The sequence below is a fragment of the Pelodiscus sinensis genome, chromosome 9, assembly GCF_049634645.1.
Source record: "Pelodiscus sinensis isolate JC-2024 chromosome 9, ASM4963464v1, whole genome shotgun sequence".
Lineage (NCBI taxonomy): Eukaryota > Metazoa > Chordata > Testudines > Trionychidae > Pelodiscus > Pelodiscus sinensis.
In genome coordinates this window covers 3803371-3945519 of record NC_134719.1, presented here as the reverse complement: position 1 = coordinate 3945519, position 142149 = coordinate 3803371, and the positions used below count along the sequence as shown (strand labels likewise).

General features: G+C 47.3%; 4 protein-coding genes across 6 annotated transcripts; 2 read left to right on the top strand and 2 right to left on the bottom strand.

Moving 5' to 3' along the window:
- Positions 1 to 30516: 30516 nt before the first annotated feature.
- On the bottom strand, positions 30517 to 70479 carry LOC102452942 (cytochrome P450 4B1-like). 2 transcript variants are annotated; one of them, XM_006111448.4, is made up of 12 exons: positions 70225 to 70478; positions 62593 to 62737; positions 58626 to 58670; positions 54686 to 54813; positions 47774 to 47898; positions 46616 to 46767; positions 44899 to 45005; positions 43343 to 43533; positions 42154 to 42287; positions 36983 to 37047; positions 32902 to 32984; positions 30517 to 31288 (listed from the first exon to the last, which is right to left on the bottom strand). In XM_006111448.4, the coding sequence occupies exons 1-12, from the start codon at positions 70432 to 70434 to the stop codon at positions 31114 to 31116; spliced, it is 1560 nt and encodes a 519-aa protein (XP_006111510.1). In that variant the 5' UTR covers positions 70435 to 70478; the 3' UTR covers positions 30517 to 31113. The 2 variants fall into 2 exon arrangements, with proteins under 2 accessions (XP_006111510.1, XP_075792037.1); XM_075935922.1 differs by lacking the exon at positions 30517 to 31288 and adding an exon at positions 31779 to 32807 and having other exon boundaries at positions 70225 to 70479.
- A 10092-nt stretch (positions 70480 to 80571) lies between these two features.
- On the top strand, positions 80572 to 110099 carry EFCAB14 (EF-hand calcium binding domain 14). The gene is made up of 11 exons (XM_075935921.1): positions 80572 to 80967; positions 84297 to 84445; positions 89380 to 89525; positions 92736 to 92834; positions 96739 to 96849; positions 97865 to 97966; positions 98907 to 99098; positions 101773 to 101859; positions 103513 to 103624; positions 104525 to 104656; positions 106203 to 110099. Exons 1-11 carry the CDS (start codon positions 80780 to 80782, stop codon positions 106376 to 106378), a joined length of 1494 nt encoding a protein of 497 aa, XP_075792036.1. The 5' UTR covers positions 80572 to 80779; the 3' UTR covers positions 106379 to 110099.
- Positions 110100 to 111604: 1505 nt separating this feature from the next.
- Positions 111605 to 114634, bottom strand: TEX38 (testis expressed 38). Its single transcript, XM_025184863.2, has 2 exons — positions 114479 to 114634; positions 111605 to 112236 (listed from the first exon to the last, which is right to left on the bottom strand). Exons 1-2 carry the CDS (start codon positions 114492 to 114494, stop codon positions 111728 to 111730), a joined length of 525 nt encoding a protein of 174 aa, XP_025040648.2. The 5' UTR covers positions 114495 to 114634; the 3' UTR covers positions 111605 to 111727.
- Positions 114635 to 117314: 2680 nt separating this feature from the next.
- On the top strand, positions 117315 to 136072 carry ATPAF1 (ATP synthase mitochondrial F1 complex assembly factor 1). 2 transcript variants are annotated; one of them, XM_075935919.1, is made up of 9 exons: positions 117315 to 117606; positions 119918 to 120026; positions 123113 to 123163; positions 125279 to 125341; positions 127438 to 127488; positions 127801 to 127848; positions 128898 to 128993; positions 132101 to 132208; positions 134883 to 136072. In XM_075935919.1, exons 1-9 carry the CDS (start codon positions 117392 to 117394, stop codon positions 135075 to 135077), a joined length of 936 nt encoding a protein of 311 aa, XP_075792034.1. In that variant the 5' UTR covers positions 117315 to 117391; the 3' UTR covers positions 135078 to 136072. The 2 variants fall into 2 exon arrangements, with proteins under 2 accessions (XP_075792034.1, XP_075792035.1); XM_075935920.1 differs by having other exon boundaries at positions 117369 to 117606; positions 119907 to 120026.
- Positions 136073 to 142149: the final 6077 nt, after the last annotated feature.

Genomic DNA, 142149 nt, shown 5'->3' with positions numbered 1-142149 from the left:
ACGGTCTTAATCCCGAACTATTCATCCTGCCAGGCTCACTTTGCAAAGCGTATAGCCAAAACAGGCATGGGCTAAAAACAAAGTCCAGGTGCCATGAATGAAGATGACAAACTACCCATCAACATGAGAGGGAAAGAAGTTACAAACTCCAAAGAATGACTAAAAAATCATGTGACGTATGAAACAGGCAGAGGTGTCCAACAGAATGTAGTAACAGAAACTGATTTCTGCAGCCTTGCACAAAATATGTGTAAAGTTTGAGAAGTCGACAGTGACTTTCCAATCGTGCAGTGAGAAATAAATTCCAGTTGCGGGTGCGTGGGAACTGTCAGCGCTGCCCAAAGCAGTGACAAAAGGGTTTGGCAGGAACACATAATGATTAACCTCTTTTGGATGGAGATACATTGGCAATGTGGGCCTTGTGAAGAAGGAATAAGCCGCAGGGAGTCATGGGGACAACTATTGCAATCGATCTCAATCTGATGGGAGGGGTCTCCTTGCATCATGCAAAGGTGTGGTCCCAGAAAAGGGGAGCAGGTCTGGGAGGGAACAGAATAAGTGTATGCCTCCCAAACCGTTCCACGCGCACTAAATGAGTCAAGAATGGAGCAGATGGTATCTTCCACTGATCCTAGCTACTGGGTGCTCCCCTTAATAATTTACCAAAGTAGAAGGTGGGCAAAGGACTTGAAGAAGACCTTTAATGGGGAATATGTCTGTGTATGCACAAGAAACTAGACGTCTGATAAGATAGTAAAAGCCGAAATCTTTAGCATATTTGATGCACTGGCAGGTTGCCATAGATGAAGAAGTCTCCCAGATTAGCATATTTCATACGCAGGCCAGCAGTTGCAGCTTCTTGACGTTGCCTTTTGGAGATTATCCACGACACGCAGCATTTCAACATCTAATATCTTAGATAATAGGCTAGCTCATTGGAGTGAAAGTGTGCACTGGCAATGCTAGCCTAGGGCAGCCCTGGTGCTGCAGAAAGAAAGCTACTTCAAATGAGGTATGTGAAATGTCAATTGAATGCCATAGAAATCAGTGGCGCTGACCAGAAAATGAGAATATTTTTTCCGGCACGAATTTTTGAGGGGGAAAGAAAACACTCCAATAATTACCATAGGGAAAGCATGGTTTTCCCAGGGCGAATATCAAACACAAACAATTTCCACCCCCTCTCTAGTAGTCTTCCAACTTTTGCCACCTGTGGAAAGTGTTGTGGGAGAAGGTTTTATGTTGGCTCCTCCACCTCTCCTATTTTCTCACGTTCAAGTTTTGCCAAGAGGAAAACAATAAGAAACTGACGAGTTATTCATAGAATCATAGAATCATAGAATAATAGGACTGGAAGGGACCTCAAGAGGTCATCGAGTCCAGCCCCCCACCCTCAAGGCAGGACCAAGCTCCGTCTACACCATCCCTGACAGATGTCTATCTAACCTGTTCTTAAATATCTCCAGAGAGGGAGATTCCACCACCTCCCTTGGCAATTTATTCCAATATTTGACCACCCTGACAGTTAGGAATTTTTTCCTAATGTCCAATCTAAACCTCCCCTGCTGCACTTTAAGCCCATTACTCCTTGTCCTGGCCTCAGAAACCAAGAGGAACAAATTTTCGCCTTCCTCCTTGTGTTGTTTTATCTTCTTTTACTTTTATCCCCCCCCCCCCCGTCTTCTGAGAAAAGAGATGAGGGGGGGGGATAGAGACTGTAGGATTGTACTTACAATTTGAAATGGAAAAATTTGAAAGGGCCACCAAATTCACATTTTTCTTCCTTTTTTAAATGTCAAAACGTGGGGGGATTGAAATTTTGTCAAAATGATTTTTTACTTGAAAATTAGCTTTCAGTAGAACAATTTTTGATGCAAAACTCTGTCTCTGAAAAATGGTGATCAGCAGTAGACTTCACTTACGTAGAAGAAACATTGATGACCAATGGACGATGCTTGTTCTGTCTTAGATTTGAGCACCAGGAAGAATGTCAAGGCCCAGCAATAAAGGAAATCAGAGACTGCAAGGTATTGCATTTTGTAAGTAAGTTCAGAGGCAACTTGCAGATTGAACTATTCAGCCACGAAAATTCCTTTCACTCAAATACAGAATAAGAATGAATGCCAAAAAATGGGAGGATTTGTAATGTTGATGACAGCAGCACTGTGGATGCCATGTTCTGAGGCGCTTAAGGAGATCTGTTCCACACTTCAAAGGAAGGGCCAGAGGCCACATTGTATGGAAATGTGATATTTGCCGTGAGAGTTATGACTCCAGCAGTGGAAATGTTTGCACAGATCCAAAAATTGACATTAGGCTTTGAAGTTCCATTAGATTCTCATTCATCTCGGCTTCAAGGCTGAAATTGCTGATAAACCTGTGGTTGTAATACATGAGAGAGAAATTGAAAGTAGGGGAATGTGATGCAACCCTGACGTTCTAGCCCTGAATCCCTAAGAAATTACAGTCAAATTGTCAAGAATGCATGCCAAGGTGGATGAAGCAAAATGCAGGACAATGTAGCACTTTAAAGACTAACAAGATGGTTTATTAGATGATGAGCTTTCGTGGGCCAAACCCACTTCCTCAGATCAGGTTTTGATCTGAGGAAGTGGGTTTGGCCCACGAAAGCTCATCATCTAATAAACCATCTTGTTAGTCTTTAAAGTGCTACATTGTCCTGCATTTTGCTTCAGCTACCCCAGACTAACACGGCTACATCTCTATCACTATTCTACTGCCAAGGTGGATGACGCACAACCAGATGATCTGGCACAAGCGGTAATAATAGGTGTGAATGTGAGACACCCATTGTGAACTGTATCATCACTCAGGAACGGGAGATGAAAGAGCATTATTGTGAAGCTGGTGTTACTGCAATGGAGTTAGAGGACAGTCCTGACAAGGGCTAAAGTCACAGTCCATTTTGGTCAAGTTCACAGGGATGGGATTTTTAAAACGATATCTTTCATTATGTCAAAGATTTAAATCTGAAATGTTGTTGTACTATAGGGCTCTTAATACAAAAAGGAGTTGTGAGTGGCAGTCACAAGGTTATTTTGTGGGGGTTGCGGTACTGTTCCCCTTACTTCTGCACAGCTGTTGGCAACAGCATTGCCTTCAGAGCTGGGCAGCTGAAGAGCAGCGGCTCCTGGACAGGAATCCAGCTCTGAAGGCAGAGCTACTGCCACCCGTAGGGCAGAAATCAGGTCTTGTGTACACTTAAGGGGAGATCGGTATTGCAGGGATCAATCCTTCAAGGGTCAATTGAGTGGGTCTAGTAAAGACCCACTAAATTGACTGCTGATTGTGCTCTCATCGATTCTGGTACTCCGCCAGATCGAGACGCATAAGGGGAGTCAATGGAGAGTTTCTCTCATTAACCCCCTACAGTGGAGACATTATGGTAACTTAATCTAAGGTACGTTGAATCCAGCTACGCTGTTTACACAGCTGGAGTTGCTTATCTTAGTTCAACATGCCCCCTAGTATAGACCTAGCCATAGGATGTCATGGCATCGCATTTCCAACCTTCCTTTTGCACTGCTGCCTGCATAGCCGGGTCTTTAGTCAGAAGCAGCTGCTGTCCGGCCACCCATCTCTGAATGCAGCAGTCAGAAGTAAGGGTAATATGGGCATGGTCTTACCACTCTTACATCTGAACTGCTGCTGGCGGGGTGCTATCTTGGGAGCTGGGGAACTGGCCAACATTACAACCACTGCTCCCCAATTGCCCAGCTCTGAACGCAGCAATGCAGAGGTAAGGGTGGCAATACCATGACCCTGCTAAAATAATCTTGTGATTCCCCTTCAACTCCATTTTGTGTCAGGACCCCCAATTTGAGAGAGGCTGGTCTCCCCCGTGAAAGCTGTTTAGTTTAAGGTAAAAGCACACTGAAGGCCAGATTTCACAGGACATCAGATTTCATGCCTTTTGCGTGGCTGTGAATTTAGTAGGGCCCTAGTCGTGAAAAGTAGTGAGTCAGTCGTTCCCTGTGCAATGAGAAGAAAAAACATGGGCTGTTATATGTGATTTAGGCATCATGCAATGACAGTGAAGAAAGCAAGATAGAGGCATTAGATTCCGTCTGTGAATAAGCAAGAATTAGGGCTGACTGAAAAGCAATTCCGTTTTGCCCAAAATAAGTTTGAGGTCCTGACATTTGTTTTCATTCTGCATCATAACAAAATCGAGACCTTTCAGAAGTTCCAAAATGGGAGAGGCTCTAAGTATAAGAAAGAGAGATGCCTTCTCTATCGGCCGAGGCTAGAGTTAGCAACAGTGAGTTTCTCCCTCTCTCTAACAAATCTTGCTAAAATTGTGTAAGAACTAGAGGACACCAAATGAAATTAATGGGTAGCAGGTTTAAAACTAATAAAAGAAAGTTCTTCTTCACACAGCGTGTAGTCATCCTGTGGAACTCCTTGCCAGAGGAGGCTGTGAAGGCTGGGACTATAATAGAGTTTAAAGAGAAGCTGGATAAATTCATGGAGGTTAGGTCCATAAAAGGCTATTAGCCAGGGGATAGAAATGGTGTCCCTGGCCTCTGTTTGTCAGAGGCTGGAGAGGGATGGCAGGAGACAAATCGCTTGATCATTGTCTTCGGTCCACCCTTTCTGGGGCACCTGGTGCTGGCCATGTCGGCAGACAGGCTACTGGGCTGGATGGACCTTTGGTCTGACCCAGTACGGCCGTTATTATGTAATCAACACTGATATGTTTCCATGTAAAATGATGGTTTTCAGTGCAAAGGTTTCTTTGGAGAAAGGGGAAAAAGCATGGAACTGGCCTGAAGTACAGAAATGCATTTCGGGGCACTTTTGTGTAACACAAATAACCTGCAGGTCTGCAAGACAAAGTAAAATCTCCTTGTCTCTGACCCCTTTACCATAATAGGCTATTTCAGTAACTTACCAGAAGAAAAAGGGGGGAAAATGTAGCACTTTAGAGACTAACAAAATAGTTTATTAAATGATGAGCTTTCATGGGCCAGACCCACTTCCTCAGATCATATTCTGAAAGAGAATTGGCATGACCATATATAACAAAGGAATACAATGAAGAAAGTGAACACATTATAAACTAACAAATCAGATTTTAGAACAGAAGGTGAGGCGAGGGAGAGGGAAGGAGGGAATATCTTATTGTAAGACAATCAGTGGGTAATTTGGAGTTACTAGGACTATCAATAGGTGGGGAAGCTGTCTTTGTAATGTGTAAGGTAATTAGCATCTTTATTAAGGCCCATGCCTAATGTGTCAAATTTAAGCATGAATGAAATTTCTGAAGTTTCTCTCTGTAATCTGGTGTTAAAGTCTCTTTGAAGTAAGATGCATGTTGTCACGTGAACGTTACCAGAAGCAGTGAGACCCGAACGTACTGGAATCCTCACTTTATCTCCCTCTAGTGGCTAGTCCACGTAGGAGACTAATTTCACTTCATAAATTTAGTTCTTTTCCTCAAGAGCCACAAGCTCTTTGTGAGCTTCGTGGTCGGGGATTTCAGTGCTACTCTTGGCTCAAGCAGGACTGGTTGCAATATTACAGCTTCCAGGACCCCTTGATGGTGTAAGCATTTTAATAACGGACAATGGACCCCAGTTCAAGAACAGAGAATTCCCGGACGCTGCTAAAATATGTGAGTTTGCAGCCCTAAATATTCACAAACAAACAGATTAGAAGGATGAGGAGTCCTTAAAAGTAAAGAACTTGTTCCAGAAATTCACTGATTCCCGGGAAAATCCCATTTTAGCCCAGACCAGCTTGAAAGTGATGCTGCTGCAAAGTGGAAAATCGGCATGAGAATTTTTTGGCCCATTGACCTACACACTTGTTTACTAGATATGAGAAATAAGCAAGGTTCTTTTTGTACGTACCTTGGCACACAAAAGAATCTCCAGAAAATCCAGGTGCCTCTTCTGGATCTATTCAAGTTCTTGCCAAGCATCCAGAAATTCCTTCCTCTCTGTATCGCTTAAGGAAAAGAAGCATAAGAATAGAGTTTCCAGCCCCTGGATTTCTCTGCTAGTTCTATCCCTAGAGTGAAGGGTGTCCATTCAAGATGTGAGATCTTCCTGGCCCCATAATATTCCATGCTGAGGAGAGGATTTGCTCTCCATGAGCACCAGACGACACAGAGCAGAGGCAGAGGCCTGCTAGAAGAAATCCACTTGGTGCCTTCATGCAAGCGTCTGTAGGAGAAAGTAGGGCGTCTGTCCTATCACCACCCAGTTGGCGCCACAGTTATTTCTCACTATATCTGAGCTGGCATCGTTAGGATTTAGATGAGGCTCACGCCTCAAATTCAGCCTGAGGGCAGTGGGGTGGTGATCAGGCCTTCAAATTTACCCTACGTGTGAACCGAACCCTAGAACAGTGGGCAAAAAGGTTACAATAACCTATAATAATACTAGAATAGTAATAGAAATGTAGCCGTGTTAGTCTGGTGTAGCTGAAGCAAAATGCAGGACTATGTAGCACTTTAAAGACTAACAAGATGGTTTATTAGATGATGAGCTTTCGTGGGCCAGGCCCACGAAATAATACATGTGGATGGGAAAAAAGTGCAAACACAAGCCAGAAAGACTGAGTTAGTCTGAACAAAAATACCTACTGATATAACTTGACTGTATTAACAAAAAAAAAATGTGTCGGGAAATTATTAAACCAAAATTGGTGTGTCGGTTATTAGACTTAATTGGCAGAAAGATAATGAGGGAGGTGGGCTGTTTTCCCCACAGGTCCATATTGAAGAAGAGACTGGGGGCAAGTAACTAGCTACAGGAACAAGCGTCCTCCCATGGCTGCCTTCCCCACCTTCTCCTGGGAGCCTCCGTTCTCTTCGTCCTGATTCTAAAAGCTGTTGTGTGCGGACCAAGCCAGAAAAGGGGATACATCACCACCTGCATCACCTCCAGGTAAATCCAGAACTCCATCTGCAAGGTAAGACTTTGTCACGCACTTCCCCATCATTCCCTCTCCTCAGTGAGCCCTTTTCCTTCCTCCTCTTAGTTCAGCCCTTTTCTCTCACGCACACCTTTTTCCTTTTCTCCGGCTCAGCTGGCCAAGAGCTACATATTTTGCCTCCGTTCTGTGAGCTTAAATTGCAGCTATGGAGGTTTAAATTGGACATTAGGAAAACTTACTGTCAGGGTGGTGAAACACTGGAATAAATTGCCTAAGGAGGTTGTGGAATCTCCATCACTGGAGATATTTAAGAGCAGGTTGGACAGACACCTGTCAGGGATGATCTAGACAGTGCTTGGTCCTGCCATGAGGGCAGGGGACTGGACTTGATGACCTCTCAAGGTCTCTTCCAGTTCTAATACTCTAGGGCTGTGTCAGACTGGCAAGTTTTTCCGCAAAATCATCTGATTTTGCAGAAAAACTTGCCAGCTGTCTACACTGGCTGCTTGAATTTCCGGAAAAGCACTGACGATCTCATGTAAAATCATCAGTGCTTTTCTGGAAATACTATGCTGCTTCCATTCAGGCAAAAGTCTTTTTCCGAAAGACTTTTGCGCAAAAGGGTCAGTGTAGACAGCACAGTACTGTTTTCCGCAAAAAAGCCCTGATTGCGAAAATGGCGATCGGGGCTTTTTTGCAGAAAACCACATCTAGATTGGCCACAGATGCTTTTCCACAAAAAGTGCTTTTGCGGAAAAGCCTCCTGCCAATCTAGATGTGCTTTTCCGAAAATGCTTTTAACGGAAAACTTTTCCATTAAAAGCATTTTCGGAAAATCATGCCAGTGTAGACGTAGGCCCAAGGTGGATTCCCCAGGAGAAGACTGAGGTGAACTGGCAGTGCAGTTTGTGGGAAGCTCTCCAGACAGCTGCCTTTGCTAGACCAGTTCTACAGAGCAACAGAAGACTTTAGTCTCTATGGTGAATGTGTAGTAACAAGACTCCAATCCTACTCCTGCTGAAGGGAATGGATAGTTTTGTGTTGACGTCAGCATGTGTTGGACTGGGGCCTAAATCCACTTTTTAAAACCCCCCAATGTTGCTTGCAGAGAGAGAAGAATGCTGAAGCTTGACTACAAACCCCAACATGACTCTGAGCTTCACGTCTGATCCTGCTCTAACCCTTGCTCCTGATTGCCTTGGTCAGGATCCTGACACCTGTTTCCTTGTGCAGAGCCCTCCTAAATCATCGCAGCTTCTGCAGTGCCAATGAGAGATGAGTTAATAGCAATGATACATGTGGCAGACCCAAGGCAGCAGGCTGCAGGAGTTTAGTGGCGGGCAGGAACACTGGCCGTTGGAAGAGCGGCTTCCTGTTCCCTGAGTAGGCTGCCAGAGACTGCCGCCCTGCAATCAAGACAAGCCAGCTAGGGGGACACCTGCAGCCAGTTAGGGCCTGCTGGTCCATTATAAAAGGCTTCCCCTGTGACGGCGTGTTGGGGGTTCCCCGTCTCCTGCACCCCGAGATGTCACAAACAGACTGCACCAGCCAGTGGAATAGAGGAAGTTTATTGCCTCTCCAGGATACAGCACAGCACAGATGTAGTCTGGTCACAGAACTGGGCTAGGATGCCTCAGGCCCCCTTGAGTTGGGGGGAGACTGGGCCCCTAAACTCCAGCTCCTCTCCCTAGGCTGTCTCCTCCATGCTCTCCCACAGTAACAACTAAATTCCCTTCCAGCCCTGCCCCCCAGTCCAGGGCAGCATTCACCTTCCTTTGTTCCTCTCCATGGGGGGTGTCTGGCCACTGGTTCGACAAGTTTGGCCTTATCTCTGCCTAGCGAGATTTTCCCTGCTGGGTCTTGCTCCAGACAGCAGGGGTCACCACAGCCCAGCAAGTACCCCCACTACGTCACAGTTCTCCCCCCTCCGAGAGCGAACTGAGCAGGGTCACTCCGCTCGTGACCTGGGGAAGTTCGGGCCCCTCGCTACGGGACAGCGCGTCGGCGATGATGTTGGCGCTCCCCTTGACGTGGATCACTTCCATGTCGTAGTCCTGCAGGAGCAGGCTCCACCGCAGCAGCTTGGCGTTCGTCCCTTTCATCTGGTGTAGCCAGGTCAGGGGGCAGTGGTCGGTGAACACCGTGAAACGCCGGCCAAACAGGTACGGCTGCAGCTTTTGCAGGGCCCACACCATGGCCAGGCATTCCCTCTCTACGGTCGCGTAGCTCCGCTCCCGGGGCAGCAGCTTCCTGCTCAGGTACACGATGGGGTGACGTTCCCCTTTCTCGTCCGCCTGCATCAGCACCGCCCCCAGCCCGGTGTCCGAGGCGTCAGTAAACACGATAAAGGGCTTGTCAAAGTCGGGGTTTACCAACACTGGGGCCTTGGCCAGGGCTTCCTTCAGTGCACAGAGAGCCCTCTGGCACTGCTCTGTCCAGACCACCCTGTCGGGCCTCCCCTTCCTGCACAGCTCTGTGATCGGGGCAGCGATGGAGCTGAAGTTGGGCACAAACCTCCGGTAGTACCCCGCCATCCCAATGAAAGCCTGGACCTGCTTCTTGGTCTGGGGCACAGGCCAGTCCCGGATGGCCTCCACTTTGGCCGGCTCTGGCTTCAAGCAGCCGCTCCCCACCTTATGGCCCAGGTAGGACACTTCGGCCATTCCAACCTTGCACTTCCCAGCCTTTACGGTCAGCCCAGCCTCCCTCAGCCGATCCAGTACCTGGCTGACCTGGGCCACGTGGTCCTCCCAGGACTGGCTGAAGACGCAGATGTCATCGATGTACGCTAGGGCACAGTTCTCCATTCCCCTCAGCAGCTGGTCCACCAGGCGCTGGAAGGTGGCCGGCGCCCCTTTGAGGCCAAAGGGTAGGACCAGGAACTCATAGAGCCCCAGCGGCGTGATGAAAGCCGATTTCAGTCTGGCCTCCTGGTCTAGCGGCACCTGCCAGTAGCCCTTGGTGAGGTCCAGGGTGGTGAGATAGCGAGCTCCCCCCAGCTTGTCCAGGAGCTCGTCGGGCCTTGGCATCGGGTAGGCGTCGGACACCGTGATGGCGTTGAGCTTCCGGTAGTCCACGCAGAACCGGATCGACCCGTCCTTCTTGGGAACCAGCACCACGGGAGAGGCCCAGGGGCTGGAGGACGGCTGGATCACCCCCAGGGCCAACATGTCCTGGACCTCTCTCTCCAGGTCCTGGGCTGTTTTCCCTGTGACTCTGAATGGGGAGCAGCGCACCGGGGGGTGAGTGCCCGTCTGCACCCGGTGGACAGCCAGGTTGGTAAGACCCGGCTTGTTGGAGAACAGCTGCTGGTGGGAGCGCAGCACCTCCCGGATCTCGGCCTGCTGGGCCGGGGTGAGCTGGTCCGAGAGGGAAATTGACTCCAGCGAAGAGTCCTCTCCGGTCCCAAGGAACAGGCCCACCAGGGGGTCCTCCCCCTGCTCCTCCCAGGGCTTACACACGGCCAGCACCAAGTTCTCCCTGTCCCAGTACGGCTTCATCATGTTAACATGATATACCCGCTGGCCGCGCGTCCGGCCCGTCAGCTCCACCACGTAGTTCACCTCGTTCAGCTGCTTAACCACCTTGAAGGGGCCGTCCCAGGCGGCTTGCAGCTTGTTCTTCCGCACGGGGATCAGGACCATCACCTGGTCCCCGGTAGCGTAGGCGCGGGCCCGTGCATTGCGGTCGTACCAGACCTTCTGCTTCCTCTGGGCCCTGCTCAGGTTCTCTCTGGCCAGGCCCATGAGCTCGGCAAGTCTTTCCCGGAATGTCAGGACGTATTCCACGACCGGCTCACCCTCCGGGGAGACCTTCCCCTCCCACTCGTCTTTCAATAAGTCCAGGGGGCCCCTCACTCGCCTCCCATATAACAGCTCGAACGGCGAGAACCCCGTGGACTCCTGGGGCACTTCCCTGTACGCAAACAGCAGGTGGGGTAGGTACTTGTCCCAGTCCTGCGGGTGTTTGTGCATAAAGGTCCGTAGCATCTGCTTCAGAGTCCCATTGAACCTCTCCACCAACCCGTTGGTCTGGGGGTGATACGCCGAGGCCCAGGTGTGTTGCACCCCACTCTTCTCCCACAAGCACCGGAGCAGGGCCGACATGAAGTTGGATCCCTGGTCCGTGAGAACCTCCTGGGGAAACCCCACCCTGCTGAAAATGGTCAGCAGTGCGTCTGCCACCGTGTCTGCCTCGATGGAGGGCAGGGCCACGGCCTCGGGGTAGCGGGTGGCAAAGTCCACCACCACCAGGATGTATTTCTTCCCTGTCCGGGTCGCTCTGCTGAAGGGCCCCACAATATCCATCGCCACCTTCTGGAAAGGCTCCTCTATGATGGGCAGGGGTCTCAATGCAGCTTTCCTCCTGTCTTGGGCCTTCCCCACTCGTTGGCAGGAGTCGCAGGACCGGCAGTACCGCTGGACAGCTGCAAACATCCCCGGCCAGTAGAAGTTTTGGAGCAGCCTCAGCCGCGTGCGCCGGATCCCCTGGTGTCCCGAGAACGGGATGTCATGGGCCAGGTGTAGCAGCTTGCGGCGATACCTTTGGGGAACCACCAGCTGCCGCTGGAGCCCCCACTTGCCTACCGTCCCGGGGGAAAGCCATTCCCGGTACAGAAATCCCCTCTCCCACCGGAACTTCTCCTGGCAATCTCCTCCTAGGGGTTGAGCGGCACCCAGGTCAGCCCGGTCCCTCAGGGCCTGCAAGGAGGGATCCGCTCGCACCTCCGCCTGGAATTCAGCGGCTGGGGCTGGGACAGGGCCGTGGTTCCCCCCACTGCCTAGGTCCAACTCTAGGTCCGCTGGGACGGGGCCCTGGGCCCCCTGTTGGGGAACCTCCTCGAGTTCCGGGCCGCAAGCCCCTCGCTTGCTCTGGCTACGGGTGGTGACCAGCGTCCTGTGGGGTCCGTCTGGCCACTCCTCTAGGTCACTCCCCATTAGCACGTCGGTGGGCAAGTGTGGGTGCACCCCCACTTCCTTGGGGCCCTCCTTGGCCTCCCATTTCAGATGCACCCTGGCTACAGGTACCTCAAAGGGGGTGCCGCCTATGCCCCTCAGTGTCAGCTGAGTGTCGGGTAGCATACGGTCTGGGGCCACTATGTCGGGCCAGGCCAGCGTCACCTCCGCCCCCGTGTCCCAGAAACCCGTCACCTTCCTGCCGTCCACCTCCAGGGGTACGAGGCAGTCCCTCCGTAGGGGCCGCCCCGCCCCCACCCGGTGCATGGATAAATTTGTCTCCCGAGGGTCAGACCTCCCAGGGGAGGTGCACTGAGCATCCTTCCCCTCTCTCTGAGCTGAGGTTTGCCGGCCAGCCCCTGCCACTGGGGCAGCCTGCCCTTCCTCCCGCATTAACCCTGGAACGTCCCAGGTCATGGGACCTGTTCTTGCGCCTGGTGCATTGAGCCCTCTTGTGGCCTCGTTGCCCACAGCGATGGCAAGTTAGGTTCTGTGGGCCCATTCGGGTCGGCTCTGCCCGGGCCCTGGCTGGTTTTCTGGGGTATCGACGACTGGTCCTGGTCCCTGGGGCTCGCCTCGGAGGTGTCTCTCTCCGTTGCTCCGCCGAGAACTGGTCTCTGCGCGATTCTCTTTCTCTCCGGGACTCCCGTTCACCCCCGGACCGGCTCTCCGTGAACTCATCCGCCAGTCTCCCGGCCTCCTGGGGGTTCTCTGGTCTCCGGTCCTTGAGCCACAGCCTCAGTTTGGGTGGGCACGCTTCATAGAACTGCTCCATCATGACCAGCTTGAGCAGCTTCTCTGCGGTCTGGGCTCCGACTCCCGAGACCCACTTGCGGCAGTATTGCGCCAGGCGGGAGGCCAGGTCCACATAGGTCTCCCGTGGCCCTTTCTGTACCCCCCGGAACTTCTTCCTGTACATCTCGGGGGTCAGCCCGAACTTGTGCAGCAGGGCCTCCTTGACTCGGTTGTAATCCCCTGGCTGTAGGTCCTCCAGCTGACTGAGCACTCCGGCCGCCTCCTGGTTCAGTGCGGGGACGAGCTCCTGCAGCCAGTCAGCTGGGGGGACCTGTTGCAGCCCACAGGCCCTCTCAAAGGAGCTGAGGAACCCGTCTATGTTGCCCACGTCCTTCAATTGGGCCACCATGAGCCTCTCCAAGCGCCTGGCATCCCCGGGACTCTGGGGCCCATCCACTCTTGGCGCAGCCGGGGCCCCGCAGGTTCTCCGCTCTGCCATGGCCAGCTCATGCTGTCGCTGCCTCTCTCGGTCCTGGCGCTCCTTCTCTCGGTCCTGTACTTCCAATTCCTTCATCCGCAGCTGGATCTCCAGCCGCCGCAGCTCCGCTGGGCTGGCCCCTGCCCTAAATGGGCTACGGCTTGCAGGCCTCCCGGGAGACGCTGTCTCATCTCTCCGGTGGGTCCCAGCGCTCCTCCCCCTCTCTGAGCCTGACACACTCTCAGGGGGGGTCTGGCTGCTTCCCCTGGGGACAAGATCCTGGCCCCGTGGCTGGTCATTCTCCTCCAGCTGGGTAATCAGCTGGGCCTTGGTTGCTTTCCGCACCGGCAAGCCCCTCTCTCTGCACAGCCCCACCAGCTCTGCCTTCAAGAGTCGGGCGTAGGCCATCTGCCCGCTGGGCCCCTCGGTGCAGACTCACCAGTCTAGTGCTGCAGCGCCCCACGATTCCCAGGAACCGCTTCGCTCTGTCTCCAGCACGCCTGGCTCCAGGGCTCTTGCTTCTACTGCGCCTTGTCGCTTGCCGCTGGGAGCTTCATCCACGGGGTGCAGTGCATCCCACTTCTGACACCAGTGTGACGGCGCGTTGGGGGTTCCCCGTCTCCTGCACCCCGAGATGTCACAAACAGACTGCACCAGCCAGTGGAATAGAGGAAGTTTATTGCCTCTCCAGGATACAGCACAGCACAGATGTAGTCTGGTCACAGAACTGGGCTAGGATGCCTCAGGCCCCCTTGAGTTGGGGGGAGACTGGGCCCCTAAACTCCAGCTCCTCTCCCTAGGCTGTCTCCTCCATGCTCTCCCACAGTAACAACTAAATTCCCTTCCAGCCCTGCCCCCCAGTCCAGGGCAGCATTCACCTTCCTTTGTTCCTCTCCATGGGGGGTGTCTGGCCACTGGTTCGACAAGTTTGGCCTTATCTCTGCCTAGCGAGATTTTCCCTGCTGGGTCTTGCTCCAGACAGCAGGGGTCACCACAGCCCAGCAAGTACCCCCACTATGTCACATCCCCTCAGGCAAGGAGGGGGAAGGAGAAGAGGGACGGACTGCAGCGGTGGAGGCAGCACAGAGAGAAACAAGCTGCGGGTGACAAGCAGAAGAGGTTTCTCCCAAGATGCCAGGGGAAGGCGCTGCGGGAGCGGTTGGGAAAGTGGCCAGGGAGAGGTTGCTACATAGTGGGGATACGGGCAAGAGTACCCCCCTGTAGCTGCTACCTAGGGCCCTAGGAACAGAATAATTGGGCGGGCCTGGGTTCCCACCAACCTTCCCCATGCCCAGTGGGGAAAATGCTTTTAACGGAAAAAGCATGGAAAAAAGCACCAGGGAAAAGGCTTTCACCATGAAGGGGCTTTCCCTCTGAGCTAGTGACTGGCTGATGATGAAAATGGCTCATTAAGCAGGGGACCCTCGCCTCTAAAAGAACTAGGAGGCAGTGGGACGCTCACCACGAGCCTCAGAGGCATCTTAAAATCGAGCAGGAAGCGCAGGTCCCAGGGGGCACTGGCAGAGCTCGGCCACACGTACTGAATACAAAATCAGCCAGAACCAAGTGCTGACCTCCTGCAAGACAGATGTCATGTTCCAGCTGCCTGTGTTCTCACACCACCGAATGTATCCGCAACTTCCTCGTTAGAGCTGTCCTCGGTTGCAGACTCATCCAGTTTTATGCAGTAGAGTCACACCATTACCCAGATGCTGGTCTGCGGACAACACAGAAAAGTCTACCCAGTAGAAGGTCCGGCTATGTAAGCCTGTACAGGAGTTGCTTTGTTCATTGTTGCAACACCTACCAGACGTAGGAGCCCAAGTCTCCATGGAAAGTCAACAGTCCATAGGCTTTTAAGTGGTAAGTCACTTCTGCAAATGCAGTTTAGGGTTCTCAGCCAATTAGGCCTTGCAACGCCAAGCTAAAACTAGTTGAGGTTGGTCCTGCTTTGAGCAGGACTTTGAACTTGATGACCTCCTAAGGTCTTGTCCAGTCCTAAACTTTTATAATTCTATGATTCTAAGCAATGCCTAAATGTCTTTAGAAATCCAAGCTGAAAAGCCTAAGTAGTACAGCTTAATAGAAACTTAGTAAATTAGTCAAGGAGATTAAGGTTATTTTATTGATTAACTCCCCAGTGAGGAATCTTGGACAGCTGAGGCTAACCTAAGGAAAAGAAGGTATCAAAATAAATGTTGCTACAGTGAGGATACGAGATCTCCTCTCCCTACCAATTATAGCCTAATCAGAACGTGTCATCCACCAAATACAATGTGAGGCCATCCAGATTCAAAGAAAGGGTTAGTGCAGGGAGTAGATTATCCCCCATCTGCCTGCTCCTTGGGTTTCTTGCAACTTCTTCTGAACTGCACAGCTGGAGACAAGACACTGGATCAGCTGCACAAGATAGAGGCCAGGTCTGCTCTAGTCTGAGAATCCCTTGTGTTCGTGTGTAGATGATTATCTCAGTGGCAGGAATGAAAGAAAATCTTGGAATGTGGATGCTGGAGACCAGCTAGTGGTGTTGCAGGAAATTGGAATAAAAAATCATTGGAGTAATTCCAGTGATGAAAGCCTTTTTGGACTTCCCCATCGCCAAATGGAGGCTCACCTCCTAGATGGAAACTTGGCCAGGCTTGTTAGGCAGGGTTTAGAAGAGACAGGAAAGAGGAAGAAGATGTGCTTTGGGCCTCATTCAGTTCACTTGTGTGGTGCTGCCAATATACCTCGTCAGCCAGGAGACGGAGGTGATCTAAAACAATGATGACGATTACAGAGTGAGTTCACATATTAAGCTCCCTGCAGATATAGGCAGAGACTGGGGATGGAGCCAGAAGAACAGCTTCTAACTTCTGGCAGTTTTGATGTAGTGTCTGGGGTGATTCTCATCATTGACTTGGCACTTGGACCAGCATCATAAGAGACGGAAAGAGACGAAGAGGGTGATCACGTGTCAGCGGTACTTATAATATGATAGACAGCAAGCTATAGCTAGACAGGGAGGAATGTGTAGAGTGACAGATCCAAGAATAGAAAATTGAGGCGTAGCTATAGATGTTCACTTTGGAGAAGAGCAAGAACAACAAAATACTGGACAACCTCGAGGTATATCTATGGTCTATTTTAACTGTTTCGTTGTGTGGTTCTGTAACCCACACATCTTGGTTTCTGAGGACAGGACAAGGAGTTATGGGCTTAAAGTGCAGCAGGGGAGGTTTAGATTGGACATTAGGAAAAAATTCCTAACTGTCAGGATGGTCAAATATTGGAATAAATTGCCAAGGGAGGTGGTGGAATCTCCCTCTCTGGAGATATTTAAGAACAGGTTAGATAGACATCTGTCAGGGATGGTGTAGACGGAGCTTGGTCCTGTCTTGAGGGCGGGGGGCTGGACTCGATGACCTCTTGAGGTCCCTTCCAGTCCTATGATTCTATGATTCTATGATCTAGCGTGGTTCACTGTCCCATGCAGTGGCACCTAGACCACAGCAACATTTAAGACCAAGAGACCTCTACAGCAGGGGCTGGGAGCCAGCTGGCTTTTAGCTCAGCAGTAGAGGCTCCTATACTCAGTTACAGAGATTCCAGGTTCAAATCTGCCCAATAGCAGTTACAGTTGCACATGTAGATTCCAACCAGGGGTGCATGAGCCCAGCATGCCAGAGCTGGAGAGTTTTCTGCAACAGTCTGCACTGGGGTGGTACATCCTTGTGGCCTCTCCGGAGACTATATAAGGACAGCTCTGCCTGGGTGCTCTTCCCCAGCTGTGGCCTCAGTCAGCACTCCCCATGTGGATTAATCTCACTTTTTTTCTTCTAGCAGGAGCTAATTTAGTTTTCTACCTTGTCTGCACACAGTTAGCCATTAGCACCTGTTAGCTAAGATGTTAAGAAGTCATTCATAGCTAAGACACGAGAAGTCATTCTTCCGCTCTGCTCTGTGCTGATTAGGTCTCCGTTGGAGTCTTGTGTCCAGTTCTGGGCACCGCATTTCAGGAAAGATGTGGAGCAATTGGAGAAGGTCCAGAGAAGAGCAACAAGAATGATTAAAGGTCTAGTGAACATGAGGTATGAAGGAAGGCTGAAAGAACTGGGCTTGTTTGGTCTGGAAAGGAGAAGACTGAGAGGGGACAGGATAGTGGTTTTTAAGTCTCTAAAAGGGTGTCACAAGGAGGAAGGAGAAAAAATCATTCTCCTTGATCGATGAGGATAGGACACGCAGCAATGGGCTTAATCTTCAGCAAGGGAGGTTTAGGTTGGACATTAGGAAAAACTTCCTACCTGTCAGGGGGGTGAAACACTAGAATAAATTGCCTAGGGGGGCTGTGGAATCTCCATCTCTGGAGATATTTAAGAGCAGGTTAGATAAATGTCTATCAGGGATGGTCTAGACAGTATTTGGTCCTGCCATGAGGGCAGGGGACTGGACTCGGTGACGTCTCGAGGTCCCTTCCAGTTCTAGTATTCTGTGATTCGATGTTTATTTTATTTTATTTTATTTTATTTTATTTTATTTTATTTTATTTTATTTTTAATTTCATTGTAATCGTTTTGGTGCTACATACATTCTGCTGGGATGCAGCTCATACTGGGCTGTGAGCACTGCCTGCCATGTGAGGCTTCCCTCCCGAACAAAGACCCCCTATTTGCACTGCCTTTTGTGCCTCTGCTAGGGGCACATGAAGGAAAAACCAGTGAGGCCTACAGCCTTGCTAGGCACCTCGGCAAGACGGGGGGAGGGGCTTCCTTCACAGTTCAGAAGGGGCGGGACCGGGGCGGAAGGGGGCAGGGTTGGAGCTAGTCAGCCCTCAGCACTGCCCAGAGGGTAGCCATGGCTGAGAAGGAACCGACTTTACTACACAAGGATCCATTCGGTGCTGTTAACCTTTCTTCCTCTTTGCCTAATGACTCAGTGAGCACAGAGACTCCTCCGTTTCTGGACTGTTGTGAGCTTCTAAACCCGTGGTCACCAACCAGTAGAGCGCGATCTACCGGTAGATCTCAGGGGCTCTAAGAGTAGCTCTTGAGCCCTCTCTGAACTGCGCGCCTGCACAGTACATTTACATTAGATTTCCTCATTTGAGGAGCAGCTACTCACCGAGCAACAGCACAGGTGAGTAGCTGCGAGGAATGGTGGGAATTTTTTTTTAAAGTAGCAGTATAAGGATTGGGGATAGCAAGTGATGGAGAAGAGGAGAATAGAGAGGGCGGGGCTTCAAGGAAGGGGCGGGGCGGTAGATCTTGGCTTGGTCTGTCATTTAAAAAGTGATCTTGGGTGTAAAAAGGTTGGAGACCACTGCTCTAAACCTTCCCCAGGCAGGTCACTTTTCTTGTCCCTTTTCATCCAAGATCATCATCCCCAATGAGTCCCTGGCCAGAAGGGGTGCTCACAGAGAGAATGTGCAAAACCAAGCGTGACAGACCTGGGCACAGCTGAGGGCGTCCGCTCAGGGCGAATTGCTCATACTCAGGGCTCCTTACAGCCCCAGACTGGAGACCTTCCCAAATAGGCCACAAACCGTCACACCGAGAGCTTCAGCTGCCAATCTGGCCATCCTGAAGCCCCACGAGCAAAACCCCTTTGATACCCCAGCTCTTTCTGTGCCCCAATCAGCCCCGGGCCTAACACACAGGTGAGGGGTTACAGAATCCAATCTCACCTACCCCGAACGGGTTCTTCCAGTCCCAAGAAACCAGTCACAGGTCCCAGTCAATTTACACTCTGGATCTTACCTACAAGATCATACTGAGCCAATCCTTGAGTATCTAAAATCTAAAGGTTTATTACTAAAAGAAAGAAAAGCATGAGAGTAAGGTTGTTAAAGAAAATACACGACGTGCATCGAATTACCCAGTTCTCAACACAGGCTCTTAGCAGAGATGTTACAACTGCTCTCTTAAAAGTCTCTGGTGTACATCCTATGTCAGGACGGGTCCTCGGTTCTTCCCAGCTCGTTGTTCCCTGCAAGGCTGCATCTGGGATCAGGAGCTGAACTCAAGACAAGATGGAGATTGCCACATGGCACTTATATACCTGGCCTCTTCGTAGGCAGAGCAGGTCACATGGTTCAGGGATCTATCCTTGGTTCACATGCTTGCAGCCACTATGTCCTGCCTGGTTTGCAGGTAGCCAGACACGTTCTTTCCGGTGCATCTCTGGCACTTCTATTGTCCATTGAGCCTCACTAATTAGCACAGCCATTGAACGAACATTCCTGGCCCATTGTTCTGCCTCAGACAGAGACTTTTCCAGCATCAACCCAGAGTCGATATTTATAACTCCCCACACAGATATTATACAAGTCCATGAATAGCACACACACCAACCCTTGTGGAGATAGCACAAAGCGACCCTTCATAGGAATGTCCTCACACTCCGGGCAGTTCACAAGCTTTGTTGCATTTTACTCTCCCATATCAAGGGCTGGTCCGGCCAGATATTGACTGACAGTTCATGCAATGTCCTGCCTAGGTGGACAGCGAGGGGCACTGTCTGGTCAGCTTTGTTAGAAGCAATGAAACTGTAGGACAGGGGTCTCCAACCTTTTAAAGCACAAGATCACTTTCTGAATTGAAGTGCAATCTAAGATCTACCTCACACCCAAATACCCTGGCCCTGCCGCCTGTGTGCCACTTCTCTGAGGCTCTGCCCCTGCTCACTCCATCCTCCCTTCCTCCCCCACCCTCCTTCACTTTCACCAGGCTGGGGCAGGCTGTTGAGGTGTCGGGGGGGGGGGGGTTCCTAGGGGCAGGATCTGGAAGGGTGCTTGGGGCTAGGGCAGGGGCTTGGGTTGCAGGAGGGGGTTCATGACAGGGGGAGGGTTTCAGGATGTGAGTACCAGCTGGGCACTGCTCACCTCAGGTGGCTCCTGGGTGGGGGTGCAGTGGGGCTAAGGCAAATTCACCCCTGCCCTGGCCTTGCAACACTCCCAAAAGGAGCCAGCAAACTCCATCCCAAACCCTGTTGTGCCACCTCTCTGCTCTGTGGAGATAGGATACAGGGTGAGAGAGGGGGCACCTTGACATCAGCACCCTTCCTCTGCACAGCAAGCTGGAGACTCCTGGGGGTGGGGGCAGGGCAGCTCCAAAGCAAAGGGCAGGAGATGTGCAGCAGGCTGGGGTGGGGCAGCTGAAGTGCTGCGCTTGATAACCTCTTGGCCAAACCAGTCAAGATCCCCGGTCAGAAGCTCCAAGATCTACCAGTCGATCCCGACCGACCGGTTGGTGACCACTGCTGAAGGACGTTTGCCACAAGGGGGATATCTCTCCCATTGCGGTGCCCTTCCCAAGATCCCAGAACCAGACGGCAAATCGTCTCAGCCAGCGATGTTCGCCAAATCACAAGTGGTCCCTGAAGAACAGTGTACTCCGAACCGTCATGCTAGTCGGGAATATTCCATCAGTGGATGTTGGTGTAGCGGAAGGTAACAGGAAACAGGATCAGTTTGGTTGGGATATGTAAAAAGGAAGAGGGATCTGGGATAGTGGTAAGGAGTTCAGCCACAGACGGCATTACCCTTGAATGTGCTCTTGCCCTTCGTTTTTGCAGCCTAGAAAAATAGATGAGCACGCAGCTGCTCTTCTTTGTTATGTCTTTTCCCCACCCCCACTGGCGCTGTGTAAATATTTCAGGGTTGTTTTTCTTGTCATCTCTGTAACCTGCTGGTATGGAAAGTTTGTGGCACAGAAAAGTGTTGATTGCATTAGAAATTCTGTAAATAGTAATTGGGGGTGGGTATAATAATATTCGTGGCCTGCTTATTAATATTCATGTTATAGGAGTTAACATTACTAAATAAGGTTTTAGGAAAAGTATGTGAATTAACATACTAAAATAGATAAAAGGGTGTATTGGGTGTAGTTTGTGGCCGCTTGGACGTTGGGTTGAATGTCCAAGGAAAATGTGCATGAGCAATAAAGTAGTTCCACTTATCCCATCCGTTCCTGGGTCACCTGTTTCTTCTCTGACAAGTTCTGTTCCTGAGCAATCCAGGGTCTTTAACCTTTTCTCTTTGGTAGGGATCAACTTTCATGCATACAATCTCCTCCCCCTCCCCCGACTCCATCGTTGCTCCTCCCATGACAGATGCGCCAGTTGAGGCAAGACAACGTTAAGATAATTCTTATAGCGCCAACTTGTCTAAGAGATGCTAGTTCTCAGCTCTTCATAGCCTCTCATTCAACTTCCATGGCCCCACCTCTGTTTCCAGACCTAATGTGCCAGCCGTATAGACCAATGCTTCAGGGTGACCCAACCAGCTTGCACCTTATGGCGTGGCTCGTGAGTGCTTGGGTCAGGCGGAGAAGGACTGCTCGGTGGCACTGCAGAAGATATTGCATAATAGTAGAAAACAATCCAGTGGGTCCACTCCTTCAGAAGAGAAGATCTGAGGCATTTTGGAGTTCCTGCTACCTCACAAATCCTCAGGCCTTAAGCGCCGTCTATAGACTGCAAGCCTCTTTCGAAAGAAGCTTTTTTTAAAGATACTTTCGAAAAAGCCTCTTTCGAAAAAGAGCGTCTCGACTACAACCAGTACTTTCGAAAAAGCAAGCCGCTTCTTCGAAAGAGAGCACCCAGGCAGTCTGGATGTTCTCTTTCGAAAAAGCACAGTTTGCATTACAAAGCGCCTTTTTTCGAAAGAGCACTTTAGAAAAAAGACGTTCTTCCTCGTAAAACGAGGTTTTCTGCAGTAGAAAAAACTGCCGCGTTCTTTCGATTTACTTTCAAAAGAATGCGGTGTTACCTACCAGCCTGTGCTCTTGGGGAGCCAGGGAGTGACATTCATGGAAAAACCATCCTCCCCCCTTTCCTTAGGCCTCTGCTAGAATCAGATAAAGCAATGAAAAGGCCTGGGAAGACACACCTAAACTAATTTCGGAAACACCCCAGCCTCATCTGCATTGAAGATAGAACTCATTAGCAAACAGAATGCAGACCAGCTCTTCCATGGCAGGAACCGCAGTGAACTATGGGATACCGAAAGCAAAGAAGCACTGCCTGATGGGAAATCTCTACTCCAGATGCTAATGAACCCAGGCCTGCTCAGACCCAAATTAGTCATTATCAGACCAATTCTAGTAATGATCCTATTAACATCCAAAATACTGAAACTTCCTCATTGCAGTGTGAGCTCGTTCAAGGAACATCACCCATAATCAGGGGTGGAACGAGGCGTACAGCTAGTTCGGATTAGGAAGCCTAATCCGAACTAGCTAGTTCGTGCCGCGTGTAGCCGCGCGGCACGCAGTCCGAGCTAGCCGGCATTTAAAAATGGCGCCGGCTGGCTTTATGCAAATGAAGCCCGGGAATTTCAAATCCCGGGCTACATTTGCAACTCCGTATGACTACATTACCCACCCTAGTTCGAACTAGGGGGGTAGTGTAGACATACCCTCGCTCTTCCTCACCGGGTGTTATTTTGGCTTCTCCATTCGCTCTGCAATACCACAAGCTAAAGATCCCTGGAGTGCCCAAAGTCCTGTGGGTTTTGCTCATCCTGTGGTTTACCAGTGAATGACTGTGGTGTGAGAGTGGGGCTAGGGAGGTGCTGCCCCTGGGGGCATAAGAGGATGGCAGCTTAAAGTGCTGTCTAATCCAGCCCACTGAGTTCAAAGGCACATGAGGGTGCAGTGTGGCATTGCTGTTCAACCCAGCCTGCTGAATCCAGGAACATATGAGGGGTCAGCTTGTGAGTGCTGAGTACCCAGTCCTCTCAGGCGTGCTCTGGTAGTGGGTGCGAGTGTCTGGGTGTGTTGCTAAGGTGGGAAGAACCCCATCCCAAGGAACCTAGTTCCTGCAGGAGAGCTCCAGTGGGAGGAGGAATTGGCAGCAGGGAGAATTCACCTCCATATGAGAGCACAAGGAAGCACAAGCAACACACTGATAGAATTGTTAACCTTCCCCCAGTCCCATAAGAGTAACCCTCATAAATGAGCATACCCCAGGGTATTGGGCAAATCTGGTAACAGCGGCAGCAGTCTAGACACAGGGGACGTTTTTTCGAAAAAACCCTGTGGTCTAGACACACCCTGAGAGCGCCCGTCGGGCTCTTACTACATTTAAAATGCAGAGGAGCAGCGTCCTGGACCAGGGAAGCAGCCTCCCCTATCCCTCCCCCGCTCCCCCAAACACACACACTGCCTCTGATAGAGGGCAGGCAGGGCGGCACCACGGAGACGGTGCTAGGGGGAGCCAGCTTTTAAGAGTGGGGTTCACACAATACAGCAGCGCAAAGGCATTACAGTATTAAGCTCAAGAAAATCTTTTCATTATTTATTTGTGTATCTGTGATATGCTAGGCACTAAGTCGACATATAAGGAAAGATGTTCTGTTTTCTGAGAAGCTCACAGTCTAAGAATAGAACGGCAGAGGTCAGAAACAGCATTCCACGTAAGCGGTATGCTTGTGCGGCCGTGCAGGAGAGATTCCAACGCTGCCCAGAAGATTAGCAGAGCGCCCGCGGCTAGGTTTTATTTCTTCTGGTGGCGCACATACCACATAACATTATTCCGCACATGGGCAGAAAGGATGACAGGGAACATTGGTCAAAAAAAGGGGAACAAAAAATGGGATTGCCTATGAAAATCAACAAAATTCCTTGTAGGCAACATGATAGAAGTGGAGTTCGAAGAGCTTGGTCAGATTCAGCCTTAACTCTGACTTCTGCTTAACACTCACTTGTTTCAAAAAAGTGGTTGATTCATCGATTCCAAGGCCAGTAGTGAGAGCTGGCAGGAGATGGGGGTGCCGGGCCATCCAGGCAGCAAAGGGGGGGGCTGAGGGCCTCAACCCCGCCCCTTCTGCCTGAGGCCCCGCCCCTTCTGGAAGCGTGGAGCCAGGCTCTACTTTGCACTGATTAAGCCTCAATTGGCGTATTGTGTCCAGTTCTGGGCACCCCATTTCGAGACAGATGTGGAGAAATTGGAGAGGGTCCAGAGAAGAGCAACAAAAAGGCAGAAAGGCTGGAAATACAGGACTTCTGAGGGCAGACTGAAAGAACTGGGCTTTGCTTAGTTTGAAAAGAGGAGAGAGAGGGGAGACGATAGCAGTTTTCGGGTACCGGTTGAATGTCCTAAAACTGGGACTCCCTGCTCTGGCAGCATCTGTTGTCCAGCAGGATAATGGATGTTGCTGGACCAGAGAGCCCTGGCACCCGGGAGTGTGAGCCGGTCGTGAGCCCAGCAGTGGGGAGTCCCACCATCGGGACTGGTGAGCCCCAGCTGGGCACAGCGGGGCAGCTGCAGAGCTCTGATCCGGCATGGCAGCAGCGGACAGCCGAGGAGCCCCGACCCCTGACTCCACACAACACAGCAGGGCACCCGCAGAGCCCCATCCTCCTACAGAAGCAGGGCAGCGGTGGCTGGGGAGCTCCGTCCCCGGAGAGCCCCATCCAGCTGGCAGGAACAAGCCAGAGCCAAGCCTAAGCCCTGTAGCAGCAGGACTGGAATGGAGCCAGCCAGAGTGTCCTGGGAGGCCAGTGGTTAGGTCCTCCCCTGATCTGGCAAATTCCCTCATTCAGGATGGGCCGGGTCCCGAGGGTGCCAGACCAGGGAGGTCCAACCTGTACCTAAAAGGGTGTTACAAAGAAGAGGGAGAAAAATTATTCACCTTGGCCTTTGATGGTAGGACAAGAAGCAATGGGCTTAAACTGCAGCAAGGGAGGTTTAAGTTGGACATTAGGAAAATCTTCCCAACTGTCAGGGTGGTGAAACTCTGGAATAAATTGTCTTGGGAGGTTGTGGAATCTCCATCACTGGAGATATTTAAGAGCAGGTTGGATGTCTATGATGATCTTGTCAGGGATGATCTAGATGGTGCTTGGTCCTGCCGCGAGGGCAGGGGACTGGACTCGATGACCTCTCGAGATCCCTTCCCGTTTTAGTGTTCTATGATTCTATGACCTGCTTCTGCATCCACTTTATAGCTGAGCAGCGACCACTCAGCATTAACCTTCGCCTTCCTCTGTACATCAATAAGCTCTTCTAAGATCTATATTTTCTGATTGCATAGTGAATCGATTTTCATTGTCAGTTGCTAATAAAAAGCAGTCGGGGGCACCAGTAGTCAAACGTATTGTGATGTCACTGCAGCTCCATTGTTCATGATAGCACCGTTAGACTCTTTTCTTCCCAGTATTTGGCACGGGAAGCTGGTGTGAAAATAACACCTCCTCCAGGTCACACCCTGGATCATTTCCCACAGAAACAATTGTGTAGTAGTGAGGGACTTTTTCCCTCCTGCCTGATTAGGATCAGTTTTATTTAAATGCTCATTGCAATCTGTTTTCGAGGAAGTTGTTTTGACTTCAATAAACGGGGTGGAGTAATTAGCACGTTGGAATTCTCACACTGTTGTTATGAATAACAACCTTGCTCAGCATAGCAGCCATGCCAAAATTACAGTTTCATGCCTACCTCAGCTCACGGTGTGTAAGGGAAGATCTGGCACAAACAGTCAAACAAAGCTGGATTGCCAGACAGGCCAGGTGGAGGATGTCGTCTTTGGAAGGGCAGCAGAAAGCCCACGATTCGGCTGTCTCTGTATAGGAAGGCGTTTATTCTGCATGACCAGTAGAGCCTGGTACCCGCTCCACCTCACGAGACACCTCCGTGGAGAAAGGCTCTGACACAGCTGAGCTCACGGTAGCTCGACCCCCTTTGCAGCAAACAAGCCATGATCCCGCTCTCTGAATCACGTCTGGGCTTCTCGTCTTGATCCCCAAGGCTCTGCACCGCCAGACATTGGGGGAAATGCCTGTTCCTAGATCTTACTGCCCTCCCCTGCCAGCCCTCCGCCTCGGCCTGTCTCTGAACCGTTCCCCGTTGTAGTAGCCTGAGCTCGCCATTGCACCTTCCTCCCCCTGCTGCTTAGGTCTAGAACAGCCTCCTGCCCACCCTCCCTGGTACTCAAGCTCTCAGGGTAGGCAGTGCCATCACGGCAGTCTGGGGCCCCCCCCAGCCAGAAGGACAAAGAGAAGAGCCCAGGGCCCTAGGAGCATGGAGAGAGGTGAGGAATGAAGGGGCCTTGGATTCTGGCTGAGCCCGCGGCCCCTGGGAAGGAGATGGCACGGCCTAGAGGTCAAAGGGCACCGTCGTTACGGTACAGGATGGGGGGCAATATGGACAGTGCAGGGAATCCGAAGGGACAGCACATGTGGAGTTGTGTTGGCCACCTGGCTTTTGGGGAGACCCAGCCCCGTGCAGCACAGTGTACACAACGAATCCCAGCCTCAGCACCACTCCGGACCCTTGCCAGCCTCCCATGTAGGGGGCGTGACCGAGAAAAGTGGGTGTGGCTATGAAAGGGGCGTGGTCACGAAAAGGGGCGTGACCAGGAGTACATGAGTGCCCAGCTGCCTGCCCAGCCCCTTGAGTCAAAGTGCATCCAGCACCACTCTCCATTTCTCTTGGCAGCCAGTCCTGAGCCCAGTAGCCTAATTCAACACGCTGGTCATATGCTATGGTTCCATAGCCAGTTACCCTTTTTCCTGCCTGGTCCCACGGGCCTTCAGGACAGGTGCACACAGTGGGCGAGCCCTGCTAGAGGTAATGCCAGGAGTCGATTTCACCGGTGCGTTACTGTTTTAATCATGACAGCTGCTGTGTCCCCCTAGCATTCATGACACTAGGGTGTATGGATCTTGCACTGATTGAAACTGACAACCAGTCACTGGGCCTGCTTAGATCTGCTGAGAGTCAGCATGATCTGGCACAAGTGCCTCCGGCTACCCTTGGCAAAGGATAAACCGAATTAGCTGAGCCAAATCCAACTCTCTGCATTGATGGACAGCTGATGTTCCAGCTGAATGCAATACAGGATGGCTGTCATGCCAGCTGGATTTGGTCTCTGGCCCTGTTCTGCAAGAATTCATTGGGAAAATAACAGGAGCTGAGAGATCTCATTGATGATTTGGCTGCTGCAAAGTGCAGGCAAAAGGCAGGGAGAGAACTAGATACAGGGGGTTACGTACAAGATAGGGACTGTAGGTTTGTTCTTAAGTTGAATCTGTATGTAAGTCGGAACTGGCGTCAGCCGCTGCTGAAACTGACCGCCAGTTCTGACTTACATACAGAATCAACTTAAGAACCCCAAGAGTCCCCAAGTCAGCTGCTGCTGAAACTGATCAGTGGCTGATTCCAGGAAGCCTGGGGCAGAGCAACTCTGCCTCGGGCTTCCTGTAGTCAGCGCTGGTCAGTTTCAGCATTGGCTGACTTGGGGACGCCTGGGGCAGAGCAGCTGGGGTGCTGCTGGGTTGCTCCAGTAGCGCCGCTCCTCGGCGCTACTGGACCAACCCAGCAGCACCCCAGCTGCTCTGCCCCAGGCGTCCTGATTCAGCCGCTGCTGAAACTGACCAGCAGCGGCTGAATCAGGACGCCTGGGGCAGAGCAGCTGGGGTGCTGCCGGGTTGGTCCAGTAGTGCCCAGAGCGGTGCTGCGGGACCAACCGGCAGCGCCCCAGCTGCTCTGCCCCAGGGTCCACAACAAAAACCTGGTCTGCTGGGGGGGCACACTAGCTGCGCCCCCCCCCCAGCAGACCAGGGACACAGGGAGCAAAGCCGCAGCGGCAGCGGGGTGCCGCGCGAAAATGGCGATCGGGGCTTTTTTGCGTAAAAGCGCGTCTAGATTGGCACGGATGCTTTTCCGCAAAAAGTGCTTTTGCAGAAAAGTGTCCGTGCCAATCTAGATGCTCTTTTCCGAAAATGCTTTTAACGGAAAACTTTTCCGTTAAAAGCATTTGTGGAAAATCATGCCAGTCTAGACGTAGCCAATATGTGATACAGTAAGCAGAGAACTAGGGGGTCACCAAATGAAATTAATTGGTACCAGGTTTAAAACAAACCAAAAGACATTTTTCTTCATGTAGCGCACAGTCAACCTGTGGAACTCCTTGCTAGAGGATGTTGTGAAAGCCAGGGCTTTTACAGGGTTCAAAAAGGAGCTAGATAAATGCATGGAGGATAAATCCATCAATGGCTATTAGCCAGGATGATCAGGGATGGTATCCCTAGCCTCTGTTTGTCAGAAGCTAGGAATGGGTGACAGGAGAGGAATCATGTGATGAGACCCTGTTCTGTTCATTTCTTCTGGAGGCATCCGGCATTGACCACTGTCAGAAGACAGGATACTAGGCTAGATGGCCCTTTAGTCTGCCCCAGTATGGCTATTCATAAGTAGAGCAAAATACAGGGGTGGATCTGGAATTCGAAATCCCTTAATTCATGGGTACTTCTGCTGGGGTTTGGGACTCTCTAAGTAGAGAGAGAGGCATCAGCTACCTGGATCTGGATTTGGGGATGTTCTATTCAGATCTGTCACTTATACGTTTGATTCTATTTTCTTTCAATGAAGTGGTAACTGACAGCAATGCCAGATCCCCTCCCCTTCTTTCTCTGGCAGTTGGAAGAAGTTCTCCGAAAATGCCCCAGTTTTGTAGCAATGTTCTTTATCTATTAATGGGTCTGATTGGAACACCAGGCCTGAATGCCTCTTATTTCAGGGGGAAGTTCCTATTTTGATCCAGATCTCTGGCTCAGGCCCATCTTTGGGTATTAGATCCTGGCGTTCCTATATTGACAGAGGGACATTCTACAGAAGATGGAAGGACACCACGGAGAAAGGTTCTTATACAAAATGCTTGCAGCACAGATGATTGTGTAACGAAGGCTTCTGTGTTACCACCCTGTAGCTCCAGGCACTGCAGTGGCTTCTCATGGAATTTTATTTGCATGTTTACAAGGTGTAAATCCGAACAGCTGGAAAAGAGCCACAATCCCTGAGATCACGGTGTACTACAATCAGACGCCATAGTTACAGGGGGAAACAATGGTAGACTCGATGGTAACGCTCATTTCAGTAATTAAAGCAACGATCAAGATTAGACGTATACTCGTGAAGCTGCTAAAACGTCCCTGGAAAAGAAGAAAAATCTAGTCATCCCTCTCTCTAAACGCACATTGCACTGAAGAATTGGCTATTCCTCAGTGTTAATACAGGAAAAATGCCTTGCACAGTACAAGCCACATACATCAGTGATGCTGGATGAATGGGGAAGAGGGAGGCCTGCTGGGAGTGGTAGCAATGCGTCCAGCTATTCTGGGGAGGATCTGGGAATCGTCAGACCCACTGAGTGGAGTCAGGGGCCTGGGTCTGATCGTTACCAGCTAGGGAACACAGAGGAGGGATCAGCTCTGTTAAAGAAGCCCAGAATCCAGGCGAGAGCTACGAAAATGCCCACCTGAAACAAAAAAAACCAATTCAAGACCATGCCATGGAGAGCTGCAAGGGGCAGGAGGCCCAGAGGGAAAAGCCTGGGTTGTGGGAAGACCCTGGTTACTAGCGTGCCGAAGCCCCTACAGCGGGAGGAAGGGGAATGATTTAATGTTACCACACCCAGGCTTTCTTTTCTTTCTTTTTTTTTCTGGACTCTGGTTACTAGTTTGCTCTCTGGAGCGCTCATGATATTGGGGCTGGACTCGATGGCCTCCTGAGATCTCTTCCAGCCCTAGGATTCTAGGACATCGCTGGACATGATTTGGGGCTTTATCTTCTCATTAACTTACCTTGCCAAACAGTGGAAGAAGAAAAAGGGGCTAACTCCATTTTGGGGCAACGGAGAAAAAGCCGGGCTGTGTGCTGCTCATTATGGACTTTGACACCCAGCTTTGCAGCCATTTCTCTTGCACAAGGGGCCAGATTCTTTGTGTAAGTCACGGCTGCCCTGCTGAAGTCAGTGGAGCGATACCAGTTCACACCTGGCTGAGAATCTGGTCTAGTTCACTCAGATGCATGCTTTTCTCCTCCCCTGTCGATAAGATTTCGAGAATACTCCGGTTTGTGATCGGTTTAGCTCCAAATGTGACAGATAACACAACACCAGCCATTATGATGTTAATCACGAGTTATTTATTAACACAGAAGACACAAATCACCCTGGGCAGCTTTGCAGTCTTAATCAGACACAGATAACGCAGCTTGCCCATAGGTCAACAGCCCAAACTGTAGTCGATGCTCATAAAAAAAACAAACCATCCCAAAAAGGTCGGTAATAGTTGGCCTGCTCTGGCAAGTGCAACACAAGGAAGGTTTTGAATGAGGCCAGAGAGGGCCATGTGTAGGCACTGTGGAAGGTTTGGATGGTGGAAGAAGGACCCAAGAAAGCAATGGGCGGTGGGGGGGGATTTAGGATAGATGGATAGTAGGAGGCAGTAAGAGTTACAAGTGAGAAGCTAGGGTATGTCTACACTACCACCCTAGTTTGAACCGAAGTTGCAAATGAAGCCTGGGATTTGAATTTTCCAGGCTTTATTTGCATCTTGCCAGGCGCCGCCATTTTTAAATCCCCGCTAGTTCGGACTCCGTGCCTGCGGCTACACGCGGCACGGAGTAGGTAGTTCGGATTAGGCTTCCTATTCCGAGCTACCAGTACACCTCATTCCACGAGGAGTAACGGTAGTTCGGAATAGGAAGCCTAATCCGAATGACCTACTCCGTGCCGTGTGTAGCCGCAGGCATGGAGTCCGAACTAGCGGGGATTTAAAAATGGCGGCGCCCGGCAAGATGCAAATGAAGCCCGGGAAATTCAAATCCCGGGCTTCATTTACAACTTCGGTTGCCTACATTAACCACCCTCGTTCGAACTAGGGTGGTAGTGTAGACATACCCCTAGAACATTGGGGGCTGAGCCAATGCCCATTGGCATCAAGGGAAACACTTCACGGGGTGCCAGGCAGAACACCCGTGTGGCAGAGGAGAAGAAGTCAGTCAAAGGCTATGAAGAGGCAATATCAGAGCAGGTGCAGATGTTCCAAGGGGACCACTTACTGGGCAGAATAAATTCATCACGGGCAATAATTAAACCAGCTACATCTGGCACATCAATGCAGGCCAAAAGGGGCCCTTTGGCTGATGGTAGCAGGAGAAGGAGGATGAAGATCTTTGGGCCCAAGAGCTTGCTTATGAGAACTCACGCCTTGGTCTGATTCAAGTGGCACCCTGTTATCAACTCCTTCCCTTTCCCGCACCTAGAACGGCGCGATTTCAGCCTCCAGGGACTTTCTTCAAGTGCAGGTGAATCCCATTCTTGGAGCGCAGGATGAGCTGAGGTATTCGGGTCGGGGGGTTGGCCAGATCCGGTGAGAGTTCGAAGCGGAGCAGAGTCAGGGCCAGGGCCACCTTTATCTCGTTCAGGGCGAACTGCTGCCCGATGCAGTTCCTGAGGAGAGAGACCCAGAAGAACGTCAGCAGCTGTGCTCGCCCCCACAAAAAGCTGGAGACTCGCTCAGTCGTTCACCCTCTCCTTTCTCTTTCATTAGCCCCAAACTGGACCTTATTTATGGTTTTCTTCAGTTCTCTTAGTCCTGGCCTACAGACGCAGCTGTAGAGCAGATGGCTACGTAGCAGATCCAACAGATGAGACTCACCTGCTATCTGACGGGTGGTATCCAGCCTATTTTCACGCTTAACCAACCCGCTCTGCTCTCCCATGTGTGCTACTAAAACTCCCCAGGAAGTTCCAGACTCTCCTCTTAGACTCTTGCCTGTCTGTCCTATTGTTGGTCTCTGTGTGCAACTGTTCTTGTCCTTATCCTGCCTTAAGGTGGAATCTTGCAGCATTTCCCTCCCCTACCCCACCTCCCCAATAGATCAGGACAAAGGTGCACTTCCCCGAGTATCAGTGCCTTACTACCTGGAAGGCTTGACTGGGCTTCAGGCACCTGTGTCCTTCCTCTGGGAGTCTGTAGCCAATGTTAGTGAGCAACAGTCGGGGCGGCCTGTGGCTATAGGCAGACTCGGCCGCCGCCTAGGGTGCCCGATGATGACATCACGGGGGCGCCTGGGGCACCCGCCGATGACATCAGTCCCTTGACGGCCCTGCAGGCGGGCGCCGATCGCGCGTTCCGCCTGGGGCACCAGCTGCCGCAGCCCACCTCAGGCCGCTCCTGGCAACAGTCTCCTTCAAATGCAGTGTGGCTTTGTCTAAATGACAGCTTTTGCTGGAAGAGGCAATGCAAATGTAGAGCTGATTAGCATTTTGTCACGCTTCATTTGCATAGTCTATTCCGAGCCGGTTTTGCACAAGGGGTTTTTGCGCAAAAACAAGCAATGTGGCCGTGGCTGTTTTGCACAACCCCCCTTTTTGCACAAGAGCCTTATGCCATAGTGTAGACAAAGCCTGTGTGTACTGACATTGCCTTTTCTTGACACACACCGCTAATCGAAGTTTGACACTCTACGAATGTTTCAGCTGGAAACAGAAATGAATGGAGTCTAGTATTATCTTGTTTATTTTCAAGGAATGTACAAAGTCCCATCTCTCTGAACACAAAAGGAACCAAGAATAAAAGGAGCCGTTTCTTATCTTAAAAGCCACAAGTGTCTCCAGCTAACAGCAGACCCAAAGTCTTTCTCCCTAGCTTTCTCTGGGGTCACGATGGGCTTACAGGCTCCTGCTTGGCTTTCTTGTCTCCCTCTCTGTTTTGATCCATTCTCAGTTTCTGTGTGATCTCTCTTCCCACACCCAGTCTCCTCTTGGCTGTAATTCTCTGATCTCATTTCCATTGCGGCCTCCAGTTGCTACCAGAATATATATAACAGCTGATGTCAACTTGATAGAAAATATTAACATTGTAAATCTTTGGGGTGGGACATATCAGTTCCTTTGTTCTTGTGCTTTGGTCTAGCCTAATGCAGCCCAAGCTTTGTTCTTGCCTGGGGTCTCTGCACAAGTACTTCTGCATGAACAGAAAAATATTCTATATCACATTTAACAGTGGGAGGAGAGGGGGGGATTTTCTTCCCTTTGACTTGTAATTAAATATACTTCACCTTGACCCAGCAGCAAAAGGCAGGAAGGCATGAGAATGTCTGTCGGATATGTTCTCTGGAGAAAATCTCCACGGATCAAACACCTGGGATGAAAGAATTTGTTTTTAAAAAGCAAACAACAACGATCCTTTCTGTTTCAAAGCCAATTCTTTCAGAAGTGACTAGTGACTTTTGGTGTCTAAGTCACAGAGGTCTTGCCGTGTTAGTCTGTACCTATAAAAACAACAAGTACCGTAAAATCTCGCGTATAATGCGCACCGATGTAGAATGCGCACCCTGACTTTGAAGTCTTATCACAATGGAAAAATTTAGACTCCTATATATAATGCGCACCTATGAAATGAACCTGTAAGTAGCCCCCGGGCCGGGGAACTCCCCCTTTGGTCTGCACAGAAATTTTCCCATTGCAGCGCGGCGCGGGGGCCGCTGCTCCGCCAAGCTCCCAGACAAGGCAAGGAGCTGGCGGTGCCTCCAGGCTGCAGCACCCTGGCTTGCTGCCTGCCCGGTGCTCCTTCAGGCTGCGCCCAGGGGCCCCCCAAGAGGACGAGGGGCAGGTTTTAAACTCTGCCACCGGCTCCCCAGGCTGCGCGCGCGTTTCCCGGGCGAGCCTGCAGGTGGGAGCGGCATGTCCCTCCCTCCCGCTCTCCTGCAGCCCGGTGCCGGGGAGCGGGCGAGGCTGGGCTTGGTACTGGCAGCGCCACCGGCTCCTCGCCTTGTCCGGGAGCCTGGTGCTGCGGGAGGGAGGGACACGCCGCGTCCCCCCGGACAGCTGCCCACGTGCCATGCCGAGCTCGTGCCTGCTGCAGGGGCCCCAGGATGCAGCCTGAAGGAGCACCGGGCAAGTAGCAAGCCAGGGGGCTGCAGTCTGGTGGCGCCGCCGGCTCCTCGCCTTGTCTGGGAGCCAGCCGGGGCGGTGGCCCCTGCGCCTTGCTGCAGCGGGAAAGTTTCTGTGTGGAGGAGACAGGGAGTTCCCCGGCCTGGGGCTACTTACAGGTTCATCGGCTTCTGAATAAACTGCCAAAATAAAATTTTAAAAAATAACTGCTATGTATAATGCACACCCTGACTTTGACCCCCCCAAAAATCAGGAAAAAATGCGCATTACACTCAAGATTTTATGGTAGTCCTACAGCACCTTTGGGTGAGGGATTAACAAAAAAATACAGACTCCTGAGCTTTCATGGGCAAAACCCACTCTATCAGATGAGTTGGAGTGGATGGCTACGTTCTATAAAAGGAGCAGTTTCTTATCTTAGAAGCCACAAGTGTCTCTAGCTAACACCAGACCCAAACACTTTCTCACTAGATTTCTCCAGGGTCAAACTGTGCTAACAAGCTCCTGCTTGGCTTTCTTGGCTCCTTCTCTGTTTTCATCTATTCTAAATGTCTGTGTGATCTCTCTTCCCACATCTAGTCTCCTGTCAGCTACAATACTCTGATCTGGTGTCCATGTTTTGGATGCTCAATTTGAGACAAAGCTGGACAATGTCAGACAAGAAACAGGGCACAACTAAGCTTTAACAGCGAAGGTAGTTATCTATGGAATCACCGAATGAGGGACGCGGTGGATTCCTCATAGCTTCAAGTCTTGACATGGGTATCCCATCCTGATTTAAATAGATTTCTCTAGCTCAGCTCGAACTGGTCTGCTTGATACTGGAGTTACTGCACGAGGTTCTCTGCCTTGTTATGCAGGTCAGACTGGAGGATCTAATAGCTCCTTCTGGCCTTACAATATGTCTCTTTCTCTCTCCTCCACTTCGACCGAGGAAGGGTCAAGTCCCAGCCCTCGGAAAGCCAGGTCCTTTTAAGGAAGTATACTAATTAACTTGCTGATGAACTAAGTTGGGAGGCATCAGCAATACAGGAGGAACTAAAATAACAAAAAACGGTTGAAATTTAATAGTACAAAGTTTGAGGTTATGCACGTAGACTAATAAGTATTTCTGTTATCAATCAGTTGGAAACAGAGGAGGAGATACTACAGGCTGTCTTAGGCCATGTATACTGAGATTGACACTTCAAAGATGTACACTTACCCTGAGATTGACACTTCAAAGATGGATCTTCCGGAGTTCAATTTAGTGGGCCTAGTAAGGACCCACTAAATCAACCGCTGATGGTACCTCCACCAACCCCGATACTCCACGGTGGTTGCGAGGAGTAAGGCAAGTCGACGGGAGAGTTTCTCCCATCAATCTCCCGCAGTAGGGACATAGCAGAAATTCAATTTAAGGTACGTTGACTCCAGTTATACTGTTCTGATAGCTGGAGTTGCATATCCATGGACATGTCCTAGGATATATCAAATGAGGTCGTTCCGGTTAAGAGAGATGCATTAATGCCAAATGTAGGCTCTGGCAAAACCTCATCTGGACTAGTGTACAATTCTGGTCATGCAGAATTGAGAGAGATGATTTCAAATGGAAACAAGAGAAGAGTTTCTAGGATGATCGGGGAATGGAGAGCCTGCTTCATCAGAGGAGATTAAAAGTGCCGGCCCATTTAACCTCGCAAAACAAAGAGTAGGAAGGGGATCTAACTGCTCTCTAAAGACATCAGATTAAAGCAGGGGAGTAGGTAAATTAGAGCAGGAGAAAGAGATATTTAAAGGACAGTGTTGGCACAAGAACAAATGAGAAGAAGGTTTCTAGGCATCTGGGACAGCCTTCCAACTTTGAAGATGAAGCTTGATATATTTACGAATGGGATTAAATAACTTCATTGCCCATAACAGCAGGGGACTGGACTTCCAGTCTCTGGTTCTTTAGGTATCTCCAGCTGAGCACCCAAAAATCATTAGTCATTTTTGAGACTGGTGGCTATTGTGTGGTTAGCCACCTGTTTTCACACAGTGCAGCCCCTCAGTTGTATAAAGTGGATTTTAGCACTGACCACATGCAAGAATCAGGGGAAAAGTTTCCTTGAGGGCTTTGCCCGTCTGAAAGCTCAAATGGATTTGCTGCTCAAAACAAGATTGTGACACAGAGATCTAATGTTATTTTTGATGAATCTGAGTGAAGATGTCATCTCTCAATGGGGAGTTCCTCCAAAACCACTTAATAATAATCAATCATCTGCACATTTCTAGGACATCCACTGAGGATTAAAAAGCAAACAGTTAAATATGTCTCCCAGTAGATTGTTCCCGTAGCCAGTTTATACTTGGCTAAGCTGCCACCTGCAGAAAAATCGGGGCCCACGATTTGAAAAGTGGATACTCGCACCACGTGCCCTACTTCGAGATGTGGGAGGGTTTAATTAATATTTAGAGAGTTTCTTGGAGATTCTCAGATAAAAAGATGGCACAGATATGCAGATAACTATTGAGTAAGTGCGATAAGAGACCCACCCATCAGAAGAGGAGGAATCAGCCTAGTCAACACAGAGGAGGCAGGTGGACTTATGAAATCTCTTTGCTGTTCTCTAGGGTTGCCAGATACCTTCACAAAAAATCTCAAACATGGTGGGGGAAAATATTGGTTGAGCAAGAAAAAAACAAAAGAGACCAAACTTGTTAAGTGAAAAAAAAAAGTCCTCACCGGCCTTCCGTCCGAGAAATTTTATATGTCCGGTATTTTCTGGGTTTTTTTACGGGACAGAACACGCAATTACCAGAGTGTCTGGACAAAAACCGGACACCTGGCAATGCTACTGCTCTCTGCTAATTCTGTCTTTCCTCGTTGACCAAGGCTTCTGACTAAGTGATTTCTCCAAGACCAGGAAGTCAGATGTTAGTAGAGCCAGGATTAAACGGAGGAGTCTGGACTTCATGGACATGCGCATGGATTTTCTTATGTACTTTTTTTGTGGGGCACTGGGAGTGGGGTTTGTGTGGGGACTCGGGTGTGTTTTTATGAAGTAAGATGAGCCCATCCATACACCTAAACAGAGAGGGGAGACAAAGCTAGAAAATAACAAAACAGTGGGCAGGAAACCTGTGCAGCCTACAATCTTCAATCACAGGGACCTGTATGCCAAGGTGTTTAGCTAATAAAGGCGCTAGTTAGCTACTAAAATACATACACTGAATGCCTGGCTTGCAGCTGAAAGGGTCTCATACGGACAAAAGAAAACTTACCAGTGGATCTTTCCATATACTTGGGTTTCTGTGAATGAGATAGATGCTTACTGCAACCCAGGAGCCTGTAAAACAAAGGAGAGAAACATTTACCTATACAGCAAATACAGAAGGAAATTCTTAGTTCTATGATACACAAGAAACATGTTTCAATGATTACAGAATCATAGAACACTAGAACTGGAAGGGACCTCAAGAGGTCATTAAGTCCAGCCCCCTGCCCTCCTAGCAGGATCAAACACCACCTAGATCATCCCTGATAGATGATTGTCTAACCTGCTCTTAAATATCTCCAGAAATGGAGATTCCACAACCTCCCTAGGCAATATAGTCTAGTGTTTAAGCATCCTGACAGTTAGGAAGTTTTTCCTAATGTCCAACCTAAACCTCCCTTGCTGCAATTTAAGCCCATCAGAGTGGTCTCGTCGGTCCTTAGTCTATGAATGAAAGCCTGGTGCCACTGAAGTCCACTGCAGTTTTGCCATGTCTCCCCTGAATTTATGAATAGGAGTTGGGATGTAAATGCCTATTATCTATTCCTTTGTTCTTAACCTATAGTATCTCATCTATCTACATTTGCTTACATGGTCAGAAGGTGGAAATTAGCAATGAGTTTCTACTGCAGCTATATCGTCCCCTGATTTAGCAGCCCATACGCTGACTGGAAGAGTGGAGCTTCTGTAGAAAATTACTTGTGTGTTGTGTGTCTCCCTCTGTAGGTCAAGTTGGGATCATTTCATGCCTATGAAGTAAAACTCTGTTCTTGCATTTTTCAAAGCGTGGAAGAGGACTTGGGGAAAAAAAGGGCAGTTTTGAAGCGTTCTTTCATGGGGATGGCTACGCTTGGAGTGGGGGTGTAAATTCCAGCTTGCGGAGACATTGGCTCCTTTTCACAAGGGGTCAGTTACAGAATCTTTTGAGTGTTCGAGATGCCCAGTGAAGTCAATAGGATTTAGATAAGATGAGACCCTATTGTGGGATTTCTATTCCACTTGTTCCCCAAATTAAATGGCTCTGGTTCAGTATCAGTTTATGAGAAGAACAAGTCAACGGGGAGAAAATCTGCAGATTCCTTCTGGGGAGTGAGGGGGATGCTAGGCCCTGCTGCCATGGCAACTCCGCCCTATGAAGAGAAGAACAGCGAGTTCGGACCTCCAGAGATTGGCTAGAGTGGCCTCCTGGGATCAGCTGCTGGAGGACTAAGTGAAGCTAGAAGGGCTGGGAGCAGGCAAGGGCCAATCAGGGGCCAGCAAGCCAGATAAAAAGGGCTCCTTGCTGCTTTCAAAGGCCAGTTCTAGGTGTGGCTGTGAGAGGGAAGACTCACTCTCCCTGATTTAAGACTAAAATGTGGGCTAGTCATGGGCCTAACATTGACAGTTTGGTTAAATCTGTGAAAGGCAGTTAGGATCTTTAGCACCCAGAGGGCCATTTTGCGTTGAATGCTGTTTCACAGAAAACTAAATAAAAATGAGCTGGACACCCCAGCTCAGGCGAGCCCAAGACATCCCTGTTGTGACTGTAGAGTAGCATCCCATTCCATTTTGTTTTGATTACTGAATCCCCAGCGAAGATGAAAATCATCAGGCATTAAACTCTAAAACGATCCTTGAGTATAAGATAGACCAAGGAAAGAATTTGCTTAAATATTCAGGGGAGTTCATCTCTGTGCAGACCGGCTCGTGACCTGCTCTCATGCTAATTAGTCCTTAGTTTTAGGACTTCAGTGAGGCACACCACTGGTTCTGGCACCTGACACGGGGTAAATTTCACATGGCGCACTTTGACATGAATAGTCAAGACTCTTGCATGAACAGAGAAGAACAAATTAAACATAACAGATACAGGAGACTGAAGTCCAACTTGCCTCATTCCGCTTTAAAGCAAATATTGTGCAACACTGAGAGCTAGGAGAGGGTGCTGGCCTGACAATCCTGCAGGAAAAAATCTGTTTGTCCATGGATAAGGAATTTCTCAAGCAGCAGCAATATAAGTTGCCCACTGAGCCAGGCCAATGTTTCACATTACTGGCCTGGAGGGAGTTTCATTTCCAAGATCTCATTCAGTCTCTAACCTCACTGCTAAATTTGCTGAGGGTTTCACTTGTGATTTCTCTGCAATATGACACCAAGCCACAGTGAAAAGGCTGACACGAACAGCGAGAAATTATGGAACAATTTTCCAAGGGGTTTGTGACTGTCCCCCATGCCTTAGAAGACTTGGTTTGTGACTATGAATATGCAGAACTCAAAGATACTTTAGATCTCACGTAACCTATCACATTTTAATGTTGCAATCTGCTGAACATATATGTCCTATTTTTGTGCGTGTATCATTCTTGTATGTGAAGTTAGAAATATGAAATGTGGCTCTGTTTATAATTATAAATGTATTGAGGAGGACCGTCACTGATGTCAGAAACCTAATGGCTTGTTGCTCAAATCAACAACCTGTGAACAGTCTTGTTTGTCCTGTAAGCCCAAATGGTGATTGGTCCTAGAAAGACATGTGACCATGCCACCCAGTACTGGAATCCATTTTGAAACTGGTATTTTTCTATGGGAATAGGGGATGCCAAACAATGGATTCTTGCCATGGGAAGCCATCAGTTTTTGTCTTCAGCTGGCTTTTGAAACTGCTTGGCCCACTCTAAGAGGATACAACCAAACTTCAAAGGAGCTGTAGACCCCATTCAAAGAAAAAGATCAACTCTGAGTTGAAGCTTTGCCTGAAATGACAATGGTTTAGTTTAAAAATTTAACAAGTTTCTTAGTGGATTAAAGCTAGATATGTGTTTTTATTCATTTTAATGTAGTAACTTACTTTGAGCTGACTGATTTCACTTCCAACCACTGAAATCCTACTTTTTATGCTTAATACACACACTTTTGTTTATTATCAAGTCCAGTGTAAATAATTGTTACAGGGGAGGGGGAAGGGAGAAACGACCTTTGTGCGTCTCTTTCATTGATGAAGGAGGCTGACCTTATAAGCTTTCTCTGTGTAGAACTTTTACAGGGAGTAAGAAGGTTTTATTTGGGGTTTTTGGTCCCTTTTGAGGATTGTCTTCCTGGGTTCTGAGCCTTTAGAACTGAGCAGTGTCTGAGTTGTTCTGCAGAGGGATGGTAACCCCAACTCTAAGCTTTGTATGGGGAGACCAGAAGATCTGGTCTAACAGGATAGAGTTGGGGGGAGCCGCAGAGAGCAGGAATGCCGGCATCAGTGGCATGACCAGCACACCGGGGAACTACCCTAAGGGGACTTCTGTGATTTCACCCTGTCATGGAATGTTGTGGATTCTCCATCACTGGCAATTTTTAAACCAAGATAGGATGTTTTTCTCTAGGAATAATTGTGGGGGATTTCCTCTGACCTGTGCTATACAATAGGCCAGACTAGATCATCACAATGGTCCCTTCCGGCCTTAGAATCCACTAATTGAACTTTGACCACGGATTCATTTCATAGAGGCATGTGACCAGCAGCCACAAATAATTCTTGGTCACTAAGGCTACGTCTACACTGTGGTGCTATTTCGGGATACTTCCAGTATCCTGAAATAGCTGTTCCGCGCCTTTTAAACAAGCCTGTTATTTTGAAATATAACAGACTCGGTATTCCGACATCCCTGTAAACCTCATTCCATGAGGATTAAGGGACGTTTTGGAATAGCGGTTTATTTTGACACAGCACCAAATTACAAAATAAGCTATTTTAAAACACACTCAAAATGCATAACTCAAATTGCATAGCTTATTCCGAGCTAAGGGTTCTGTATAGATTCACCCTATCATATGTTATTTTTCTTACTCATTTTGCAGTTCTATTACTCAGCATTGGTCCCTAGATCAAGCAAATACCTCTTTCTAAAGATTTTTAAATCTCCATTCTTAACAATATTATAGCAGTCAAAAATTGACAGAACATGTTTGCATCAGAAAATACTTCGTCAAGTTCAGAATGTTCTACGGGAACATGTCTATTTCGACCCAATTTGGTATTTGAAAGAAAAATTAAGATGAAATCTGCCAGTATCGTTACAGTAATTTCTTTTGCACAACTTTGGAACAAAAATTTCAACTGTTCATTTTAAAATAGTCCTTTTTCATTGTGTATTATACGAGAATAAAAATAAAATTAAAATCAAAATGCATTTTGGGGGAAATTTTGTTTCACTTAAGTTTTCTGAAATGTGCACTGATCCAAAAAATATAGATAGATACACAAGCGGCGAGGAGTCCTGTGGCACCTTATATACTAACTGAAGTGTGGGAGCATAAGCTTTCGTGGGCAAAGACCCACTTCATCAGATACACAGTGAATCAAGGCAAATATCCTGTTACATATTTACATCACTGGCCTGGAAGAGAGTTTAGTTATAGTTAGCTGATTTGTGCATAGTCCTAATTGCTTGCTTTCCTTCTGCCTCCTGAACTCTGTCCTTCTTACAGCTTTGTAGCTAGAACACCGTTGTTTCTTCACTCCAACTTTACCTGTTGTCTTTAGATTGGTTTACATCTTCTGGGTATGTCTACACTAGTCCCCTAGTTCGAACTAGGGAGGTTAATGTAGGCATTCGAAGTTGCAAATGAAGCCCGGGATTTAAATATCCCGGCTTCATTTGCATCTTGCCGGGTGCCACCATTTTTAAATCCCCCTTAGTCCGAACTCCATGCCCGCGGCTACACGCGGCACGGAGTAGGTAGTTCGAATTAGGATCTCTAATTCGAACTACCAGTACACCTCATTCCATGAGGAGTAACAGTAGTTCGAATTAGAGATCCTAATTTGAACTACCTACTCCGTGCCGCGTGTAGTCACGGGCACGGAGGTTGGACTAAGGGGGATTTAAAAATGGCGGCACCCGGGAAGATGCAAATGAAGCCCAGGATATTTCAATCCCAGGCTTCATTTGCAACTTCGAATGCCTACATTAGCCTCCCTAGTTCGAACTAGGGGACTAGTGCAGACATACCCTCTTTTCCTGAGCTGCAGCTTTGTGTATAAACACTGGCTCTTATAGTGCCATGTCACTTATTTAGGGCCATATCTTGCTTTCTCTCCATTCCATGGGTGTAACTTTCCCAGCTGTCAGGGGGAGTTGAACTTGCATAGCTGTGACCAGGATGTCACCATTACAACTTAATGGAAAAGAGGAAACCAGCTGTACAGACCTTCTGGTAAGGTACGTCCATCGTGGAATGTGATGGGTTTGCTGAGCTGTCGGGACACTCCAGGTACGGGAGGGTACAGGCGAAGACTCTCCTTGATGCACATGGTGCTATATGTCATCTTACTGAGGTCATCCCTGAAATGACCAGAGGCAAAGGTGCAAGTGAGTGATGCAGATATTTCCAGTACAGCTATTCCAACGGAAAACACATGTGGATCATAGAATCCCAGGGCAGGAAGAGACCTCAGGAAGTCATCACGTCCAACTCCCTGGTAAAAGCAGGTTCAATCACAATTCATAGAATCCCAGGGTTGGAAGAGACCTCAGGAGTCATGGAGTCCAACCCCCTGCCCAAAGCAGGACCAACCCAAATAAATCAGCCCAGCCAGGGCTTTGTCAAGCCGGGACTTAGAAACCTCTAGGGATGGAGATTCCACCCCCACCCTAGGGAAATAGTGCTTCACCCCCGTCCTAGGGAAATAGTTTTCCTAATATCTAACCTAGACCTTCCCCTATTGTAACTTGAGACCATTGCACCTCGTTCTGCCATCGGTCACCACTGAGAACAGCCTCTCTCCATCCTCTTTGGAACCTCCCTCCAGGAAGTTGGGATTGGTCCTGTTTTGGGCAGGAGGTTGGACTCGATGACTCTTGATGTCTCCTCCAACCCCTGGGATTCTATGATTCTAATTAGAAGCTGTTATCAAATCCCCTCTCACTCTTCTCTTCCGTAAAGTAACTAAGCCCAAATCCCTCAGCCTCTCCTCACAAGTCATGTGCTCCAGTCCCCTAATAATTTTTGTTGCCTTCTGCTGGACTTTCTCCAAAGGATACGCACTGTTTGCATCTAGCACACCTCTGGTTGGGGTTTGGAATTATAACTTAATATTCCAAAATATTAAGGGTACCACTATCTGATGTCTGAGCTGCGGCGCCATAGGCAGCTGATAGTGCATTATGTTATGGGCTACTCATAGAGATACAGCAGACCCGGTTTTCAGAAGGGGGTAGCTTCCACGACAGTAAATGAAGTCATAACAGCTACGTATTCAGTACCTCTGAAAATGAAGCCTTGAGCACCTTGACTGTCTAACAAATATTTCTAAATATATCATTATCTACTAACAAAAGGACCCAAACAATATCGATGGGGAGGAACGATCAAATAAATAAGAAAATGTGAGATTCACCACTGGATAGTAGTCCGGTCTCCCACGATCTCCTGGATCTCTTCTCTACATCTCTGCTGGTGCTCTGGGTACAGGGCCATGCAGTACAAGAGCCAGGAGATCCCACTGGCCGTGGTATCGTGCCCCTCAAACATGAACGTGTCCACCTCGGCGCGTAGGTCTTCGTCGGACAGTCCAGCGCCGTTTTCATCCTAGCAACACATACACACTGTCGGTGGCACGATATATATTCAGCAACAGGAATTGCATTCACTTATCGTGCTGGTTAAGGCGAGGCCAACCAATTCAGGCAGGAATCCAAAATCCATGCTGCAGTGCCCCCGGAAAACTCCTGCTGCCACTGCTTCACCCTGGCCCAGAGATGGAACGAGGCTCATCTCGTCCATTGTGGAGGTGCAGTGGAGAATTGCTCATCTCACCTGTCTTTGGTTTCCGCCAGAAAAAAATGCTCTCTCCACTTCCCTTCAAAGACTATTCGGGAGGCCCGAAGGGCTAAGTCATCCTGGTCTTACCCAGCCGACAGCCATGAATATGGTTTTGGTCAACTGTGGCTACATTTCTTTTCCTGAATATTGCCCCTTTCATCCAGGTAATGCCACCGGTGCGGCAAAAGGAGTTAAGTCCCCTTTAAAAATGAATCTGCCTGCTCTACCCCTCTGTGTGGACACACACCACTTCAAGAGGTTCCAGCAAGCAACCACGAGGAGGAGAGAAGAGAATTCCTTCCCTTTCCCACGCTATGAAATGACAGCGGGAAAGAAGACTGGAGAGCAAGACCTGCGTAAAGCAGAGAGAGGAGGAAAATGGAAGCAAAGGGGGCTCCCTAGTGGATAGAGTCACTTACTGCAAATGGAGGTTAGAGACGTGTGAGATTTACACCTGGGTGCTGGTGGGTGATTAAGTATGGGGACTAGCTTCTCTTTCCCCTTTCTGGAAAGGGGCCCCGCCAGTAAAGTCTGGAGACCCACCCAACTTTCGGTCAGATGAGAAGAGGGAATATTGTTGTCCCCAGAGGAAACTCGCTCTAGGCAGCGGGCCAGCCATGAAGCTTATGCATTACTACAGCCCTCATTTGGGGGCCTAATTGTTGCAAAGGTCCTATGCTGGCACTCAGCGTAGGGGTCCATAAGAACGGCCATGCTGGGTCAGACAAAAGGTCCATCTAGCCCAGTATCCTGTCTGCTGACAGTGGCCAATCCCAGATGCCCTGAGGGAGGGAACACAACAGGTAATCCTCACGTGATCCCTCTCTTGTCATCCATATCCAGACAAACAGAGGAGAGGGACACCATTCCTACTCATCCTGGCTAATAGCCATTGATGGACCTAACCTCCATGAATGTATCTAGCTCTTTTTTGAACCCTGTTCAAGTCCTAGTCTTCACAACATCCTCTGGCAAGGAGTTCCACAGGTTGACTGTGTGCTGTGTGAAGAAAAACGTTCTTTGGTTTGTTTTGAACCTGCTGCCTCTCATCCAAGACACTGTTGGTGAAGCCCAGTGGAACATACTCATACGTGGTGTCATTTAGGGCACACCCATTCCTCCATAACTCACTTTGGCATGGAGAAGAATATCCAGAAAGTCCAAGTGCCTCTTCTTCTGGACCTTCTCACGTTCTCGCTCGTCCTTGAGAGACTCCTTCCGCTCCTGGATCACCTTGTCTGAGATAGAAAACTATTCAAGCACAACTTTCCGCGACAGCCGGCAGAGCACTGTAGCCCCGGAGACTGCCTGAGTGCCCTCCACACACAAGGGGGGGCAGCCGGTCAGCTGCACCGAACCCTCTTCTGACCTGTGCAGTTGGGAACATGGTAGCACTCACTCTGCTTAGGGATTTCCTCCTAGCCTTACCCCAGCACCTCCATCAATCCAAATTACTACCCGTTGGGAGCATGGTGGCATAATTAGGATTCAGAGAAGAGACATTGATCCGTTCTAATCCAGACCGGTCATGAGCCAGGACCCTACGCTCTACCCACTGATGGCTAGTCCTTGTATTCCTGGGTCCTAGCTGTCCTGTGCTCGTGAGAAACAATGCACATCTGGCAAGTACCAGCTGGCTAATAGGAAGTTTAGACTCGAAATTAGGCGAAGGTTTCTAACCATCAGAGGAGTGAAGTTCTGGAACAACCTTCCAAGGGAAGTAGTGGGGGCAAAAGACCTATCTGGCTTCAAGATAAAGCTAGATGGGTTTATGAAGGGGATGGTTTGTGAGGTAACATGATCTTGGCAATTAATTGACCTTTCACGATCAGTGGTAAATAGGCCACTGGTGGGAAGATAGGAGTTGCTATAGAGACCTTTTTTCTGGGTGACTGGCTGGTGAGTCTTGCCCACATGCTCAGGATTTAGCTGATCGCCATATTTGGGGTCGGGAAGGAATTTTCCTCCAGGGTAGATTGGCAGAGGCTCTGGAGGTTTTTCGCTTTCCTCTATAGCATGGGGCACAGGTCACTTGCAGGAGGATTCTCTGCATCTTGGGGTCTTTGAACCATCGTTTCAAGGACTTCAATATCTGAGACACAGGTGAGAGGATTATTCTAGCAGTGGGTGGGTGAGATGCTGTGGCCTGCATTGTGCAGGGGGTCAGACTAGATGATCATAATGGTCCCTTCTGACCTTAAAGTCTATGGCTACGTCTACACCGGCATGATTTTCCGAAAATGCTTTTAACGAAAAAGTTTTCCATTAAAAGCATTTTCAGAAAAGCGCGTCTAGATTGGCAGGACGCTTTTCCGCAAAAGCACTTTTTGCGGAAAAGCATCCGTGGCCAATCTAGACGCGCTTTTCCGCAAAAAAGCCCCGATCGCCATTTTCGCGATAGGGGCTTTTTTGCAGAAAATAAATCTCTGCTGTCTCCACTGGCCCTTTTGCACAACAGTTTTTCGGAAAAAGACTTTTGCCCGAACGGGAGCAGCATCCGCAAAAGCACTGACAATCTTACATGAGATCGTCAGTGCTTTTGCGGAAATTCAAGCGGCCAGTGTAGACAGCTGGCAGTTGCTTTTGCGGAAAAACTTGCCAGTCTAGACACAGCCTATGAGTCTATAAGTAACTAAAGACTCAGCACTGAATCTAGGGAGCCAATGGGGCCAGGTAGTCAAAACTAATCTCTGAATCCTAGCAGGGATCCTTTTCAAATGAGGTTGGAGCACACTGGTCAGCTGCCGTGATGGCTGCTGCTTGTTCCGTGGATCGCGAGGGCTCCCCTCTGAACACTCCCCATGCACAAAAGAGTCAGACAAAGAAAGGCCAGGGCATAGGGAAGTACCTGTATGGCGGTGCGCAAGCTGGCAGGCCCTCCTGAATTGGAGACCATGGGGGCTGAGCCGATAAACGAGATCATTGTGGTACGGGAAGATGCGCAGCCGCTGGTGCACCAAGTAGCTGAGATCAAAGACCGCTCGGATGTAGGAATTCTCCCTGGGGATGGCGGGAAAGAGAGGGATCAACACAAGAGATTTGCTTTCAGGAAATGGAATCCCGTCTGCGATGGGGCACGTGGCCCATGCCCACATCCACCCACGGACACCGTCACGACCTGCTCACAGGGTACAAAGCCGCATCGTCGTCTCAGAGTGAGTAGCTATCGCTAGAGCCTTGCACAGATACAAAATGTGTATCCGCAGCCCCATCTGTATCCGCAAAAATGAGCTGTGGACAACCGCAGCTGCTGATACCCACAGATCTAAAATAAATATCTGCAAATGTGCTGAGTTCTAGACAGGGTTCCCTGTGAGGTGTGTGCCTGCATGAGCGTGCACCAAGAATTTAATTCCTGCCCACCGCCTCAGCAGAGCCTCACAGCTGGAGCCCAGCTTCTCCTGCGGATGGGGCTGCATGGCGGGTGATGATCCATCCCAGGAGCAGCTGGGCAGCCACCATGCAACCTGCTTATACAAGAGCAGAGCTCTGCTGGACTAGGCCTGGTCTGCATACACAGTAAGAAACAAGGCCTTCAAAGGGCAGGAGAAAGGGAGGATTATTATCCCCCTTTTACAGGTGGGAAACTGAGGCACTAAGTGGCTTGAACTAGGTGACACAAAGAATCTGCAGCTGAGCTGGAAACCGAAGCCTCATGCCCCAGGTCCACTGCCAGAATTGCAAGAGCATCCTTGAAAAGGCACCAAGTCCCTCAGCGTCACATCCACCCCTCGGCGCCCCAGAGGCCTATGGGTAGAGGCAGAATCTTCCCTGTGTTCTCTCCTGAGACAAAAACATATGTGCCCAGGTTGTGTTGTGCTATGGGAAAGATAGGCACCATCTCTGGCCCGGTGACAGACCGCAGGAGGCGGGGCACCTGTGCATGCCACCCATTTAGTTGCACGGACCATGGAGACTTTCCCCCAGTCCTGGGCAAGCTGCACCGCTTATTCCTGGCCAATGAACAGACGCCTTCCATCAGGCCCCCAGAGCATCCCTTACTGACCTGTCGGTCTGGCAGTTGCTATGACAACTGAAGGCACATTTCATGATGCTGTCGAGAGTCATCAAGCTGACGTGTTCAAAGAGCTCCACCGACTTATCCTGGGTGACCAGCTCCTCCCACTTGTCCTAGCACGGGAAGGAGAGAGAGGTGAGACAACCCAGAGTCCACATTGACCTCCCACCTTCAAAACACACAGGCGATGTCTTTAACCAGTTGTATCGTCTAGATCAGTGTTTCTCGACCAGGGGTACGAGAAGCTTTAGGGGTACTTGAGAGAAGTCTGGGGGGTACGTCAACAACTGAAATGTGGAGAAACCTGAGTTTTGGTTTTACGTTTTACAGTGTTTTATTATTTTTGTTCTTTTTACACCCAAAAATTTCATCGTCCGCCCAGCTATGATTAAGTTGTTTAAACAAACGTGTTGCAATGGTAGAAAAAAAAATTTGTCTGAAAACTGTAGGTACTGGGGGTACTTAATTTTTTTTTAAGAGGTACTTTATAAAAAAAGGTTGAGAAACACTGGTCTAGGCAACAAAATTAATAGGAAAAGGAGATACTCTCTTGCTCTGTATCTACTAGAGATGCCACTTTGACACAAGAGCAAGCTAGAAATCTGACTTGGCATTTACCACATAGACCCACATTATTTTTCTCTCTCTTGCCTTTGCTTTGATTGTCACATTGCTACACATCAGAAAATTTTCTATGTAAAAATGGTCTCTCTTTAGCCAGACCCTGGAGCTGACGGTCTTGGGCTGGCCCTCTGCACAGCCATGAGCATCTCTTCAGTCCCTAATGCCTTACACTTCCTTACTACGCAGGTTTGCTACCAGACATGTACCTGTCCTATGTCCGTTCAGACAGAGCTTCACGAATGCTGGCCCACAGACCAGCCTGATGAGGCCAATATTATTCCCAAAAGCCTTCTCAGAAGAAATCTCAGGCTTGTGTAGCACCCACAGGCAGAACCAAACCTGGGACCTTGGCACATGAGCCTCTGCAGCCTGAGCTAAAAGCCAGCTGGCATTCAGAGACAGCTGTAGAGCAAACTCATTCTCTCTCTGTCAGTGGTCTCAGTGCTTCTGCATGGGATGGTGACGCACACCCAGTCGGTGTGTGGGTTACACTCGCACCTCAATGAAGTCAGAAATAATCACCCCAAGGGGTAGTCTCTGAGTCCAGCGGAAGCTGAAATGACAGAGCTGATTGGTCCCACAACGGGCTATTCATATTTTGTTTCCTGTGACACTGAAAAGGATCTTGTGTGTTATTTTCAGATTGGCTTGTAGAATAATTTGTTCACTGATCGAGTACATCAGGCATGACTCCAGTGCAGACTGTTTGAAGGCCACTGAAGGCTGAAGAGGTCAGATGCTTAGGCTTTGGTATTTGAGGGTGGCTTATACCCTCAAATATAGAGCTAGATTGTACCTTCCAACCTAACTGTGAAGCTGTCTACACAGTGTCAAATTTCGAAAGAACCCACTATTCCAAAATGTCCCCTAGGCCTCGAGGAATGAGGTTTATAGGGACACTGGAATAGCGAGCCCGTTATATTTTGAAGTAACAGGCTTGTTGTTAAGACGTGGGATAGCTATTTCAGGGTACCTCCAGTATCCTGAAATAGCACTGCAGTGTAGATGTAGCCTTAGGCTGCAAGAGTATGTCTAGACTATAGGGTTTTTTCCAAAAAAGTAGCCTTTTTTCGAAAAAACTTCCCCTGCGTCTAGACTGCTGCCGCATTCTTTCGAAAGTAAACCGAAAGAACGTGACAGTTTTTTCGACCACAGAAAACCTTGCTTTACGAGGTATAACGCCTTTTTTCGAAAGTGCTCTTTTGAAAAAAGGCTCTATGTAATACAAGCTGTGCTTTTTCGAAAGAGAGCATCCAGACTGCCTGGGTGCTCTCTTTCGAAAAAGCCGCTTGCTTTTTTGAAAGTACTGGTTGTAGTCTAGATGCTCTTTTTCGAAAGAGGCTTTTTCGAAAGTAGCTTTCATAAAAAGTCTCTTTCGAAAGAGGCTTGCAGTCTAAACGTAGTCCTAGTGGATGCATTCATTTGTAGGATGCAACTTGCTTCCTGGTTAAGAATTGTATGTAAATCAGTGTTTGGGGGGAGGGATTACCATACCAATTTCAGTTTGGAACAATTAGATGTGTAAATGTCAGTTTCACATGCATCCTCAAACAGATGAAAAAAATATTTCCATAAATAAATCAATAGGCAATGTAAGAAAAATACTGCCTGAACACTTAAGAGTTTGATTTAAGGCTAGTTGATTTGGCAATGTGATGTTGGTAAATTGGGCTTAAGTGGTTAAAGCTTTACCTTTTGGAATCTTAATGTCTGTCATTAAAAAATTGTCGGACTCCCCCCACTCCAGCTCCTGCATAATTTCCTGCAACTGTGAAAATGTAAATTGATGAGATTTATTCCTAACCCATAATTTGTACAACTATCTTAAATCAGAAATTTAAAAAAACTGCTTTAAAAGAATCAATATTGGAGGTCCAACTTATAGAAATGAATAAATAAGCTCTGCCAAACCTATTGGAGAAAAATTAAGGATTAATGCCCACAAAACAGATATCAGACAAGATCACAAAGAAAAAACAGTTTCTTGCCATTTTAACCAGAAAGGACACTCTCTCGATGACTTAACCACCTGCATTCTGCTACAAAGACCTTTTACATCTGCACTTGAAAGGGAATCCTCTGAACTGTCATTCATGTTAAAATTCGACACTCTCCAAAGAGGATTGAACAAACACTTGAACTATCTTACACATTATCAAGATAGCTTTCCCAATTATCACCTCTAATACCATTAACTCACAAACATCCCACTCTCCCCACCTCTAATATCGTCAATTCACAGACACTTACCTTCCTTCCTCCTCCCCCCCTGCATCCCGCTCCTGTTCTGAAATGTGATTTGTCCTTTTCATATGTGTTCATTTTTTTTTAATTGTATCCTTTGGTATATATGGTTGTGACTATTTTCTTCCACTATTTGATCTGAGGAAGTGGGTCTGGCCCACGAAAGCTCATCATCTAATAAACCATCTTGTTAGTCTTTAAAGTGCTACATTGTCCTGCATTTTGCTATTGGAGAAAGAGCGCCATCTAGTGGCAGACATAAGAATATCTGCCTCTATTGTATTTGTAAATTATGGGTTTTGTAAAATTGCTCTGTATTATAAATGCCTGTCCAGCTCTTAACCCCTGTAAGCAAGGACGGACTGGCCCGGCGGGATACCGGGAATTTCCCAGTGGGCCATCATCCGGTGGGCCGTAGTGTCTGCACACCGTTGCGCCTCGCTCCGAGCGGCTCCGCGTGCCAGACATGACGCAGAGGGTGGGGCTTGAGGGACACGCAGGGGAGACGTCATGGGCAGGGCCGTTCTCAGCCCATTTCCCGGGCCTATTTTGATTGCCAGTACACTCCTGCCTGTAAACTTGCTCTGGATTATTATGGCTGCTGACTGGCATGTTCAGTCCAGCCTCATTAAGGTTTCTTCTACTCCAATGCTGGTCAGTTTCATGTTAAAGTATCCTACTCATCAATGTGCTCTCCTTCCAGACCCATTCCAAAGAGGAAACAGGTCAGTTACAGCTCCTAGCTACACCAGGAGTCTCTTTAGCTCAATACAAGATGTACAGACTTGTGTTTTCAGCGGTGGAAGTCACTCATTCCTCCCTGTGATGTTGGCTGACACACAGAGAAAATGTGGCTGTTTATTTTTCTGTAACAATAGCTACCGTGTGGTTCAAACTCAGGCCATGTCTATACTAGGAAACTATTCTGAACTTACTAAATTCGACTTAATAACTCCTGATTTAACAAATCAAAATAGCGTGTCCACACTACGGGGAAGCCTCAAAATGAGTCTGAGGTTAATGTAGATGTGCTACCTCGAGTTAGGCTACGTCTAGACTACTGGCTTCTTTCAGAAGAAGCTTTTTTCAGAAGAGATCTTCCGGAAAAACTTCTTCCGAAAGAGAGTGTCCACACTGCAAAAGTGCATCGAAAAAGCGATCTGCTTTTTTGAAAGAGAGCATCCATTCTGGATTTGAGCTATGATTGCTGTGGACAGAATGGCCACCAGGGCACCTGTGCTTTTTCCTCTTCTTCCAAAAGACCTCCCTCTTCCCCATCCATACATGCCTTTTTGCAAAAGAGCTCTTTTGCAAAAAGGCTTCTTCCTCGTAGAATAAGAATTACCAATGCTGGAAAAATGCCTCAGTTCTTTCGATTTTCTTGCAGAAGAATGCAATTGCAATGTGGACGTTCCTCAAGTTTTGTCGGAAAAACAGCCGTTTTTCTAACAAAATGGTGTAGTGTAGACATCCCCTTAGAGCCCCAGGAAGCACTGAGGAGTAATTAATTCAAAATATGTCAAATATTTCAAAATAGCGCTAACAGAGCATCCACGCTACCGTTATTTTGAAATAACTATTTTGGAACTAGCGTTACTCCTGATGAAAAGCAGGAGTACAGATTTTAAATTAAGCGGCCTGTTATTCAAAATAACAGGCTTGGTCAGGTGGATGCGCAGTTTATAAATTTGACCAAAGGGGGATTATTTCAAAATAAAGTCCTAGCGTCGACCAGGGCTCAATGCGTCAATAATAAACCTTCTCCCAGTGAACCTGCTCAGTTCACTCAGCAGTGAGTCTCATCATTGAGCATCCATGCTGCAGGCCTGTCTTTAAAATTCTCCCACTAGAAGGCAGTGTTCCCCAGGTGGAATCAGAGTGCTTTCAGGGACAATGCATTGCATGAGTCATTGCTTTGACTCCCTGGCAGTGCAGCTGCAGAATTTGATGGATGGTCCCACGCCCAAATCTTTTCACTCTTTTCTTGCATAGAGCCCACTGAGAAATAAAACCGTAGCTGCATTGTGTACTATACAAAGCAGAGATTATAATCTAGGCATTGTACATATTGGCATCCCATGCTATTTTCTAATCCTCAGATGGCCAGATCACCAGGTTAAAATGTCCCCAATCCTTGGGTTTAGGAATGCATGAGATCCCTTGTTTAATGCTGACTTTCATATAAATGCCTATAGAGAGTGCCACCAAGAACCACTACAGTGCCTTCTTACTTAAAGTAGTCAGCATTGCTATAGATTAGATGTGGGTTTTGAATCATGGTAAAACAGAATCCCAAATCCCTAATTTCTAGAACTGTTCTAAAATAATTGTGGTATCTATTGAAAAGCAAAGAAATACTGGATCTGAAGTCAATTTCAGCGAGGCCCCGACTGTTAATCTGTTTTCAGATCAGGCAACATACATTAAGGCTACGTCTGCACTACAAGGTTTTTGTACAAAAACTCCTGTGGAGCGTCCATACATCATATGAGTTCTTGTACACTTAAATGGGCAGTTAAATGGCAGAATAGAGGGCTTTTTCCGCCGTAAGTAAACCTCCTTTTCTGGGGCATAACTGCTTTTAGCTCTGCAGCTTTTGCACAAGAAGGCAAGTGTGAACGCTCCAGAGGGAGAAGCGTTGACCAAGAAACCCCGGCCTATGGGAAAAAGCACAGGTGCTCTGATGGCCATTCCGGGAATGGCCATCAGAGCTTTCTTGCACAAGAGTGTCCATGCAGTGTGGCTGCTCTCCTGTGCAAAAGCACATGGCTTTTGCGATGTGGTTTGAGGTGTGGACGTGCTCTTGTACAATACATTTTTGTGCAAAAACTCTTGCATAAAAGGCTTCTTGAGCAAGAAGCAAGTGGTGTAGACGTAGCCTAATTAACTCCAGAGTAGAGATCATCCAGGAACCTATTCTTCACCGACCTTTTCATTGAAAAATATGTCCCTCACAGAGGTCAGAACAATAGGGCATTTTCCATCGAAAATGTCCACTTTTCCCTGAAAACCAAAACTCAAACCACAAAAATATTGGGCTGTAAACTGTCGCAATTTTTTCTTTTCAGTTTTGAGTTTGAAAAATGAAAACTGTCAAGGACAGCAGAGGCATCACCGCAAAATGTTCATTTCATCAAGACATCGTTCTAGTCCTTTACTTTGTTTCTTTGTTTTGTTTTTTAATGACATAAGCTCTGCTACAGAGTCTGTACATCTTCTGACCAATACGTTGCTATACCTCACACCAGAATTTTGATTCTTTCATTCAAAAATCTACACAACCAAAAGAATTTCCATGGAACCATAGACTGTACAGGCTAATAACTGCATAGGTTGAATCTCTCTAATCTGGCCCTCTTTGGCATGGCCACATCTGTGGTCCAGCATGATTTTAGAGAGCTGGGTGTCCACTTATCATGAGTGTGTCCAAGTTTCTTGTGGCACCATAAAGTTTGTTTACAGCCACCAGTCCTGGCTCTCAGGCTGTGTCTAGATTACATGCCTCTGTCATCAGAGGCATGTAGATTAGACACATAGGCAAAGGCAAATGAAGCCGCGATTTAAATGATCGCGGCTTCATTTACATTTACATGGCTGCCGCGCTGAGTGGACAAACAGCTGATCAACTGTTGGCTCAGCGCGGCAGCCATGTAAATGTAAATGAAGCCGCGATCATTTAAATCGCGGCTTCATTTGCCTTTGCCAAAACAACAAATCTACATGGCTCCGTTGACGGAGCCATGTAGTCTAGACGTACCCTCTGTGTTCTGTTCTATTTAGCTCTAATTTACCCCTCAATATCTGTTAAGAGCCCAGGATGCAATGGAAATGTTGGTAATGCTGCTAGACAAATATTGACCTCGCATGGTCCAGCAAATTCTCTGGTTCAGCACTGGTCAAGTCCTGACGCTGCTGGACTAGAGAGATTCAACCTGTACAGCAAAGAAACTCTTGATCTATCCCTCTGCCTTTAACCCAGCAAGGATGAGAAACTAACATAATAAATATGGTAATCACTGTGAGCATTCCTACCAGCATCACTTTGGTAGAATCAGAAATCAATGGCACATAAGGTTTCAGCACGTCGTAATGAAACCCTGGAGTCAGCAGTTTACGATGCTGGTACCACTTGGGCCCATGTAAGACTAATAATCCTTTCCCTGGGGGAACACAAGAAATGGGGTTCAGGTTATTTCAGATTTTAAAGCTCACAAACAGTTATTTTTGATACATATCGTTAAATCCTTAGCCACCAGAACTTTTGTCAGAGATGAAACGGTTTGGTCACATCGGGTATGTCTAGATTGCATCCCTCTGTTGGAAGAGGGATGCAGATTAGGCAGGTCAACATTGCAAATGAGGCAGGGATTTAAATATCCCATGCCTAATTTGCATAAAAATGGCCACCACATTTTGCCAACTCAGCACTTTGTCAGCAAAAAGCGGCAGTCTAGTGGGGGATGTGTCAAGAAAGAAAGTCTTTTTCAACACATCCCTTATGCCTCCTGCAAGAAGGTTTACAGGATCTGTCAAAAAAGGCTTTCTTTCTCGACAGATCCCCCTCTAGACTGTTGCTTTTTGCTGACAAAGTGCTGAGTTGGCAAAACATGGTGGCCATTTTTATGCAAATTAGGCACGGGATATTTAAATCCCTGCCACATTTGCAATGTCGCCCTGCCTACACTGCATCCCTCTGCCAACAGAGGGATGCAGTCTAGACACACCTATCTAGTCCAATTCCTATTTGCTGGGACAATATATTTTCTAGTGCTATAAAAACAAACAACTAATAAGAATGCAGAGAGGGTCTTCATCTTCGGATTTCACCATTTCTTCAGGATCATAATCCAGATGATTTTATAGTGGATAGGTGACCAGGTTTAGAGGAAATAAGAACCTATTTGAACATTCACCCAGAACTTGAAACTAACTCAACTTTCACCAGTCTCCAGTAAAGTTAGCTTTTGACCACATGTTCATTTTCATGCTTCTCTGCATTTACTGTAGTCCCAAATTTCCTGATAGGACGAGAAGCAAAGAATAGCCTAAACCTCAAGGATAAGCCCGTGCTTATGAAATCTGCAGCCAGATTTCGAGAGCCAAGAAGCTCAGATGAGTAACCAAACCTTTGGCTGCTTCTTCAAACTGAATCTTTAGAGCTTCTCCCACATTAGTCCTTGGGGGGTCAAGATATGTTCATGGAATCTCATTTGTATACATGACATAAGTAATATCGGGGCAGGGCGGAAGGCACAAGACTTAAGTGTTGATGCAAAAATGATAAGAAAATGATTAACTTATTTTTAATTTGTTACAAACTTGTCTGCTGAATATTAACATATAACTATCATAATGTTATAACCAGGGTGCTTGAAAATATGACCACAAACATGTTTAGCTAATTGTGCTACAAAATATTAGAGCTAATCAAAGAACATTTCAGAAGGTTTCTGCATCTAACTCCCAAGGACAGCCAAGTCTCAAATAGAAAAACCATTTAAACCCTGTTAGGAAGAAAACTGATCATGGGCATGTCTACACTAGGAAATTCTTCCAATATAACTAAATTCAAAATTATAACTCCCAGAATAACTATTTTGAAATAAGCTTATTCTCCAAGGAAAGCAGGAGTACAGATTTTGATATAACCAGCCCGATCGGGTTTTGATCGTGTGAACGTGTAACTCACGGGTTACAGACGTTCTGCTTATTATTTTGAAATAAGGGGGGGGTTTTAGAACTAACTCCCTAGTATGGACCAGGGCTTTGAAAGGAATGCAAAGTTGTGTTATCTTAGCAATACATTCAAAATAAGTTGGGCCTATTACAAAGCCCCTCCCCTTTTCGTTGCAAAGAGAAACCTCGGTTCAAACCCACACAAGAAATTCTAGAACTATCCTCCTTGAAACTGATTTATTCTGTAAACATGCTAAAGTCTTCATTCTTTAAGCCCAGAGATGGAGAATATTTCATGGTGGCACAGATGTTGTTACAGAAGATACTGGTTACTTCCAACTCCTGTTGCATGCATCTCACAAAGTGGGTCTTTGCCCACAAAAGCTTATGCTCCAACACTTCGGTTAGTCTATAAGGTGCCACAGGACTCCTCGCCGCTTTTGCAGATTCGGACTAATACAAATCGTTGATACATTGAAAGTTGAACACCTCCTGGGTTGAAGTGGTTTCTGTCACCCACAAGTTTTACATTTTGGTTCAGTGGCTCTCAGCGCCCTGCCGCACTATACAAATTGATCCAGCATCCCTGAAGGGAAGAGGTTTAAAACTTTTGTAATGATTTCATGGGAAGATTAAAATGACCTAGTAATTTAAATGACTGTTTCTCCTGTTAATCCCAAAAAGATTAGACCCTGGGTTCCTGGAAAGGCGACATTGGTAAACAGAGACAGTTGGATTTAGGATTCTTAATAGTTGTAGCTGGCCTGTTCTAAAACAGCTCTTTAAAGTTTAAGAAACTAATTTAAACATTGTCTTTGAATTCATGGGATTCAGTGCAAATTGCTTACTTTGCCCAGATATGTATTATCTGTCCTATAATTAACAACTAGGTAGGCTTAAACAAATATTTTGCTGCACATAAGATCTTATTAGATACTTAAGTGTTTTAACATGAAATTCACAATAATGATGGAAAACAATATATTTTGGTATGTACTTACCCAGGGAAGAGTGATCCCTCAAGGGTATAATCTCTGTTAAAAACTCACCGCGGAAAGGCTTGCAAAAGAGACTAATGGAAGTTACGGTGAGGAATCAGAGCATGCAGCGAAGCCAGTCTCTGGGCAACCTAACCAGCACAGCTGGCCTGTAGTAGGTTGCTTGATTGGCTACTCTGCCTATTACTTGGATGAGTCAGCAGATTGGCTCTTAAATCCAGCAGCTGCTGAAAGTATTAGCCCGTGGCTTCATAGTTCCTACTCATGGCTTGATTCCAGCCCCTTCTCCTGTCTTGCTTCACTGCAGATAACCCAGTTCTGACCCTGGCTGTTGATTCCAGCTTGGCTCTGATGCCTGGCTGCCTACTTCTGTTCAACCACTAAGCCTGACTCCTGCTTCAGCCACTAGGCTTGCCCATTAGCTAGTCTGCCCATTTTATTATTGATCCTTGTGATTATTTGGCTTGGACATGACCATGGTGACCAAAGAGCCCTAGCGATTAAATCGGGGAAGCCACAGAGAAAGAACCCATAAGAGCCGGCAGTCCCTTTCTTGTTTCTTTTAACTAAACATGGGGGCTGTGTCTAGACTGGCAAGTTTTTCCGCAAAATCAGCTGCTTTTGTGGAAAAACTTCCCAGCTGTCTACACTGGCCACTTGAATTTCTGCAAGAACACTGACTTCCTACTGTCTGAAATCAGTGCTTTTTCTTGCGGAAATACTATGCTGCTCCTGTTGGGGCAAAAGTCCCTTTTGCACAAAGCTTTTGTGCAAAAGGGCCAGTGTAGACAGCGCAGATCTGTTTTGCACAAAAAAGCACCGATCGCGAAAATGGCGATCGGGGCTTTTTTGCGGAAAAGCGCGTCTAGATTGGCGTGGATGCTTTTCCGCAAAAAGTGCTTTGGTGGAAAAGCATCCATACCAATCTAGACGCTCTTTTCCACAAATGCTTTTAACGGAAAACTTTTCTGTTAAAAGCATTTGCGGAAAATCATTCCAGTCTAGACGTAGCCTGCTAGTAATATTTATAAGAAAATTACTTTGTATCCACCAATTTAAAACTATTCATTTCAGCCCTGTAAACTCATCCTTCCAGCACGCAACCACATTTATCTAAACTAAAAGTGTCTTCTAGTTTTGCCTTTTTTTGAGACACAATGCATGCAAGATGATTTCAGAAAACTTCTGGCCCTAACCACACCGAGGAGTGGGAAATGCCATCTCTCCATGGCTTGTTCTTGACTGGCCTTGGCATCATTTCTGTCCGAGAAGGTCAAGGAGGCCACAAATATACGTACCAATCCATGGAACTAAGTGATGATAGCTAACGTTGTCCTTGGGATCTAGGGAAGCCAATTGAGAAAGAGAAGATAGTACTTTATTAGTAATGATTCATTGCACTGCACGTTTGTCTGTGGGGTACACAGCACCCTTCAGTTGTGAATGAAACAAAATTGGTGGTGTCTCTGCATAACGAATGAATGTTACACCTCTGTCTTATCTTATCTATCTATCTATGTATCTATCCATCCCCACACATCTTATCTATCTATCTAATGTTAGAGGTGTCTATCTTCTTGTGAGTCTGTTCAAGAATGCCTAAACAGTAAGACCTAGAACCACCAAATTTGGTAGGCAGCTTCCTCTTATCCTAACTTAAACCAAGGCCAGGGTTTGGTTGTGGCAGGAAAATGGGATGCGCCTGGAATTCAATTGTTTTCCATGACATGGAAAGGGAGGGGACAGATGGAAGGGATGCAATGCTGCACAGTCACCACTGGGGACAGCGAGCGCAGGGGGCAGCTATACAGCAACATGCCCACTGGTAGCAGCCACACCAGCAGGGGTTGGGGCTCATCATCTTGCCTGTCACTGGCCCAGGTAAGTAGCCCCCCCTAGTCCAAATCTCACCCCCGAATCCCAGGCTGCCCCCTCAGGCCCCGGCTCAGCCTTATCCCCCTGCCCTGAGCCGGGCCTGGGGAACACCAGCAGGAGGCCTGCATTTCCCCCCACCCTGGGCCGGACCTGGGCAATGCCAAGTAAGTTGTCTAGTTCAGCATCATTGTGAGGTTGCTGAGCAAAGGAGAGAGGCGAGACCGGCCTTAACCGCGGAGGCTGCAGGGTTAGAGATGGACGCTCACAGGTATTTCCCCTCCACAAATGCACATGGACGTGTTCTGTGTGTTGTTCTGTAGCGACCTGTGACAGGGCGAGCCACCCCGCACTGACTCACAGGGTTTAGCCACGTTACCCTGGCACAAGAAGCCCTGGCCCCACAATCCTGCCGGGCATGCTCAGACTGCAGCCCAGTGTAAAAGCCCTGGGAGAGGCTGTCTGGGCTGACTGCCGGAGGAGAAGGACCTCAGAGGAGAGCTCCCAACCAGCGGGAAGACAGCGGAGGCTCTACCTCCTCTTGGGACATACCCAGCGCTGAACACCAAGGAGAAGCAGCCCCTGCGGAGCTAGGGGACCCCATGAGCACGTGGGAAGCCTGCCCGCCGGAACTGGCACTAGGAGGGTGCAAGAGCGGCCTCTCCCGCCCAGAGATGCTCGGCACATTTCGGGTGGATTTCCCACCAAGGGAGTGGTGGGCTGTCCTGCCACTCAGAGCCCTGGGCCGGGACCTAGTGGAGTAGGGTGGGCCTAGGTCCCCCTACTGGGGAGCAGCCCCACCCGTGATTTGCAATAGCTGGCCATTCAACCCTGCTTTATAGAGCCAGCCATTGACTTTTTATAGAGACTCTGACCAGTAGGCTGCCGGCCCCGTCCTTAGAGAGCCCATGATGGACTTTTCATAGCAAGTCCACCCTGGCCAGCAAGTCGCTCATCCCTGCTTCGGAGGGCTAGCTATTGAGTTGCTGGTTGGTCACCAGGCTCTGCCTTAAAAGGCCCACGCCTGACCTTCCATAGACAGCCTGGCCCTGGAGACTGGCTTTCGTAGAGACGTCAGCCAGTGAGCCGCTCCGCTCTGCTTTAAAGGGCCAGCAGTTGGCGCCCACAGAGACTCAAGCCAGTGGGCCCACGGTTGACTTTAATAGTGATTCTGGGCCTCGGGCCCTCCCCCCAGCCCTACTTTAAAGGGCCAGTGACCTATTTGCATTATGGTCTCTGGCCGTGTGGCCGTCTAGCTCGAGGGTAGGGACAGACTACCACTTGTGGGGGAGCACGTGGGGTGGGCTGTAGACCCAGGCAGCCCTAGGACACGGGTCCTGTCCCCCCGGAAAGGGGGAACAAAGCGCTGCCCCATGACACTACCATACATCAGAGCAGCATGACCCAAACCTGAAATCACTGGACACAGCTGGATACAGAACACCGGATGGGGCGGACCTGAGCTCGGAGAGGGTACCGAGAACGGTTGTTCTAGAGCAGTGTTTCTTAAACAGTGTTCCGTGGCACATTGGTGTGCCGCAAAGCAGTCGGACGTGTGCCGCGGAGGACAACAAAATTCAAAATGGCTGCCCTTAAAGGGGCAGGTGACTTTTTTTTCTCAATAACTTTCTTCCGACCCTTTTCCCCCTGACCTTTTTTTTTTTTTTCTCAACAAAAAATCCTTGGTGTTCCTCATAAAAAAAAATATTGTTTGGTGTTCCTCGGTCATAAAAAGTTTAAGAAACACCGTTCTAGAGGCTGGCCTGGCATGACTTGCTCATGCCCACAGGTGCACTGATGGCAAGATTTGGGGTCAGTAAGGAATTTCCTTGGCCAGAGATTCCATTTTCCCCTGTAACATGGGGCACAGTTTGCTTTCTAGACCTATCCCTAATCTATTCCCAGCCATTGCAGGGGATTTCAGCATGGAATTTCCTCTTCTCTGCCCGCGGAACACAGCTGAGTCACTAGAGGACTGAAATGCTGTAGTCTAACTAAAGGCTTTGGTCTCTGTAGGGGTAGCTGGTGATATTTAATGGCCTTTGATAGGCAGGAGATTACACCAGTGGATCTATTAGTCCCTCCTGGCTTTGAACTCTAAAACTCTGAGGCTCCTGACGGACTCTGTGTGCCTTTGATCAGGCCCCAGCATGAAATTTTTATGTAGCACTTTAGATAGTTTGACTTGCATCTAAGGAAGCAGTGGTATGAGACTGTAGAAAGTAACTGCTCTCCGGCCTGACAGCAGGCAAACTGTTCCGTGGTACTCTGGCTGTCCTTCAGAGCTGCATGTGGTATACAGCTGTCAGGGGCCAGGATAGCTCACTGGTTTGAGCATTGGCCTGCTAAACCCAGGGTTGTGAGTTCAAGCCTTGCGGATGCCATTTCAGGATTTGGGGCAAAAATTCATCAGGGACGGTAGTTGGTCTTGCTGAGAAAGCAGGAGACTAGACTTGATCACCATTCAAGGTACCTTCCAGTTCTAGGAGATAGGCAATGCAATCTCTGTTATTATCCATATAGGCAAACTAGGCGGTTGCCTAGGGCGCCAGGTTAAATGAGGTGCCGAATGGTGGCGCAATATCATTGAGGGGTTTGGAGGTGGGGGTGCTGATTGCATGGTTTGCCTAGGGTGCCAGTTGCTGGCAGCTAGTCTAGGGCTGCCCTTGATGGCTGTGCATGGAGCCGTGGTTGGACAGTTGCCCACATGAGGAAGAAAGGACTCAGGATTTCTGTGGGACGTCGGCTTTGTGGCATTCTGCTTTGCTGTGAATCGCTTGCTCCCTGGGAATTATGCTTGGCATTTGCAGTCACGTTACAGGTTGGACCGCTCTGGTCCGGCCCCCTCGGGATCTGACTGATCCCAGATGAGGGATTTTGCTGGACCAAGGGGGTGTCATTTCTGGCCCCACCACTGCTGACCCCTGCCCTGCTGCCTCACCAGGCTTCCTGGCTCCTACGTGCAGCCCAGCTGGGCCATGCACTGGCCTTTCTGCCCTCCTCCCCCAAGCCTAGACAAGCCGTGTGCCTGCTCCTGTCCCTTCCCACCCCCCAAATGAGCCACATGATGGGCTTCCCAGCTCCTACCCACTTGTGCCTCCGGCAGCATCCCGGATCCTGTCCCCCCGCATGCTGGGCCACATGCTGAGCTCCTGTACCCCCACAGAACACCAGACTTCCCCCACCCCACAACGTGCCAGGCTCCTGGCCTCCCTCACCCCCCGCAGTAAACGAGGACCCTGGCTCCCCCCAAACTCCACAGCACTGTGGGACTCTCTGATCCTGGAACACCCGTGGCCCTGCCGAACCACGGATGTTGTGAGACCAGAGAGCCCCAGTTTACAGCAGTGCAGCCTGTACTATCATTCAGAAGTGAGATGTACCATCCCTTACCTCCTCTGGCAAATAAGACCTTCGCATAATCAGGGTGGGTGATGTTTAAAAATGCTGAGAAACTCCCAAACCAGATGGGGAAGGCATACGGGTACTTCTGGCTCCAGGCCTCTACTTTGTTTAAAACCTCCCCTTCTTGTAGAAGCTGCAACAGCGGAGGAGAAATGAGAGACACAAATAAGGCAGGTTGGAAAAATCTCCACCCTAAAGAACTCTGTTAGTTAGTTTACCAGAGATCACACACCCCGACCTCAAACTCCAGGTGGGGCTCTAGTAGGAATCAGCTCCTCAAACCACACATAGGGCCATTTCTTTGGTTAAAAGAAAAAGTTCAGAACACCTTTTGCTCAGAATAAGAATCTGCGTGAATAAACCCGCCTGACCTTTGTACCTCTGGGGTCTCTGATCTAGAGATTCCAGCAGAAGATAAACAGATACTGGCTCTCTTCTCAGGGCATAGCTTCACAAGGCTGGGGTTTTGCATAATGGGTGGGGAAGGTCTAGGTTGAATATTAGGAAAAACTATTTCACTAAGAGGATGGTGAAGCACTGAGATGGGTTTCCTAGTCAGGTGGTGGAATCTCCATCCCTAGAGGTTTTTAAGTCTGAGCTTGATAAATCCCTGGCTGGGTTCATTTAGCTGGAATTGGTCCTGCCTTGGGCAGGGGGCTGGACTTGATGACCTCCTGAGGTCTCTTCCAGCTCTATGATACTATATTTGCATTCATCTCCCCCTAGAAATTTCTATGAAACCCGATTAGCCAAAAGTTCATTCTTGTCTGCCACATTATTTAAAAGAGTCCTTTGACTCCAGAGTTTGAATTAGTCACATCTCCTGCTAGCGATGTTACATACAAACCTACAATAATACATAACCCTTTGCATTGTAAATAAATAACTCCCCAAAAAACTCAAACCTAATCCACTAAGCGTTGGCTTAATTCCATAAGGTTGGTCCAGGTTGTGCAGGGAGATATAACTGAGAGATGCTTCATGCAGGATAATGCATGTAAGGTGTCATTGGAAAGGTTATGATTTACTGACTGTGATTCTCCTATTTAGATGCCAGGGTCACTTTTGTGTCCGATGTAAGGAATACTGACCACAGATCTGTATTTCAACTATGCTACTTTGGGTGGGTCTGCACGCAATGGATCTGCTTTGGCAGAAGGCACGAAGCAAGGCTTCTGAGGTCAGAATGGATCCCCCTAACTCACTACACCAAAATCTGACATTACAGAGAGAGGGAGCCATTCACGGAAGAATGCCACAGAGCTTGGATGGGTAAATCATCTATTGGCTATAAAATTCTGTACTCACGGGCGGCGGGTAATGTAGGAAAGGGAAAGCATTGCCTTCCCAAAAATGGCTACAATCCATGATCACCGGGAAGGCTGGGGCTGCAGTTCCCCGGCCATCCAAGAAGGCTGGGGTTGTGGCATGGCAGCCTGCCTCCCCGGCCACCCGGGCAGGCTGGGGCTGGAACACAGTAGCTCAACTTCCTAGCTGCAGGAGAGGACTGGAGCTGTGGCACGGCATCCCCAGTCCTCCAGGTGGCCAGGAAGAATCGGGCTGGGGTTGGGCGGGGCTTGGCTTGGCTTCACAGGAGTGGCAGTGAGGTTCCTGAAGGGCGGGGCCTTGGGTGGAAGGGGCGGGGCTGGAGCTTGGTTTCCCCAGCTGGACCTTCACCCGCCATCCATGACCGTACTATAAATATTTATCAAAGTGTATCAACACGGATTTTGTACTCTCTGGAACAAAGGTAAATACCTGCCTTATACAAGCTGTCTTTATGCCAAGGCGAGGCCAGAGCAGTCCTGTCAGCTCCAGAGGATCCTCTTTCATCTTCCATTTTTAAACAGACTCACAAAGAAATAGGCTCTGATTTGTACACACGGACACTGAGGAACTGAGTCTTACAGCTAAGTCATCCATTTGTCCACTAATTCCAAACGGCCAATGAAACAACATGGTGCAGTAACTAAAGCCATGGCGGCATTGAGGACTTGATTTTCTAGGGTATTGGAAAGAAATTTGTGGAGGCAACACCAGGTTCGTAATAAGCAAGGAGTTAAATCTGGCATCCTCTCTCTCTTCCCTCCTCATTGTAACTGCTCAGTAGGGGAGCTATGGGCCTCATTTTTATTTACAGGAGGGGCACTTAGCACAGCCCTAGCAATGCAAAGGGGCCGTAGAGTTGGTGTAAGTTAAATTAAAGATACATTTAAGTTGCTGGAGAGTGATACAGGGGTGTTAGTATAAATAAGAATCAGACCCAAGGGATAGGAACCAGCCTGGTTTATTCTCATGTTCTGCAGACCAGGTAGAAGCTCAGCTCAATAAGGAACTTGCTCGTTGTGATCAATTTTTGCTCATGGTAACTTGTGATCTCTGGTGACAGCAATTTGCGCCTGATGAGAAATTCTTGGTATGTCTCACTTCAGCAGAGCCACCTCACTGGTTTACATACAGAACGTGGCATCAGGCATGAGCCACAACTTGAGGGCTGGATACAGGATTCCCCTGGCCAAGGTGCAAGACTTAACTCTCAGGGTACATCTTCACTATGGAGAAAATCAACCTCCAGGGGTCGATCTAGCGTTTGATTTAGCAGGTCTAGTGTAGACCCCCTAAGTCGAACGTTGAGGGAAGCCCCTGCTGGCATCCTATATGCCTCAATTTGCGAGGAGTAAGGGAAGCAGACCGGAGCGTGTGCTCCCGTTGGCCTTCTGCAGTGTAGATGCTGCAGCAGCTCGGCTTAAGGTAAGCCGAATCCAGCCACACATTTTGTGTAGCTGGATGGTGTACCTTAAACTGACCTGCCTGGTCTAGTGTAGACCAGGCATTCACCCATTAGAACAGGGATTGTCTTTACATTCTGTGTGTGTGTAGCACCCAACCCTTTGGGGTCCTGGTCTGTGACTGAGGCTGCTAGGCGCAAAGGGAATACAAATTGTAAATAATATAGTAGCATCTATGGTCCTCACCCAAGACCATTGACATTAATAGATCAGAGCCTCCTCACCCATCCAGAGAATACCTAGCTGCCTAGGACAATGGTTCCCACTTTTTTATACTGGGGACCGGCAAACCCATTCACGAACTTTTGGCAGACTGGTAACATTTTATTTGTATATTCATTTTGAAAGTAATGAATATGCAAATATACAAAAATGTTACTGGTCCACCAAAAGCCCCATCTCCCAGAGCCACTCCGAACAGCCGGCTTCAGGTCTGTCATCCCCCTTCCTCTTAGAGTCCCCCCATACCCTGCCCACCAGATCCCCCCAGTGCCAGCCTCCTGTTTCAGGTCACGCAGCTCTGGCCCTGGCTGCTAGAGCAGCAACCTGCCACAGGTCACGTGGCCCCAATCCCCAGCAGCAGCTGCCACCTGCCACACAGCCATGGCCACGGCGGCAGCTGCCCCTCAATGCAGTCTTGGTTCTGGGAGCAGCTGGGCCAGGGCTATGAGGCGGCAAGGGCCAGGACCTCAGAACTAAATATAGCATCATGGCCCCGGCTCCAGTGTCGGTATACGGGGCATGCTGCACTGTGAGCCAGGACTGGAGCTGGGGCTATGGTGCTATTTTTAGTACCATGGTCCGGGCCCCAGCAGCTGCCACACAGCTGCGTCTCCAGCTGCTCTGAGGGCGGGGCCATGTGGCAGGTGGCTGCCGCGTGTGCCCAGATTGGAACCAGGGCTGCGGTGCTATTTTTAGTATTGCAGCCCAGGCTCCAGCCTGGCAGCCACCATGTGGCCACATGGTGGCTGCCCAGCTACTAGTGGGGCAGGACAGAGAAGGCTGGGGCAGCCCCACCCCTTGGAAGTAGCTGGGGCTGTGGCAACAAGGCTCAGCTGATGGGGTCAGCGGGACTGAAATTCTTCGTTTACATGCACCTTACAGGGAACCCTGACCTTATCCCCAGCCTCCAGAGCTGCTGTGGCCTGATGGTTGGGAACCGCTGGCATAGGGCACCTGAAAATTTGGGGCACCACTGGGTCTTAATATCCACCCATCCACCTCTTCTTTCCCATGTTCAGTGGCCCTGCTTCTGCCAGACAATATCTAGTTAGCTCTGGCCGGCTTTGTCACTTTTAAGTTATTAGCAGAGCCTGTGAAAGAGCCATTCAAGGGGTAATGAAGCCACTTAGCAAGCATTTGCCAACCCCAGGTATGTACCATCTGTTTCTGGATTTACTGTGTTAGTCTACAGGGCCTTAGTTTAAAATACAGGCCGTCCTCACTATAAGTTCAGGATACATACCAAAAATCTTGGATTTATAGCAAAACAACCTAAAGTGGGGAATTTCTTCCCCGTGGCTGACTTTCATTTGTGCAAATTGTGGTGTTTGGGGGGGTTTTTTTGTGTGACTTAAAGAGTGGGGAATGGGAGGATTTATAACGCGTCAGTTCCTACAAGTGTCAACTTGTTGCAGAACGGCGACTTGTAGCAGGGACGCCCTGTATTTCACTAGTGTGTTGCTAAATTGTATACAATCACATCTCTCAAAAAATTGCCCCCCTCCCCAGCTGCTGTTGGACTCAGCGGTACCAGTTTAATAGGACTTCCAGGGGTCCCATATCTCCTAAGGAGGCATGATCCTATGTCAGATTCACACGTGTTCCGATGCTTTAAGGAAGCCCTCGTTTTCTCATTAACCTAGAAACACTGAACTTTGGAATTCAAACATGACGAGCTCGTAAGCACTTTGCATTGTGGAGCAGACTCAGAACAGACTTTCACTAGATAATAATTAAAGACCAGGTGCTGGCACTGATTGCCATGGGGGTAAGACCACGTCCTGTCCCACCGCCCTCCCCCAGCCTGCTCTCACTGCAGCGGCAGGAAGCCAAGCACCCTAGCCCCAGGAAGAAGCGGAGTGCAGCAGGCTAGGAGAGGGTGGTGTGGTGAAGCGGAGCACGTTGCTGGATGCTCCAGCTCCCCTTGCTACGGTGAGTGCAGGGGGAAGGGAGGACGACCCCTGCTATCGCACTGTGCAGGCTCCCTGGGAATCCCCTGACTTGCGTTGCTTGGGGGCGGGGGCTTGGGCAAGGAGTTGGGCAGGGGCGGAGCTTAGGAAGAGGTAGAGCGGGGGTGGGGTGGAACAGAGCTGAGCAGGGCCTGCCGCTGGGGGGTTGCCCAAGCCCACACCCCACTAGGGACAGTCCTGGCTACGACAGAATCACCTGATGGGCCAGCCCCCCTTTCGGCTGCCAGAAGCCACCATCTCTGCATTTAAGTTTAGCAGCTGTAGCAGGTTGCTGGCTAGTCAGCGTTTACATCTCCAGCTGCAAGTCCCCACCCTCCTGCTCTGATCCAGGACTGTTGCCGCAATCTCTGGCTCTGGGTCTGACCTCCCCATCCCCAGCACTGTGCCCGGCCTCTGATTCCTGCAATGACCACTAGGCCTCACCACTGCTGCTCCGACAACAAAGCCTGATGGCTCATGCCCTGGTCCATGACAATCAGTGCTGACTTGCGGAGCGTGGGATATGTAGCTTGTGCAGGCACATTACAAACTGATCACTGCTACTTGATGGTCTAGACAGTATTTGGTCCTGCCATGAGGGCAGGGGACTGGACTCGATGATCTCTCGAGGTCCCTTCCAGTCCTAGTGTTCTATGATTCTATGATACATTTCATTTGGCAATGGATTCAATGAAACTCTACCAACAGGGGTAGCAATATGCCCCAGAGCCTCATTATCTGCCATGTATGGAAAACTGATTCTAATGTGCATTCTGCCCTTCTGCAAAGGACATACCACATGGACAGCATTGCAGCTTTTTCACTCTCAGTTCACTCCCTAGTCAAACCAGAAGAGACCCGGGGCTAGTGGGTGTAAATCAGTGTCGATGTCCTGGTTTTAATGAAGTATTCTCATTTGCAGTGGGTGAAAAGCCGACCCATAAGGCATCACAAACAACGTTCCCTCTAATCTTTTCCATCCATGTGTGGATTTTTCCCATCCATGTGCAGAATACATTTTATGTGCACCAAAGCATGTGCAAATGGGCACCACCAACAGAAATATTGCAACCTAGCTGTGGGTGCTCTGCTAATCAGCCAGGAGGCATTTGAATTGCTCCTGAGTGGCTGCACAAGCACACAGCTTACCGGGAACACAAGATGTGTCCTCTTCTTTTGCCCTCAGTTAACCATTATTTTTTTGTTGTGCTTTTTGAACTGGCCTGTGTCTTTTTTAGAGGAGGCTGTGAAGGCTAGGACTATAATAGAGTTTAAAGAGAAGCTAGATAATTTCATGGAGGTTAGGTCGATAAAAGGCTATTAGCCAGGGGATGAAGTGCTGTCCTTGGCCTTTGTTTGTCAGAGGCAGGAGAGGGATGGCAGGAGACAAATCGCTTGATCATTGTCTTCGGTCCACCCTCTCTGGGGCACCTGGTGCTGGCCACTGTCGACAGACAGGCTACTGGGCTAGATGGACCTTTGGTCTGACCCAGTACGGCCGTTCTTATGTTCTTATATACACAATGCTCCTTAGATAATGACTGCAGAGCAAGCATTGGATAGTGAGATACATGACTTACCAATTATTTATATTAGCCAAAGGGGCACGAGGAGGAATTCCTTCTGCATGCATTTACACTGCACCCGTAGCTCGAAATAAGCTATGCGATTTGTTTCAAATCAGTTTTGAAATAGAGGGTGTCCCCACTATAAGTCGCCTGGCGAATTCCATTCCGCATTAAAGTTGTTGATGCTTGTAGGAACTGATGCATTATAAGTCCTCGCATTCCCCACTCGTAAGTTGCACAAACCCCTCCCCCGAATTTGCACAAATGGAAGTCAGCTGTGGGAAAAAAATCCCCTGCTTTAAGTTGTTTCGCTATAAGTCCAAGGTTTTTGGAACTTAACTTATAGCGAGAACGGCCTGTAGCTTATTTCGTAATTTGGTGCTGTCTGCACAGTGCCAAATTTCGAAATAACCCGCTATTCCAAAACGTCCCTTACTCCTTGTGGAATGAGGTTTACAGGGATGTCGGAATAGCGAGCCTCTTATATTTCAAAATAACGGGCTTACTGTTAAGATACAGGATAGCTATTTGAGATCCCTCCAGTGTCCCGAAATAGAGCTGCCATGTAGACATAGCCTCAGAGTTCACAAAGACATACCATATTTATTTCAATAATATATAGTATCTGATAGTATCGTATTTGGGTTAGTGGCTTAGGTGCCAGGGGATTACTCATTGTTTTTAAAGTTACAGACTAACACAGCTACCCCTCTGAGAGATTATTTCAGTAAGATTCCTGTATGTATACACACACACACACACACACACACACACAGGCTACCCCTCTGAGAGATTATTTCAGTAAAATTCCTGTATGTATACACACACACACACACACACACACACAGGCTACCCCTCTGAGAGATTATTTCAGTAAGATTCCTGTATGTATACACACACACACACACACACAGGCTACCCCTCTGAGAGATTATTTCAGTAAGATTCCTGTATATACTCTCTCTCTCACTCTCTCTCTCTCCACCTCCATTCCGGGAAGCTTTTTCCTTTGTCCCCTGCCTTGTGTGGTTTTCCTTTTTAAATCACACCCCCTTCCCGCCCCATGAAGTGCAAACCCATCCCTTTGCCTACCTCGTGGACATGGCCATACAGCCAGTGGGTCGGATGGCCGGGGAACCTTCTGAACGCTTTGATCAATTCCTGCTTCCTGTGATACAGCTGAATGGCTTTCAACAGCAGGCAGGTCAAGCAGAACACGGCCACCAGGTAAAAAACCCGGTAGAACTCCACTCCCAGCCAGGCCCAGAAGGGCTTCAATCCTCCCTCCAGCACAGCTGTCATGTTCCTGCTGCTTCTGTTTGACTCCCCCCGAAAGACAGGCCCCCCTCCCTTAGCTGCACTTATGAACAGCAGCCTCCGCCAATGCGGTGCAAAGAGGCAGAGCCTCCGAGGCAGGCTTGCTGCCAAATCATGAGAGCCTTTATTGGAGCAAAGAATCCAGGCAGCTGGCTGGGGAGGGGGGAAGATTAAGGGGGGACCATCACAGTGACAACTTGGCCTGTCTTTCCTGGACTGTATCGCTGCAGGCAAGGCTGCAAAGCAGGTGACACTGTCACCGCATCTAGGTCAATCATTGCACAGCACGGAAGGTCGGGTAGAAAAATCAGCCCCACTGAGCCACCCGCCTTGCTCAGGCTAACGAGAAATGTTGGTTAATTGAGCACCATCCTTCCTGTGCACTGAATGCCTCAGGACGCCGGTGGGAAAATGAGTATGCAAGCCTGTAATTAAATGAGTGTAGCACAACCCAGGCATAGAAAGAAAACAAATTAAGGCTGCCCTGGCAGGACCAAGCACCGTGGTCAGTATTTTCCAAAATGACTGCTCCTCTGGCAGCCCCCCGTTGGGGGTACTTGGCGTGAGGCGCGCCCACCCAAAATACAGGTCACGCCGGGCCAATCCGATCCTGAGCTCTACCGGCAGAGGCGATTTGCTAAGGACTGGCTGCTGGAGCGCTGCGTGTGTTTGTGCACGCACAGGCCTGCCAACGGGGGGAGGAGGGCCAAAGGGGGCAATTGCTCCGGGGTTCGGAGATTCAAAGAAATCTGGAGCTTCTGCAATGGGGCCTGGAGTCCTGGGCCTCTTTGAATTGCCCCGGGCGGGCCGCAAGTCTTTCAGGGCAGGGTGGAGGGCGCACACCGTTAGGGTTGCCTGGTGTCCAGTTTTGAACCGGACAATCTGGTATTTGAGCTTTCTGTCCGGGAATCAAATTGAGAAAATACCAGACAGATAAAATGTCCGGGGTTTTCTAATTAAGTTTTTATTATGATCATGAGTATCAATACGTAGTGGCGTACTGCCTGGCTGGTAGACATGCTCGCACTGTGTGAGGGTGTCTACTAACCAGGCAGTATGCAATTACACAGTAGAGGGGGGCCAGCGCGGGATGAAATCCCCGGGACTGGACTCGCCCATGTGCCCTGCCGGGACTGTGCATGGGACAGGCAGCACCCTGGGATCTACATGTGTCCGGGCCAGTCCCGCTCTCCCTCTGGCTGGTTTCCCCCCCCCACCGACTCCTCCTCTGGCCAGCCCTACTCTCCCCGATCTCCTCCCGGTTAGCCCCGCTCCCTGCTGTCTGGTTCCCTCCTGGCCAGTCCTTCCGCCGCCCCACCCCCTCCCGATTTGAGATCAAGTGCGTCCACTATTTTTTTCAAACCATCTGGTAACCCTACACACCGTGGTCTGGGTGGCCTTAAGGACAGACTGACGTTGGTCCTACCCCTTCTGCCCAAAGCCCCACCACTTCTAAGGGCACAGAGCCGGCCACACACACTCACCTTGCCCTGCGGCGGCTGTCGGCCCCACTGCGTGTGCGGGGATGAACTACAAACGCCACCAGAGACAGAAGGGAGCAAAGAAGCACCAGGTTCCAGTCACAGAAGCCCGGGTCACGTGACTCCAAGGGTATGTCTACACTACATAGTTTTGTCGGAAAAAAGACCGTTTTTCGGACAAAACCCGAGTTATGTCCACACTGCAATCACATTCTTTTGAAAGTAAATTGAAAGAACAGAGGGGTTTTTCCGGTATTGCTAATTCTCTTTCTATGAGGAAGAAGCCTTTTTCCGAAAGAGCTCTTTCGGAAAAAGGCGTGTGTGGACGGGGAAGAGGGAGTTTTTTCGCAAGAAGAGGAAAAAGCACAGATGCCTTGGTGGTCACTCCATCCATAGCAATCACAGCTTACATGCAAAATAGCATCTATTCAGTGTGGATGCTATTTGTCCAAAAAGCAGATTGTTTTTTTAATGCGCTTTCTCAGTGTAGACGTTCTCTTTGGCTATGTCTAGACTGCAAGCCTCTTTCGAAAGAGGCTCTTTCGAAAGATACTTTCGAAAGAGCCTCTTTCGAAAGAGAGCGTCTAGACTGCATGCGGAACTTTCGAAAGAGCAAGCCGCTTTTTCGAAAGAAAGCACCCAGTGAGTCTGGATGCTCTCTTTCGAAGAAGCCCTATTTACATTCAAGAACGCCTTCTTTCAAAAGAAGCACTTTCGAAAGAAGGTGTTCTTCCTCGTGAAATGAGGTTTACCACCGTCGAAAGAAAAGCCGCGTTCTTTCGATTTAATTTCGAAAGAACGCGGCTGCAGTCTAGACGCAGGTGAAGTTTTTTCGGAAAAAGGCTACTTTTCCCGAAAAAACCCCTGAGTCTGGACACAGCCTTTTAGAAGACGTTTTTTCAGAAGATCTCTTCCGGAAAAGCTTCTTCCAAAAGAAGCCTGCAGTCTGGACATAGCCTGAGAAAAGCTGAGAGAGAGCAACTTTGGGTACAGGGCTGACCAGAAAGAGACTTGGATCTTTGAACTAAGAAACTGCCCTCCTGCTCTTTGATTGCTCTTGTGTTCAGAGGAAAAGGACTTGATGAACATTCTTGATAAATTAGCAGATTGGCACCCAAGAAATACCAGACTCCAAGGTACAAGAGGCCCCAACTGAGCTAACTGCTCCGGTCAAAGGCTGTAACAGTAATGTTTATCACCAACACGGACAGGTGCCAAATGGAGGTTTTTGAAGTGAATGCAGATTTGATTAACTAGTCAGGCACATTTACTGCCTTTCTTGATGCCCTGTCTGAAACAGTGGTCTGTGCTAGCAATACCAATTTATTTCTTCAGGGGTGGGAACCTCAGGCCCGGGGGGCAGATGTGGCCCCCGGCTTGCATGGATCCGACCCCTGAGGTTCAGGGCTTCCCCCCAGCATTGGGGAGCCTATGCTTGTGCTCCTGCCTCTTTCCCCCCTGTAAGGACTGAAGGCTCTTTATTATTTTGATGGACTCCATGTTGTTTTAACAAACTCCATCTTGGACAATGGACTCCATTTTGTCTTACTAAACTCCATCTTGGATTGTGCCCTGCACTGGAAAACCAGCTCCAGCCGGTTTTTCCCGCCAAAGCTGAAATTACCTCAGGGGTGCACTACGCTGAACACGGCTCGGGACATTTTGCATCTGGCACAGAAACTGCACTCAGCACCCTCACTGCTTTTCCCGCCCAAGGAACAATAAAAGGACAGTCGGGGTGGGGCTCTTGCTCTGCTCCTCCGGAACACTTTGCTGCTCGGTCCTCCGGTCCTTGGCTTGTTGCTGCTTCTGGTCATCCTGCTGTCACTCCGTGGTGAAGACTCGGGTGAGGCCTACCATCCGGCTACAGGATAGACGCTGCCGGAGGATTGGAATCACTGAGCTGCTGTGGGCGCCTCCCTTCACAACCTCCCCGGAAGGGTGTGGGGATTTGTGTCTAGGGGACATCCAACAGAGCTCTTAGGTTCCTTTGCCTCATTCTGGAAGCCTGGTCCTTGTGGTGAAAGCCCTCTGAAACCTAAGGAATCCGTGATTAGCCCAAACCGGAACAACATCTCCGTGGGATCACCTAGGTATGTCTAGACTGCATCGCTCTGTCGGCAGAGGGATGCAGATTAGGCAGGTGACATTGCAAACGAGGCAGGGATTTAACTATCCCATGCCTAATTTGCATAAAAATGGCCAACTCGGCACTTTGTCGGCAAAAAGTGGCAGTCTAGAAGGGGATCTGTCGAGAAAGAAAGCCTTTTTCGACAGATGCTGTAAACCTCCTTGCAGGAGGCACAAGGGATCTGTCGAAAAAGGCTTTCTTTCTCGACAGATTCCCCCTCTGGACAGCCACTTTTTGCGGACAAATTGCTGAGTCGGCAAAATGTGGCGGCCATTTTTACGCAAATTAGGCATGGGATAGTTAAATCCCTGCCTCCTTTGCAATGTCAACCTGCCTAATCTGCAACCCTCTGCCAACAGAGCAGTGCAGTCTAGACGTACCCCTAGCATTCCTCCCCGACAGCAGGTTCCCCTGCTGAACGGTAGAAGATCCTAAGCTTGCCTCCTTCCTCCATCTATAAGTGTCATCTTGCATTTAAGCCAGACACCTGTAAAGTATTTGAATACTTAGCTTGTTGCATTGCGGAATTCTTTACTATCTTCTTCTCTCTTCTGATTCGAAGGTGTGGGATTGGTGTACTGCGGTTCATTTGTTCTGTGTTATCACATGCTGTGTACTATTCAAATTCTTTAATAGATTGGTTAAATTTATATTGGAGTTGTGTTTTTATTGGGGCCATAAGAATTCCCTGGTGATAGATACAGTGTCAAGGGATCTATGCTTCCGGTGTCAGGAACAAAATCAAAACCAAGATCAGATCCTAGTCCAAATTTCATTAATTTCATTGTTATTACTGAGTTCCGCCACTCGCTATGGGGCTGGAGCACAAAAATCTACTAGCTTGGGGCCCCTTAGTGTCGGGTGTGTGAGGGGAAATTGGGGAGTGTTTTTCACAGTCATGAACCACGTCAGTGAGGGTGGGGGGTTTTTTTGTTTTTGTTTTGCTTCTCACCTGTGTACAGCCCTCGACTGATTTTTCTGTGGGCCAGCAGCCCCCAACCCAAAACAGGTTCCCCACAAAAAAGGTTCCCCACACTTGCTTTAACCCATTCCACTCACAACATAGCCTGCTAAGTATAACTGAATCCTTCCACTGAGAGACTGGCTAAGTCACAAACCAAGACCACCATGGATTCGCAGCTGCGAGTGTATTTTCTGCCTGTGTAGGCTGCAAGTGACAATGATAGGCAAGATGGGGGAGGTAATATCTTTCATCGGGCCAACACACAAAGTGGTGCCTTTTTAATGAAAGGTGTGCTTTTGAACTAGGTTAGCTGAATAGATCCGACTTTCAGTCTGAACGCTCCTGTGTCTGTTTAAGGGTGTGTCTAGACTACAGTGGGTTTTGTTGTTTTTTAAAGTGGCCCTTTAAAAAACAAAAAAAAACGTCCCCTGCGTCTAGACTGCTGCTGTGTTCTTTCAAAAATACCAAACATAGTGGGGGAAAAAAATTGGTTGAGCAAAAAAAAATCACAGACGACCCTCTCCCCCCAAAAAAAGAGGCACTGAGCCTTTAAATCCCTTCACCGCTCCCACCACCACCACCACCAGATGTGGCGGGGAGGAATGTCCCAAGCAGACTTCCATCTGAGAAACAGAAAATCCAGGACATTTTACATATCCAGTATTTTCTGTTTTTTTTTAACAGACAGAGACTGCAAATTCCGGACTGTCAGGGCCAGTACCGGACACCTGGCAAACCTACCCACCCCACATTCCCAGCCCCATGCTGAGCCCTTCCTCAGCCCCCCACCCTGATTCCTGCACCCCCATACCCTCCAGTGTCCTGCCTTGCCCCCCCACACCCCAAGGCCCTGCCCTGACTTCCGCACCTCCTGTTGGCATAGGGGTGTGGAGCAGCAGCTGCCTTGACTTTGGATTGATTGTTTTTAAAGTGTTGGCAAAGGCTTCAGCGAGGAGCTTTTATCCATATTGTTATAAATGTAAATAAATAAGAGAAAGCTAGTTGTCAAGTTCAGTTGTCAACGGTGATTAGTGTTGGGACATACACCCTCCATGGACAATCCTGACTCACTTCTGACCTGAAGTTCACGTTCTGCACATGCCTCTGCTTATTCACCTAGACAACACCTCAACGTCCCTGCCCTGTTACGGGGAGAACAATCACAACAACCAGCAAATGACACGCTTTTCTGGACGCTCCTTGCGGTGATCATCTTGCTCCACCTACTTGCAACAAGCCATCTGTGCTACATTCGACAGCAGCCTGGGAAAACAATGCTCTTTGCCACTGTTGAATCGTTTGTCCCCCGCCTTTCTGGACACCATGTTACAAAAGGGGGTTACAGTGCGTGTCTTCATGCCTTGGGCATTATAACAATCTGGTCTGCCCCTTGAAGAGTCAGGGGGCCTGGAGGCAGCATGTCAGGTTTCATTATCAGGTCTAGATGGGAAGGGTCCTGGGTCAGGGGGTTTTGACAAAGGGCTAAGAGTACACCATGGGAGGAGGACTATAGGAAGCAGATGGACTCATGTGGCAGCCCTAGGCTATGTCTACACTGGAGGGTAGAACGGAATTTCTTGCGCAAGAACCCACAGAGCGTCCACTCGGCCCACCCACTCTTGCGCAAGAAGACTTACAGTAAAGCGTGGGAAGAGAGGGCTTCTTGAGCAAGAGCAACCCTCTTTTCTAACAAGTGTAAGCCCTCTTGCGCAAGAGGGCAGTGTGGACGCGTGGCAGGGGTTTCTTGCGCAAGAAAGCCCTATGGCTAAAATGGCTATCAGAGCTTTCTTGCGCAAGACAGCGTCCACACTGCCATGGATGCTCTTGCGCAAAAGCACATGGCCGTCCGGACGTGTTTCTTGTGCAAGAGTTCTTCCGCAAGAACCCGCCAGTGTAGACATAGCCCTGAAGCGGAGAAGAGATGCACAGGAAGGTCCTCTGGGCTCCTGCAGCATGCTTTGGCCAGGAGAATAGCCTTATTTTGGGCTTGAATAAAAAAACATCCTGAGAAAGGGGCTGATCCAGACTTCAGGCCTGGGGTCAGCTCCCTCCGGGCTGGGGAACAGGCCAGCAGGCTACATGTATATTGTAAAGAAAGTGGCTTTGTGCAATTCTTCAGGACTACCATTGTATCACGAGGCTCTGCTATCATTGTGCCATTGTGGTCACTAGGGATATGTCTAGACTACATGGCTCCGTCAACGGAGCCATGTAGATGAGGTTTCTAGACATAGGGAAATGAAGCGGCAATTTAAATAATCGCGGCTTCATTTACATCAAAATGGCTGCCGCACTGTACCAATCAGCTGTTTGGCGGCACAGCGCAGTAGTCTGGACGCTCCACAGTCGGCAAGGGAAGCTCTTGTCGACGGCCCCATTATGCCTCGTGGAATGAGGTTTACCAGGGCGGTCAACAAGGGCTTCCCTTGTCGACTGCGGAGCGTCCAGACTACCGCGCTGTTCTGCCAAACAGCTGATCGGCACAGCACGGCAGCCATTTTGATGTAAATGAAGCAGCAATTATTTAAATTGCTGCTTCATTTCCCTTTTTTGAGTACACTAATCTACGTGGCTCCGTCGTCAGAGCCATGTAGTTTAGACATACCCTAATGGAGCTACTATTCCTGTTTCACGTTAGCAGCACCATGGTTGGCTTTAATTTTGTCACAGTCAGGACTCAGATTAGCAGGTTGCCAATTTTGGCTGGATGTATTCCTGGATGTTTCATCACATGACATAATCATTAATTAAAGATTAATCTTTAATTCCTGGAAAGTTCAGGATGATAGGGGAGGGTTGGAAAGTCAACAAAGCAGGTGTATGGCAGAGCAGAGAGGGAGGAGAGGAAGAAAGATATGAAGATGGATGGATGAGGTGGACTGACCAAGCGTTAGGAATCCTTTTGCTGAGTGGAAATTCCTACATCTCTGATCCAACCAGACTGGAGGGAGTGAATGACTCAGGCCAGGTCTACACTACACCCAGAAGGTCAGGTTGAGGTATGCCATTCCAGCTACATAAAAGACATAGCTAGAGTCAGTTTACCTTAAGCCAAGGTTGGCGCTGTCTTCCCAGTGGGAGGCCAATGGGAGCAAAAGCTCCCGTTGGTTTCCCTCACTCCTCATGACTCCAGAGGTACCGGCGCCGACTGGAGCCACCCTCAGAGTTTGACTTAGCAGGTCTTTACTAGCCCTGCTAAATCAAACAGCAGAAGATCAATCTCTGGCCCATCACTGGAGACATGAACTCAGGGAAGTGAGGGGAGAGGGGAAGAAAAGCATTTACCGTTGTTAAAGATAATTAGCACTATACAGTCCTTTATATCTGCTGGCAGGAAGAAGAATGTGAGTAGTGCTTTATTCCATTGTAATTCCCTGTAATCATTGCTGAGTCAAAGCTCTAGCCACAGCAACCTACCTTTGTGTTGCTGGTGTAACCCTGTTGAATAAAGTGGTAGAAACTAGATCTTCATTGTGTCTCCACCGCTTCACTCTTAATCAGAGAAGGCCACAGGTTGTGGGTGACAGAGCCTAGCAAATTCATCTCTGACAGCAAATCTGGCAGAGACAGTCTCAGCCTCACTAGAGCCAACTTAGTGGTCCCAGCCAACCTCTCATCATGGTGGTTGAAAAATGAGTTACAAAGAGAAGTGACCTCGACGAGGTGGTCTCAGGGATGCTTGAGTGAATTGTCTGAGAGTGGAGCGAACAAAGCACATGTTGGACATACATGCCACTGGGCGGGTGATATTTCATGTGTACTATATACAGATTCTCTTGGGTGATGCTTCCTGTTTTCATCCCCAAGTATCTACAGCCAAAGAACACAGGATTTGTCACAGAAGAGAGCCTAGCTTCATCTAGTTTAGCTTCCAACCTCCTTCCTAATCAGAACCGATCTCTGGCTTGCGTACACGAGCAATGGTTACTACTTGATGCTTCAGAAGAAGGCATACTCCTGTACGCCCCATAACTGCCTGCCTTCTGCTAGCGTGTGAACACATATCCTTTGAGCAACATCCGTTGGAGGGGGTGGGGACCTTTCTTGTCTCCTACAGGCGCTTATTCACCTTTCTCCCTGAAGCCAGTTTGATTACTTTATAATCTAGCATGAACAGCTGCACATGCTATAATCAAGCCACTGGCAGGCCCTTGTTTATTTAAATTCAGCCTTGGTGTTTGCTGTACTGAATCCTAGAGAAATAATGAAACACGGTGTAAGAATAGTCTGTTCTTGTTTGCTTGATGTCTGCTCAACGCATTCCTCGTTTTGAGGCCTTATCTCAGTAGTGGCCAACCTGTGGCCCCAGGGGCTGCCCGATGAGGCCCAACGCGGGGTTTTATGTGAGTCCCACCAGACATTTTGTTGACTGCTGCCCAGGCGGGAGTTGCCAGATCCCGCTGGTGTCGGTCCAGGAAGGTTTTTCTCCCAGGGGTGTGACTAGAGCAGTGGTTCCCAGACTTTTTGGCATCATGCAACCCCTTTTTCATTTTTGAAAAACCCTCATGCCTCCCCCTCATAGCAGCAAAACTTGTAGGCTGTGTTTAGACTGGCACGTTTTTCCGCAAAATAATCTGCTTTTGCGGAAAAACTTGCCAGCTGTCTACACTGGCCGTTTGAATTTCCGCAAGAACACTGACGATCTCATGTAAAATCATCAGTGTTCTTGTGGAAATACTATGCTGCTCCCATTCGGGCAAAAGCCCTCTTGCGCAAATCATTTGCGCAAAAGGGCCAGTGTAGACAGCATAGTACTGTTTTCCGCAAAAAAAGCCCCAATCGCGAAAATGGCGATCGGGGCTTTTTTGCGGAAAACTGCGTCTAGATTGGCCACGGACGCTTTTCCGCAAAAAGTGCTTTTCCGGAAAAGCATCCTGCCAATCTAGACGCACTTTTCCGAAAATTCTTTTAACGGAAAACTTTTCCATTAAAAGCATTTTCGGAAAATCATGCCAGTATAGCCGTAGCCGTAGAGAGAGAAAAAAAAAGGAAAAAAGGAACTGAACAGGGCAGCAAAATTTGATGGGGGGGGGGCTTGGTTGCCTTGCCCCCCCCCCCCCCGGGAATTTCTTCATTCCTCATCCCCCAGTTTGGGAACCTCTGGACTAGAGCATGGGGGTGCTGATGGTACGCGGCCCCCTCTGCAGCAATCGCTGTTTTGCAAATCCCCCCCCCCTTGCAAAGTCTGGGTCCCCCGGTGCAGTTGGCGAACCACCCTCTGGCCATCGCAGGTGGCCTCGCACCGCTCCGTGGAGCCGCTGAGGAGTCCATCCCGCCAGCGCCCGCCCGCGCGCGGACTGTGCCAGAGGAGCGAGCCCGGGCCGCCGCGAGCGGGACTCGAACCCGCAGCTCCGGGCTCCCGCCTGCGCCTCCTCCCCGCCCCCCCCCCCCCATTCCGGCCAGCGGCGGGGCGGAGCCAGGCCGGCGGGGCGGGGCCAGGCGGGCGCCGCCGGCCAATGGGAGCGGCCCTTGCTGGCGGGCGGGGCGCGCGCGGCGCTGAGGGGAGCGCAGGCGTCGCGGCCGCCCCCTGAGGGCGCAGCCATGGCCCAGGCGGCGGGGAGGAAGCGGCGGCGGCCCCGAGGCGCGAGGCCCCGCTGAGCGCGGCCCCCCCCGCCCAGAGAGCGACCAGCCCCCCCCGGGGCTCCCCTGCGCGCGGCGCCCCCCACGCTGGAGAGCCGGGGCCCGGCGGCGGGGCCGGGAGTCGGGAGCCCCCCCCCGCCCCCCCCCGCCGCCGGGGCCCCGCCGCCCAAGAGGATGAAGAAGCGCAAGGAGCTGAACGCGCTCATCGGCCTGGCCGCCGACGGGCGCCGCAAGAAGCCGCCCAAGAAGGGCTCGGGCCACCGGCTGCTGCGCACCGAGCCGCCCGCCTCCGACTCCGAGTCCAGCTCGCCGGCCGACGACGACGAGTTCGGGCCGCCGGGCGCCCGCGCCCGCTGCGCCAAGTGAGCCCGGCCCGCGGGGGGCGGGGAGCCGGGGGGGGCGGGGGAGGGAGTGGAGGGGGATACTGAAAGCCCTGGGGGGGATGGGGAGAGCCCCATGGAGGCCGGGGAGGGCGGGGGGGATGGGGAGAGCCCCATGGAGGGCAGTGGGGGATGGGGAGAGCCCCATGGATGGCAGTGGGGGAGGGAGTGGAGGGGGATAGTGAAAGCCCTGGGGGGGGAATGGGGAGAGCCCCATGGATGGCAGTGGGGGAGGGAGTGGAGGGGGATGGGGAGAGCCCTGGGGAGGGGAGTGGGAGCAGGATACTGAAAGCCCTGGGGGAGGATGGGGGATGGGGAGAGCCCCATGGAGGGGGATGGGAGCAGGATACTGAAAGCCCTGGGAGGGATGGGGGAGAGTGGAGGGAGATGGGGAGAGCCCCATGGAGAGGGATGGGGGAGCGAGAGGGGAACAAGGAGAGTCTGGGGAGGGGAAGGGGAGTGGGAGCAGGATGCTGAAAGCCCTGAGGGGGGACGGGGAAAGTCTGGGGGGGAGGGAGGTAGAGGGGGATGGGGACAGCCCTGGTGGGTAGGATCGAAGGGAGAGGGAGCGAGTTGGGGGGGAAGGGGAGAGTGGGAGCAGGATGCAGAGAACCCTGGAGGGGGATGGGGAGAGCCCGGGGGGCGGGGGGGAGAGGAGAGTGGGGAGCATTTGGGGGGCAGGAGCAAGGGTACATGTTGGACAGAGCAGCGGGGGAGTTGCAGTGTGGTTGGTGCAGGGGAACAGGTGATGAGCTGGTGTGATATGGGGGCTGAGGGTTATTTTGGATGCTCTACATTGATTGTGGAAAGGGAGAAGGGTCATAAGCAGCTTAAGAAATGGTGTCATGGAATGGATGTAAGGGAGCTATGAACTGGAAGTGCAATTTGGGAGGGGATCAAGGTTCTGGGCAGTAGTGTAGGAAAGGTGTAATAAGGGAGCTGGAAGATACAGGATGGGAGGGGAATGATTATGGGCTGTGAGGGTAATTTAGCCACCTAGTTTTCTCAGGTTCTGACATGGGGGAGGGGGGGAATAACCCTTGAAGATAAACAGGGTTTTAGATGCTGCTTTGTTGACACACTGTTGTTGCCCTACTGATTTTGTTGTCCCGGTTTCCTGATTCTAATTACTTCTATTTTATGTTCTGCTTTGCACCAATGATTTCAAGTTTATACGTTTCCTTTCCCTAATAAACCTGGGTGCCCCTTGACTCCTTGGTTTCAGCCTCTTCTTCACTTCTTTTCCCTTTTATGAAACAAACACAAAAAATCTTAATTTTAAGCAGCATGTGAGCTGACATCTGGCTCGTAACATACTTCAGATAAAGCTCTGACACTGACGCCTCTTTTTAGTTTAAATTTACATCCAAGATAACACTGCCACTGCCTTTTTCTCATTTTTAAAAACCGTTTATCTTCTTCGTGGAATCTGACACATCTGCAGTAGTCAGATTAGTCACACACCTAGTTATCTGGTTTCTAGATGAATTGATTCCCTAGTATCAGAAGAGGTTTGTCTTTCTGTGTTTCCAATGCACCAAACATTGTAGTTGTAGACACCGCTTTTGTTGATGCTTTGGGACTGATCGTCTCTCTTCTTCTAAGGAAAAAGGTCCTCTGTCTTTTGTTGGTTGTCTTCATCCAAAAAGCAATGGATGACCACAGTAGCTAACCATAAGAATGGCCATACTGGGTCAGACCAAAGGTCTGTCAACAGTGGCCAGTACCAAATGCCCCGGGGGGGGGAATCACAACAGGTAATCCTCACGTGATCCCTCCCCCGTCACCCACTTCCAGAGTAACAGAGGCTAGGGATACCGTTCCACAGAGGCTAGGGATACCGTTCTGAATCATACAGGATTGTTACCAGCTAGCCCGATGACAATATCTTGGTTACAAATGGATCCTTCAGTCTTCAAAAGTAACTCATTTAATATATCAGTATGTTTAGAATTTTGTATTTTGCAAAGGTCGGTGAGGGCTAGGGATGTTAAAATGCTTGTAACTGCCTAACCATATAACACCTGAAAATGTCCGTGGTTGCATTCGGGGCGGCAGCCAGCTCCCCTGGAGCCAGCTTTGCCACCTCCATGGTCCCATAAAGTTTGTTGACAGCTACCAGTCCTGACTTTCGGTATTCTGTGCTGTTACTTAGTTCTATTTTACCCCAAATTTTTTCTAAAGAGCCCAGTAAGCAGTGTAAGTGTTGGTAATACAGATGACACTAAACTTCTCAAGACTGTTAAGACCAAAGCAGACTGTGAAAAGCTTCAAAAGGATCTCTCAAATGTAGGTGATTGGGCAACAAAATGGCAAATATTGATAAATCCAAAGCAATGCATATTGGAAAACATGGGGACTAAATTAGCTATCACTATTCAAGAGAGATTTTGGGCTTGTTATGGATAGTTCCTTGAAAACATCCACTCAATGTGCAGCAGCAGTCAAAAAAGCAAACAGAATGTTAAGAATCATTGAAAAAGGAATAGAGAGTAAGACAGAATATTTTATTGCCTCTACAAATCCTACAGTTTGAGTACTGCTTGCAGATGTGGATACTTAGCATTTGAAAAAGTTCAGAAAAGGGCAACAAAAATGTTTAGTACTGTAGTTTGGAATGGGTGCCACATGAAGGAGAGATTAAAAAGACTTCAGCTTGGAAAAGAGGAGACTGGGGGGAGTGGGGATATGATACATCTATAAAATCAAGACAGGTGTGGAGAAAAGGAATAAGGAGAAGTTATTTACTTGTTCAGAAAATGTAAGAAATAGGGGGTCAGCAAATGAAATTATTAGGTAGCAAGTTTAAAACAAACAAAAGGAAGTTTTTATTCGTGCAATGCGCAGTCAACCTTGTGGGACTCCTTGCCAGGGGTTATGGTAAGGACCAGGAATTTAACAGGGTTCAAAAAAGAATTGGATAAATTCATGGAGGATAGGTCCATTAATCCTTATGAGCCAGGATGGGTAGGAATGGTGTCTCTAGCCTTTGTCAGAGGTTAGGAATGGATGGCTGGTGGGATCACTTGATGATTACCTGTTCTGTTCATTCCCTCTGGTTCACCTGGCTTGGCCTCTGTTGAAAGACAGGATATTTGGCTAGATGGACTTTGGGTTTGACCCAGTATGGCCATTCTTACGCTGCTAGACAATACTGATCTCCCGTAGTTTGGCAAATTCTCTGGTTCGTCACCGGTCATGTCCCGAAGGTGCTGAACTAGAGAGGTTGAACCTGTAGATCTTCTTACATTTAGAATATAGCTACACATGTCCCATTGCAGATTCATGACTGATTTTTATTCTTCACTCAGGGGAGAATACCTACGATGCTGCAAGTTCTGTTACCCGCTATGTGCTTTTGTCATTCTGGCTGCTTGTGTGGTAGCTTGTGTTGGCTTAGTATGGATGCAGGTGGCCCTCAAGGAAGATCTGGATGCATTAAAGGAAAAAATTCGAACTAGTAAGTACATCAGCCTTTCTTAAACTGAATAACTTAGCTGTTCTTTACCCCCTTATCTGTTGGGGGAAGATAAGCTGTGCATACTGTAACATACTGTCTTGTGCTTCGGATTGCCACAAGACACAATCTGGATAGTCAAGACCAGAACCTCAGCTGTCTACTTGTTTTTATAGAGATTTGTATACATCTTTCTTAGAACCAATTTCACATTTTGTTTGTCAAAAAACCCAAGAGGTGTATGGTCTTTCTCTTCGGATCAGTGTGATTGCAGCGCACTTTAAGAAAAAAATGAAACTTTCCAAGTACAGGCTGGACCTCTCTGGTCAGACACCCTCCGGATCTGAGCAGTCCCAATCCAGAGAGTTTGCTGGGCCAGAGGAGGTCAATGCTGGCCACCAGCCCCACTCTCGGGTTCCCCTCCAGGCTGAGGTGCCCCACAGCCACTGGCATGGCTGGGGCTCCCCGGAGCCTGGGTTCCCTGCCCTAAGGCTGCTGGGGCTCCTCAGTCACTAGAGGCCCAGCCTCAGCCGGCCCATCCAGAACTCCTCAGCTACTGCAGGATTCCTGTCTGACTCCTGCTCCTGGTGTCCGGGGCTCTTTAGTCCAGCAACATCCATGGTTCTGCTGGACCACAGATGTTACCAGACCAGAGAGTCCTGGATTTGAGAGCTCCAACCTATAGTCTTAAGAGATTTTGACACCTTTCATTAAAATTAATGGATGATGTGTGAAAATCCATTTGGCTGCTTTCAGAAAATTCAACTTCTTTTCATGTTTTTGAATGTTACAATTTATGTGCTGCTATAGTACAACATGGCTATTGCTGTATATCTTTTTAAAATCTGTAATTAATTACTTTCATTTGAAATTGCTCGCTTCTGGATTCATTTTTCTCGTTACTTATTTTCATCTCTTGCACTTAAACTGATATTCAGTTGATAATTCTGTATTACAGGGATTTAGGTTTATATGAGGCATTCTGCTTTTTAATATGAATCTTGCTTTGTTCACTCATACAAGGTTGAGGCAGCTGCAGCAGATCATATCCCTGTACATAGACCTCCCTCAAACAATTAAGCTTGTCCACCCCTGAAGGGACATTGTATAAAAACCCTCACTTGGCAAGAAACACAAACCTGTCTTGTTACTGTTAATTTGTATTACAGTAGTGCCTCCAGTTCCCAGCCAAGTACTGGGCCATATTGTGCTAGGCACAATGTACAGAAACACAGAAGACAGTCCCTTTCTCCAAGAGCTAGCAGTTTAAATAGACAAGACCTGTGGAAATTCTGGGAGGAGAAACATTATACCCATTTTGCAAGTGGCATAGAGGTGCACTGGCAAGTTTGGGAATTGAACACAGATATTCTGAGTTTCTGCACAGCTGTAATTACAAGACCATGTTTCCTTTTTTTTCCTCATTGTTATTCCTATTATACATTCCTGATGTTGCATTGGGAGTATGCTCAGTAAATTGCTTCTGATGATGAAAATAATTTCTGCTTTGCTTTTGTTATAGTTGCTCAAAATATGTATTTCTCTCTATGTTCTTGCAACATAAACATAATCCATTAATTGGTGTTTTTCTTTTGGTTTAAATGGTAGGTGGGGAATTTTTATTATAATTGAGCTTTCTGTTCTTGATTTCTGAGCCAGCTTTGTGTAGGAGAAAAGATTTCACTTATTGAGAAAATTCTATGATGCAAAGAAAATTCAAATTCTTAACTTAAAATAGATTTTTTTAATCTGACTTTTCACTAAAGAAACGAAGTTGGTGAGGTAAATCTTCTGTTGATGTGAGAGACAGGCTTTCGAACTACACAGAACTCTTCTACAAGTCTGGGAAAGGTACTCTGAGCACCACAGCTAAATACAAGGAATCTGTGCCACCTTGTATTTACCTGTGATGTCCAAAGTGACTTTCCTGGATGCGAGAGACAGACTTTCAAACAATGCAGAAGTCTTTTCAAGCAATGCAGAGCTGCTTAAGCCCCAAGCACTGACAGTTCCTCTTCCCTGCTGCAGGGCAGAAGCCCCAAGCGCCAATGGCTTGACTCCTTTCCCCAGCCTGTGTGCTGCAGGGCTGACCTTCATCCCTTGTAGTGGGTAGAGTGGGTGGGGAGCCACCAACACTCAGAACTTCAGTCGCGGGAGCTCTGAGCGTTGGCAGAAGTTCTGAGTGTTGGCAGCTCTTTCTCCTATTCCTCGCTGCGGGGCTGAAGCCCTGAGCACCAGTGCCTCCCTTGGTGTGCTGTATTTGGCATAGGGAAATATGGTCACCCTAATTACGTCATGTATTTTCCTTGCCAAGCCTTATAAAGTCAGTGGGAGGAGTAGTTCACTTAACTTCCTTTGGGCTCCTTTAAAAACCCTCCTGTTAAATACTAAATTAAAAGTAGCTTTCTTGATAGCATAAATCCACAAGACTCGTTATATTATTCTTTCTTTAAAGGTGTGCTGTTAAATTTTTTAAATAGTTCTCTTAGGCAAGGAATTTTCTGTTCACCAACTTGTTTTACAAATGGACTTTTAGTGTATAGATACTAGGGATTTAAGCAACTAATCAACTCGTTGCTCCCCCCCCCGCCTCCCCCGGCTGCCTCTACCAGAAAGAGGCAGCAAGTGGGGTGGGAAAAGAGGAGGGAGTGCTGTGGGGAGTCAGCTTAAAAGTCAGTTCCCCCCCAGCTCCATCCCTGCTGGGGCTCTGGTGCATTTCAAAGCGGAAGCACCGCATGGAGCCTGGGGCCAGCGGGGAACTCCTTGCTGGCCCCGGGTTCCATGCAGCATTTCAATCTTTGAAATGCACAGTACATTTCAAAGGTGGAACACAGGCGGCACTTCCGCCTTTGAAATGTAGCAGCAGTCGGGCGGGCTCTTGCTACATTTCAAAGCGGAAGCGCCTTTATTGATTAATTGAATCGTTGATGGAAATTCCATCAACTATTCCATTAGTTGATTAATCTAATTTTAACATCCTAATAGGTACATGCATTTTTGTACAGGGAACTTACTCTGTTCAGTACTGTTAACTAGGGATGTTAAAATGTATGTCATTAAGTAACCGTGTAACCACTGAAAATGTCAGTACAGGCAGTCCCCGGGTTACGTACAAGATAGGGACTGTAGGTTTGTTCTGAAGTTGAATTTGTATGTAAGTCAGAACTGGCGTCCAGATTCAGCCGCTGTTGAAACTGACCAGCAGCTGCTGAATCGGACACGCCTGGGGCAGAGCAGCTGGAGTGCTGCTGGGTTGGTCTGGTAGCGCCGACCCTTGGCGCGGCAGGACCAACCCGGCAGCACCCCAGCTGCGTTTGGGGACGCCTAGGGCAGAGCAGCTGGGTGCTGCTGGGTTGGTCCCGCAGCGCCGCTCCTCGGTGCTATTGGACCAACCCGGCAGCACCCCAGCTGCTCTGTCCCAGGCATCCCCAAGTCAGCTGCTGCTGAAACTGATCAGCGGCTGATTCCAGGAAGCCCGGGGCAAAGCATCTCTGCCTCGGGCTTCCTGTAGTCAGCCGCTGGTCAGTTTCAGCAGCGGCTGACTTGGGGACGCCTGGGGCAGAGCAGCTGGGGTGCTGCTGGGTTGGTCCAGTAGCGCCCGTGTCTTCCACGGCGAGAAAAGCCGCTCCTTGTCTCCATGGTCTGCTGGGGGGGGGGGGGGGCTAGCTCCGCGTCTCCCTGGTCTGCTGGGGGCGGCGACAGTGGGGGAGGCACCCTGCACTAGCTGCGCCGCCCCCCCCCCCCCAGTTCGTAACTAGGGGTCCGACTTAAGTCGGACTGACGTAACCCGGGGCCTGCTTGTAGTTACATGCGGGAAGGGGGCAGCACTTGGCTCCCCGTGAGCCGGTGCATGCGGGGAATCAGTTTTTAAGCCAGTTCTCCTCACATACTAACTCCCGCCTGCTACTCCACACTGCTACCTCTGATACAGAGGCAGCAGCATGGGGTGGCAGGCGGCGCCACGGGAGCCAGTGTGAAACCATGAACAGTAACCGATAAGGCTTATCAGGTAGCTGTTTACATGGTTACACTTTTACATCCCTACTCTTAAATTGGTTAAACACTGGAATAAATTGCCCAGGGAGGTTGTGGAATCTCCATCACTGGAGATATTTAAGAGCAGGTTAGACAGACACCTGTCAGGGATGATGTAGGTGGTGCTTGGTCCTGCCTTGAGGGCAGGGGACTGGACTTCAACTCTTGAGGTCCCTTACAGTTCTAATGTTCTATGATTCTCAGTTCCTTCAAGTGATATGAAATTATCCTAATCTCTTTGGAATATTCTTTATAGCCTGCAGTCACTGTGTATGTTTCATATGCTTCTACTGTGAAGGTACCATTCCTGGCCATTCTCATCATTTAGTCATTTTGCATTTTTTTCTTTATTGCATCAGTTTTTGTCTATGCTTCCAACTATGATGTAATAATAAAATAGTGCAAAATAATTGCACTAACTGAAGAGATTCTGAAGATTATCAGAATACTATCTGAAGATTATCCATAATAAGCTCTTTAGATAAGTTGACTATTTCTAAAATAGCTTTAGAAAGAAAGTAATTGTGACGTGCCAAACCTTGTAGACTCTGTAATGTTGTATTTTCCAAGCCTTAGGTGTTGCATACAGTTGGTCTAAGACCTATCAATTTACATCAGCATTCTATTTCTGAAACAGGTAGTCCTCTGGCACTTGGGACACTAACAAATAGTACCATGAACTTTTGTGGGGAAAAAAACCCTTCTTCAGATGATCTTGAGTGGAGAGAAACTTTTTCTGAGTTGATTCTGAATATATGAGAATAACACAGCAGAGAAAATTATTTGGAATGTTTCCCAGTTACTGTAGTTGTCACTGATTGCAACTTGTGTTTTTGTCTTGTGTAATGTTCATATGTTAGTCTGTTTTGCTAGATTATTCAATTATTTGTCCCTTTTTTTAGTGGAATCTAATCAAAAATCATCATTCCAAGAGATTCCCAAATTAAATGAAGATCTGCTTGATAAGCAAAAGCATCTTGAGAAAATAGAGACTGGCGACATGGGCTTAAATAAAATTTGGATAAATATCACTGAGATCAATAAACAGGTAATAAGAACATGTTTAATGTTGAAAAATACTAGGGCCTGGTGCCCTCTGCTCACTAGGCTCGCTCTCCCCCCTTCTCCCCCCCCAATCTTTGGAGGTAGGCAGGCCCGACTCTCTCCCCCCCGGCTGCTGGGGAGGGCCAGGGTTGCACCAGTCCTAGCCTCCTCCCTCCCTGCCTCAGATGCAGCTAGCCCTAGCCTCTCATCTCTGTCTCTCTCCCCCACCCCTCCAGTCTCGTATCTCCTCCCTCTCAGCCCCTCCATCCCGCACTGGGCGCAGCCAGCCCCGGCCTCTCCACCACCCCACGAGGGGAGAGGTTGCATGGCTCTGGTTGCTGGACCAAGGAAGGAGGAGACAAGGTGGCTGAGGGTGGAGAGAGGGGCTGTGGGACACAGAGTAACATCATGTTGTCACTCTTGTCCCACAGGAAAGGTTTTTTTTATATATACAGGCAGTCCCCGGGTTACGTACAAGATAGGGACTGTAGGTTTGTTCTTAAGTTGAATCTGTATGTAAGTCGGAACTGGTACATATTGTAGGGGAAACTCTAGCCAAACATTTCTCCAGAGCTCAGTTTTATTCTCCCACACCTCACTTCCCTCAGTCCTTTATTCTCAAGCTGAGGTGTCTGCTGAGAAAAGCCGCTCCGCGTCTCCCTGGTCTGCTGGGGGGGAGGTGCTAGCTTTGCGTCTCCCTGGTCTGCTGGGGGGAAGCAGCTAGTGCGGGGTTGCCTCACCCCGTTTGTAAGTAGGGATTCGATGTAAGTCGGATCCATGTAACCCGAGGACTGCCTGTATAGACAGAGTTGTTGAGAAATATTTTCAGTGTTTTAAAGCAGCTCTGCCTTCTGGACTTTACTGTGTGTTTACACTTGGCATGAAAGTAGGAATGAAAATGAGCTCTCTGATACTTACAAACATGCTAGCAACCACTTCTCTAAAGACTTAGGATGAAGTTATGTAGATGTAAGTTGAAATTTCCAAAGCTGACCAAGGGATTCATATATAACTCCCTGGGTTTTTTGTGGCACATGTACAGCAAAGTGCCCTAGGTAGTTTTGAATATTTCTAACATAGTACATTACAATGGATTAGAAATAGTGACTGAATATCATTCATCTGGGAGAAAAAGATTTAAAGGAGGTGTCTTAAAATTGACATTGATTCATCTTTGGGTAAGTCTGTACTACACCCCTCTGTCGGCAGAGGGATGTAAATCAGACACATCAAAAGTACAAATGAAGCCGGGACTTAAATATCCCGTGCTTCATTTGCATGATGGCGGCCGCCACTTTTTTTGAAACGGGGCTTTTCGGGGGAAAAAATGACAGTCTAGATGGGGCATTTTCAACAGAAATGACCTTTTCGAAAGATCCTGTACTCTTCATTTTTTGAGGTACAGGATCTTTCATTTTTTGAGGAGTACAGGATATTTTGAAACAGGGCATTTCGGTCGAAAATGCCCCGTCTAAACTGTCGGGTTTTTTCGAAAAGCCCCGTTTCGGAAAAAAGCGGCGGCTGCCTTTATACAGATGAAGCTTCATTTGCACTTTTGATGTGTCTAATTTACATCCCTCTGCCGATAGAGGGGTGTCGTTTAGACACACCCTTTATGACAGAGATAATTCTCTTGTCCCTAAATACCTAACATGAGGCAGCCCCATGTCTTAGGAGGCTGTTGGAGGTGGAAATTAGCATTCCTAATTGCATCAAAAGCCTTGAGTGTGGGGGAAGGTGGAAGAGAAACCACAATCTATTTCTAGTTTATCATATTGCAAAGGCAAATAAAAAACTCATTGCCTCTGTTAGCATGAAACATACTAAAAAAAAGCCTTTGTCAGATTCTCAGCAGGAATAAATTGTAGTTCCATTGAAGTCAATGACACTAAGCAACTTTATATGAGATGAGGATCTGAGCCTTTGAGTTTTATCTAATTTTAATTATAACTTATTAATTAAAACTGGCAAATAAGAATCTTAGTGAAGATAAAGGTGCTTTGTGCTGGGAAGATAAAGATTTAGATTCAGTCTATGGAATTAATTGTTTTCAAAATGAATTTAACATTGGCTAAAGTCATCATTTTGAGTCAGATTTTTAGATGTATTTGGGGTGCCTAAAATTCTTATAGTGCCTACTGGGATCTTTAACATTTTAAATATCCATCTAGACTCTTTTATCTGTATCCCTCCACACCTAAATACCTTCAGATCTGACCCTTTGGCACTAATCATTTCCAAGTTTTCAGTTATTTTATAGCTGGCCACTTAAGGCTAGTTTGACATACTGACTTCCCACTTGGAGACACACAAGGGCTTTACTTCATTTACAACACAACCAGCCATAGCTAAACCAATATCTGAGCCTTTCCTGGGCTTGGGAAGATAGTTTTACAGGACTAGGTTGAGTTTATCTAACAACTAGATTGTGAAATTGAAGGACTTTGTCCCATGTTCACTTAAACTGTAGAGCAGTGTAAACTGGTTTTTAATGACATATTAAGCAAGTGAGTACCACTGGATATTTTTACTTGCTAATTGGAAACTTTGTATCTTGCATAGATGATATTTTATTAGCCCATTTGAATAATTTAATCTTTTCAGTGACTCAGCAGCTTCATTGTTTGTAACTAATTTTTGAGCTGAATTATTTTGCACAAATTCTTAGTTCCACTTTCATAACATAATTTTCACATTGGGGTCTTCCCACTGCCCCATCAGTCCTTCGACTGCCCCACCAGGGGCTAGAGCACACAAAATCTACTAGGCTGGGCCTCCCCAAGACTCTGGTGTGGGGAGAAGAATATGAGGAATGTCTTTCTCCTTCTCAGACAGGCCACATCAGTGAGGGGTTTTTTGTTGTTGTTTTTTTACTTCTCGCTTGTTTGCAGCCCTGACCCAGAAAAGGTTTCCAACCCCTGCTCTAAAGTTTGTGGTAAATGCTTTCCTGTGACTTGCAGGGCCCAAGCTGATTAAATTCTTGCTTTTTGTTTTATGTGAAGACATTAATAGTTCTAGAAACATCTGCATCCACTGGTAGTGAAGACTGATTGTGCTAGGGATTGTGTGCACTTCCAAGAAAAACACATGGCTTCAAGAAGTTGCTTATGTTTATCAGTCACAAATTAAAGTAACAGTCATGGGAGGTAGGGGCAGATCAAGAACTTGCTGTGTTTACTAATTTTTATTTCAAGGTATTTTTCTCTGTTTTTAGATATTGTTTTTGACATCGGTAGTAAATCACCTCAAAGCCAACATCAAGTCAGCTTCTGATTTGATAACTCTTCCTGTTACTGTAGAGGAACTTCAGAAGGTAATTATTATAAATGTGGCTTTTGGTCAACATGTGACTAACTATAAACTGTAGCTGATTGCAGAAACATTTGGAAACTAGTCAAACACCAGTCATTACCAAAATCTTTTCAAATCTTATGCCTCTGACAGTGGTTTTCAAACTTTTTTTCTCATGCCCCAGTTGAAGAATATTGTTGATGCCTGTGACCCAAGATAATTTGAGTAGAGTGCGGGCTCTGGGGTGGGCTTGAGGGTGAGAGCTTTGAGGTGGAGGAGGGGGCTCTGGCTTTGGGGTCAGAGCTGGGGCAGGAGGGACTTACTTGAGCAGCTCCCGATCAGCGGTGCAACTGGAGTGCTAAGGCAGCTTCCTGCCTCTCCTGGCACTGCAGTTCATGCTGCACCCCAGAAGCAGCCAATGAGAGTGCGGAGCTAGTGCCTGGAACAGTGTGTGGAGCCCTGTACATCTCCCCCCCTCCCCTCCACACACACCTAGGAGTTGGGCCTCCTGCCAACTGCTTCTAGGGCACAGAACAGGCAGGTACCCTGCACCCTCACTGGTCACCTGATCCTCCTACAGCAAGGAGACCCAGTGCCTGACATTCTATGACCCAGTACTAAGTCGCGACCCGTAGTTGGAAAAGCACTGCTCTATGCAATACTGTTAGCGTGTGTTCATTTCAGTGGAGCATCTTGTGTGTCATTTGCAGTGATCCTTACTTAATGCAAACTAGAATGATGGATAGAGTTCTCTAGACAAATTTTAATTGGTAACAAGAAATATATCTCCCATGAAACGGTACATCCTTATGTTGATTTTATATATATTGCCTTGCTTTTGGGTTGATAATCTTCCTCTATTCACATCGGATGCACATGGAATGCTTGGCTTTATTTTATAAGCCTTAAAACCCTAATTCAGTATTTCATTTAGCTTGCTTTGGTAGCAAATGGAAACAGATCCTTTTTTTAGAAAGCCTTCCTACATTTCAGAAATAACGGGGAAATGCAGAAACTTGGTGAGTCATTTATCCAATAGACTGAAGCAACAATTTAGGAGCATTCAGGGTACTGTACTTTCAGTATATGAATAGTGAAATTTATTATGAAAATTGGTTAGTGCACATACACTAATCAGAATTTCTAACTTACCTATCTGCCATTTTGTCAATGGGTTTTATAAAGCTATTAGCTGTCAAAATTAAAATTGATGAGTAAAAGTGTCTTTGGAATTATACAAGGCAAATTTGCACTGCTTTTAACTCTTTAAAAGTAACAAGCACGTACCACTGTTGTGGTCAGAGTTCCTGTGGAGCAGGGTTCAGCATGTAGAGAGTATTTCCAAACAATTGATAAGCTCTTGAAAGACTAGCTAGATCTGTGATGTCCAACACACTAGCTGCATATGGCCATTTGGCTGGTTGAGTGTAGCTAGTTGGCTTACAAAATTATTTACACTTTCAGAATAGTGTGGCTAGTTGGCTATATAGCAGCTACTGCTTCAGAACTGATTGGGCACTATGGAACTAGATGGAAGCCAGTGTAACTACATGGACTTCAGTAATGATTTTGCTGGCAGTTTCTATGGCTCACCCCTTACCTGAACTTTCTTTCAGTAGGAGCGGTCTTGTTCTCTGGGTTAGTTTTTCGACGGTCTGCATTGGCCGTTGTTTTTATAATTAAATATTTATAGTACGGGAATACCTACAGGCTACAAATGAGCTGAAACCCCATCGTGCTGATAGTATCTAACTGGTGGTTCTACAGTCTATAGACACAAGAGTGAAAGTCAGAGATGGGGATACAACATACAAGGAAAATAATAAAATAAGGAATTGGCACGGCATGGTTGGTTGGTTACATTGATGGGGCTGTTTTTAATTGACGCTAGAGACTAAGTGTAGGGAATGGGAAAGGAGAAGAGAAGAATATTCATGGCTTGTTACCTGTTTTGCCATGATTAGGAGGCTGTTTTGTAGATGTTATATCAAAGGTAGGTCTTAAAGTAATTTTCCAGGAGCCCGGGGGCCGCACCTAATTTGTATAAAGCAGAAGATTGCAGCCTCCCCAGATTTCCTATTGCTGTCACCACCAACTTCAAAATAAAACTGTGGTCTGTAGGGCTTACAGGTTCCAGCATGCAAAGGCTGAATTTCATACAGAAACAAGTAATCTTTGGCCACATCTCTCTAAAATTGAAGGCCTAGCGTACGGTACTGTGAAATTTTAGAAGCTGAACTGGGCTTGTGGATGGCACTATTTCCAACCCTAAGCAAAAGTGTTAGAAGTAGTGGCATCTATTTTCCATCTTCTCCCAGATATCGTCTGGTTTGCGCCCTTACATTTGGTTTCTGTAGTGCAGTGGAAGTAAAGCTGGGATCATGTCAGCAAGTACGTTATGCCTCTGCTTAAAAAAAATAAAGTTGAGTGCTGGAAAACACTACAGGGAGTTGTTAAAACATGTTTAAATAGTTTTTAGGTTGGACAACTAGAAAAGTGGTGAAATTTTAACCTAGAAGCTTGGTGTTCTTCACCTCTTGCTGTGCGTACATTGCAGCACATTAGCTCACTCGAGATTGCAACGGTAATTCGGTAGTAAGATAGTTTTTGAATGCTCTTGTGGAATAGAAGTGCATATGTGGAGCTTCTTAATTTTGTATTTGGGGGTTGCCTTGTTTGGTAGGGAAACTGCTACTATCCCCTGAACTGGATTTAAGAATATTGCTAAGCTGCTTCCTCTGCTTTCAGAGACATTAACTGCAATAATGGGGAGCCTATTTTATACTGTGAAACAAGCCTGAAGAATACTTTCACTGTATCAGGGTTCCTCCTGCAGAAGGGCAAGTGGTAAAGACATTGTTGCTTTGCAGAACAGCTGGGGTCCTGATTTTCATAAGAGTGGAGAGGATGTCTACTGTGTACTTGTACTGGTATTTATTTACAAGAGGAGGAAATGGAGGGAGTGTGCTTATCCCTATTTGGGTTGGACAAGAAAGTGGATTTGCATAGCTTATGTTCATACTGATGGTGGAGGAGAAGTGTTAAAATGGAACAGACAGTTGAGGGGTATGCTTATATTGCAGTAGCACCTAAAAACCCCAGTTGAGTATCAGGATTTCACTGTGCTAGACACTGTACAAACATAAAACAGCTCCTTAGGGAAGGGCCTTACAATCTATGTAAGATAAGAGACAGCAGGTGACTGCAGAAGGCTGTGTACAAGGAAACTAACTGGTGAACTGCTCATTATCAAAAGCAGTGGACTCAGCACACTTGTTGATTCACCATTGCCAAGTTTCCTGAGAGTGGAAGGAGGATAATGAGGTGCCTTAGTGGATGTTTATGGGAAGCTTCTCCAATGCATGAGGAGCTACCTGGGAGAAACATGAAGATGCTTATTTGTAAATAAAACAATGGGTGATAAACACTAGGGTCATTGGCAGAATGGAGATGGGGCAACATCTTAATAGAGTACGAGGGAGAAAAGGCCATGGTGGGGCTTAAAAGCCAAGATTAGTGGTTCATATTTAGTGTAAGGATGCTGACATTAAAACTTCACACAACAAAATTACACATCACTTTTCATGTAAGTACCGTTGAACAGCCCAAGAATACTTAGATAGCTGAGGAGGACCATGTCCTGTATATCCCCTTAAGTTATCCAGGTGAAAAGTGAAAGAAAGCATGTGCATGGAGGTTATGTTCATCTTCCTGGTTTGCATCAAAACATTTTGAGCAAAGAATAAGGATAGAATGATGGCTGTGCACTGTAGACGCACATCCGAATCCTTCAGTTCATCACGTCCACAGGTTTCTGGCAATCTGGCTGCATGGCGTTTCGTTAACAAAAGATTGGTTTGCAAATCAGTCTTTCCGATTCTGCAGTTGAGCATAGCTGGAATTTATGGGGCTATTTCTGTTTCCAGAGCGTAGCTACCATAGGTAGTACTCTAACCAGTGTTGCCCATGATGTTGAGGCTATGCAGACGGCAATGGAAGAACACAAGAAAATCACAGAGAGACTCCAGAATGACATGGTAAGGACAATTCCGATTGAAGAATTAAATATTAGCTAAATAATGTGTAGTAAAGCTTAATGTGAACTATACGAAGTGCTGTGTAACCTGGAAAATAATGAATATTTAAAGATCTCTGCAAGATGCTAGCTGGTATAATATAATAGCTAATAGTCTTCATATGGCACCCACTGTGCAGAAATCAGAGCATATTTCCTTGAAGCCAAAATCTCTGTTCCCTCCATAGGTTTGCAAGACCAGAAATACCAGTTATCTATTGTGTAGGTGTGAAGTCTCAGCAAGGCTCTATTCCACCAACATGCTGCAGAGTACAGTTTGTTGTGGCTCTCTGCACAACAACTTAAGAACAAGGGTGGGAGGGATTGTGGTGGTGCTGGGCGTGTGCTGCGATGAATGAGCCTCTAGTCCAAATCAAGAGGCATACACTGGAAATACAGGTTCACTAATATCAGCTGAAACTCTAAAGGTTCAACTATCTGAAATCTCAATTTATTGTTAACGTTCAGTCTTCCTGCCACAGTGGGAATGGATGTTTGTAAACTAACTTCTCCTGCTATGGCAGGAAACACTTCAGAAACACCATAATGCTAATTGATTTGTTCAATTCTGCCAATCCTGTTTTTGTTTTATAGTAGGGTTAACTCTCCAACACTGACAACCAGCAGTTCTTTGTGCTATGTATTGGAAAATCATTGGCGCTGATTCTAATAAACTATGCAGTTTGGTCTTAATTTTTGTTAACTGAAGTATGTGTGTGAAAGGGAAAATTGCTAATATATGGCCACTGTTTTAATTAAACTTCAGTCTGGACGCTACCTGTTTGATAAAATAGAAGTTGTGCATTTTGTACTAGTATACTTAATATTGCACGCACAAGCAACATATGGTTCAAAATGTGTAACTTGCCAATAGTTTAGTAAAATTTTGGAAGTTATGTCTACAGTCTTTGACTAGCCTCAAGTTACATTGACAAATATTTTTCTGCATCTATGAAACTTCTGCTTCTTTTTGTCAGAATGAATACACCAAAGGAAATGTCGAAAAACAGTTGTCTTCACTTTCCGGCACTGTCAGTCCAAGAATTACCAATAGAAATCAGACCGAGAATTGTACACAGGTATTTCTTGCTTTGCCATTACATGCCAGCAAACCTTGCAACTAGTACAAATACAATTGATATTTTCCCTTGTGCTCTTCAATATTGTAGTACATTATTGTTAAGTATGTTCATGTCAAGATTGAATTTTAATAGAATCCATGTGAGCCAAATGCTGGATTGTAATGATACTCCTGTAATGTTTTCCCATAGTAGTGTTTCTGCATGTAACTCTAGGTGGATTTTTATAGTGCCTCCTAAAATGGCATTTTTCATAGCTTTACTAGGAATACAGTGCAAGACAGTGGACTGCGAAGGCTTAGTAACTGGTGGTTGAAAAAAGTTAGGTGTAGCTTGTAGTAGAAGTATGACTAATGATTTGAAATAGAACCTGGCTGTAATGTCAGGTACTTGCCTGTCAGCTTGAGCAAAAGAGGGAGAGGCAGGTGGTGAGTCATTTTGAAGGTGGTAAAGTACAGAAATAGGGCTTAGAAAAAAGTGATTTGTACATATGATTAGACAGAAATAGCAGGAGTGGGAGGGAAATTAGTGTGTGTATTTTTAATACAAACGATGCCAACTTCAACTATGAGCATTGTCTGTGTTTTTGGCTAACACAAGTAATTGGTATTGTGCCTAAGGATTTGCGTTGAAACATTAGGTCAATGGATCCTTCAGCTAACACCATGATGCCTGTTATAATCAGAGTATTCATTGGCAGCAATGAGTTTTAGCAGTAGGAAATCGCATTTTCAAACAAAGGCTAAAGTGACTCATTCTAGCCTTCCTCCCTGTCAGGCAGTTCCAACTACAAAGCAGTGTGGGTGGTTCTGAGGCCCTTCAGAGAAGGATACTTGGTTGAATTGAGCCAGTCTCTGTTTCCTTAACTGAAATAATGCTGTGGCTGTGTTTCTGAACAGTCATAGTTGGATAACACTACTCGCTCTCTTTTTTATTTCAGGATAATCTGTTCCTGCATGCCATGGTAGAAGAGATAAATGCTTCCTTAGTGGTGTATCAGAAGCTCAATGATCTAAAGCTTCTAAGTGTGGATACAGCAATCAGTAATATAAGTCGAAGGGTTACATTGTTAGAAAACCATGTGGCTGCCATGAATACGTTGGAAAGCAGAGAGAATTTGTCTACTAGTGTGGTAAGTGGTCAGTGACCATGTGTGCCTGCTTGCCTTGAGAAGGGTACTTAAGTGGCTGAGGGTGCTTTCTGTGCAGCAGTTCCAGTCTGCAAGAGGCTAAGGCGGCCTTTGGCTACACTGGGCATGGCCTAATCCAGCAAAGTGTGGGTCAGGACTAGTGATCCCTCTAAGATTTTCCATCCATGAGCGGAGTGCGTTTTGTCTTGTGCACCAATATTGAGATCGTGTGCGCTTGTTCGGATGGGTGCCACTGTAGCACCCAAATTAATAATACATATCTTATATCTTATAAACCTTTCCCCTTTCCCCTCTGCTGACATGTCTCCCACCCTGTCCTTGCTCCATCTGCTCCCTGGTGCCTATTGCTGCCCCTCGCCACCCACCTTCCTCTGCTGTCCTAGCTCTTTCCCTTCTTACTCTCCTCAGCCCTCCCCATCCTCTCTGACTCCTGCACCTGTCCTTCCCTCCCACCCCCATGTCTACCCCTCCTCTGACCCCACTCTGATCATCTGTAGCTGCCTCCCCAATCCCCTCACGTAACACCTCCGGCCACCCACCTGCCCTGCCTCTCTCTGCTGCCTGTCCCTCCACTCTCCTCTCTGTGTCTGCCCTTCTGCTTCACCCCCCCAATCCCTTGGCACCTGCACCTTTCCTTAACCCCTGCATCCTTCTGGTGCTGCCTCCTTCTCTCACTGCCCCTGCCCTCCCAACACCCGCCCCCCTTGCCCTCTTTCTCTCTGGTGCCCACCCCCTCATCACCCTCTGCCCTAGTTCTCCTCACGCCCCTCTGCTCCCTCACACGACTTGTTCCTTCCCCTGCCTTCCTTGTGCCCGTCTCTCCTTTCAAACCCTCTTCTCCCCTGTCACCCACTCCTCCCCTCTCCTCTTCCTTCCTATTGCCCCTCCCCTTTCTTCTTCTTGTGTAACCCTGTCCCCTCCCTTTTCCTAGCCCCACTGGCACCTTCCCATTCCCTGCCCCACTCCTCCTGCCCTTTCCCCTCATTGTCTTCTCTTCTCCCCCTGGCATTTGTCTCTCCTCCACCCTTCCCCTTGGTGCCTTCCCCTTTCTTCTCCTGCCCTGCCCTCCTCCTCTCCCCTCAGCACAAGCCCCTTCCTTTTTGCACCCCAGCTTCCACTTCGTTCTCCTTCTGCGCCTTCCCTCACCTTCTGCCTTCCTGACACCTGCACCACTCAATCCTCTCTAGGCCCCCTGGTACCAGGGTGGGGCAGGATGGCGGGAGGTTGCCCTGTGGGCTGGGGCTGGATCTGGGGCCGAAGTGCTATTTTTAGTACCCTGGCACCAACCCAGGAGCAGCTGCACCATGGCCCCAACTCCAGTCCCGGCACACTGGGCAGCTGCCCGCCACGCAGTCCAGCTTCGGGAGCGGCTGGAGTCAGGGTTGCATGACGTTTTGTGGGGCCAGGACCCCACAGTATTAAAAATAGCACCAGAGCCATAGCTCCAGTCCTGGTACATGGGGCGTGGTCATGTGGCGGGCACCTGCCTCGTGTGCCGGGACTAGAGCCGAGACCATGGTGCAGCTGCTCCTGGGCCGGGGCATAGTGCAATTTTTAACATTGTGGCCGTGACTCAAACTCTGGCAGCCACCACAGCTCTGGGGAAGGGCTGAAGCTAAGGCCAGGGCCACATGGTGACTGTCCAGCTGCTCCTAGGGCAGAGCAGCCGCCCGCCACTGTGCAGCTCTGCTAAGGAGGTGGGTGGGAGTCAAATTGTTGGTGAGCGCCCACGCAGGCATGCATCGTAAAGGGAACTATGGTGGGGGGGTTATGACCCCATTACGAAGCTGGCATTAAAATTGCTGGAGCTAAGGGCTGAAGCCAAATTCAAAGGGCTTCAAGTCTGGGTGATGGGGCTCAGGTTACAGCCACCCCACTTGGGGCTAAAGACCTTCGATAGGCCCCCCAGATATGCACTCCCAGTGCAGTGGAACTTGGGCTCTTATTTGGGCCCCCCCTCCCCTCCCGGTTCCAGGCCGCTCTAGTAATTTTTGTTGCCAGAAGAGGTCATGATGCAATGACATTTGAGAGCTACTGGGTAACTTAAAGGAAAAGTGTCAAGCTGATGCTTTGAGAGGTTTCATACTTGATTTAAAAGGAAGTTGGACATTTCAGCTGCTGTTGAGATCTTAAGTGGCAACCTTAAAAATGTTGGCATGTTGAAACTGAGACAATTCTTCCACCAACCTATTAAAATCTAGGCCATTCTGGGTATGCTGCTATCTTGGACTGCCTCTGTGATAGGGTTTCCAAGTGTAAGGGATATGCTGATGGAACACTGTGTAAGAATTTCATTATATAAATCTCATTAACATTTAAGGCGTACAAATAAATTTGTGCTGAAATTAATTTTTAAGACTATATAAGGTAAGACTTCCAATGCCATATTTGTTCTTTTCATTTAAATATATTACTTAATCCAATTTTCGCCTGCAGGGTCTTAGTTATTTGTTGGAAGGCAGAAGAAGTTGCCAAATCCATGCAGGAAATTCTTCAGAAATATGTTTCACATAGTGTGATCATGAGAATTAACCTCTTAATATTAATGTGGTTCTGTATTTGTTGTAAATTTGATTCTATTTTTACTACTACATGCATGGAGGAAGCCAACTTCATAATGGAAGACTTTAAGCAAATGTCTTTCCTTTTTCTTCAGGTGAGTAATATAACTACCTCCCCAAAGGTGGAAAGCCAAGATCAACCAGAGAATGCAACTGGGGCAGAAAAAGCACTGAATATAAAGGTAAACAGAGAAATCTAAAATCATGTTGATGAGTAGATCATGCAATTAGTCATTTCCAATCATATTTATTTGGGTCAGTCAGATACTAATTATATTTTCAAAGACAATGAAGTAGCAAAGTAACTTTCCCACAACATTGTATGAGCAAAAAAAGATTTATGATGGAACAAAATTAGTAATAGGGTCAGACTCTGTCATCTTGAAATCTATGAAAGTGTGCACATGATTCAAGCTGCAGGATCCAGATGCCCAGTAACTACATCTCCCTCTGCAACTTGCAAGGTAGCTGCACTCAACAGGAATATTGCAACTTGAGGAGACTCAGAGGAGCCAGAGACTTGGCAGACAGCCTTTGGCACATCAACATTTTACTAATAGAGAGCAGGACAAACATGGCATGTTTTATGGCTCAGCAAAAACCTTCCCTCAAGTAACAAACTCGAAAGACTAAGTGGGAGCATCTCTAATAGACAAACAAAACAACACTCTGATTATGCAGCAAGAGCTGAACTGTGGAGGCTGGGGAGTTATTTCTGGAAAAGAGTTCATTCCTTTGTGTCCAGTATATAAACGGTGAAGGGTGCATAGATGCACAAGAAATGCTTGTGCACTGGTTTAAAAAACAACAAGCCTGTAATATTCGGAGTGGTATTTGCTATAGAACAAATGCCTTCAGTAACCATGTTTTTGTAACTCTTGTGTAATCTTGATTTATATGCCCAGTCTGTGAGATAAGGGCCAGAGAATGGATAGACTGAGCAAAAAGTGTGAAGGGGAGAGTGTGGTAAAATTTAAAAGGGGTTTAGATCAGTGTTCCCTGTAAGATGAGTGCTTGGGTGGCCACCCAGGAGAGATTCAGTGTGCCCACAGCCAGTAAGATGTGTTTCTTTTGGTAGTGCACATCTGCATTTGCCTAGGTGCACATAACATTTATTCTGCACATGATTAGAAAAAATAGAGGGAATGCTGTTGTAGATGGCTGAAATAATTCCTAAGACATCCTAAGATTCAGTGAGTTGATTTAACTTATGAACAAGATCTCAAGTTCAGTTGTGCGTGTGGTGGTTGGATTTTAGTACATGGCTTAAATCCTATGTTCATTGTAAGAAAATTAACAAAATAGGTCCCATGTGACAAATGAACTCTCTCTAAAAGGTTTTTCAGTTCATTTGACAGGAATTTGGTAATTTATAACTTCTGAATCCCACCACGACAATCAGCGATGCATGAGCACTTATAAAATAAGCAGTTGAAACCTTCCTGTGCAGCTCAACTAATGTGTCAAAAGCTTGCTCCATGGCACATTGGGAAAATGTAGTAAACAAAGATTTTAGTCCACATTAGACACTTTACATTTAGATACATAATAGTAGTAAATAAAGATTGATTTTGTTTAGAAATAGATAATGTAAGAAGTATTTTTTGCCTGTTCTTTTAGATCCAAGTTCTGGTATTAGAGCCTGTGTAGTACTTAGATGGAATATAATTCCCTGAAATTTTTTGTTCCCTCTTAACTAAAACTTCCTTGTCCTGGAAACACACACAGCCTCTCAGAAGTATACAGCTCTGTTGTAAAGTGAATTCTCTCTACTTGCTGTGCTGTACTTGCCGAAGAAAGGTTGTTCTTAAGAAATATTTTCCTGTTTTGTGCAGACAATAGAACACGTAGATTCTCAGGTATCAAAACTAAGAGAGAAGCTTCAGCTGATCAATGCTCTCACAAATAAGCCAGAAAATGAAAAACTTCTTGAGGCATCAAAAAGAGGTGAGACTATTGTGTAGTAATGTCATGTAAATCTGAAAGATTACTTTATAGTTCAAAAAATAAGTAGCAAAGGTGAATAATTAATATTTTCTTACTATATTAGTCAAAGACCATGTGTTGTTTAAAATAATAAGAATTTGATGGTACTAAAACAGAGAGCTCTTGCTTCGAGTTCAAAATATAATGTGGAGAAATTAAATGAGGTTTCCCCACCATGCTTAGAAGAACCCCCTAAACTTATGCCGTGTCTCATTTCCATTTATGTAAGTAAATATATAGGACCTTATTCGCATAGAATGAAATGTTGCTTAGTAGTCTTAGTGCCATGAAGTCATTTTAATATTAATTGGTGCTTAGTAGCCAAATTAAGTGTACTGCTCTTTCCAGTCCTCCAAACATGTATGTCAAATGGCCACTCTCTACTGTAGTTGAATCTTGCTAATTCTCATTTGCATAATTGGTAAACTTGGTAGTTCCTTCCCAAAAAAAGAGGATTTTCTCTCACCAGAAAGAGAGAAGAGCAACAGTGAGATCTGCATAGGAATTAGGAAAATGGCCTATCTCCAAAAAATGTAGCACCTCATGATGCAGACGAAGGTGCAAGAAACCCTGAAGTGGACAATTATGGTTTCTAGCCTAGGGGTGTTAAAATGTGTGTGTTCAAATAAATTACTTGCTTGCCCCTCCTGCAGTCTCCCACACCCTCGCTCCCATACTGCTGCCTCTGCCTCATTCGCTGCCCAGGCTCATTGGTTAACTGTGTTCACGGCTACACTTTCAAATCCCTAATCTAGCCATTAGGAAACTTTGTTCTTTAGCCCCTCAGCTAGAGAACTGCTTATGCCCTGAAGTGCAGTCAAACTGCAAGCATTTATAACACTTGTGTAAAATTTTTAACAGCTGGGAAAATGCAGACTGCTACATCAAAGCCTCCAAATCTTCCAAAACTTGCATCAAGATCGGTTGGAGGCAACATGGAGAGAAATGGACACCCAAGACGCTTGTCGTTACCAGGAATTGCCACCATAAAAGGTAAATCTTGGCCTGCATGTTTGATTTTCATAAACACTTCCTGTACACGCAGACTAACAGACCGTGCATAGTTGTATAATATCGCTCGGACTGAACGTGGGAGTTGTTCATGAAAGGGAACCTATAGAACAGGGCTGGGCAAGATGTGGCCCATGAACTGGATCCAGCCTGCAGACCACCCTACCAAGACCCTCAGACACAGAACAGCCTCGCCCCGCTTTAAACAACTGGCTGCTCCCTATGGCACTGCTCTGAGTGCTGGGGACACTTGCCAGTGGGAGCAAAGAAATTGTGCTGGGGGTGGCTGCAGTGCACAGATCCTCTCCCCCACTCCCTGGCACCTAGAGCAGAGAGCTACAGGGAGCAGCCAGGTGTTTCTAACAGCCTGGGGTTGCAGCAGGTAGGGAGCTTGCCTTGGGGTCCTGCAGCGCTGCTGGCCAAGAGCCACCTAGGTAAGCACCTCTGAGCCAGAGCCTACCTCTAGCAACCCAGTCCCTCCCATCCCAACTCACTAGCCCAGGCCAACACCCCCTATTGCCCCAGATCACCAAAACCCCCTGCGCTACCCTCTCCCAGGTCACATCTCCTTCCCAGACACTGCACTCCTACTCTCCTCTCCCAAGCCGGAATCCTCTCCTGCACCCATGCTGCCTGCTGGACCCTGCATCCGAGTCCCCTGCCCCAGATCACAATCCTCTCCTTCACCCAAACTCTCTCTTAGACGCCATACCCTCTCCTAGTACCTACCCCCACGATCCCTCGTGCACCCAACTTCCATCCCAGACCCTGCACTCCCACCATAGAAAAGTGCAGCCCTTGGCCACTTTCCAAAATCTTGGCTTGCCCCGCCCCCGCCATCACAAATTACTTCCCATCCCTGGTATAGAAAGTATGTTGGCAAGTCAAGGAGAAAGAAGAATAGCTGGAAGGAGATGGGCTTTAGTGATTTGGAGGAGAGGGGGCCCTTCCATGAAATGAAAGACTGTTTTGTGTACAAGGGGTCTCATGCAAGATGTATCAAGCAGGATGGGGGAGAAAGAGAGGAATGGAAGGTGTCAAGGGTGCGAGAGATAGCTGTAAGATGGTGCAAATTGGCATTGGTAAAAATGTAATGTTTTAGCTTCAGAAAATGTGTGGAGAATAGACACTTGTCCCTCCATCTGAGCTGCATAGAAAGTACAGCAACTTTAACTCCAAGACTTCTATCATGGATGGTAAACTAAGTCCTCGTGTTTTTATCAAGGTTTGGTTGTAGGAGTGAGTTAAGTATAAGTAGAAATATCAATTTAAACGCTTTTGTGTTCAGCTTTACTAAGTGAAATACTCCTTCACCAGAGCTTATACTTGCAATCTGAATTGTCATGGTTACTGGTTTGCGCTTTGTGTTGAATCTACTGTATGTATACAAAGAACATCTTCTAAAGCTTTGTTTAGCTTTCCAGGCTTGGAGTGGGCCCTATAATGTAGTAAAATAGGAGCAGAACTTGTACTATAATTTCATGTAATTTAAGAGCTTGCTCCTTACAGCTGTTTACCCTTCTTGCAGATCTTCAGGGTTTGTTTGAAAAGACAGATCAAGGCATTGATGGAAAGCTATCCCTGGAAGATCTCCAAACTCTGGTTGGCTTTGCCATACAGGAGTCACAGAGCTTGAAGGAATTTGATACAGACGGGGATGAAAAATATTCATTACCAGAACTGAGATTAGCTTTAGGTGTATAGCAAACACATTTAGAAACACAGTATTGATGAAGTTTACTATAGCTACTGAACACTGCAAAAGCTACATCTGCACATTGCGCAGTGTTCTTCAGATCTTTGGAGCTAAACTTAATGTACTTGTTGCCACCTTTTTTAATTTGCATTCTTTGAATATATTTAAGACTTTTAAAGGGTTTTATCAATGGCATAATGTTAGGAAGTTCTTTCAAGATTCCAGGAAGCTCGTAAAGTCAAACTACATTAGGAATTTTCACCCAACATTTTCTTTCCCTTAAGGGGCATTCTTGTGTTTAAATTGGTACACCGGGACAAACCCATGTTTTATAGTTCACATAAATTTGCCTTAAATTAGAGAGCTGCACTTTATATAGAGCCAGAAGACATCTGTCTTTTAAAGATAGGCCTTTTCTGCTTGTAAATATTTGAAATAGGATAAATTATGCATATTGTAGGGGTGTGTGTTTTCAGGGCTGTGTTGATAACCATGCTGGTGTGTAAACCATAAATGTCGGATAGTCGGTAGGCAGAGGGTATTTCAGTTTCCACTTGGATTTTAAATTGCCAGTGCATCCAGGGATGGCATTTGAGTTCAAAGTGAGGCAGATGCAAGGCATGATTTCTCATGCTTTCAGTTGAAGAGGTAAGGCATGAGAAACTTAATTGTTCGGTGTTTTTTACATTCTGGGCCCATCAGAATAATGACACGACTGGTATTAGATAAGGTAACTGCTTCTTACCCAGTTCTAATTTTGTTGCATTCAGGATTATAATTTGTGGGAGGAGGGTGGCTATAAGAGGGAAATATTGGAACATTTTAATTGACTCTTAAAATTTAAAAGCAAGCTTGTCACCTGAAGCTGCTGCCGGCTACCATCATGACAAATTGTTTGCACCCTTATAGTCCCTGTATCTGGCAGGCTTCTATGCATGAATATGGTTTTCCTGACTGGTCATTGGGGTTATTTTCAACAGGATGCTGTTAGGCTATCCACAACCAAGAGCAGTTTGTTTCTGAACATGCCTCTTTTGTGCTGCAGCGTCACCCACAGATTGGAAAGCCTACACTAAAGAGAGCTTGCATGCAATTTCCTTGCTGTGTGACTGTTCACAGTTCTTAGGCTCTTCAGATGACTGTATATTCTTCTCGTTTAAAGGGGGATAAAAGGCAGGTGTGGGTGCAAGAGTAAGAACAATTTTTTTTATTGATGAGTGCAATATAAATTTTCTTCTTTAAATTTGCTATGGCCTTGAAACAAACATCCACATCCAGAGAAGAACATACTAATATTGCCATTTGGTCTTTCGAATTGATTTAGTGCACTGTGAAATACAGTGATAGTCTCGTAACATGGGCTATCTGGAAATCTGTTCATAGTTGTTAATTTTATGTTACTTTGAATGGGATGTTTATAATTTTTACAAGAAAATATTCTATGGAAGTATTCAAATCAGTCAAGAATTTCCAAAATAGAACTCTTTCCTAGATGATCTAGTCAATTTCACCATCACTTGTAGGTCCTGCTTCAGGCATGTTGGCTTTGCCCAATAGGAAGATGCTTTCATTGATGTGAACTTTTGAAATGCAGTATAACCTGGCTTCTAAGCCAAGTAGAAGTTGACACTCGCTTCTTCTGACCAGTTTCCACACCCCTTTTATACACTTCTGTATAAATTCCTTAACCAAATAAAATTCTAGCAATAAAAAAAAATAATCATTCTGGTATTTTATTTGTACATACTGTATCATAGCTTTGTCAGAATTTGCACAGTATTTTTGGAAGATTTATTTGTATGAAACAAAACTTAGTTAAAAGGTAAAAATTAGGATTGTGTATAATGAAAACTTTAAACATTTTCCTTGTATTTTGTTTTAATTTTGCAGGGCTCTTCCATAGTGAGAAATCTTACTCTAACAAAACTCTCTGAAGAGAGTGTGCATATTGCTGATCGCTAATATTTTTGTATCTGTAAATATGGCCGTGGTACTGAATTGATCAATTATTGAAGCACTAAGACACGAGACCATTCTGTGGTACTGATTAGCCTTGGTTAGTATGCGTCTTGGATACATAGTGCCATCTCCAGAACCATTAATTGGCATTGCCTCAAAATTTTCAGCCTTTCCGTGATTATGAAATAAACATGTACAATGAATTTAACCAAATAGGACTGCGGACTAGTTTTTCATTTAATTTGGGCCAGCAGGCAGCCATCCCCATCTCAAAGTATTGCTCAGTATCCAGATGGTCAAGACTTGTACTGCTTCTCATTTGCCACTAATGTTATCAACCCATATGCTGGCCTAAATTGTTAGGTAGCAGACTTTGTCTGAAAGTCCAAAGACATGATCTACACTAGTGTTTGATAGGTCACTGGTAACTGCAGGCTTGTTAAACACTTTCCTATATTTACTCTAAGCAAGGAGAGCTGACTGGTCTACATTTGTACCACCTGCCACTAGTGAGAAATCAAGCCAAAAAGGCTCATCAAGCCACAGCTGGTATGGCTTTTAAAATCATGTTTTGTCAGCTATGGGCCTTAATGCCCCCTTCTGCACAACTAGAACAGCTGTTGCAAAATGAAACCATGGGCTAGTTCACGGCAGATACATGCATCCCAGATTGTAGTCTTTCACTGTGGTTAACACCATGGATTCCAATGTAGTTACCCTAGGAAGGCTCATCCATGGTCACTAGGATGCAATACTTAAAAGGAGATGCTGCCACAGAAGTAGCAGTAAAGCTTTTATACCTTGACTAATTGAAAGCCCTATCATGAAAGTGTTACATCTGAGAAGCAGAGGTGGTTTTAAGGAGATGGGTTTACTTTGGGAGAGTAGATGGAGAAGTGAACCCAACAGAGGTTTTAGCAGTGGAAGTTTAGAAAAAAGTTGCTTCTAAGCAGTGGGAAAGGACAGGAGAGAAGGTACATCACTTTATTAAATGGGCTTTTACAATCACTATGACTTTTAATGCTCTTAACTTAGGGCAGGGCTACACTACAAGGACAGGTTGATTTAAGCTAACTCAAATGGACACAGCTTAGCTCTATTTATGTGGGGACCACACTGCAGGGGATCAGCAGGAAAAACTCTCCTGTCAACTTCCTTACTCGATCTGCTAGAACACCGGAGTCAACAGGAGAGTGATTGGCTGTCAATTTAGTGGGTCTTGACTAGTCACTAATCTACCCTGGTGGATTGATTGCTACAGCGTGGAGTCCTCCTGAAGCAAAGACAAACCCATAGGGATGTAGACTTTTGTGTTTGAGAATATCTACTTGAGAGAAGCCTCTGTACTCCTGTTAAACTAGTACTAAAGCGCCTCCATTATTGTCCAGAATTCTTAAAACCCCATTTTAGAACCTATCCTAGCATTGTAAATAATTTCCAAGTTGTTTTGCATTGGGTTTTTTTGTAGTTTATTCTCTGTATACATTACATTCTTGCCTGCTAATTTGTTTTTAAACTTTGATTTACTAATCTTGGTTTTTAAACTCAAAAGTACACACGGACCATTTTGTGAATTTTAGTTTACCTGACCTTTCCTGTACAATAAGTGAAATGTTGGCTTTATTTGAATAAAATTTGACCTATTTGGAACTGTACTGAGGCTTTTTGAGATCTGTATATGGAGTAAATTAAAGCTAGTTTTAGCTACTGAGTTCTGCGCATGTCATTATGTAATAAGTTTAATTTATCGAAATAAAATATTTAAATTTTTTAGTGTGCAAAATCATTTGTGGAATAACCAATGCTAGAGTGATCAGCAGTTAAAATAAAAAAATGTGAAATCAGCTTCACTTTCCCTGGTGTGTTAAATGTTCAACTTCAGCACATGGGAACTGATGATGAATCCTTTTTATTCTGTTCAGAGTCTTAGCCCACCCTTATCGCCATAGCATCAAGAGAACCTTCCAGAAGTGCATTAAACTTTGACTGACATTTATTATGTGTAATATTTTATTCTATTTTTCCTTTCCAAGGGAAAAATGTTGTGATTTTAATTTTATATCTGCTACGTTTGCTGTTGAAGACAAGAATAAAGAAATATACCCTAAACAGGTTGAATTTCTCTAGTCCGGCACCCTCAAGACCTGACCAGTTGCGAACGAGAGAATTTTCTGGAACATGGGATGTCAATATTGTCTAGCAATATTACCAACACTTCCACTGCTTACTGGACTGTTAGAGGCTATTTTAGAGGTAAATTAGAGCTAAATAATAGCGCAGAACACTGAGTCAGGACTGGTAGCTGTAAACAAACTTTATGACACTGCGGGAAACTTGGCCACATCCATGAAGAGTGAATATCCAGCTAACTAAAATAATTCCGAACAATGGACGTTTCCAGACCGGAGTGTTCTAGACTAGAGAGGTTCAGCCTGTACTTGGAAAGCAATATTTGAGGCAATTCTTTCAGCAGTGTCTTCCATAATTAGGACAAAAAGGAGTTACGAATACTGGTTAAAATTGTGGACAAGTGTGTCTGTTCAAACTAGAGGTAGCTGGAAAAAAAGTGGGGCTTTTTATAAACGGGCTATCTCAAACTTTTAAAACATCCAGGAAATATTGGGAAAACTCTGTTCCAATTTAACTTTAACCGTGCAGATTTTTGATGGGCAAACTAATCTAGCTTAAGTTGAAGACAGAGGGAGTTTGAACATCAAGGATTTAAATCCTTTTAAAAGTCCAGGTCCGAACTCCATGACTTCACTGGAGCCAGGATTTCACCAGTTTTAAAATGGAGCCATGACATTTTCTCCATAATTGAGTAGCAACACAAAATAAGGTTTTAGTATGGATTGCCCTTCGTAACCCCCGTTATGACAGGATGAAAAATGCCAAAGCAGTTTTGTATGTGAGGCTGAATTTAAAAAAAAGATTAAACTGAAAGGGGGGGGGGGCTACAACTCATTTAATTGATGGAGTAAGCTCTCAATTGCTTATTTGAGAGTGAGCTTTGGCCAAGAGTCTGGATGTGGAAATAAGAGGTGGTGTATTCTGTACTAGTCAGAGTAGTGCAAAGCAAACCGCCAGGCTGGGCAGATGGGCTTGTGTGGCGTTCTGAGGAGGAATCAGATAACCAGTTTTACCTTAACTTGAGATGTACATATAGGAAGTTGACATTGGAGGGGTTCAGGTTGAATTCCCTCAAAGGGGGAAGTATCTCTACTGAAGCCCCCAAGTGTCCTGTGAGTAACAAAGGAAACACACAGAAGGCAGCGTTGAAAGTATTCTGATGACAGTATGCTGTAGCCAGTTTTATTTGACTTTAGAAATGTGTCCATGTTTCGTTTGGGTTCCCATCCCAAAGCCAAAGGCTGCACCCTTTGCGGGCTAGCCAAGAGTTACATCTCACAAGCAGAGTTGCTGCTGCCGAAGTGGTCTCTCCCATCTCCTAATGGAATGAAGTCGGGAAGAGAAATGAATGGAACAGTCCCAGATGGAATGGCTGAAAAGGGATAAGAAGTTGAATGAGGGAGCAGGGGTGGCAGATTGGAGAGTGAACGAACACAAGGCAGTTCCTGAAATACCAGTTGGTATGAATCCCCACCTGGGAGGGAAGGAAGGAAAGTATCAATGCCTGAGTTGTCGTCTTTGTCAAAGCCTTTGCCATATTGCTTTGGGCTGGCTCTGGACTCCGGAGTGCAAACCTCTGCTTTAATCCCATAATGAGCTCTCTTGTTTGCCCAGTGAACGATTGCATTGGGGAAGAATGTTTCACTCCTCATCAGCTCCACCCATGCTTTCGCCCGTTGCTCCCGGCGGACAACTTTCTTCCACTGAAAGTAAAACATACTGCTGAAGATCAAGATGTAACATAGCCCGAAGCTTGCAAAGTAGAGAGGCAGCCAACCTGAAAAGCAAGAGCAGAGGGTAAGCTCTTTGGGGCAGGTATCAGGTCCGCTAATGCATTTATGCTGCATCAGACAGAAATCTGAGTACGGCTTTTCAGAGTGATCCTACTATAAATGACTTTCCGTGTCTGTCAGTCAGCTGATTTTTTTTTTATGTGCTTGTAGTAATTATAGAAGAGAATTTCCTCTTTCCCAGTCTGTTAGTATCTGTTGGAGGGCTAAGCTTCAAGCAACACCTGAGTTTTAATTATTCTAAAATTGTAATCTGACTCAATTTACGTTAGAGATGTTAACAGGTACCGGTTAGCTAGCGGCCTGGAGCAGCCCTCCACCACGCTATGGGCGGGGGTGCCCTAGCATAGGCTGGAACAACTCCTCATCCGTAGTGTGGTGGGCCCAGTCTGAGTACCCCCACCACTGGCATGGCGGATTGAGCCCAGCCTGACCGGAGCAGCCTGTATCATGGCAGGCAAGGCTGGGCTGGAGGAGCCACCTGCCCACAAAATCCTGGTTAACGGATTTTGCATCCCTAATTGGAGTGAAGCTGAATTGCAGCTTTAAAGCATGTATGTGATTGAGCCACACACATGATTGCCAGTTGAAACTGTCTTGATGATCTTTCTGTGGTTTAGCTTAATATGAAATCGTGTCTATGCCCTTTTTTTGTACTGGTTTTACTAAATCCTTAAGTAACACCTTAGGTTACTTAGATCAGTGTTTCTCAGTCAGTGGCACGAGTACCCTTAAGGGAACTAGAGAGAAGTCTGGGGGGTATGTCAACACAACTGAAATTGGGAGAAAACTGGATTTTTGTTTTAAGTTTTACAGCATTTTTTGATTTTTGCACTTTTTACACCCAAAAATTTAATCGCCCAGCTGGCTATGATTAAGTTGTTCAAACAAATGTGTTGTAATGGTAGGAAAAAAATTGTCTGAAAACTGTAGGTACAGGGGGTTGAGAAACACTAATTTAGACAATCCCTGGGTTATCTGGAAAGCTAGGTTCAAATCCCACAAGTGTCAGTATCGGCTGAACATGCAGTTTGTGTAAAATTCGTTAGGAAAGCTTTAAAAAAATAAAGACCATGTTCGGTGAATATAAAGAAATGTAGACTGAAAGGGACCTCAAAAGGTCACCTTTCCTGTTCTTCTCTTCCCCCCTCTTCCCAGGACACATGTTCCTCAAACACTTGTAGACTTCTAACTCAAAAGGGAGGTCACAATATTATTGAAATAGGGGTTGCAAGAACAGTGGGTGCTGGCAGGTGTCTAGCTCTGAAGGCACTGCCTCTGCCAGCAGCAGTGGAAAAATAAGGGGAGGGGTTGATATTTTTGGGGAAGGGAGGAATAACAGCCTGAAAAATTTTCAGAGGGTCTCACCCCAAAAAATGGAGAGCCCCTGACTTCAGCCATTGCTGACAGGTGTTTAACCTGTACTTAAAAACCTCCAGTAAAAGGTTAAAGGCCATGTTATATTTTGAGTAAGTGCCCCATTTCTGGTTCAAAAATCTGCTATGTTGTGCAGAAGTATCAATACTGTTATAATGTAAAGTACTTTGGGATCCTTCGGTAAGAAAAGTGATGTAAAACTCAGTATTGTAGGAAAGGCACCAGTCAAACACTTTTTGGGGGGGAGGGAGAGGCTCGTTGAAAAAGCTGCTTTGTCTGGGTGGGACATAAATAGTGCATAGCCAGCAGCAAGAAGACAGTAATAATGAGATCTGTTTCATGGGGTTATCACCAGGAATGCAAAGAGGACCAGTTATGAGCTGGATGCAAGAACTACTTGGTGAATTTCAGGCTTGCGTTAGGAGGAGATAGATGAATATTATGGATCTTTCTAGCCTTAAACCCCTATGGCTGTGCTATTACCAAATGCCTTTTGAACCCAGCAAATCTATCTGTAGTATGTAAAAGCTAATAAAATGTATAAACGCTTAAAGAACCAAAATATTATCATTCAGATAACCACTTGTCTATGTGACCTTCCAGATTTTCAGGGTAATTTCTTAAGGTTTGTCACAGGAGAACAGTTGTACTGGCTTAACGGTGAGAGGGCATTTCACCGTAAGTAGTATTCTGCAGGAAGGATGAGTTAAGCAGAGCATTGTCTTTACAAGCTGACCTTAGTGGCTTGCTTGTTTCGCTTAGTTACACTATTTGATACTCAGAGAAACAGCATCTTAAGGATGTAATAACAGAAACCCAATAACTAGTTTTCAGGTAGTAAATGCTACTCACTGCTGGGGATAATCATTATTTACCCACAAAGTGCTCCTAGAAGAGGTGTGGGTAATAGCACAGGTCAGGGTTGGTCCCCATCCCTGCTCGAGAGGGGAGTAAGGAGGGATTGAAGATACACACACACACACACACCGAGATTACAGCTGGTGCCATTGATGTAACAGAATGGCAGCAGCTGAGCATTCTAGGTCTCACAATGCAACAATGGTTGTTGCTGCATCAACAAGAGCTAGAATACGAGCCTGGGGCATTCAAGGATACTCCTGTGGCTGTAGGGCCCAATCGTAGCTGATAGCATAAAATAAACCTATGTGGTGCTAGTGGGGAATATCCCTTTGAAAGGATCAGGGAGGTCGCTGAGTTCGACTGTAATTTGAGAAACTTAAACAAGGAATAGTCTAGGAGGACTTTCAGGACTAACCGAACATGTAGATGCAAAGCCCACAAAAGCTCGTGATACCATCTACATGTTTGGTTAGTCTTGAAGGTGCAGCTAGACTATTAGTTGTATTTTTTAGTTTTTCCTTTAAAAAGAGTGAGAGATACTGGTAGTGAATCTTACTTACTCTAAAGCAGTGGTCATTAACCAGTAGATCAGGATCAACTGGTAGTTCTTAGTGCCTCTGACAGATGATCTTGACTGGTTTGGTCAAGAGGATCCCAAGTGCCAGCACTTCAGCTGCCCATCCCCTCCACTGCTGTGCATCTCCTGCCCTTTGCCCTAGAACTGTCCTCTCAGGATCCTCCTTGCTGTGCCGGGAAAGGAGAGGAGAATGCTGATGTCAAGGAGCCTCCCCCCCCCCCACCCCCCTGTAGCCTATCTCCACAGAACAGAGAGGGGGCACAACAGGGCTTGGGAGGGAGTTTGCTGGCTGCTTTTGGAAGTGGTGCAGGGGCGAGCCTGCCTTAGCCCCACTGCACCACCCTGGAGCCACCTGAGATAAGCAAGGCCCAGCTGGAGCCCACATCCCAAAACCCTACCCCAGTCATGAACTACCTCCTGCAGCCCAAGGCCCTGCCCTAACCCCGAGCACCCCTGCATCCAGCCTCCCAAAGCCTGCACCTAGAACCCCCTCCAGCACCCCAACTGCCTGCCCCAATCTTAGCTCATATCCCTTAATCCAAGACCAGAGCCTGCACCCCAACCCACTGCCCCAGCCTGGTGAAAATGAAGGAGGCTGGAGTGAGCAGGGGGTGGGGCTACGGAAGGGGCACAAAGGAGGCGGGGCCAGGGTATTTGGGTAAGAGGTAGATCTTGGATTGCATTTAAATTCAAAAAGTGATCTCAGGCTTAAAAAGGTTGGAGACCCCTGCTCTAAAGACAGAAACTCCTCCAGCCTGCACTAAACCCAGGGGCTGATTACCACTGAAACACTTATGCACAGCAGAGACCTGGGCTGGCAAATTCATAAGCTTCACATAATTTGATTTTTAAAATAAGTTTGATGGTTATAAGTTTATTTATAAACATTTCATTTTTACTGATTCAAATTTTCACAGTTGAGGGAAAGGAAAGGGCAGGGAGAAAACAATCATTATCTAATGCCAGAAGATGTTGACATTCTAAAGCTTTACAACTGTTAAAACACAGGCGGCCAATAAAGCACGCCCAAAGACACAACCTTTTAAATCAAACTCTGAGTTCTACAGCGATGGAGATGCAGCCGTGTTAGTCTGGTGTAGCTGAAACAAAAGACAGAACTATGTAGCACTCCAAAGACTAACAAGATGGTTTTTTAGGTTTATTATAACCATCTTGTTAGTCTTTTAGAGTGCTACATCGTCCTGTATTTTGCTTCAGCTACACCAGACTAACAGGGCTACATTTCTATCACTATTCCAGGGGAAACGGACAGTGATGGACAGTTACTGATAGATAATCTAAAAAACCTTCCAAGTCAATTTCTTCAGCATGGCCCCCACACACTTAACTTGGCAGAAGCCTCTGGGTTGGTTTTGTTTTGTTTGTTTTGAGTGCGGTGGGGGGGGGGGGGTTGTTTTTTTTTGTTTGTTTTTGTTTTTTGTACTAATTCTAGAGCCAGGAGCCCTTACAGCTGAAGAAGAGATTTATTTGCTTACTCACCCCCTCCACCCCCAATCACAGATTCATCCTGGCTGTGTCTAGACTGGCACGTTTTTCTGCAAAAGCAGTTGCTTTTGCAGAAAAACTTGCCAGCTGTCTACACTGGCCGCTTGAATTTCCGCAAGAACACTGACGATCTCATGTAAGATTGTCAGTGTTCTTGCGGAAATACTGTGCTGCTCCTGTTCAGGCAAAAGCCCTCTCGCGCAAATCATTTGTGCAAGAGGGCCAGTGTAGACAACGCGGTATTGTTTTGCGCAAAAAAGCCCCTATCGCAAAAATGGCGATCGGGGTTTTCTTGCGCAAAACCGCGTCTAGATTGGCACGGACGCGTTTCTGCAAAAAGTGCTTTTGCGGAAAAGTGTCCGTGCCAATCTAGACGCTCTTTTCCGCAAATGCTTTTAGTGGAAAAACTTTTCCGTTAAAAGCATTTGCGGAAAATCCTGCCAGTCTGGACGTAGCCCCAGTCTCTCGGTGGTTGGTGGGCTCAACAGGCATGCCGGGCGAGAGGAAAGGAGGGGCTCACCCTAGCACCCAGATGAGGCCCTAGCCCGGCGGGTCCCAGAGGGGGACCCCTTCTGACAATTCAGGAAGAGCTGGTGACCAGGGGCAAGTCAAAAAAGGGGAATGGCTCCTTCAGAGCCACCTGGCCACCCACAGGTTGGGAAACCCTGCCCCCCAGCCACCTCCCAGACCCCCCCTCCAGCTCAGCCCCTCCCCCCACATCATTCCAGGCCCCGCCCCCCTGGCCGGAACCTTTGGCGCCCGGAACCCTGGTGCGGGGCGGCGCGGCGGAGCCGGAGCGGAAGCGGAAGCGGCCCCGCTGCATGTGGGGGGAGCCGATGGCGGGGGCGCTGCAGCAGGTGTCCGGCCTGTCCCGGGGGGCGCTGCGCGGCCGGGCCGTGCTGCGGCCCCTGGGCCTGCTCGCCCCCCAGGCCCGGCTGCTGGCGGTGCCGCGGGGCCCGGCCGGGCGGGGGGAGCCCGGCCTGGAGGAGAACCCCTTCTACGGGCGCTACCGGGACAAGATCCGGGCGCTGCGCAGGTGCGGGGCGGGGGGGCCCTTTGGAGGGGACACTCGTGGGGGAGGGGCCTGTGGGCCGTGGGGGAGGGAACTGATGGGGGGGACCCCTCTGGGGGATGGGGGACCCCTTTGAAGGGGACACTCCTGGGGGAGGGGACTGATGGGGGGACGCTTCGGGGGGGATGGGGGACCCCTTTGAAGGGGACGCTCGTGGGGGAGGGGACTGATGGAGGGGACCCCTCGGGGGGGATGGGGGACCCCTTTGAAGGGGACGCTCGTGGGGGAGGGGACTGATGGAGGGGACCCCTCGGGGGGGATGGGGGACCCCTTTGAAGGGGACACTCCTGGGGGAGGGGACTGATGGGGGGACGCTTCGGGGGGGATGGGGGACCCCTTTGAAGGGGACGCTCGTGGGGGAGGGGACTGATGGAGGGGACCCCTCGGGGGGGATGGGGGACCCCTTTGAAGGGGACGCTCGTGGGGGCAGGGGAGCTTTGGGGCATGGGGGCTCCTTTGAGGGGACACCCCTGGGGGTGGAGACCCCTTGCAGGGGGACCCCTCTGGGGAGGGAACCTCGGAGGAATGGGGGTCCCTTTGAAGAGGGGCACCCCTAGGGGCTGGAGTTCTCAGCCGTTGGGGTGCTGCATGTCATTGGGAGCAGGGCCCCTGGGGCCAGGGGGAGATGGCACTTGGGGTGCTGGGAGAGACCCAGAGCTTGGGTCTCTTGGGAGCAGGCGGCGCCTTCAGGGTAGGGGAGGGCTGGGGGATGTGAGGGGCATGGGGTGCTGCCGCAGGAGGGAGCTGATCCAGTGTCTGCAGTGGGGTGGGTGAGTTCCTCCAGAACCTTACTCTGGTTTTCTTAAGGCCCAGTGATGGGGAGCAGGTAGGTAGGAGATAGAGGTTGGCGTTGGCATAAGGGGGTTATAGGGAGAGGTTGTGGCAATGGGGAGGGATGTTTGGCAGGGAGGTGGGCTACCTTATTGTTCAGGCTAAGATTTTGTCAGTTATTTTCAGTAAAAGTCGTGGACAAAAACAATTCACAGGAACCTGTGTGTGACTTTGATTAAAAGTAACCAGAGGGCAGGGCTAAGGATGTGTGTGTCGGGAAGAGGGACAGGGGTTGATTGATAGCAGGAGTCCCATGGAGCGGGAAGGACCGGCCAAAACCCATCACAGATAAATTCAGAGTGAGACACAGCTTCAGCAGCCTCAGCCACAGGCGGACACATAACCACTGGGCTGGAGGGGGCAGAGCTCTGTGACTCGCTGTAGAGCTAGGGGACACTGTCCTCGCTGCAACCCCAACTCCAGACACACAGCCCCAGCCATTGGGGAGATGTGCACACAGTGTGCAACCATGATCACAGCCCCCAGTGTAAGCCATAGGACAGGAGAGCATGATTCCCACTGCAGAACAGGCATGCATGGCTTTGGCTCCTGTCCCCACCATGGGAAGGGGGGCACACTGCTCTGGTTTCAGCCTCAGCTGCAGGGTAGGTGTGCACAGTCCCACCTCCAGCCTTGGCTTCTGCCACTGACAGCTGAAGCCAGAAAGTCATGGAGGTCTGGTAAAGTCATGGAATCTGTGACTTCTGTAACGTCTGTCACTAAATCGTCGCCTTATTTATGTAATACATTCAAGCAGTGGGTGGGTGTGATTTTGCATTTGTTTCAGTTTTACAAGGTTGGGGTGGGGAAAGTCTCAAAATTCATCAAAATATGTGTTGCTTTTTTTTATGGATAGTCCCCGAACCCAAATTTATGACATGTCAGTCAGTTGATGCTGTTGTTTGACATGTCCAAGCAAGTTACTGGTCAGCTGTAGTAGTTCATGGCTCAGATTTGACCTACTTACTGACTCTTGCACAGCTATGCACAGCACCTGAGTTCTAGGTCTAATCTGGCTGGACAAACGATTTTTGTTTGAAATAACTCGTTTTAGTGCTGTGCTGTAGAGTGTTTGGGGCTGTGTCTTTATTAAAACCTGAGCTGTGTTTGAGGCCAGAGTCAACCTTAAAATACAGCTACACAACTCTCAATTTAGACCACGTGGGCTGCATGTATTTATGGGTATCAGTTGCCCCAATGTGATTGGTTTAGCAGTTAATGGATTTGCCTTCCTTCATTAGAAATAAAGCTCAGCACCAATACAAAATGTGTATCCGCATTAGATCCGTAAACATGGTCCACGGATACAATGCGAATATCCACGGATTTGCAGGGCTCTAATTAGGAATAATGAGAATAAAAGTGTGTGTTGGAAAGTCAAGTTTTAAAATGCTAGAAAGTTAGTAGCCACTCAAAAGTAGTGACTGTCTCAGCTGTGTTTCAGATCCAATCCAGATGTTTTTGAATCCCGCATGGAGAAACGAAGTGAAGTGAAAAAGCAGCCAGTGGGGCATTCCAAACAAATGGACTTCATCAGATATATGGAAGAAAAGGCAAGACCAATTGTTAAATTAAATTCAGTGTTCTGTTTAAATTAGCTCGAAACTGTCATCTTTTACAACTGTAGTCTAGGAATCAGAATTAAAAAACGTACCTGTTCTATAGTGTCTGAATGAATGTGCAAGACTCATTGGCAATATGCATGACAGGTGCTTGCTCCAAGTGGTGGTGTTGCTATTACTAAATGCTGCATTTTAATCTTATTTAAAGTGTTTGTGATCAATCACTACTCCAGCTCAATTGTCACATGGTCTTCAATCTTTTTTATGAACGAAATTAATTATTGAATACTATTAAATCTGGATTTGGCTTCTGTAGGTCCCCTCTGGCATTCCCAACCTGAAGCTGAATCACTGATAAAAGTGAAGTGGTTGGGCAGCTGTCCATTGATTTTGTAATTAGTAATTCACATTCATGTACTCTGCTTATTATTGTTTACTTGTCCGGATCCAATATTTTATCTGAATGAATTGCATTTTAGTATTTTTACCTCTCATTCCCTTCCAGAGCTGCTGCTATAGTGCTGCAGGGGCACTGCCTTCTCTTGGTGGGTGTGAAGACATAACGCAGAGTTAATTTTTCAACAGCTTTTTTCTTTGTGTGAAGAATTAGTGCACCACTTACCGAATCTGGACTGGGGTAGTGAATGAATTGCCTTAAAGTGCACTGCCAGGATTACAGGACGAGGTTTTAAATTACTTTTTAAAAAGAAAACTATTTATACTCTTGCAAAAAACTTCTCTAGCAACCAAAAACATTATTTAAATACTGACTTCTGCATCAGATGACCCAACACCCCCTGAAGGGTGCTGAAACATTGGCTGCATCACATTAGGACCTTACTTTGGTGGGTTACTCCATTTTTATGAGCCTGATTTGCATGGATGTGTAAACAAATTCAGGTCTGAGAACTGTGGAAATTACCAGCTACTTGATTAAGAGGCTGGAAGGGACTGATCTTTGAGGAAAGATATAGGCCTCAATTCAGTAAGAAGCTTAAATTTATACCTAACTCTAAGCATGTTGATGTTAAAGTCAAGGAGGCCATTTATGTGCAAATACTTTGCTGTCTCAGTTCTTAAAAAAACCCTATGTTTTAGTTTGCTTAGGCAGGGTCTAAAAGAAGAGTTCCTCTTCCAATACTTATAGGAAGCTAAAAACACCAAGAAGGGAGGGGAATTAGGGGTATAAAAAGAGTAATAAGAAAAAACTGAACAATGCAGACTTCAGATTCAGTTTTGGGAAGCATTTTCTGTTTTCTCTCTTAGATGGAGAACACTTTCCAGGGTTTTTTTTATACTGGTAAATGACCCATTGCTGCCAATGGTCGTTAGCAATATGTTCCCCAGATTCATTTTCACCACTGTTACCGTGAGAATGTTTTGAAATCTTGTTTTTCTGAATATGGAATATACTTGCATGCTTTAAAGGTGTTAAAAGTAGTGTTGTCCTATTCACGGGAGTAGTTAAATAATTTTCTGTGCCAGTTAAGGTGGAGACCAGGGATGTAAAATCCCATTTAATTAGTTAACAGGTTATAACCAGTTAACTGATTGAATGGGGACAGTCTGGAGAGGCCCATATGCCATGGGCAGGGGCTACTCCAGCCCGGCTGCTTCTGGCCACGTGCTGGTCTGCCGGCTTCTAGCCCACATGGGCTGGGAGTCAGAGCCTTGAGTGGGACTGGAAGCGGTAGCCCCTTCCTCATGAGGCTGCCAACTCCCAGGCCGTGAGCCTGTGCGGGCTGGGAGCTGGCAGTAGGGATGTTAAATTTAGTTGAGTCAACTAATTGACTACTCGATGAATTTTCCGTCGATTAGTCGATAAGCGGTGCTGTGGCTCTGCCTTTTAAATGTATTGAGAGCCTGTCGGCTGGTACGCAGCAGGGGAGCCAACAAGATCTTAATACATTTGAAAGGCTGGTGCGCAGCAGGGGGGCGCAGCACGAGCCGGCCTCCCTCCTCCCCCACCCCGTGCTTCTGCTTTTTAAATGAATTCAGAGCCAGCAGGCTCTTAATACATTTAAAAAGCAGAGGGGCAGCATCTGGGACTAGGCACAAGTCGGAGATCAGTTGCTCCCTGCTACCTCTCTGCCCCCTGCGGAGACAGTGCTGGGGGGAACCAGCTTTTAAGCTGGCTCCCCCCAGCTCCTGCTCCCCCCCCTTGCTGCCTCTGATGGGGGGGAGGGAGGCAATAGGGATGATAAGCAAAGCTTATAGGTCAATGCTCTAGACTACTCGCATTTCCCTCCCCCTGCCCTTGCCAGTCACTTTTTTAGCAGGCTGGCCAGCAGCCCAGCTCAGTCCTGGCTTACGACGGGTCCGGGCAGAAGCACAGGGCATCAGGCAGCCGGTCTACGAAGGGAGATGGATTTGAAACTGGCTCCCCTCGCAGACCAGCTCCCGCCTGGCATCCTGCGCTGCTGCCTCGGATACAGAGGCAATCCTGTGGGCTGGAGCAGCCCTCCACCTGTGGCAGGCCATGAGTGAGGAGCTGCTCCTGGGTAAGTGGATAACCATTATTCAGTAAGCATCACCTGTGAACCGGTTACCCAGAAAGCATCGCCCTTCACTGGTTACCTGTTCACATCCCTAGTGGAGACGGTTCTGACAAATACCCTTCACAGCAGACTGCTTTGTGTGTAGACTGGGGCTAGAGAAATGCTGGAAGCCCCATTGCTTGAGGCTTTTTCAAAAGACCCAAGATTTTGAAGCAATGGGCGGTCCTTCACTGGCTACAAGGGTGAACTAGTCATGGCGTCTTAGCAGCTATTTCTGTCTCTGATTTCTGCGACTCTTGTTTATTTGTGCTCCAAGAACAGAGCAGAGGAACAATGCAGTGGTTATGACCATCTCGTGTTAAAGAAAAGCTGTCGATCTAATTTTTAGGCCTTTTCAGTGCCTCTTTAGCAGCACACGGTTGTTGACTGCGTAGGTATGTCCTTTGATTTCTTCACTTCTCCCCACTGGGCACAAGCACGACTGATTTTTGTCAGAGGGCATATTGCGTGTGGCGGATCGGGCTGTGCAAATAACACGAAAACAAACTTAAAACTTTAAGGATGTGTGTTTAATTTTAGGCAGAAGCCTTGGGCTCGAAGGCATCAAAGGAAGGATTCACAAAAGATAAGGTGAGATCAAATAGACCTCTGTACCCGGCTCTGGCATGCCTGGGAATCAAGCCTGGAGATTGATTTTAAACATCACTTTCTCGCTAGGCCAGTTCTCGTGTGGGATGCAAGAGTCTGAAATTCCTTATGTTGTAGCTCATGCTAAGATTGATTTTTCTTTCTTTTTTTGGGGGGGTTGTACGGGTTGGACCTCCTTGATCCATCACTCTTGGCACCTGACCAGTCCCAGATGAGGGATTTTGCCAGACGTGAGGAAGTCATTTCTGGATTCCCCTGCTGCTGCCCCTCCCCGCCCAAGCCCACTGGCCTCCTACCCGGCTCCTCACCTTCTACTGGCCCCACTGTCCTGCCAATCCTGCTGGGCAGCCATTGCTGCCCTGGCTCCAGGACCTGCCAGGTAGCCGCGGATCCCCGTCCCACTGAGCTACCGCAGCTCCCAGTCCTGCCGGGTAGCCACATGCATGTCTCCCAACCCCACTGGGCAGACCTGCTGCCGCGCACTGAAGGCGGCCTCGCTGCGGGCAGCCCACCGCCCAGCGGACCCTGCAGGGATCCTTGCCACTGGCCCTCCACCGGGACTCTTGAGGTCCTGCAACATCTGTGCTGGACCATAGATATTGCCGGACCAGAGAATCCCGGCTAAGAGATAATTAAGTGTGCCAGGTATGGCTTAAATTAGGGACATGAATGGGCAACCGGTTACCCAGTAACAGGTGATGCTTACTGGGTACCGGTTAACCCAGGGGTGGGCAAAAGGACCTCCATGGGTTGATCCAGCCCACAGAGGCCCTGCTGCTCCCCTGCCCCGGGTCAATCAGGGCCTAGGGATGGGGCAGAGCATGGCGCTTAGTCAGTCAAGGTTGACTCTAAGCCCTGCATGCCAGAGGGCAGGGAGCAGGAGGCTTCGCGCCTCCCCCCCCTTAGGCCAATCAGGGCCTGGAGGTGGGGAAACGCGCAATGTCTCCTCCTGCCCTGCAAGGGGCTCAGCACTTGGAGTCAGCCGCCAGCTGCTGCTCAGCTGGGTGACTAAGTGCAGTGCTCCCTTGCAGGGCGGGGCAGACTTTGCATGCTGTCCCCGTCCCTGATTGACCTGAGGGTAGTGAAGGAAGCGCACCAAGTCTCCTCCCACTGCCAGGGTGTGGGTGCCTAGAGGGAGCCGCCAGCTGTTCCAAACAGCTGGCGGTTCTTTCTGGGCAGTGTGGGGTGGGGGAGGGAGACTTCATGTGTATCCTGGTTCCGTCCCTTCTTCCCTGAGGCCCCGCCCCTTCCGGGCCACTTAAAAAAATTTCTGAAGTGGCCCCTGTTAAAAATTATTGCCCATCTCTGGGTTAACCAGTACCCAGGAGCAGCCCCCTGCACACGGTTGCTGCAGGCAGAGGGCTGCTCCTGCCCCGATTGCAGGTGGGCGGGGAGCAGAAGCTGTCTTCTCCATGCTTGGGGCTGGGGCAGGGGCAGCATGGGGCAGGGGCAGCCCCTCACGGTCCCAAGCATAGAAGGTGAGCCGGGCGAGTGGCTGCCAACTAGCCTGCGTGGGATCCTGCTTAATTGGTTAAACCTAGTGTTTAACTGGTTAACTGATTAACTGGGATTTTAAATCCCGGCTACGTCTACATTGGCCCGTTCTCCGGAAGAGGCATGTTAATTTCCAACATCAGAATAGGGAAATCCGCGGGGGATTTAAATAAACATGGCCGCCGCTTTTTTTCCGGCTTGGGGAAAAGCCGGAAAAAAGATTCTAGACTGGCGCGATCCTCCAGAATAAAGCCCTTTTCCGGAGGATCTCTTATTCCTACTTTGAAGTAGGAATAAGAGATCCTCCGGAAAAGGGCTTTATTCCGGAGGATCACGCCAGTCTAGACGCTTTTTTTCCGGCTTTTCCCCAAGCCGGAAAAAAAGCGGCGGCCATGTTTATTTAAATCCCGCGGGGGATATTTAAATCCCCCGTGGATTTCCCTATACTGAAGTTGGAAATTAACATGCCTCTTCCGGAGAAGGAGCCAATGTAGAAGTAGCCCCCTAGTTTACATGAGATGTGGCTTCTGAACCCGCTGCAGCCTGGATTCGTTCTACCACTGAACTGCCTTCATTGTGAGTCCTTTGTGCTTTCTTTTGCAGACCCTTGATTCAGTACTGAATGTTGAAATGGTGAAGGAGAAAACACCAGAGGAAATAAAACAGGTGAACATGTTAAAATTCATGCTAAATGTCATTTTGGAGTTCACGTGTTAGTTTTCTGTGTGTGAGGCTGCAATGTGCACTTGGAAGAATTATGCAAATAAAGGAATCTCTTTCAGCCAAACATTAAAACAAATGAAAAAAGCTCTTTTGGGATTAGGTAATGGGACCTGGAACACCTTTGTGAAGCTCCACAGAGCATAGCTTGACCTCATCAGTCAACAGTTGGCTTGAATGCAATTGGCAGTGTCCCAACAATTGAGCAAGGGTGTAACTGAATTGCCTGCTCACCAGCTGCAGTCGGATTTGAAAGTAGATTTGGTGGGGCATCTTGCAGGAAGCTACGGTTGCCTGTGTTGCACCCTGTTCTGCCATTCTTCAGAAGAACCAAAGTCCTCTGGCTCTGAGCGGGCTGCCTTTCACTAGCACTAACAATGCTCACGGTGAGGAGAGGGAAGTGAATTATTATTAAAAATAGCAGGATTAAAGGTTGTTTTCCTGGCACACTTGTGAGCCTTGCACTGAGATCTATTTTCCTCTTTTATCTATTTAAAAATCTGCTTCCATTCTACATCTCTGAAGCAGCCTAGCTCAAGCAAAGTTTTTTGCTTCTCAGATTGAGAGACGATAAAGTGTTTGAGGATATCTTGCATACACACGATCTCTAAGGCAGCACCAAACTTCCAAGTTTTCATTTGTTAAAGGCCTCTCTGAAGATTCTGATTAAGTATTGAGGATTATAGGGAGGTAGTATTGTCTAGCAGTTAGAAAAGAGTTTTGAGAGGGAGTGTTGTATGTCTAACTGCCTCTAAGATTATTAATGACGTTGGGCTGAGCGTATAGAATCATAGAATACTAGGACGGGAAGGGACCTCGAGAGGTCATTGAATCCAGTCCCCTGCCCTCATGGCAGGACCCAGTACTGTCTAGACCATCCCTGATAGACATTTATCTAACCTACTCTTAAATATCTCCAGTGATGGGGATTCCACAACCTCCCTGGGCAATTTATTCCAGTGTTTAACCCCCCTGACAGTTAGGAACCTTTTCCTAATGTCCAACCTAAACCTCCCTTGCTGCAGTTTAAGCCCATTGCTTCTTGTTCTATCCTCAGAGGCCAAGATGAACAAGTTTTCTCCCTCCTCCTTGTGACACCCCTTTTGATACCTGAAAAGTATAACTCACTTTCCCTGTATGTGTAACAAAAGGAATAATACCAACCCAACTTTATCAAATGTTTTGAAAATTCTTATGACTTACTTAAAAGTAAGAAGCGTAACTCTATGTACACAGGGCATGTCTAAACTAGGAAACTTATTTTGAAATAACAAATCCATTTAATAACTCCCGAAATAACAAAATTGAAATAGTGTGTCCTTGCTACGGGCAAGCTTTGAAATCAGTCCGAGGCCGGTTCTTTTTATTGTGGAGGTACTACCTTGACTTATAGCCCCAGGAATCACTGGGGAGTAATTAGTTTGAATTACTCTGGGGAATAGTTATTTCAAAATAGCAGCACTGGAGCATCCATACTACTGCTATTTCAAGATAACTATTTCAAAATTAGTGTTGTTCCCCGAGGAAAGCAGGAATACTGATTTTGAAATAAGTGGCTCATTATTTCAAAATAATGTGGACGCTCCACTTATTAATTCGACCTAAGGGAGGTTATTTCAAAATAAAGCCCTAGTGTAGGCCAGGGCACAGAGAATTGTTAAAAATGTAAGTTACTAATCTTCTGATAGGAGAGATCTTGTACATTTCTTTCTTAGAAATAATCTTTCACTTGAGAGAGTTGTGAAAAGTCACACGGTTTGACGTATTTCTCACCATTACTAACCTGGCGGCCATCAAATCTGATCCTGTTATTTATGGCAGTTGTCTGGATAAAGTATGCGTTGTTTGGTACTGATAGTTTTGGAGCATTATATAGGAAATTAGGGGTTTCAGAAATACATGGAAAAATGGCCCTTGCCCTGATAGGCTTACAATCAAAGAGTAGTTGACAAATGAGTACTTACTTTAAAAAGTGTTTTATATTAAATGCTAGATGCTTTTCTGTGGTCTTAATCGTATCTGGTTTCCCTCCTTTCTTACAGATCTGGAAGCAGTATTTTTCTGCAAGAGATACAGTTTATGCAGTTATTCCCGTAAGTAGTTACCGTAGCAAAATGAACAGTTGAACGTCACATTTCTTTTGCTCTGAAGACTTTATAGTCTATATTAATGTATGACTCAACAAAAGGGCAAAGAAAACAGCAGGGAGAGGAAATTTGTGGAACGCTTGAACAAGATTACATGGTTATGCAGCATAACTAGGAAGATACATAAGATTCTGCGCTGGTTATACCTCAAGTGGAGTCCTGTGTCTTATAAAGATTAACGGAGCGCCTGAGTGATAACTGTATATCCATTATTTTCATGCTGCAAAAGTTTAATTTAATGATCTTATTTCTTCAAAGGCAGAGATGTTTGATTTGATGTGGAAGCGTGCCCAGACCTGTCCGTCGGTAAGTGTGATCTATACTGCATGCTTGTACAGCTTTAATGGGTTTCTTCTCTCTAGAAGTGAAACTAGAACTTTTGACCTTTGGTTCTTCAGACTAACTGTAGTAACTTGATTGGTGAAAGCCAGCTGATCCAGTATTGGTTTTAGCGATCAGATACGATCACTCATCGCTGTCAAACATTCCAGTATGTCTGGAACAGGCAAAGAGTTCCACAACCGTATCTGGACACCAGTTTCCCAAGTTTAGTTTTATCCTGGAAATGTAACGACATAGCTCGATTTCACTTTATTAGGTGCCATGTGGTTAAATCTGATTGCTGCCCTGTGGAGAAACCAGCTTTGTACGCCAGCTTTATTGACACTGCTGCATAGTGACCCCCCCACCCCCCCCGTTGCTGATCCTGAATTGCTTTCTTAATTAACCTTCAGGCTAATGGCTTGATATAGCACCATTGAGCACCGCTAGCATTGTGTCAGGCCTGACGTGTTGAATATGTTCGCTCTGCGATGGACCACATCCCTTTGTTCCCCACGCGCAGGTCATGGTCGCTCCCTGGAGAATGGCCACAGCACCTTTTCCACAGCAGCAACCTCTGCGTCACATCTGTGTCTGCTTCTGTACAGCTGCATGTCTCATTGCTCACCCTGCTCCTGGCAAGTTCATTGCAGATGTAGTCACCTTGTGCTGGATTGCTCCTGACTCCACCCCACGCTAGTGCTGCTGGATAGGGTGCAAGGGGCATGACAGACATGTCAGACTCCCTGCTGAAGAACCCCGTTGGTACCGGTACATTGATAGAATCTTGTTTTGCCCTTTGGCTCACATAACAGCAACAAAACCGATTTAAAGGCCTAAAAAACATGAGCCTGCTATTCAGGGCAACTTGTAGCTCTGTGTATCCTACACTCCATCCTCAGTGTCAACAAGGCCCAAGTTCTGTCTCCATAACCATCTCCCTTCTGTGGCTCCCCGTTTCATGCAGTGGGGGTGCCCGTTTGTTCTGTTGGGGGCTGGGAGCCCGTATAACGCTGCCTGTCTTTTCTCTGCAGTTCCTATGTGCTTTGCCAAGGAAAGAAGGCTACGAGTTTTTTGTGGGGCAGTGGTCAGGCTCAGAACTGCACTTCACTGCGCTGATCAACATTCAGGTGGGTGGATCTGATGGTATCACTCCCCAGGGGTAGAGGAGAGACCCCAGATGCATTTGGCTCTGATTGACATCGAGAAGTAGATGCGACCTGAAACGAAACCACCCAACCCTGCATAACGGAATCATTCCGTAAAATGCCAAGCAATAGCTTGCGCTGTTTCCTCCAAGTGCCATGCAATGCAGCATTTCTGCTGCTGGTGTGTGTTTTTAAATGAGCCGTTCTAATTCAGTGAGGATGTAGCCCTTCGTCGTATTGGAAACGAAAGGGGTTGTCATCATCTTAGCTGTTTGTTCAGCCCTTACTGGTTTTATTCCAGTTTGCTTTGATCGAATACGACAAATCATCTGTCAGCCTTCCTGTTCTGCAGATCTACCCTACCTCTTCCTAGCCCACCTTGCTCAAGTAAGCAAGGTTTCCTTTCACATATCCTCAGCAATCGGTCTCTGCATAAAGTATTCGACTGAAGACAGTTTGTGGGAGGAGATAACTCAGAGGAACGAATGTCACAGAGCGAACCTTGGAGGTCTCCCACCCAGGTACAGAGCGTGTCTGAACCTGCTTAGCTTGCTGAATCAGAAAACTGGAACATGCAGAACTGTAACTGCAAGTCAAAGAGAACAATCCCATTTTTTTAAAAAGATGTGGACGATTTTCTGGACTCTTACGCACAGGCAAAGGGAAGAGCAGTCGAATACTTCCTCTGTAGATTTGGAAGCACTGTACAAAGGAGACTCAAGCTCATCCTCTCCAAATAAAAATCACGAACTCATGTGTCAGGGTGGTGCTGCACGCCTGGAATTGCTGTGCTTTTGGATTTGAAACCAAAGAGCTGACAGGTTATCGCCACTAAGAACAACTGCATGGTACAAGTTTTATGTTTATAAGAAACACATGGGATCTTTTTCAGGGGAAAAGGCAATATGCCATGTTTATTGAGAATACAGTAGAGAAGAAGTTAGCATATGCTTTATAAAGACACCCCCCCCCCCACACACACACACACACATACACCCAGTTTCTAAATAAATAGCGGATGTGGGGGAGAAGGAAAAAGGTGGGGAAAAAAGGGATAGTCAGAGTGTCCCTGCTACGTGAAGCTGATAAAGAAGGCACAGATCCAAATAGACATCATCTTCCTATCTAAGGGTGTGTCCAGACTACAGGTTTTTTTTTTTTAAAAAAAGTGGCCTTTTTTCAAAAAAAACTACACCTGTGTCTAGACTGCTGCTGTGTTCTTTCGAAATTAAATCGAAAGAACATGGCAGTTTTTTCGACTGTGGAAAACCTCATTTTACGAGGAATAACGCCTTTTTCAAAAGTGCTCTTTTGAAAAAAGGCATTATTAAACGCAAACAGGGCTTTTTCGAAAGAGAGCATCCAGACTGCCTGGGTGCTCTTTAGAAAAAGCGGCTCTCTTTTCAAAAAAAGAGGCTTGTAGTCTAGATGTACCCTTAAAGTGCCAAACAATGGGTACTTAAGAATACTTAATACCTTCTCTATCAGCTTCATGTGGCATGAACACTCGAATTGACTATTCTTTTCCCTTTCCCCCTCCCCTTTTTTTCCTTCTCCTCTCCCTCGCGCTATTTATTTAGTAACTGAACGTTTCAGAACTTCAGTCATCTGAAGAAGTGGGTTGTGCCCACGAAAGCTTATGATACCATCAACATGTTTTGTTAGTCTCTAAGGTGCTGCAGGACTATTTGTTGTGTTTTAAATTTTTAAAATGTCTATAAACACTTTCGCTTCTAACCCCTCTGTGACTTGTGTTGTATACCAGCATAGTTATTCTTGTCCAATCAGAAATAGGCTTTCTGATTTCGCATCTTACAGCTAGTTTCATACCTATTTATTATGTAGGTAAATTATTATCTAGAATAAACCTTTTTTAGTACAACAGGAATTGTCCGCAACACAAGAACTCTATTTTGGACTTTTTTGTGACACATGAAAATGACTGAATCATTGGGCTGGAGGCTGGTGGTTGCCTAGAGACCAACAGTCATAACCTGATTACTCTCAATAGGTGCAAACAAAGGAAAATCCCAGCCAGTAATAGAGATAACTTGGTGCTTTAAAAGGGCTAGTTTTCCAGAGATGAGGAAAGTTTTCAGAGGAATTGACTGAGGGGGAAAAATTTAGACAGAAAAATATGAATGAAATGTGGAAATTATTTAGGAAGAGTTTATTAGATAGCCAGAAAGCAGTGATTCCACAATCAATCGACTGAACATCTTTGCTTAAAATCCAATACTGGTTCAGTGGTGAAGCATTAAACGCCAATCCTGGTTCATTGGTGAAGCGAAGGCAACAGTTAGAAATAAAAAGGAATATATAACAAATGGAAAAAGGGCGGAGGGGAGGGGAGAGAAGATAGCAGTCAATATAAAATTTGAAAATCTGAAGGGTAGAAATTGATCAGGGCAGCTAAAAACGCCAGTGAAAAATCCATGGCTGGCAGGGCTAAGGATAATGAGAAGGAGGTTTTTAAACATAGCAGGAACAAAAGGAATTATAGCAATAGGAGAGGATCATTACTAACTGTAGATGGTAAAACTGTTAGTGATGCAGAAAAGGCAGAAGTGCTCACAAAATTATTTCTGGTCTGTATTTGTGAAGAAGCAGGATAATGTACTCCCCTCACATGAAGACGATGAAGTATTTTTTCATCCATTAGTGACGTTAAATGACAACTTCTGGGGATTTGGAATGTAAAAAAGGTTTTAAAACCTTTAGACCAGGACTGGAGGCCTTTCTGGAAGTTGAGCTGTAGCTGAGCACAAGTGATTGGGCTCGATACAGGGGTAACTGGGTGAGATTTAATGTACTATCCTGCCGTTCAGGTCAGAAGATCTAATAGTCAGTCCCTTCTGGCCTTAACCTCGATGTGTCTGTGACTTACTGTTGTCTACAGACCCACAGAAGTGCAAATGATTGATTCCTAGTTCAGACTGCCTCTCCTTGACCTTCCTAGGAGGGACTCTGAAGGAGTGAGTCTATCCATGCAGCGGGTATTCACATTTTTTTGATTAGCAGACTATTAAATATGCAATAGATCTAGAGTTCTTTCCAAGGCACTCTTAAGAAATCTTTATCTCCTGCAGACCCGAGGTGAAGCCGCCTCTAGCCAGTTGATATTGTACCATTATCCAGAACTTCAAGAAGAAAAGGGGATAGTGCTAATGACTGCCGAAATGAATTCCAATTTCCTGGTAAGAGGATCCCATATTGGTTCTTTAGTGTTATACTAAGATCTGATACTCCGTCTTTAAAAGCAATTAAAAGCTAAGTCCTGTAAATCCACAATGAACAGAATCCGGTGATTTTTCTGAATGAGAAGTGCTGCTGCTTTTCCATCCTTCCCCTAAAGTAATTAGACTAAAGAAATCTACAGCTATCCACTGAATAGTAAACCTAAGGTAAGGCCAAAAACTCCCAAAAGCCTGCAGTCTGGGTGTCTAGTGATTGTAGTTTATGCTGTCTATTTTTTTTCCCCCATTAGCAAAATACTGAAGGATAATTTAGAAAAGTGCAGGATTTGGAGCCTCAGTTTCTCCTTTTTAAGGAAGGAGATTTAAAGAATAATGATGAAAAAGTTGGCACTTACCAACAATGTTAAAACACGCTTTTTAAAATGAACACTGATAGACAAATCAAAAAGCCTATATTAAAGCCTGCTTTGGATTTTCCTTGTGCCTTCCCCTACTCTGAGTGAGGATGTAATTCTACTGAGAGAGCTGAACTAGTGCATGTCATGAATTATGGGACTCTTATTGCCAAGATCATTAATTGCATGTTTGTATAATGTTTTAGTAGAGGATCTGCTGTTGAAGGGGCAGAGTTAAGGTGATTTGATGATGTGTGGAACAATTTGCCAAAGGAAGTGATAGTCTTTCCATCACTTGAAGTGTTCAGATCAATACTGGAGGCCTTTCTGATAACTCTGTTAGATTCGAGTATATCTGTTGGATTCAGTGCTGGATCAGACTAATCTAATGGTCTCTTCTGGTCTTAACATTTACGAGTGTAGATGCCTTAACTCTGCATATCCACACTTCAGCAAAATAAATGGAAACATTTTACCTTAATGGACATTTTCTTCTCCGATACTTAATGATTTTCAATCACCCCAATGTTCTATTATTGCTGCATTTCTGATTTTAACTTGGTTACCAAAGTTTTGTTTGTGAATTATATTTTTATATCAGATTCTAAATACTAGAGCGAGACAAATCTCAAAATAAAAACAGTTCAGTGGATATTTATATGAATTTTTAAATGTTTATTCCTTTTTTCTCTGTTTTCTGTAATGTTTCCATAAACTAATTCTACAGCCTCATTCCACTGTTTTTACTCCTGAACAGGATCTTGTTCCTGGCTGCTTGGTTTTTTTTTTCTTGTACATGTCCTCTCTTGAAGATTTCACAATGTCTTGATTAGCTCTTTGCTCAGTGTACACACAGGCACCCCACGTGAGACATTCGCATATGACACCCTTGACCGGAGGAGAGAGATTGCAGTGTGTGTTATCTCTTGCTATGAAAGGAATTTGTGTGTGACTTGTCATTATCCTGGTTACCTGCCTTAAGAACACAATTTGCAGTATACACAGAGCTCCTTAATATTATCTATATGTACATTGCATAGTGATTGATGTCCAGTGGGCTACTGGCTCTCGGGAAACACCTCACATGCCACCCTGTAGCGAATTATTTTGCATATAGCTGACCAGGGATCTCTGGAAAAGCTCTGTGTGCCCCTTGTGGCATCTGTCTATTAGCATCCATCAGTCCCTGGTCACAAAGATTCATAGAAATAGTGTGGAAATTGGAGAATACTCGAGGGAAATGTATTTTTAATTCAGAAACATTGTGTTGGATTAAGCTTGGTTGTTAGTTGCTCAGCCAGTCCGGAAACAGAAACATGTGACCTTGGAATTCCAATCAGAATGAACCAGCTCAGCTGGTTTGAGAGGGAATATGATAGAGGTATATAAAATCATGAGTGGTGTGGAGAGGCTGAATAAAGAAAAGTTATTTATTAGTTGCCATAATAGAAGAACTAGAGGACACCAAATGAAATGAATGGGTAGCAGGTTTAAAACTAATTAAAAGAAAGTTGCTCTTCACACAAAGTTGCGCATAGTCATCCTGTGGAACTCCTTGCTAGAGGATGCTGTGCGGGCCAAGAATAAAAGAGGATTCAAAAAAGAGCTAGATACATTCATGGAGGATAGGTCCATCAATGCTTATTAGCCAGGGATGGTGTCCCTAGCTTGTGTTTGCCAGAATCTGGGAAGGGGCAACAGGGGATGGATCACTTAAAGATTCCCTGTTCTGTTCATTCCCTCTGGGGCGCCTGACATTGGCCACGGTCAGAAGACAATACTAGACTAGATGGACCTTATGGCCATTCTTATGTTCTTAAAATAAAATCTCACCTCTGACAGAATTTTATACTGGTAGACATAGGAATTGCAGTGTTTAATACAGAGTATTACTGAATGTTTTTAGGGAGGAAGTCCAACGAGCAATAGAAGGGAAAGGTAAGGGGGTTCTGTTCAGAGTCGGGGAGGAAGGTGGCAGGGGGTGCTTTGGTTCCTGAAAATCGTTGCTCTGAGAAGACCAGGTTTGTAAGAGTGACACTGAGGTAAATAGGCCAATGCAACGGGCTTGTAGAGAGCTTTGACAAACTAGCACAACTTTGAATGGTGTTAGGAACGGGGTAGGAAGCTTGCTAAGGTAACAGAAGCAGACTGGAGAGGGATCTGTTTGCAGCTCATCATCAGCTACCCAGTTTTTTTGAAAGGGGAACTCGCTTTCATGCCATTAGCGCTGCTTTCACTGTGTGACACGGTCTTCTCTTTTCTTTTTTTAAACCTTGCAGAGTGTCCCTGAAGCTCAGTGCCTAGCCAATCAGGCACAGCTTTTCTATGCGACAGATCGTCCAGAGACCTACAGATTAGTGGAGACCTTCAACCACAGACCTAATGAGTTTAAGTACATGGCAGTTATCACGGAGCTGGAGCAGAGTGGACTGGGAAGAGAATTGAGACCTAAATGGGACTCTGACGAAGCCTAGCATCTGATGGGCACCGCATCTGGTCCAGAGACAACTGGAACTACTCACCGGAAAGGGTCCTTGGCACAGGAGTTTTTTAAAATCGGGACAGGCACCGCATTTTACATGGCAGAGGGGGCGGGGCTGTTTGCTGCAAAGCTGCTGTGGACAAAAGAAAGGTTCAGGGAGTGAGATTCACCCGGGCTGTTTTGTATTGGTACAAGGAAATGTGGCAGCCAAACGGGAATGCTGCACCTTAGCACAACCTCATCACAACAGCTTATTCTCTCTTTCATTAACTTATGCCTGAGTTCTGTGTTTCTTTTGGCTATGATAAATCACACGCGAGAAGGGAAGCCGCTTACCAGACGATGTCAACCATGGGAGAAAGACAACAAAGGACGTTTGTGTTCAGTAAAAGCTAGTTGGAAGTTGCCCTCCACTATAACGGCATGGGTCAATGCTTTGTATCTGGTCTGAAGATTATAAATTCCCCTCTTCCATCCAGCAGTGAAAAGATAATGCAGTTGATGATCCAAAACCGGCTCTCCTTTGTTGATGAACATGTGATGATGCATGCTTTGCTTTCTGTGTTAGTGCAGCTCAGGACAAAGCACACTCAGCTGACTTAGATTTGGGAATGTTCAATGTTTTAATGGAGGCATGAACTTCATTCAGGTGCCCGGCTGTTAGGTCGCTCTGCTGATGACAGGATGTGATTAAACAGCGTTTTCTTTTTGCATATGGGGCTTTTCAAAATGATCCAACAGATAATTAACATGTTTTAGAGAGCATCATCATTATTGTCAGAAGCCCCCTGCACAGCCAGCATTGAAAAGAGGTAAAATATAACTCCCCATTATGGTTTGGGAAAGATGTTGTGTGCAGCAGTCAAAATGGTCCCGAATAGAGAGCTTTGTAATTCTGCTTCGGATCCTCATGGGATAACACACATGCACTGGAGGAAATCTACACACTTGACAGAACAGCCATTAAAATGAGTGTGTCTTAACGAACCTCAGTGATCTCTGTTGAAACTAGCGCCTTTCCTGCAAGGATCTTACAAGATGTGCTTGAGGTCCCGTTGTTTGCCATGACAGCGGGAAACAGCCGCTGCATCCCTGAGCAAAGGCCGTAACGAGACGTCCGGTGAGGATGCAAAAGCTTTGCGTAGATCGTTGATACTGTGGTGCCAGTGTGCACGTAGAGAAGTATTGAGAAGCAGCCAGCGTTGTTTTCTTCTGCAGTTGTTCCTTCGGGGGAATGGAACTGGAAGGCTTCTCAAATGGATTTCAAATTGCAGGAGCAGTAATTATCCTCTTTAGCACAGAGAGAGCGTTGGCTGTGTCCAGAGCACTTTGCTAATGCTCCTTGCCCTTCCAACGGCCCTCGTGTGTCACAGTGGGAGGGGTAAGAGGCTTGCCCCAAGCTGGGGAAGGAGCCTTGGTCAGAGCGAGGATTAGAAGCTTTGCCTGACCCATTGGAACCAGGCAGAGGTGTGAACACCCTCCCCTCTGGTTCCTCCCTCCTCCCCCCCTGCACCCTGGATTTTCAGTCACACACACACACACACACACACACACACACACACACACACTCTCTTTCTCTCTCTCTCTCTCTCTCCTCCCCCCCACCACCACCATCTGACCCTGCCCTCTGGAGGCTTCTCCACATGCTCTTGAGGACACGATGGACACTGCTCAGGCCAAGTGGCAGAGCAGGTGGGGATGGGGGAATATGACACTCCCTCACCAGCTGAATAGGAATCAGCAAGGAGGTCAGACGCTTGGTCAGAGTCCTGGTAGGCACGTGGGACCATGGAGTCCCTGTGGGAACAGCTGTAAAGGAACACACACCAGGAGGGAGGCATAGTGCCTTCACGCAGATGGTGCTGGCTTCCCAAAGCTTCCTGGGCATCTGTTTGGTTTGGGGCGTGCCTTGGTGCTCCCTTCTTCAGGGGCTGGGGGTGAACCTCGTTCCCGAATGGGCCCTTCCTCTTACGCTTATTGGCTTCCCTTCATAGTCTGAGCAAAGGAGGATCTCCATGTGTTTACCCCGTCCTGGTGTCAAGATTTTCCAGCCATTGCAGAAGGTTTTGCTGCATATGGAGCATGACACCTGTTGGGCAGCAGGTCTCAAATCCCGGACTTAAAACCTAGCATCTCTCTGAGCTAAAAGCTCTGTTCGCTCGAGGCTGTGGCAGGTTCCCATTTCGAGGCTGTGGCCTAGTCCTAGAGGGGAACAGTGAACCACCCAGCGTAAGCGTGTATGATCCATAATTTTATATCTTTTTTTTTTTTTTTAAGCCAACCCTGTAAATAATAGCAAGCAAATGGTCTGGTAGCACTTTATAGACTAACAAAACATGTAGATGGGATCATGAGCTTTCGTGGCCACAGTCCACTTCTTCAGATGAAGTGGGTTGTGCCCACGGAAGCTCAAACCACCCTCTACATGTTTTGTTAGTCTATAAAGTGCTACCAGACTGTTTTCTTGCTGTTTTTTTTCTGTAACAGACTAACTCGGCTACCCCCGGAAGCTCCTGTAAATAATGACAAGGTAAGAAATTCTCCCAGGAGCTTTAAAGAGCATGTGTTAAGCAATAGAGAGGCATTTCTTTATGCTGTGTATAGCTACCTCAGTAGGATGTCCGTGTTGCGCTTCCTGGAACTGCATTAAAATAAATACGGACTTGATTGTATCAATGCATGACAGCATTTGCAGCTGTTCATGCTAAGATAAGGTAATCCAAGTTTATGGTTTCAGGGAATGGGGTATAATTATGTTCAGGGGGTCAAGAAGCGTTTTTTCCTGCCATAAACAGTCACTTCACGGATGCTTGAGCGCGCACACGCAGGAGGGGGAAGCTATGTGGCAGATGAAAGTTTGTTTCCTGCTGCAGTTAGCTGACATTTTTAGTGGGAAGAGGGGTTCCTCCCTCTTCCCCCTTCCCCTCCCCACGGCAGAAGGCCGGTTTTGTCAAAATTGACTTGGTAGAAAAATGTTGAATTTTTGGGGGACGAGGGAGAGATTTTTTTTTTTTTAACTGGGACAATCTAATAAATGTTGCTTCGAAGAGACATGTCAAAAGGACACTGCCGGTGTCACCATTGTGGCTTGTTTCCCCATCGAAGGAAAAGTCTGGGTTTTGACCCCCTTTGCTTGTGAACACAGTGCATGTGGCCGTCTGTCTTGCTGCACGGGACCATCACTGTCCTCTGGTGGAAGCAACAGGATTTCATTTTGCCCTTCTCCCTGGTACCTTTCTGGTGAGTTTCTCAAGGCACCTTGTAAATGAAGTGGCTTGACCTTCACAACACCCCGAGAGCTAGGACTGTGTTACTGTCCCCCATTGTACGTGGGAAAACTTAAGAGACAGGCAGTATGGCTTGCCAAAGAGCTTTCTTTTTCCTGGTACACAGTTGAGACTAAACCCCAGCTGTCCTTATTCCAGCGCTTTACCCACTAGACAGACTATTCTTCCCCCTTCCTAAAATAAAGCCAGGTGTAGGGCCTGCTGCAGTTTTGAGCAGAGATGTTTGTCTGTTCGTTGTTAGAAACGGGAACTCATGACCCTATATAAACCTGCTCTAGAACAAGGCCCTACTGGTTCAGGGTTTCTCCCCAACAAGCTGAGGAGAAGTGGAGCTGGCCAGGTACTTTTGTCCCTTTTAACAGGAGCAGTATTACCTAGGGGTGAGAGCGCTAAGCATTCTATTCCCAGGTAAACCACAAACACATTGGGACCTCGCGTCAGGCGCCTGGGCGCATTTGACAAAGTGACCCTGTGTGCTTGAGTTTATCCATCTCAAATGGGTCTGCACGGTGTCCTGCACACCGTGAGGTTTAACAGTGCCCCCCAGAGCTCTGCTGGTGTCTGTGTGTGTCTCAGTCAAAGAGTTCCAGGTGAGTTTTCTGTTTCTCGACTGACAACTGTTTCAGTCTCATCCCGCAGCCTGTTAGCACTTGCTTGGTTCCAAACCAGCCCTAAAGCTGTTCAATATTGAGAGCCCTCTTTTGAGGGGGCAGGGTCAGCCTCTGATACCACCTGACCGCGTGCCTCCAGCTGTTCTGACTAGAAAAACAGCTCTTGTTGCTTTGTAAGAATGGCCAGTCTCTCTGTGCTCGCTGCACGGATTCAAGTTCGCGGGACCCCTTTGAAGGGCCACACCGATGGCCAAGCTGTGTGGCGGAAGCATCATAGAACCCTAGAACCGGAAGGGACCTCAAGAAGGGTCCCTCATGGCAGGACCAAGCACCGTCTAGAGCAGTGTTTCTTAAACTGTTCCGTGGTACACCGGTGGGCTGCGAGGCAGTCAAAGTATGCTGCGGAGAACAGCACAGTTCAAAATGGCTGCCCTTAAAGGGGCAGGCAATTTTTCCCCCCCCCCTCAACAAAAAAAATATTGTTTAGTGTTCCTTGGTCTTAAAAAGTTTTAAGAAACACTGATCTAGACCATCCCTGCGAGATGTCTCTCCACCCTGCTCTTAAATATCTGCAATGAGGAAGATTCCACAGTCTCCCTTGTCAATTGGCATCAGAGCGTGAATGGCCCAATAAAAGTCCAGGCCTGATTCTTCCTGCCATCTCCTCTGGTGTAAATCTGGTGGAACGCCACAGAGAGTGACGGGGGTATATGTTGGAGGGGAATCAGGCCAACAAGAACGAAGACCGACCTAATGCTGCAGGTGTGAGGCTGCTTTGCCCCACACTGTGTCACTGAATGACCTGAAGCTGGCATAGGGGTGGGTGGGTGGGGGTGTGTGTGTGTGTGTGTGTGTGTGTGTGTGTGTGTCTAACCCCTGAAGATCAGTCGCTGGAGCATCAATTCTCTAGTAAGTATACACAAGCCCTCAGCTTGAGGTTAGGCGGCGTCTGTTAAAGGAGCAGATAGGTGAGGTTCTGAGGCTGCAACATGCAGAAAGTCAGACTGGAGAACCATAACAGTACCTTATGGCCTTTAACATCATTTCTTCCAAAAGCCATCCAGTCTGGATGTGAAGACATGGAGAACCTAGCCCTTCCCTTGGCAGTTTGTTTCAATAGCTAATCGCTGTTGCTGTTAAAAACCTGTGCCTTCTAATATGAATTTGCCTGTCTTTAACTTCAAGCCTTGCTCTGTTAAATTAAATAGCCCTTTAGCAGCTGGCTTGCTATGCAGGATTCTCTCACTGTGAAGGTACTTACATGCCATAATCAAGTCCCCTCCTGATCATGTTTTTTAATAAGCTACATCAAGGAGCTACTCTAGTTCAACTTCAAATTATTGGACTCCGTGCCAGAATCATGAGGCAAAATTATATGGTCTGTGTTATGCTGGAGATCAATATAGCAGCGCTTTTTGGCCTTAAAATCTCTGAAGCCTCTGCTCTGAATGGTAGATTGCTTTTCTGTATTGCATACCCTGAGCCTGGAGTGCTAGTGAGAGTGGGTGTCTGTTTGCCTTAAGGGAAACGGGAGAAAAAAAGAACTCAAAATAAGTGTAGTCTACCGTATTGCCGCTAGAGGGCAGGATCACCCACTCTTTGGGAAGGGCCATGGGCCCAACAGAGTTAGAAAGCAGCTGGTTCTCTTATTCAGGCAGTGAATGTGTCTTGTGCAATTCATTTCACAATGAGAATCTTCATGGTCCATCCACCACCGACCAGAGACACTCCTGAGGAGCCTGCTGAGATGCGTGATGGATAAGGTTTAAATCACTGAACGTACAAAGGTACAAGGGAAGATCAGCGACGTTAAGCCAAACCATAAAGCAATCTCCACACTTAACTGATGGTGGGTGTTTAGGGTCTCATCTGATGAGCAAAGTCATTTCCCAGCAACCCGAACACAGGCAGGATTTGAGACTGGTCACAAAAATGCTCCCAGTTGTGGCTTGAGAAGATGCCCAAATAATCCAAGGAAATCCATGAATTGTATAAAACTTAAATACCTTAAAGATCTGGGCCCGAGAGCCATATTACATGTCGACTGCAGTACGTCTGGACTCCAGCAGCAAACCACCTGGCTAAAATAGGAGAAGTGGGCCTGTGAAATTAATTTCACAATCAATCTTCATGGCCAAGCCTACCACAGATCAGATACACTAGAGAAGAGCCTGCTAAGGTGTCGGCTTGGAAATCCCAGCAAATTCGGTTCTGTGGGACAGTTCTGTCTTGTCCCTTACTGAGGCTGAGGGGATGAGAGGACAGGTACCTCATCACCGAAATAGCATCGACAAGCTGGAGGGAAAATGATTCAGTGAAGAGCAACAAAAACGATGAGGCTACTGGAGGGAGAGGCAGGTGTGTGTGGGTGTGCAAGACTGACTCACGGACAAAGAAGAATGAAATACAGCTTGGTTAAGAGATGGCCTTCAGCGAGGAGGGACAATAACCACCGAATATTTGAAAGGCCTAACAGCAATTAAGAATTGGTTTTAAAAACGTCAAGGAGTGGGAAGTCAACGCAGAGCAGGCAAAGGTGACGGAAACAGAAGACGAGTATCGAAATGAAATGATCGTGCACTCGGAAGGGTTAGCTGGCGAAGCAGCTGGCAGCGGAAGGAGTAGAAACATCAGCTGCGCAATACGTTTAAAATCAGACTGGACAAAATACTAGCCCAGCACTTGTCGAGTAGGAACCGTCTTGTCCTGGCAGGGAGATTCTTTTCCGTCTCCCGTGCCTCTGGCGTAGGCTCTGTTGTAACAACGCCCTGTCTTCAATCAAGTATTCCTGATGCGCTTAAATCTTGGAATTCTGTGTGATAGGGTGCTGAGTATGGGAGAGAGCCCCCAAGTTGTACCTTTCCGAAGTTCATTGCCTAGATAGCCTGTTGATTTCTGGCTGCATTTCAGCCACTCAGATGCATATTTGGGGATGAGGTCGGTAGCTCTACTGCTCCGATTTTAGCCAGCAGATTTGCTGCTGGAGATCAAACGGGCTGTGGGCTTTGGTAGCACCTGCTCCTGCTGCCCAAAGGGTCGATACCTAATATGGCTCCTGGGCCTGATCCTCTAAGGTATTTAGGCTCGATGAAAGTTTGGAGCCTAAATTCCTTTTGGGATCTGGCCTTTTGAGCCCCAACGTCTATGAATCAGGCTAATGTCTCAG

Bases quoted from the DNA above. Each gene is read 5' to 3' on its own strand.
- LOC102452942 (XM_006111448.4), bottom strand. From the start codon at position 70,434: ATGACAGCTGTGCTGGAGGGAGGATTGAAGCCCTTCTGGGCCTGGCTG. The intron at 62,738-70,224 runs GTAGGCAAAGGG...CCGCTGTTGCAG, and splicing joins TGTATGGCCATGTCCACGAG to CTTCTACAAGAAGGGGAGGT. The intron at 42,288-43,342 runs GTGAATCTCACA...TGGTCATTTCAG, and splicing joins GACCGGACTACTATCCAGTG to GGATGACCTCAGTAAGATGA.
- EFCAB14 (XM_075935921.1), top strand. From the start codon at position 80,780: ATGAAGAAGCGCAAGGAGCTGAACGCGCTCATCGGCCTGGCCGCCGAC. The intron at 99,099-101,772 runs GTAAGTGGTCAG...CTTTTTCTTCAG, and splicing joins AGAATTTGTCTACTAGTGTG to GTGAGTAATATAACTACCTC. The intron at 101,860-103,512 runs GTAAACAGAGAA...TGTTTTGTGCAG, and splicing joins AAAAAGCACTGAATATAAAG to ACAATAGAACACGTAGATTC.
- ATPAF1 (XM_075935919.1), top strand. From the start codon at position 117,392: ATGTGGGGGGAGCCGATGGCGGGGGCGCTGCAGCAGGTGTCCGGCCTG. The intron at 123,164-125,278 runs GTGAGATCAAAT...TTTCTTTTGCAG, and splicing joins AAGGATTCACAAAAGATAAG to ACCCTTGATTCAGTACTGAA. The intron at 128,994-132,100 runs GTGGGTGGATCT...TATCTCCTGCAG, and splicing joins CTGCGCTGATCAACATTCAG to ACCCGAGGTGAAGCCGCCTC.